Source organism: Vigna umbellata, chromosome 7, assembly GCF_029865625.1.
Source record: "Vigna umbellata cultivar VRB3 chromosome 7, Vumbellata_1.0, whole genome shotgun sequence".
NCBI classification, from domain to species: domain Eukaryota; kingdom Viridiplantae; phylum Streptophyta; class Magnoliopsida; order Fabales; family Fabaceae; genus Vigna; species Vigna umbellata.
This window is the reverse complement of record NC_142171.1, coordinates 6669377-6813555: the sequence shown is the minus strand read 5'-3', so window position 1 is coordinate 6813555 and position 144179 is coordinate 6669377. Positions and strand designations below refer to the sequence as shown.

At 32.3% G+C, this 144179-nt stretch overlaps 6 protein-coding genes and 1 long non-coding RNA gene across 9 annotated transcripts in view; 2 read left to right on the top strand and 5 right to left on the bottom strand.

The window, feature by feature from the left end:
• The window catches only part of LOC124848684 (bifunctional riboflavin biosynthesis protein RIBA 1, chloroplastic-like), a 5874-nt gene extending 2383 nt beyond the window's left edge, over positions 1–3491 (bottom strand). Inside the window, exons 1-6 of one of the 3 annotated variants that reach the window (XM_088094741.1) lie at positions 3439–3491; positions 2348–2717; positions 2037–2258; positions 1561–1883; positions 1349–1478; positions 988–1260 (exon numbers count right to left, since the gene is read on the bottom strand). In XM_088094741.1, coding sequence (XP_087950867.1) covers positions 988–1260; positions 1349–1478; positions 1561–1883; positions 2037–2258; positions 2348–2717; positions 3439–3491 — 1371 coding nt within the window. Of the gene's footprint in view, positions 1–9; positions 120–303; positions 935–987; positions 1261–1348; positions 1479–1560; positions 1884–2036; positions 2259–2347; positions 2718–3438 lie in introns of those variants that run through there. The other 2 variants (XR_015780905.1, XR_015780906.1) reach the window with 2 other exon arrangements.
• A 42123-nt stretch (positions 3492–45614) lies between these two features.
• On the top strand, positions 45615–47888 carry LOC124822105 (homeobox-leucine zipper protein ATHB-16). The gene is made up of 3 exons (XM_047294074.2): positions 45615–46155; positions 46453–46826; positions 46993–47888. Exons 1-3 carry the CDS (start codon positions 46095–46097, stop codon positions 47470–47472), a joined length of 915 nt encoding a protein of 304 aa, XP_047150030.2. The 5' UTR covers positions 45615–46094; the 3' UTR covers positions 47473–47888.
• A 27952-nt stretch (positions 47889–75840) lies between these two features.
• LOC148195047 (uncharacterized) lies at positions 75841–79547 on the bottom strand. Its single transcript, XM_088095062.1, has 6 exons — positions 79523–79547; positions 79358–79369; positions 78218–78739; positions 77331–77515; positions 76794–76832; positions 75841–76050 (listed from the first exon to the last, which is right to left on the bottom strand). Exons 1-6 carry the CDS (start codon positions 79545–79547, stop codon positions 75952–75954), a joined length of 882 nt encoding a protein of 293 aa, XP_087951188.1. The 3' UTR covers positions 75841–75951.
• A 4650-nt stretch (positions 79548–84197) lies between these two features.
• Positions 84198–84842, bottom strand: LOC148195046 (uncharacterized). The gene is made up of 2 exons (XR_015780699.1): positions 84564–84842; positions 84198–84471 (listed from the first exon to the last, which is right to left on the bottom strand). It is a non-coding gene; the product is annotated as an uncharacterized LOC148195046 (long non-coding RNA).
• Positions 84843–97855: 13013 nt separating this feature from the next.
• On the top strand, positions 97856–98574 carry LOC148195045 (uncharacterized). Its single transcript, XM_088094258.1, has one exon. It carries the CDS (start codon positions 97984–97986, stop codon positions 98425–98427), a length of 444 nt encoding a protein of 147 aa, XP_087950384.1. The 5' UTR covers positions 97856–97983; the 3' UTR covers positions 98428–98574.
• A 420-nt stretch (positions 98575–98994) lies between these two features.
• Positions 98995–123212, bottom strand: LOC124829105 (uncharacterized). Its single transcript, XM_047302569.2, has 14 exons — positions 122827–123212; positions 120201–120280; positions 118896–119054; positions 118035–118248; positions 105139–105225; positions 104918–105057; positions 104602–104682; positions 104417–104481; positions 101735–101907; positions 101077–101207; positions 100891–100978; positions 100151–100364; positions 99918–100018; positions 98995–99756 (listed from the first exon to the last, which is right to left on the bottom strand). Exons 1-14 carry the CDS (start codon positions 122992–122994, stop codon positions 99262–99264), a joined length of 2196 nt encoding a protein of 731 aa, XP_047158525.1. The 5' UTR covers positions 122995–123212; the 3' UTR covers positions 98995–99261.
• An 11226-nt stretch (positions 123213–134438) lies between these two features.
• The window catches only part of LOC124824881 (uncharacterized), a 13080-nt gene continuing 3339 nt past the window's right edge, over positions 134439–144179 (bottom strand). Inside the window, exons 3-5 of the mRNA XM_088095061.1 lie at positions 139318–141182; positions 138133–139284; positions 134439–137807 (exon numbers count right to left, since the gene is read on the bottom strand). Of these exons, the coding sequence (XP_087951187.1) occupies positions 134439–137807; positions 138133–139284; positions 139318–141182 (6386 nt within the window). The remainder of the gene's footprint in view (positions 137808–138132; positions 139285–139317; positions 141183–144179) is intronic.

Below are 144179 nucleotides of genomic sequence, written 5' to 3'. Positions count from 1 at the left end.
GCTGACAACCTCAGGAGTAGCTCCAGCGGCCCTCACAGTTGCCACGGCCACTGATATTTCAGCAGAAGTTAAAGGGTCCAAAGGGTGGCTGGACTGGGGCCTTGGCATTGCAGTGACTCCTATGCAATATTACAACAAAAATAGTAACATAGTTTAGCTAACATTAAAAAAATGCGAAAGCAATCAGAACCTACATTCAAGAACTTTCAAAAAAATGTTAAGAGTGCTTGTTAGATTTCCTTCTGACTTGTTAGTTCTAAACACTGTTTTCTAAACAAGTTGCCACCACTCAGCAATCAATACCTCATCCAAAATATAAGTTCGGAAAAACTAAAATCCCAAAAACCGAGATGAGAAGCATTCATGTTCTCTCGTTCTCACTTGAGTTTCGTGTTCCCAACTCGAGAGTGGTTATCATTCCCATGATTAAAAGCATACGACGATAAATACACGCAAGCACACAATCGCGGCGGCACGGGGAATGGCGGCGGAGTCGGCGGCGGGACAGCAAGAAGAGGACGGCGGCGGCGGTAGTGGTGGCGTCGCCTTTTGCGAAGCTGTGGCCATTGCAGAGGATTCGCTATCTCACCGATTCCGCCACCCCAATAGGTCTCAGCACAGTACACTGACATACAGCAATTCACCCTCCTATTGGATTTTGCAGGATCTGGAATTGGCCAAGACTCTCGTAAGGAAAGGCTGACTCTTTCCTGAAGAACTTTCAGAGGCAAAAAATTCCACCTAACACCACGTAAGCACGCAAACATTGACACCTCACCAAAGACAATTGCCACATCATCAGTCCACTAACTCCGTTTCCTTCTATTTAACGGAAGGGACTCATTAGAGTCAATTAATTACAAGTAAGGATCCATTCAACTCACTTTTCTATAAAGGGACTAACTTGAGATTTCCGAACCAAAGTGGGGACAAAATTGGGTATTATGCCTAAAATAAAACATGGTAAACAGAAAACCAGAACAATACCTGTGCTCCAATACGGTGCTCAGTAGAATCAACAGGTACATGCAATTCCTCGTACTTGTCATCTTCAGAGTGACAATCATGTAAAATGTGGTCTAAGCCAAGACCTTCATGTCCTCGAAGATACAGCAAGACACCCCTACCTGCTGCTTCTATTTGCTTCAATGCAACCACTAACTGGTTTCCACATTGACACCTTGTGGCCCCAAAAATGTCACCAATCACACATTCTGAATGTACTCTAACAAGTACCTCCTTCCCATCACCTATCTCACCCTGTTCATATCAACCGTGTTATTACTGTCACCAACACAGTAGCAATTCAAGATGCTGTTCAGAATACAAATATTGGTGAGTTGCTTACTTTGACCATCGCTATATGCTCAATCCCATCGAGACATGACCGATAGCAGTAAGCTTTGAAAGGTCCCCACAGGGTGGATACCAGTGCAGCTGAAGCACACTCTACCAACTTCTCCCTCTTCATTCTGTATCTGATATTTCAAACCATGCATATATTAGAAATCGCCATCAAATTTTATATGATTCTGTAACTGGTGATTTCTTAGAAATTACCTTATTAAATCAGCAATGGAAATGATTTTCAGGTTTTCTTGCTTTGCCATTTGTCGAAGCTTTGGTAACCTGGCCATTGAACCATCATCATCTACTATCTCACATAAAACTGCAGCAGGTTCCACGCCAGCCAACACAGCAAGATCAACTGAAGCTTCCGTGTGCCCAGGTCTCTTAAGAACCCCTCCTTCCCTGTACTTCAGAGGAAATATATGACCTGGCCGATTGAAATCATCAGGCCTCGAATTTCTTGATGCAAGTTTCAGGATTGTTGTTGCTCTATCTTCAGCAGACACTCCTGTTCTAGTGCCTTGCTTTGCATCCTATAATACGATGCAGTTCTTTTGGTATCAGAACAAATCAAGTCAATGTTATATTTAAAAATAAGAGAGAAAAATGTGCTTAAATATCATTATTCTAGTTTTTTCTTCCAAGAGCATTATCAATCAAGAATCAAGAATGAAAAACCTATTTACCACTGTCACTGTGAATGCGGTGCAGAGTTTTTCTTCATTATTCTTCTGCGTCACCATCAATGGGAGTTGCAACCTCTCCAAGTCTTGTTCTTTCATGCTCACACACACTATCCCAGTTCCATGCTTCACAATAAATGCAAGTGCTTTTGGTGTTACCATTGATGCTGCCATTATTAGATCACCCTCGTTTTCTCTGTCTTCATCATCTACAACAATAACTAACTACAAATTTGTTCCAAATGAGTGAAATTTTTTAACATGGTGCTCTTGGTTAGAGAATTGATCAACAAATCTACAGACTAATTATCAACCTTTCCTTGACGAATATCTTCAATGGCCTCTGGGATAGAAGAAAACCCTTGTGATGGACAATCAAGTTCATGTTCATTTCTATCAGCAAAGAAACCATCGATTGTAGGATTTATCTCATCAGAGACAGTTTCCAAAGCAAATGTATCAAGTTGTGGGCTAATTCTGGTAGGTTCTTCTACTAATTTGTCAAGTAAGTCATATTGTCTCGGACTAGTGCAATTAGGATGAGATACCAGATCTCCTTCACCAGATATTATAGCCCTCACTTTGTCAACCTTGAAACTGAACTTCACTTTTCTAATTGGATAATCCAACATGAAATCAGATTTACATCGGAGTGGAGGCACGCCATTTACAATGCACTGCCTTCTAAACAGAAGAAGCAACCATCCAATTACACAAGTGGAAGTATCAGAACCAAGTAACAACAATTCTCAAAGGACATTAGAATGAATAAACTTGCAATAAGTAAAAAAGCTGCATATGCATATTGGTGCTTGGCTGAGCTAGAGTTGTTTTCTACATAGAAACCTGCTAGTGATGCCAACCTCTAGCCTGGGAATTTGTGCAGTGTGATGAATTATTGCACTCTATTGCATTGGAAAAATCGCCACCTTATCTACATATCTTGCTTAAGGACAGGGTCACCTTAAACATGACCCCTGGGATTAACGTATTCAAATAATGATAAGTACATTTAAAACACTATTAGAAGTGCATGCAATTATATGTCCTAGGATACGATAATAGCACTTAAAGAAAAGAAATAGAACTCATAGCTTGATTAATTTTACATGCAAATATTGACATCATCACTCATGATTCAACAAAATGCAAGGAATCGCCATTTATTTACTTCACATTGATCTCACTCTTGCTCTCAAATTATAGGGTAGATTCAACAGCATAGATTAATGTAGGATTTGTAGTTCATTTGATTAGCTTTTATATATCAATCCCAATGTTTCCCATGAATACGCATGATAAAACCATAAAGGGTACGTTCTTGCATGTGGCATGCAAAAGGGTATGCAAAAGGAAAGAAAGAGAATATACAACAAGAAGAAGATTAATTAAAGGGCAGACTCACTTGGAACAGGTGTGAAGGAACATGGAAGAGCAATGAAAATTGACGAAAGCCATATAGTGTGTGATAGATAGGACAGGGACAAAGATACCTCAGATAAGAAAAACGAACAAGACCATAGATTCAGCTACAACAAACGGTTCCACGATTGGTTTGTTTATATGTAAGTATATGGGTAACTCCGCTGTGACACTTAATTGTCCCTTCGCACCACTTACAAATCCAATTGCATCGTTTGTTTATAGCTATTATTACGCACTTTCCAGAATAAATTTTTGCGTGACCTTTTGGTGAGCAGAAATGTCAAAATGTACAAAATTTGCTTTGTTTCAGAAAGTAGAACATAATTTTTAGGGACAGGGCCGTTTGAATTTTTCTTTCCCAATAATCGTGGTTGACGTCTTATTCCATGAAAATCAAGCATTATTACTTGTTTGGATCAAATTATAGGATATTTAATAAAATTTCATGCCAGAACTTATCTGGAATAGTCAACTAATTAAGAAAAGATAAATTTTAGCTTTTCTCATTTTTATGGTTTACATATGTAAAAGTGTTTATTTATTATAAATTTTAATTATACAAAAATCATTTTTTGTCACATATAACGTTCTAACTATAAAACACTATAAAACCATTATAATTTCAACGGTTAATCAACAAAAGAAAATTATAGTTATCCTTTAAAATGTATTTTTCAGTAATATTATTTAAGGAGTGGAAGGAGGGAAAATACTGTTTAAGATAATGTTTTTGTATGTCAGTTGATCAATCTCAATTTAAGGATTGGTTATCCAATGCTTCCAGGTTGTTTCCTTATCACTGAATATCTTGTAAAGGTGTTCGATACTAGAGTTAGTTCGGTCTAAAAGTTAATGTAATAAATGTATAATTAACGTCTCATTTACTACTTTATTTTGGACTTCTATTTATAACTTTTGAAATAAGTTTTCATAACTTACCTAATTATTGTTCAAATTCCACTAATTTTGATCAGGGGTTTAATTAGAATGGTTTTCTACTTTAAGTTGTTCCACCTTCACTGCTTAGTCTTTCTGATAAAAATGTCATCTCGACCACTCAATTAATATGATAAAAATACCACCTTCAGTTGTCCAACAGGTTGACTGTTTTGCCAACTCGTTGACCAAATAGGACATACCATACTCAAACCTTCCAAGCTCGAGTATCATTAAGGAGTTGCAAAGGGATTTATGTTTTGGCTGCTCAATACTCCACACCAATTTGTCTTCACTATCCACTGTTCATGTTGGGTTATGACTGTTGAGGGCAACTATTAGGGCACTTCGAGCTTTGCACTTGCTAGAAAATGTAAACATTAGATCATTTTAGACATTTAGATGTGAGGAGTTCAAACAATTGAGGCTGCATGATGATTAAGCCACCCACTTCTACAAATATAGGTGGGGTGAGACTGTCATTTTCACCTTTTTTTTTCCTCTACTTCTTTTTTGTTGTTCAATTTCCTACTTAAGATAGTAATGTTAATTGTTCATCTTTTTTTGTCTGAGGAGCTTTTTGGTCGAAATGGATGAGGATAATGCTAACGATGAGTTGACATCATCGTTTGAGGAAGGTGTTTGTTGATCTCTTGTGTGATTCAATAAAGATGTCTTCATCCTTAGTGGGACTCAAAAGAGGTGTTCATCCCTTGTAGATTTCAAGGGAGGTGTCTTTCATCTCTTGTGGCTTCAAAAGAGGTGTATCTATCCTAAATTGTTCTTGCTTCTGTTTGTAATTTCAATTTATTTTTAGTGTTAGAGTTAATTCATAAAAAGATTAATAACTAGACCTAATGTCTTTTGATCTAAACTAGTATAAAATTATTTCTGCAAATTTTTTTTCCTTACACTATTTATGTGCTAATATCTTAAAGAATTCATTGTTATTACTAAGACAGATTTTACAAAAAGGGATTTTTTTAAAATGCACATTTTTACTAACAAACCAATTTATCTCCTTTTTTTCTTCAAACACGATTATTTTCCTGCACGATTCTAACAAAAACTTTTGTAATGGAATTTTCATTATAACTGGCCTAATTTACGATCCAAACTTCAATAATCTATTTAGGAGTTTAATAAGAATGATTCTCTACTTTAAATTATTTCACCTTCATCGGTTGGTTTGGTAAAGATATCATCTTAATCGCTTAATTAATATAATAAAATTATTACTTATGACGGTGTAATTGACTATCTGACCAACTCGCTAATCGACGAGACATACCATACAATAATTATTATGAATAGTTATCTTGCTTAAACGAAAAATACAATAAATTTATTCTAAGAAGATAATCATAAATGAATGTTTCCAAATAATTGTTAAGATATGCTAAATATTCTATTAAAGGATATTAGGCAATCAAATATTATGTTAGTTATAATTTAGATATTATTATAATTTGTGCAGATTTGTGCACCTGTCATTCCTTTAATAGATGAAGGATTATAGGATCTTAAATGTATATATATAGTACTCTACTCTTTGAAATAATATATCAGATTTATTCTTTAAACCTTTTATTATGGTATCAAGAGCCAACACTGATATCCTCTAAGATATAGGAATCAGTGCCTTTTTTTCATTGAATATTTCTGATGACTTCTTCCGATGACAATCAATCGGAGAAACATGAGTCTGGAACTTCCGCTGCTTCCAAGAGTTATATTTCTACTGCTGTCGGATTTGTGACCAAGTCAGGTGTATCTAACTCTGCCCTTAATCTTTCTGTTGTTACTAAGGATAGTAATTGGATAATTGATTCGGGTGCTACTGATCATATGACTTGTGATCCTCATATATTTACTAATTTTTCCTCTAATTGTTCTAAAACTGTTATTATTAATGCCAATGGGGTCTCATCTCCTATTGAAGGTATAGGTACTATATCCCTCTCACCCTCCTTATCGATTCCTGATGTTTTATTTGTTCCTACATTAAACTGTAATCTTATCTCCGTCAGCAAGTTAACCAAATCACATTCTTGTGTTGCCTTATTTTACCCAACCCATTGTCTTTTTCAGAACATCCATTCCAAGGAGAAGATTGCTAGTGGTAGAGAGAGTGAAGGACTGTATTATCTTGAAAATGTCTCACAATCAAACCATAATAAAGGATTGACTTGTCTTGCGAACGATCACATACAAGATAAAAACAAAAAAGAAATTTGGTTGTGGCATAGACGGTTGGGACATCCCTCTTTTGGTTATTTAAAAAAACTATTTCCATCACTATTTCATAAATGCAATATTTCTGATTTTTTTTGTGAAACTTGTGTTTTGGCAAAAAATCATCGTGTTGTGTTTCCTTTAAGCAATAACAAAACTAATTTTCCTTTTTCATTAATTCACACAGATGTTTGGGGCCCTGCCCCGCAATCTACACATAATGGAAAAAAATGGTTTATCAGTTTTGTTGATGATTGTACTCGGGTAACCTGGGTATATTTGCTTAAATATAAAAGTGATGTGTGTGATGTGGTTCGTTCCTTCTATCATTTGATTGTTACACAATTTAACACATCTATTAAGGTCATTCGATCAGACAATGGAGGAGAATATTTTAAGACTGAATTAATAGAGTTCATGAACTCTAAAGGCATCTTGCATCAAACTACATGTCCTTATTCACCACAACAAAATGGAGTGGCTGAGAGGAAAAATAGACATATATTAGAGGTGACAAGATCACTTTTGATAGATGGTAATGTCCCATCTCATTTATGGGGTGAGGCTGTGAGCTCTGCCGTTTATTTAATTAATCGAACTCCTTCTAGTGTGCTTAACTTTCGAAGGCCTTTTGATGTGTTGTCTGATCATTGTATCCTTCCTCCCATAGTTTATTTACCACCTCATATTTTTGGATGTGTTATATATGTTCACTTACACCCACATCAACGTACAAAGCTTGAAGAACGAGCGATCAAATGTGTTTTTGTTGGGTATGGATCAACTCAAAAAGGTTATCGTGCTTACCATCCACCATCAAGGAAATTTTATATTTCTATGGATGTGACATTTAATGAGCATGAATTTTTTTATGTTGATTCTCCACTTCAGGGAGGCAATGAAAGTGAAGTGCATAATCATGTATGTTGGTATGTTTGATTGTGAAGATAAATTATTGTGTGAGGATCATTTTGCAGGAAGTGAGCCAATCCTAAATATGGATCCTTCTTTTCTGGATAATACAGTGTCTTCTGATCATAACCAATTGGCTCAATCTTCTCCACAGGTTCAACTTGACTCTTCAGAGGTACCTTCTGATACTATCTCTGATAATACTAATGAAATTGATCATGAATTGATTCTTGTCTGCGTGAGACCACCAGCACACCAAACACTGAGTCTACTACTGTTCAATATATTCTTCCACCTCGTTCTAACCGTGGTCAACCTCCAGTTAAATATGAACCAGACCTCCAAGCCAAAGTTAAATATCCCATTAGTAAATATGTGTCATCTCACAGGTTATCTCAGTCATATGCATCATTTGTATCTCAATTATCTTCAATTTCTATTCCTAGTAATGTACAGAAGCTTTGGCAGATCCTAGATGGACCGAAGCAATGGTTGAGGAGATGGCAGCTTTAGAAAAAAACAACACTTGGGATCTTGTGTCCTTACCAAAAGGGAAGAAAACTGTGGGCTGCAATGGGTCTTTACAATTAAGCATAAAGCTGATGGAACTGTTGAGAGGTATAAAGCACGACTTGTGGCTAAAGGTTACACTCAGTCTTATGGTGTAGATTACCAAGAGACGTTCGCACCAGTAGCCAAACTCAATACTGTGAGAATACTTTTGTCGCTAGCTGCAAACCAAGATTGGCCTCTTCTACAATTTGATGTGAAAAACGCTTTCCTACACGGAGAAATTTCAGAAGAAATTTATATGGATTCTCCACCAGGCATGACTGATTCAATTGGAATGAAGGTTTGCAAATTAAAGAAGGCTCTATATGGATTAAAACAATCCCCAAGAGCATGGTTTGGAAGGTTTACCAAGTCTATGAAGGCTTTTGGCTATAGAGCGAGTAACTCTGATCACACCTTATTTTTTAAGAGAGGAAAAGGAAAAATTACAGCTTTGATTATATATGTAGATGACATGATTGTTACAGGAAATGACCAAGATGAGATTTCTAGTTTACAACAATACCTTGCATCTGAATTTGAGATGAAACAACTTGGAAATCTTAAATATTTTTAGGTATTGAAGTAGCTAGATCAAAACATGGTATTTTTCTATGCCAAAGAAAATATACTATTGATTTACTATCGGAAACTGGGCTGCTTGGGAGTAAACCAGCTGATACACCAATTGAACAAAATCATAAACTTTTTCAATGCTCAAATTCAGCAAGCATAGACAGAGGAAGATACCAAAGGCTGGTAGGAAAATTAATTTATTTGTGCCATACACGTCCAGATATCACTTATGCAGTGAATGTTGTTAGTCAATTTATGCATGACCCACGGAAGCTTCATATGGATGCTGTTGAAAGGATTTTGAGATATTTGAAGTCCGCTCCTGGAAAAGGAATTTTGTTCTCAAATCATGAAAACTTAAAGGTAGAAGGGTACACTGATGCAGATTGGGCAGGTTCAAAAGATGATAGAAGATCTACCTCTGGATACTTTACTTTTGTAGGAGGGAATCTTGTAACTTGGAGGAGTAAAAAACAACCTGTAGTAGCAAGATCTAGTGCTGAAGCAGAATTCAGAGGCATGGCACTAGGTGTATGTGAACTTTTGTGGATTAAAAATGTGCTATCAGATTTGGGCTTTACACAAAATGAACCTATGAGTTTGTACTGTGACAATACTTCGGCTATAGCAATTGCTCACAATCCTGTGCAACATGATAGAACAAAGCATGTGGAGATTGATAGACATTTCATCAAAGAGAAGCTTGAAGCTGGAATAATTTCATTTCCTTTTGTAAGATCAGAATTGCAGTTGGCTGATGTTCTCACCAAAGGAGTATCAAGAAGATTGTTTAATGAGTCTTATTCAAGTTGGGAATGTGTGATATCCATGCACCAACTTGAGTGGGGGTGTTAAGATATGCCAAATATTCTATTAAAGGATATTAGGCAATCAAATATTATGTTAGTTATAATTTAGATATTATTATAATTTGTGCAGATTTGTGCACCTGTCATTCCTTTAATAGATGAAGGATTATAGGATCCTTAAATGTATATATATGGTACTCTACTCTTTGAAATAATATCAGAATTATTCTTTAAACCTTTTATTAATAATAACCATTATGTCACTCACTTGCAAACAATTCCGTCTCTTTTGGCTTACTGATCAAGGCACATATCATTGGAGGTATTGTTTTACAACTCAAATCGTAGCTTGAATCGCAGTTGAATTGTGTGATTAGTGATCCAATTTGGTCGAGCATAATTCATGTGCACATGTTAACGAAACGAAGCTACATACATAAAAAAAATGCGAAGGGTTATTAGAATGAATTAATGTGCATACTGATTAGAATTAGAGCATTTTGAGAAGTAAAAAAGACGAAAAAGAAGAAAGAAAATAATACACAAGAAAATGTTAATGTGTGATACTTGCGAAAAAGAGACTCATTGTAAAGAAGAGGCTATGTTCTAGGATAAGAAGCACACTAAAGCGAGTGGAGCTCAACTTTTACTATAACATTTTTCCATTACAATATTTTAGAATCTATATTTGCCTGACCTAATGCTTTAGTAAACTTTATCATATAATATAGAATAATCTCTTTTGCATAGAGTGACATAGACAACTTTAATATTTAGCATTAATGAATATGCTTTCTTGGTGGTTTCATTGAGACACCCCCTTATAGCATTTATATTATTATACTTTTTTTTATAAAAAATAATTTGTTTAAATTTCAATTTGTTTACCTTTTAAATAATCAGTTATTATTTACATTAGTATATACCCTTTATTATAACTTTTATTATGTTATTTTATTTGTATCTTTCAATACAAAATTAATTGTTGTTTCATGATTTTTTTTTAAATTGAAGCTACAATTTAAATTAGTATATAATTTTTGTATATATTTTTTTATTTTTATGAAGTTAGTTGATATTTAAGGATTCTTTTTATTTATTTTATCGAAAAAATTGTTCAAATTTATATATAATTTTTATCATACTCTTTATTTTTATTTTTTATACAAAACGTTGGTTATTGTTTAAAGATTTTATTTATTTTATCTCTTTGGAAAGAAAATTAGCTTTGTTTGAATTTTTGGTGGAGGCGCATACGAAAAAAATTTGGCTTTGTTTGAATTTTTTGGGGGGGGCAATGAGTCAAATAACACCAAAATATTAAGACTTATAGATGCAAAATCAAAACCTATCATGTTTGAAGTTATAGATAAAGCTAAAACAGTTGTAAATTTCAAGAATCAAAACTCTAGATAAAAAAACCTTTGGGAAAATTAAAAATTACACAGCCATTTTCATATTGTTGTTTGCTAATTTAATTCTAAGCAAGTAATACTACATTTTCTTAAATTGTAATTCATAGTGATCTTTAAAAAAAAAAATTCATCAGATTTTATTATGAAGAATTTAGTGGATGTTTCATAGGGTTTATATGATACCATTGAAAAAATAATTATAAATAAAAAATTAGATTTCAACTTATAATCGACAAATTAACGGTGCTTAACAATTTTTTGGAATAAGCATGACAATAGGATAAATATCTAGCTAGTATAGCTTTGAATTAATTTTTATGATTTCACAAAAATCATGATTTCACATTTTTTTATGTTAGTTTTTTATTTAAAATTGTAGCTCTTTGATGAAAAATGTTGAATATAGTGAAAACAATGTATAGAATTAATCTCTCATTTTTGTTTGAATATACATATATGATTTCTTATTTATAATAGAAGAAATATGGACTAAACCCAAAATACAAATAAGTAATAATAACAAATTAACAAGAGATAAAAGATAAAGATAAAATAAACATAATATATCTAACATTTCCTCTCAAACTTGTGCATACAAATTATATGTACTCCAAGCTTGTTATTAATATAATCAATAGACTTAGTGAAAGTATCTGCTTCTACACTAGAGTGACACCAAATTGTTAATGATTTGTAAATACGACATAGAAGACGAAATACCAACACAGAAGACTCCCTTGAGCAACAAATCTGGGAGGTTGCTCCAGTAAATATCTTCTTGCAAATCGCCATTAAGGAATACATTGTTGACATCCAATCGATAAAAATGTCATTGTTGAAGAGTCACTACGACTATAAATAAATTAAAAAAGTCATCTTTGCCATGAGAGAAAAAGCATATATAGACGGGTCAAACACAATGGTGACAAAAGGGAAGTCAGAATAGACAGCAGCAAAAGAAGTTATTGATGAACAAGAGAAAGAAACCTTAAAAACCAAAGATTCTCCAATCAAGGCTCCTGAAAAAGGAAAAAGAACAACCTTTATGCTCTAAATAGTTGTCTAAGAGGAGACAAAACTTGTGACCACGCACAATGAACCTAAAAGAGGAAAAATAGCAACCTCGATGCTCTAAATCGTTGCGAGACGTGTTACCATACACGACGAAAAACGGAGTAGATTCACAACTTTAAAAGGCGCTAATAGCTCCGATGAAAGTGTGTGATGGCACGGTGGTTGCCTGGCCGAGATGATCAAAACTGTGTGATCGTCGGTTGAAACTAGAACTTCAATAGTGACAGCGGTAGACGATGGTCCTACCGTCGGTAGCGAGTGTAGTTACAAAGGCAACAAAAATATTTTTCCTCAAAAGAACCTAGCTCTAGACTCCATGTTCAATATAGTGAAAACTATATATAAGATTAATCTCCCCTTGTATTGAATATACACACAGGGTCCTCTATGTTACATCTTGACAAAACAAGTGTGTTGTGTGTACAGAAAGGACATATAGAAAGCATGAAGGAAACATTCCCTAAATATCTTTTTATCTCTTAACGTTATTTTGATCTTAAGCATACTTTTGAATAAAAGTAAAGATCTACACAGAAAAAAAGAGAACAAAACAACAGATAAAGAAGTATCAGAGCGTACATGCTTTAAAGCGTTAGACGATTTTAAACATTTAGGCATAGTGCATGTATTATCATTTATGTGTTGTCTGTTTGAGTAATTTACATCGTTTAGGATCATTTTAATATATAGCATTTAGCGATTTTTATTTTTATCTTAGACAATTTAAATTTTGTTAAACACTAGACGCTATGTTAGAGTTCTTTGTAACATTTCGAATATTAAAGATTGTTTTTTTATCTTAGACGATTCAAACAATTTAAACATTATTCCATTTAGACGTTTCGTTAAATTTCAAAATAAAGTTTCTTAGTGTTTTAACATAATATTATAACCATGAACCACGGCTCATCTTCGTAAATAAACAATATAATCTAGTTAGAGTGTATCATATGTTTTTCCCTTGGTCATATAGGTTGCAACCCTATTCAATTGGATGAATATCACACCTAATTAAATAGCTGAAAATGTTGTTTAGAGGATAAAGTAGATGGATTAATTAATAGTTCAAGAATGTTAATCTTCTTCCTATACTTGGTTGGTTATGAGACTGTGAGAGTGTCTTTTAAGTACTTAACTACTAAAGTCTCTTTCACAATTTAATCTCTTATCCAATAAATAGTATGAACATTTAAGGTTTGTATTATTGTTAAGAAAGTCTGAATTAAAAGTTTCCGGTAAAAACAAACATACACATCCATCACAAACTATTTTATACAGTAACAAGAAAGATTGATTTTTTATCTCGTATCCAAATTGAGCGGTCCAAATTTCTTTCTAGAACTCGATCACTACCTATCATTTATCAATAATATTCATGGAAATATAATCATCTGATAAACGTGTGAAGTTTACTTGTTTGTTTTGGTTTACGTATATGATCTATTGTGATGCAAGTGATTGTGATGGTAGTTTTGGGTGGGTACCACACTATTGAATATTTTACTAAGGGGAAAGGAATGAATTGAATGAAGCATACATTTCTTGTATTTGTTTGGATACTTGATGGAGAGGGTACAAAGGAATGATGATGGGAGAAATAGGTTTAGGGTTTAAGGAAAAGAAACACTGTGTGTGCAGAGTCGTTAATCATTTCATAAACGGATGATAGTGCCTACAGGTATCTGATTCATGTTTTTTATTTATGTTATAAATATGAAGATTTTGTGGTTTGCAGTAAGGAAAAGACGGTAAGTGCAAGGGAGGATAATTGCAGTATGAGAAAGGTGTGAAATGTTTGGAAGTGATGATTGGTTGCAGTGTTATGGAAGAAAGAGAAAATGCGTCGAGATTCTGTTTTCTTTGTTTGCCGTAACTTTTGGTTATTCTGTGTTTGATATGGATAGCACTAACAAGTTAAAAAAGAGAAGAAAGTTGGGTAGCACTAGGTGTTATGCGCTGTCAGACAAAGCCTCTCACCTAATAAAAATGAAGTCTCCTTTTTCTTTTCTTTTGGTATGGTGGGGTAAGGGATTCGTTTATTAATTAATTTCTTCTTTGTTTTTCTCTCGCCGTTTCTTCCGTTTCTCTATCAGGATTTTTGTTCTGTTCTATTCCATGCACAGTATCTGGTAGGTCCTATTGGAAAAGGTCACTCTCTTTCTTACTTTCTAAACCATTGCAACTAATCAACACCACTTTACTGAACCCCATGTGATTGGCCGATTGTGTTTCACAAGTTAGCTAGCTAAGGTGTGTTGTGTTACCTTTGCTGAATTAGTTCATTCCCCCCCATCGAAAATTTCATATTCATGCACTTCCAACTTGCCAAATTTTCAAACTTTCCCTCTCCATGCAACCCCAACTTTTGTCTCTCCAACTTCAACTTACACTGTCCTATGTGCCATTGTTTCTGTACCACCGGACAATAGACCAATGGGACAACGTTTTTACGCATTCCCAAGCTTCTCTTGTGGGTCCTAGGTTTACTGTCTCTGTCTTTTACAAGACGTTCAAATCACATTAGATAAAATTAATTTAAAACAAGTAAGTGTAAGTCTTATTTTATAAATTAATTTTATTAGATTGAGTTAATTTAAAATTTATTTATTAATTTTAGATTTTTTTTATTTTTTTCAAATAAATCTTGTAAATGGAACATTCAGAGAGTCTTTGTAGATTTCGAGACGGAAATTTTGGTGGTTGATAATTTTCATCTTTTCAAAATAAACTATAGTAAATAGCTGGAAGATGATTAATCGTGTTTGAATTTTGGTAGGTGTGAATACGAGCGATGCAGCGTTGAAAATTGAAAAACAAGCACCCTAGAAACAGTTTGTTTGCGTTTAGATTCAGAGTAGCTAGCTTTGGCTTACAAAACAAATCCTAAATCACAGATCCTGTCTTTTTAGAAAGGACTACTTTGCGAGTCAGTTCTGCTTTTGGCAGTTCTACCCACGATGGCGTTTCGTGTAAACCTAATTGGACAAACTTTTCCCACGTATGCTTTAATCTGCTCTTGTTTGGTACTGGAGTTTTAATATAAATAATTTTCCGAAATTTTGCTACATAACGCGTGATAAACGTTTCTATCTGTTTCCATTACCTTTTCTATACATTTTCTGGACTAAACTGGAATATAATGTGCCGGTAAAATATAAACCATTGATATTTTCGTAATTTGTGAAAAATGTATTAAAAAAATGTAACATGTGCATGTTCAAAAAATTATCCTTCCTTTATATGAATCAGGAATGACAATATGATGGATCTCACTAGCTGTACCTATTTTTAGGCCTATTAGTTTCATCGCAATCCATAGAATTTGGTTCTCACCAATACGGTCCAGCAAAAAAAAGTTCATGCTATCAAAATACTTACAAAAGCCCAAGAATTACAACAATACATGAACAATTTTATAATGTAAACTAAAATTATTTAAAAGTGAAAAAAAAAACAGCATTAATCTAAGAAATTATTTATACATATAAAAATATTTACTCAATCTAATCCAAAATAGGGATAGAATCAGCTTAAACTTACATAGGTTGGTTAAGAATATGTAAAATTGAGTTCGGTTAAGTTCAAATAAAAATAACAAATAAATTTGTCCCATTTTGATGAAAAATTCTCATATTAATCAGATAAGAATATCAATACGGGTCATATTCAATTTTTTTAAATTTTTAATTGAATATTTGATAATATTATATTACATTTGTAGAATTTTTTTATAAATTAATTAATTGATATTAAAACAATAAAAAAACAAGTACGAACACAAGTATGGAGTATACCTTTTTCATAGTGAGATGAGAATAAGACAAAAATTTTATACCCGTTAAATTTGGTATAAAGATAAGGATGAATTTTTTTTTAAAGATGTGTATAATCAAAAAGTTCTCATCGAATTTTTTCCTTAAAGACGAGTATAATCGAAAAGATGAGTATAATAAAATAGAGATGTGTGAGAGATATCAAGATTATTATAAAACGAGAAAAAGGAAAGAGTTTTTTAGTTTACCTAATAAATTAAGAATTTACATTATTAACTCATTAAAATTGATATTCAAATGATCTTATATGACAACAAATTAGCAACAATAAAAAATTAAGAAAGAAAGAAAATAATCAAATGTATGCTATAAATCATTTCATTTGATAAATTAATATTTATATTTCTTAAAATATAAATACCACTTGAACAAGCCACATAAAAAATGTGTAATTGAGGTTGTGAAGAAACGAAAATATATTGAATATTAGAGTGAAGATGAATATTGAATGAGTCCAGTAATTCAGAGAGATAATAAAACGATTTTAAATAAAATTGATAAAAATGAAATTTTAAATTATCTAATAAATTAAAAATATTTTAGTAATTTAAATAAAAACACCTACAAAAATAAAAATGAAATAGATATATGCAAATTACTTTTCAGCCCCTTACTTTTCTTTTTAAAAATATAATATTCATACCTATATCTAATAAAAGAAAATTATAGGAGATCAAACAACACCAACAGTAACAAATTTATTTTTTATATATAATTTGAATAGTTCAAATCAATTGTATATACATATTTTCATGAGAAATTGATTAAATTTATAATAAATAAAATATAATCTTTTATTGATTGACATTCGAAATATTTACATTGATAAAAGAATTATATTATATTTAAAATTTTAAAATACAAATAGATTGAAGTTCATCTAAAATATACTTAAAATATAATTAAAACCTTTTATAAGTTAATTATTATTAACGTGTATGTTAATAATCATTTATAAAAAAATGATTATTTTTCATTATATTTATAATATAAGATCTACAAAATGTATGTAAGAACATTTTACTAGAAAGACTAATTTCAACTTAAATTTACTCCAATAATTCATTTGTATAATCTTTTTATTTATTTTATTATCTATTGATTGAATGTTAATTACATGTAAATCTCCATTCAATTATTGTTTTTTATTCGTCATAGAAGAAGATAATTCGATGCATAACTTAACTCGTAAAAAAGATATATTTCACCTTGTAATGACTCAGTCAAAGTCTCCTAACAATAGGAAGTATAATTATTATGCACATTTATATATCTAATTAATATTGTAAAGTAATGTCCCTTAAAGTCATGTATTCCACCAATGAACTTTGAATTACTTAACCTAATGTATTAAAAAATGAGTTAAATGATTCATCATTCATCCAATAGTTGATTATTGATTTTATTTTTATAAGTGGACGAAATTGTCACCCTGCAATTATTAGTTTGCTGAAAGTGAGAGTTTGGACTTCCATGTCTATGTCCTCTATTTTACGGGTTTTGTTGACAATGGCATATGAAAAGAACAATTTTCTTTTGAAAAATGTGAGAACCTTAAGAGAAATTTAAAAAAAAAAAGTCATACAATTATCTAACAATGTAAATTTTATTTTAACTGGTTAAAGTAAGATACAGAAACTAATATCAATATGATAGGAAGAAAAAATACACGTTCCCAAGACCATTATACGGATGTAATTAAGGTTAAGGAAAGATTAATATTTTATTAAATTGTTTTAATATTTGAAGTAGTAATATGGAATTATTTATTTAACATATATTTTGGGGGGTTTTCGTGTTGAATTTAGTTTTTGATGTTTGGCGTTTGAGGTTGTATGAAAGAGGAGGGGGAGTGGTGTATAGCAAAATGGAGAAGTTATTAAATCCAGGTGTAGAAGTTAGATTGGTGGGATTTGCATTCAAAAATGATTAGTGTTAGAAAACAAACACGGTCTTACGTAGGCAGATGGTTTTGTAGAAGTCAGCGACAGGAATAATTATGTCGAAGGGGATGCAATAGGAGTTTCTTGAAGAGCTATTGTTACGCCATGAGTCTTAGGATAGGGTTGAGGTTCATGACGTACTGAGATGTCACTGCATTCACGAAAATCAGCTCCCTTGTCTCCTTCTTTCCATTCACCAAACATATCGCTTCTCAAGCGGAGCTCCTCCTATCTGTGTTTCCAGGCCAACCTTTTCTACCACCTCTTCTCTTTCCTTTTTTGGAATACCCAGTTTAATCTATCACTTTAACTTTAACTTTAACATTAGCTTAACTTGATTGGATTCAATTCACTTCGTCTTTCCTATTGGACCAATTAAACTCGACTTCTTCTCACTTCAAATTAACTCCATTCATATACAAACTACCAAGTCACATCTAACTAGATCAAGATAAGTTGTTATTTAAAAAAAGTAAAATTTAATTAGTAATTTGATCTTACTTATATGATTCTTTTTTATTATAATTCTTATTGTAACTACTAAGTAGGATCGACTAACTGGGCATGTTAGTCAATATCGAGTAGGTGGGACTGACAGTCCAACCCGACCGACTGGGCATGTAAAGGTGAGGGAGCTGATCGTTCCTGATCGGACGCAGGGTAGTACGCGCGAACTCTTCAACCGTTGGCTGGAGACAGCTTTTTGAATGTCCATAAATGCGTAGTTAATGAGGTAACTGTCATTGTCGAGAGCAGGAACGTCATTAAGAGGTAAATTAATGGATAATATTATTTATTTGAAACCATATAAATAACAATCGATCGAGAAGGTAAATTATCTGGCTTTTTGACTAAATTTCGATAGACTTGCAATGACAAATTCTAACTTGAGAGTCGGAGTGTTTTTTGCAGGTCACCCCACTTTGAGATTGAGAAAGCAAGAGTCAGAAAGGAAAGAGGAAGTGAGAAAGACCGATAGGTAGAGGAGGAGCGTTCTCGAGCGGTTGCAGCAAGAGTTGTCCTCGGTCCCTTTCAACAGAAACACTTATATTTATTTTACTCAAGTCCAAATATAATTTAAAAAGTTAATATATTTTTAAATTCTACACTTTAACATAAAGTTAAAATTTATTTCTATATAAAATTTAAATATATTTTGATTTTCAAATTTTAGAATACATATAATCCTTTTAATCTAATGTTAAATATTTTTTATGTGTCAAATATATTTTATACTAATAGATTGAATTGTTAACGAAAAAATGCATTTGATATATAAAAAAGTTTAAGGTAATTAAATTAAGAAATTAGAATTCTAATTTTGAATTAAAATTTAGAAACTAAAAATATATTTAATCTTATTTTAAATATATTCAATTTAGTCTTTTAATTTTAGATTCCAAGTCAAAATCTAATTTATCTTCTATTTTTGAGCTATTATGATTTGATACGTGACATTTTTCGAATTTTAACACGCGGTATCTTTTAACATACGATATCTTTTAAATTTTGATATGTGTAATCTTTCAAATAACATTAACCTCAATTTAAAGAACCAAAAATCTTTACAAAAACAATATTAAAAGTAGTTAAAAAGAATTGAGACTAAAAAGTAAATTATATGTCTAAATATAAATACAAAATATTAATTAAACTTTATAAATAATTTAAAAAATTATAATTTTGTAAATAAAAATTTAGGATTTAGAATTCAAAGTTGAATATTTCTAAATGGAGTGATCTAAAATTAATTCCTTAGATTTTCAGTCGAAAAAAAATACTTACGAGATACATGAAGAATCAAAATCTCATTTATTTATTTTATTTCTTTCGATCTCACTTCTTATAACCGATGGTTCAACTTCGATGTTATTTTATTTCTCAAATATTTTGTGGTGAACATTTTTCCAATTTTCAACGTGAGAAAGAGTGCTGGAAAATTGAAAGTATTGTTTGGGCCGGATGAGTTTGTAAAACTGTCATTTTGTCTGTTATGTGTTGTTAAATTTACAGTCATGCTGGGTTGGATCATCACTGCCCTGCTATGTTTATATATTTTTTAACATTTTTGTAAGAAAAGAAATCAATTGTTGACATATTTTATAATTTAATTAGAATATTTCAAAAGAATTTTATACATAAAAAAGTTTAATATGTGATTATTTCCAAATGTTTTTATGATTAAAGCATTGAATCAATCATTTATGTAAAATAAATTATAGAGTATCATCAATTTCTACCTTTTTATCATTTTAGAAAAAAAAAAGTTAAAGAATCAAAGTTATTTGTCTAATTGAGTGACGTTTGGATCAACTCATCTAGTACGTATAATACTCTATACACACAAGTCTTGGGAACCGCTTCCGTTTTATTAAGTAAAATTTGTGTTTATTAAATTAATTTTATACAAATATTAAATAAGAATTTCTTGCACTCTAACATGATATGTTATGACACTGCAATTCTTCCAACTATTTTTAACAATAAAAAAAACTTATTTTAATGGATTTATTAAAAAAAATTAAGTTATGATCACATAAATATTTAATAAAGTTTACTACCACTCAATTTTTAATCCGACCAATTAGATCTCAACATTGGTAGTATTTATTTTCATATCACACGGACTTATATTAACATTTGACATGGAAAACTCATCACAATTTTTATTTCAAGTCAAATTCTTTCAACTTTTAATTTGGGCTAACTCGACTCAATTGTTGACCTAAGTTGAATTAGCTTTTACTTTTGACCGGTTTAATTCGTTTCAACCTATAACTTAACCGAATTCATTTGACATTTAGACAAAGATGACTTGTCTCGACCGTCAGCTTGGATCGGCTTGACTCAACTGTCACCCAAGGCTCACTTAATTCAATGTTTACCCGAGCCACTAACTTCGACATTCAACTTAGGCTGACTTGCTTCAGTGTTTGGTCCATACCAACTCACCTTGATGTTCAGCTTGAACCTACTTGACTTGACATATGGTCTAAATCAAATCAACTTGACCGTTGGACAAGGCTAATTCAACTTGACCATCAATGGAGGATGAATCAACTCGACCGTTAGCCAAGGCCCAAATCATCTCGATTGTCGATCAGAGCCAAATTAGCGACCATCGAACTTAGCTGAATCAACTTGGCCATCAGTTAGTTACGAATCAACTAGACCGCCAACCTATTCCTTATCAGCTAGATTGTCGACCTGTTCCTTATCGACTCGACTGTTGACTTATTCCTTATCGGCTCGACTATTGACCCTAGCCAAATGAACTTTCCCTATGGCATGTGTCGAATTGACTTAACATGTAGCCTATCTCGACTTGTCTTGATTTTCGGCTTGACTGACCTGTTTTAACCTTTCCTAAACCAACCTATATCAACCTTTGTTAAACTAATCGTTCTCGACCATCGATTCTAGCCAATTCTTCTTAAACTTGGTTGTGCTGCATTGATTTGACTTTTTTCTTGGGCTAAGTCAATTGATCCTTTAGTTTGAGCTATCTTGATTGAGCCTTAAATCTGAACTGTCTCGATTGAGCCTTTAGCTCAAACTGGCTCTTGACTTGGAATAACTTTTCTCAACTTTCTACTCTAGCCAACTATATTCATCTCAACCTTTGGCAGTCCTATCCTTTGGATTAAACCTAATCATCTTAACATTTTGCATGGGACGACTCATCACGACCTTCAGTCCAAGACCAATCATCTCAACCTTAGGCTGACTCGACTTAAACGTTGACCCAAGCTGAATTGGCTTTACCATCAGCTGTGTTGATTCGTCTCAATCTACTGCCTAAGTTGACTCGTTTGACATTGAACAAGGATGACTTGACTTGATCATCGCCTGGATCGATTCAGACCAAATTTTAGCTAGGGCCCACTCAATTTGACGTATAGATCGGGCTACTCACTTCAACATGCAGCTCAAGGTGACTTGCTTCGACGTTCGATCCAAACTGACTCACCTCAATGTTCAGCCTGAAACAACTTAACTTGAGGTTCGATCAAAATTGACCAATGGCCAAGGCTGAATCAGCTCGACCATCAATCAAGGTCGAATTAGCTTGATCGTTAGCCACAACCAAATCAACTTGATTGTTAGCCAGAGCCGAATTAGATCGACATCGACAAACGACGAATAAGCTCGACTATTGACTTGGGCTGAATCGGCTCGACTGTCGGCCTTGGCCAACTCGACTTTACCTTAGGCATGGTCGAATTGGCTCGACATGTAGCCTATGTCAACTTTTCTCGATCTTTGGCTCGACTGATCTATCTCAACCTTTCCTAAACAAACTTGTCTTGACCTTTGCCAAAACAATTATTCTTGACCTTTGATTCCAACCAATTCTTCTTAAACTTCAGTCCTCTTTAATAGATTTAATTTTTTACTTGGGTTAAGTGAGTTAATCCTTCAACCTAAGCCATATTGATTGAGCCTTCAATCCAAACTATCTCGACTAAGTCTTGAGCTTCAATTGTCTCAACTAAGTTTTCACTCCAAACTGATTCAATTGAACCTTTAATATAAATTAATTTGACTGAGTCTTTAATCGAAACCAACTCCCTTCGATTTTATGAGTTGAGTGAAAATAAAGTAAAAGTACTAGAATTTTAAATATTTTATATTTTTATTTGAAGTTCTTCTTTTTTATTCCTGTAAATACGTTATAAAAATTAATTTTAATTTCTTTCTTATTAATTTATCCAAACAAATTGTTTTAGTATAAATAATTTTTAATTCATCAAATAAATAAATTATTTCCTAAATTACCTCATTTAAATCCAACATAAAAAAACTAATTAAAAATCAAGTTTCGAAACTGGAAACGGAGAGTATACCAAAACGATAATTCAAATTTCAAGGTTAAATGACCGAAATAATTTTTTATAAACAAATTAAATATAAAAAAATCTTGAAAGTAAAATAAACTATCAAAATAACTTAATATAGTTTTTCAAACTAAAATCTAACAGCACCGACAATCTAAATCAGGGGTAAAGTAAAATTGGAAGCCAAATTGTGCAGCGTAATTGACTCCACTTTTACCAAAGTCTCAATCACGGAAAAGACATATACCAGCGATTGCAACGTGCAAAGTTGCTTCTTATGCTTTCAATTCCAAACTAGCCTGTGAGTGATAAAACTGAACTAATAATAATATTAATCCAATAAAACATAAAAACACACTGATCAATGTGTTTATGCTGAAAGGGACCGAGGACAACTCCTGGTGCAACAGCTCGGGAACGCTCTTCTTCTTCCTTCCTCCTTCCTTCGTAACTCTTGCTCTCTCAATCTTAAATATGGGGTGATCTGCAGAAAACACTCCGACGCTCAAGTCAGAATTTGTCATTGCAAGTCTATCGAAATTTAGTCAAAACAGAGAGTTTACCTTCTCACTCGATTGTGATTTATATGGTTTCAGAGAATATTATCCATTAATTTACCTCTTAATGACGTTCAATGTTCATCTTAACTGCTCGACAGTAACAGTTATCTCATTAATTCTGCATTCATGAACATTTAAACGCTGTCTCTAGCAAACGGCTGGAGAGGCCCGACCGGACAGATTAGACTGTCGTTCACGCGTACTCGGTACCCTTTAAACATGCCCGGTCGGTTAATCTTACTTGATAGTAACAAAATGGATTTTTGTTTCAAATTTGTATATAAACAAGTGTTTGAGAAATATTTATATTAAAAAAGTCCATATAAAATAAAAATTTCATCTAAAATCTAAAATATTAAAAATAATAGATTTGTAAACTTTTTTTTTTCCATGATCAATAATCATAAAAAAATTCATATAAAAAAAATATTTTTCATTCATCCAATTGCAGTCGGAATTGTTTAACATAATATAATTGTAGATTATTTTTTTGTTACTTTGTTTTGTTGATTTGGGTTTGAAACGAGACCTAACTTTAGTCGATAATAAATAGAGTTTTCCATGGTGGGGTGAGGAATGTATTTATAATTTGAATGAAATGGGCGAAACACACGTGTTGGAGCAATGAAGAAAAGTGGGCCCCGTTGGCCATAAAGTATGAAAAAAATTTCCTTTAGGTTTTTGTTTTTTTCCATGGGAGTGGGACCGAAGAGGCATAGTTTGATGCATGTTTGCCTGTCTCTGGTCGGTAACTGGTTTGAAAAGGCCTGAAATTACGTAGGTGGAATGGAGTACATTGGCACTACAATTGTCCACACATCAAACCCTAGCTGGACACACCAAACATCACTCGTATACTCTCAACATGTGCCATTTTATACATATGTTTAGGGAAACCCTAATGTGGGGGTCTCATTCTCTTTGCTTTCCTAATTATATCTCATGCATGCATTTACTTTTCCCATCACTAAATTCTTCCCAATCACCATTCCATTCTCTAATAATCATCCCTCTACCTTCTACCTACATTCACTATGCTCATCATTCTCTCTTCTCATAAATTCACAAGGAAAATTTTCAACAAAGATTTATTAGGATCCACAATATCAATTAGATCTAAATTTATATCATATAAAGAATTATCATCATTTTTAGTTCAAAATCTTAAGATAACATAATTATATGACTTTTCATTTTTATATAATTTAAACCTTTTCATATATATAAATATATAATGTGTTAGATTTAGTTCCAATTAAATTTTCAATCGATTCTTAATAAATACGTGATCATCACTAAAGACTAAACGTATGTTCAATTATATTAAGATTTCATGAAATTTAAATAAAACAATTAAAATATATCATTATTTATTATATTGAAATGATTGTTCACTCAGTTAAGTATTATAGATAAAGTAATAATTTATTCGAAAATCTAACTGTGCTTAAGTTTAAAGACCGATAAACTCATTATTTTTAAAGTTTTAGGTTTAAAGTTGTGTCAATTATAATATGAGTTAAACTTAGGTTTTATTGTGATATGTCTCTCTAATTAATTCTCATTTCAAAGACTTAATGGTATCTAAGTTTAATGTTTATTTGGTGACCGAGTACAATATGATAATAACCGAACATATGTTTAAATACCTTAATCATTAACAAAATTTAAACAAAGTTAATAAAAGCATTTAGAATTCCAGCTTTTGCATTGTTAGCTATCTAAACTAAAATAATTGTCACTTAATTACACATACAATTTAACTTTTATACGTTATTCTACTCCCGACTTATTAAAATCTAGACGTGAAATAATTATCGAAAGGAAAAAAATGTTTCAATTTGTCTTTAAATTTGGATAAGTTTGCATTTAGTATTCTACATCAAAATTGTTTTTTTTTAATCTATAATAAAAGAAGAACTTGTTTTAGCATACGAAAGTGGCTAATATTATAAGTGGTCTATTCGGTAATTTTAATTTTTAATTAAATATATATCTAGTCCTTAAACTTTGATTAAAATTTGGAATTTGTTTATTTTTCAAACTTTAATATAGTTTGATATCTAAGTTTTAAAAATGAATAGATATAATTTTTTAATTCAACTGTGTTAAGTTTTTTTGACGTGTTAAAAAGTATTTCAAATTGATATTTGAATTATTTATACCATTTTGTCACATTCCAACTCAAATGTTAATATATAATACCATTTAACACATTAAAAAAATTAATGCCGATTGATTAAGAGGATTATTCATTCATTTTAAAAGTTTTAGAACAAAAATGTATTAAAATAGGATAAGATGATTTCTACTTTTGTATTTAAATTTAGAGATCAAGTATATATTTAACCATTTCACATTTTTATCATATAAAATATGCAACTTCATGAATGTTTTTTTTATAAGTATTCATTTTTAAACAAAACAAAGTGTATGTTTCGACACAAAAGACTATTTTTTTTTTACTTATTGTAAAATATAATTGTAAATTTAAAAGACCCACAGAAAACTCAATTATTAAATTTGAATAGCTAAAAACATATGTAAATACAAAATATATATGAATAATAATTTGTAATAAAGTAACCAGTGTTTTACACTGTCAATGTATGTAAATATCAATATTCACATACAGTTAAAAAGATTTGTTTATAAGAAGGAAAAAAATAGTCAAAACCCTTATGATTTAAGAGTTATTTATTTGTATTAAAAAATAATATGTTTAGCTGAAAGGGAGAAAAAGTGAGGGTGGTGAAGATGGATTCAAGTAGAAAATTTGAGTTTCGTGACAAAAAAGGGTTACATGGTCGTTGAAGTTTTCATTAGCGTTTCACTAATTGCGATAAATTAACTCTTTCACCATTTTTTTACGAAAAAAATTAGCAAAGTGTTCCTTGAAAGTTCAACTATTTGGGACCTAGTGAGCTTGAAATTTAAGAAGAAGATAAATGCATTTCTTTAAATAATAAGAGAGCATCCTTTAGTGATAGTTTTGGATGTGGATTTCGAGGTTAATGATTTATTGTTGTATAAGTTGTTTGCGGTGTTTGTCTTTAAGTTATTATTCATTCTTGTTCTTCGTTTGTTAGGTTTGAAGATTACTCGTAAAAAGTATTTTAATATCAAAATCAATATAAACTTAGTTCAATAATTCAAATTATTAATGTATATTAAATGTTTTTACCTATTTTTTTTATTTCAAATTTATATTTATAAATTTTAGAATAAACTTTTTTATTAATGAGGATCTAATTATGTCTCAACATATAACAATTATATTTTATTTTAAATTGATAAATGTTAAAGTTATTCATTTCATACGTTCGGTCGGTTGGTAATAACCATTCAAGATAAAGAGTAGTGTATGGTTGTGTTTATGGTAAACTAACCGTTTAAATCATCTATCAATATTATATTAAGAAATGTTTGTTAAATTTTTTTAAACTATGTTTTAGCCAAATTCAAAATAATAATAGAATATTTGTTATTCTTTTCACTAAACAATGTTTTTAAACATTATATTAAGAAGATTTTTTTATAATGATCAAACAATCCTGAACGAGTTTCAATATACAACTATTAATTTAATTAACTTGCAACTCTCAAAGGTGGCTACTCATTCATATTTTATTATTTCATTTTATAAAGTAATTCATCTTTTATTGCGAAATTAAAAGATATATTTCTCCATTAGTACGTAATTTATTGATTAAGATATAATATAGGTCAAGTCACTTGTTAGGAGTGTAAAATCTAAGCAACATCAGAGTCCAGAAATTGTTAAAGAAGTCAGCTTTTTAAAAATCCATTAAAAAAGGGTAAAGTTTTTTTAACGAAAACAAAATAATATAAAATAGTAAAATTATTGTTAATTTTACTTCCTTACGTAAAATGTTAATTTAAAAAAAGAAATTATTTTTATTTTTATAATAAATAAATATTTGATTAAATATTTGTTAGTCTTTAAATTTGGACGTAAAATTAAAATTTATTTTTATATTATATTTTGATATATTTTAGTTTTTAAACTTTAAAAATAAATAGATATAGTATTTTTAATTCAATTTCATTAATTCTTTTAAGTGTTAAATACATTTTTGAATAACAGTTGAATTGTTTACACTGTTTTGAGATATTTAAACTCAAATGTGAGTTTGAAACACAATTTAACAAACCTAAAAAAATTAATGTCATTAAATTAAAATGATTATATCTTTTCATTTTTAAAAATTGAAGACTAAATAGTATCAAGTTTAAGAACTAAAAATATTTGATTTATAAATATTTATGTTATATAGATTAGTGTTTATTAAGACAACATTAATAGAGTGTGCTTAATTTTGAGTGTTAATATGGTTTATGCTAATAAAGTTTGCTATTAAGATTAATTTTTTTTGAAAAAAATAAAAATGTAAAATATTTTTAATTTTTAATAAATAAAATTTTTGTATTAGTTTTAGATCAATGTCTACTTAATTGATCTTGCTAGACTCTGCTTAATTTTGGATGTAAGTAGAGTTTATTTAGATATTTTGAAAACGCTAACTTATTTATTTTTAATATTTATACTTTTTAATTTGTGACCTTCATGATAATCAATATGAATTATGTATTACTTTTAATTTAAAAATCTAAATTTAAAAATGACAAATGACATTACTAATAACTTTTGTTTTTTTACTTTCGATATAAATCTTTTCACATTCATTTTCTACTTACAAATACCTTCATTTACACTTTTTTTATTCGTTTGATTCATTTACACTCATATCTTTCATTTATATTTATCACTTTAATTCATTACGATGTTTTTTTAATTCTTTTCATTTGTATTTTATTTTTTGAACATGAAGACGATTGTACAATTTTTTTAAATTAATATCATTAACATCGATAAATTAAATTAATATTGAAAATATGTTTATTTAAAATTGATGTCAATTTTAAGTCAAATAAAGTTTAAACTAAGAAAATCAAAGCTAGAATGCCTGAATTAAAAAAACCAATTTAAAAATTACTGATATCAACGCTATTTAGGGTCGATATTAAAAAACCAATGTTAATGAATTAGTATTAATCCTACATGCAAAAATAATATTATTAACTAATTAACATTAATTTTCATCTGATTTTAAATATTTACTTTTTTACGGTAATAATATAGAATAAATTGTAGTCTAACCTCATTTCATTCTTTTGACATAATATTAATTGTTTAAATTAAACTATTAAAATATAAATGTTTTGATCCTAAGTTCGTTGAGATATAATTAGAATTAATCACCACATTCTCAAAGTATTATTCGTTTTGAAGATTAGAACTTCATCACAATTTCGTCAAGTGACATTGTTAGGGTCAATCTTTCTTTATCTGATATATTGTTTAGTTTGAAGTTTGTGCTCCATCTTGATTTATTTTTTAAAGGCGCTTCAGGGGTGAAAGGAGGAAAAAGTATTTAAGTTATCTTAGATCTCGAATCCTAAGCGATGTGAGACTATTTGGTATGATAGAAACATTATGAAAAGATTTTTTGCCAATAAAATATATAATTCAAATCAAAATTTAAATAATAACTATTCAATGAAATCAGTCTATTTTTTAGTATTAAGATAAAAAGAAATGTGGATATTTGTACACTTTCTCTATAGCATTATCAGACAAGAAGATCAAAGGATAAAAAAAGTTTTTCTTTAAGTTAAAGTTAGTTTACATTAAGCTGATTCATAAAATTTCTTTCGAATATATTTTTTAATTATGATTTTAATAGGTGTACAAAAATGTTTAATTTTACAATTTTTTAATATTGTTAACATATAATAATTAAACCGTTTAATCTTTTGGAAACTATTTTTTTTTCTATTTTTTAAAACATTAATTTTTAATTTTCATAACTTTCATTTAAATTTTATTTAATATTTATTTAAAAAAAAAGAGAGATGTTTACTATTGTTTTAAAAACACAGAAAATAATAGTGTCATTTTATTAAAAATATAAGAGAAGAGAATATCATCTAAAAAATTAGAACGAGTATAGTTATTATCTTATTAATATAATTTTTGTATAGGCTTAAAAACAAGTGTAATATTTTGCTGTCCTAATCCACTAGAATTATACCATTGTAGAGCATTATAGAGTTTAACAAAAAAAACTCCGACCAATATTCTGGTTACATTCATAAACTTCCCTTTCGTAATCTTCATTTTCTCACTTTGTCGAAACATCCAAAACGCTTCTTTGGTTTTACAAGGTACCTCATGTTTATTTCCGTGCAACTTCTTTAATTCAATTTCAACCACCAACTACTATGGGATAAACATGTGTTTTCTATTTAATGACTTTGTGGCTAGGGAAGTCCACCTTTCTACAAATTTTGGAAATGCAAGTAACACATAACATTACTTTAATCTATACTAAATATTATATTATTTTCTTCTCTACTTTGAATGATTTGTAAATTAGAGATGTTTTGGTGTATTTAACCCTTGAGTGATGTTCTCTTAGATTTTTGGAAGTGTTTAAGAAAGGATTTTGCTAGTAGATATGCTACATCTAGATACGGAGGAGATTTGATATTAAGATCTAGTGAATAAAAATGATAGTTTAGATTTGTGAAGAAAGTGGAATAGTTGAATTATTATATATAAGAAAGTTGAAATATGTATATCTTAGCTTATGATTTTTGTATGAGATGAAGTGTTTATGATATTAGTAATTCACTTGGAGTTGATTATAATTATAATTGATGATTTGGATGAATTTCAGTATACTTTGGATATTATTTTCAATATTGAATTATATGAAATTTGAAAAATACTTTTGGGTACAATTTAGTTTAGGTGATTTATTACTCAAACAATGTTCAAACAATGTGTAATGATTTTGTTTATTGTTCATTATCACTTGAGTATTAATATGAACATTCAAGTGATAAAATGCATAACTGAAATGAAAGCTTGTAGCTTAAGACTTAAATGTCTTTCTCACATGGATAGGATGATGCTTAAGCGATAATTAGTTAAGTTGCTTAACTTAGAATCATGATGATGGTGTATGAGTTCTAGAATAATAGAAATCATGCAATTAGGTCACTCAATTGGAGATCGATCGTTCAAGCACAGGAGAGATTATGTGTTTTATGTTTGTGTGAGAATGTTCAAATGTTATGGGAACACTCAAGTAAAGCATTTGAGTGAAGAAAAGATATAATCAATTATGTTTTCTAAATTTATCTTACTCAAGTTGTATAAGATAGCTAAAACGACATAGTCTTCTTTAGTTATGTGAGACAATGTCACACAAACAAAAAAACTCACTCAAATAACAATTAATTGTGACAATAATGCTGAATTGTGTTAATTATATATGATTATAATATTTGATGAATGTATAATATATATACTAATTAGAATAATAAGATAAATAATTAATATATATATATATATATATATAATAATAATAATAAAATTAAAAGAAATAAAGAACTAGCTAATTAAGAAAAAGGTTAAATATGTTTTTAGTCCCTAAACTATTGGTCGTTTATGGTTTTAGTCCCTCTTTCAAAATAAGGTACAATTTAATCCTCATTATTTTCGAAACTTTGGTTTTAGTCCTCGAAAACTAACGCCGTTAAAAATGTACTGATGTGTCTAACGTCTCTGTCCACGTGTAATTGCTTTCCGAGGTTTTTATGCTGTAATGACCGTTGTGTGGATGTGACTTCAGACAACGATAACTGTGGGGTATGTAATTTTAGGTGCCCCTTCAATCATCAATGCTGCGGCCGTTTCTGCGTAAACACATTAATCAACATTTACAACTATGGGGCGTGTGGAAATGTATGCCCTATTGGAAGGTTATGCATATTTGGAGTATGTGCCTTTTCACGAGCACTGCCATTTCCAGCGCCACCATTACCTCTGCACATAATATACCAGAAGAAGTGGCAAAAGGAAAATCTATGTTCACTTCAGAGACCCGTCCGAGCATCATAGTTATTGAGTGCAACAAAGATAGTAAAACAGGTATTGTAAGCAAATAAAGAACTGATTTTTGGAGTAATTACCCAAGAAAAATGCTTCCAAGAGACGATATGCCATGAGAACCTCATCAGTGGGATTAACTATGCCAGTATCCTTTATACGCTTTTTAATTTCAGTTATTGTATACACGGTGGAGCTGAAGACCACAAGCATGGTTGCTGCCACAGTTTTTGTAACCAAGGGGCCCCTTTCCTGCTTCGAAAGGTCTAGACCCTTCACCCCCAATTTTTGAATTGGATTTGCAAAAGATAATACTAAGGTTAATGCCATCTGGGTAATCAAAAGCATGAATAAAGGTTGTATCATCTTTGTGTAATTGCTTAAACCTTGATTTGTGTGGTGAACGTAAGATGAGAGCAGGTAAAAAAAATGAAGTCTTGATTTTGACTTGGAGATGTGGTTATAAGCTAGTTTTGGAGACTTGTGAGATTGGGCAAAGAATTATGCCATGCTTTTTCTTTCTGAGATCGAAGGAGGTTCAGGATAACTTTTGACAAGAGTAAACAATGGCAACTCGGTTCAGGATAACTTTCCGAGATCGAAGGAGGTTCAGGATACCCATGTTTGGTTTTCCATTTGTAAGGTGATGAGTGATGAATGTGGTGTGGATATTCTACCTTGTGAGTGTGACTTTAAGATATGAAGAGACTGCTATATAGATGTTGTGAAAACAGGAGATGGACAGAGACGTTAGACACATTAGCACATTTTTAACGGTGTTAGTTTTCGAGGACTAAAACCAAAGTTTCGAAAAGAATGAAGACCAAATTGTACCTTATTTTGAAAGAGGGACTAAAACCAGAAACGGCCAATAGTTTATGGACTAAAAACATATTTAAACCTTAAGAAAATTAAGAAAAATGTCTTTATAGATAAATATTTAACAGAATATTTTTGTTTTACTTATAATTATAATTATAAGATTTAATATGTTTCTAGTAAGTGGATTTTGGTATTTGGTATTACATAACATTAATTATATATTTATATTTTAGAGGAATGTGAAATGGTGAAGTCAAATGACACATATTAGTCTTATAATTCAATGTCAACATAACACCGTTAAACTTTTCATATCCCCGCTACTCAGATCTTATGATGAACAAAATAAATGATTTCAAAATTTGAAGAAATAAAAATTGAAAATACATTCTATAAAAACTATACCTAAAATTCATATATTTAATACGGATTAATTAAAAGTACCGAATTTAATTTTTTGACAAAAAGAATATAGGAACTGAAAATAAAAATATGCTAATTTTCCAGGGAGTAGAGATATTCAAACCAATCTATAAAATGATGACCACATTTTGGAAAGTTGAAGTGGTCATATACATGCATATATATATAAAAAAAATTGTGATTGTTTATTTTCTAAAAGAACAACTGCAATAAAAATGTAAAGAAGACTTTTCAAACATTGAAATATATATATTAAATTTGTAAGGAAGAGAGAAGTATTAAAATCCAACACTCAACTTGTTAAAATAAAAAAGTTAAATGATAAGTAGTTGTGTAAGGATTTTATGGTGGCTACTATTTGATAAGAGAATGCCATTATTTGCAATTAATAGTCAATTTGTCTTTTGTTTTGTCGAAATTAATGGTCAATTGGAGATTTGTTTCTTCTGCTTTACAGATAAGGGAGCTGCTGCTTTGGTACCTATTCCTCCAACATGGTCCACCATCTATACCTATTAATTTATCAATCAAATGTGCATATAGCCTCTTTAAAATCATCCAAAAATATATATTTTAAAGTAAATCAAATATAAAAAAAATAAATTTTAAATTTAATTTAATCTTATAATATTGTAGCTACAAAGTGCAACGCAGCCTAATTGTTTGATGATGATTGAAAGTGTAGTTTGTTAGTGAAGAAAGCAATTGTGGTGGAGTAGGTTTGAATGGTTGAAAATTCCATGAACAAGCAAAATTTCAGACTTCTCATTTTTCAGTAATGCAAAATTTGAACTGCATGAAACAAATTTATGACTTTAATTCATATATATATATATATATATATATATATATATATATAATTATTACAATATGAAAATTAATTAGTCTAATTATTACAAAAAATCGTACTTTATCTTAGAAAATATACATCTTCATTAAATATAATTATATTATAGTTGTTTTGAAAATTAATTATGGTAATATTATAATTGGAAATAGTTAGATGTACTTATTTATATCATAAACATTTTAATTATAAATACTAAACTATAATAAACAAATACATTATAAGAGGCTGATTTTTTTTCTATTTCCAAGACTATCGATAACATCTTGACTTGAATAACTTAAAAAGTGTTCCAAGTAAGCTGTTTTTTACTTTCTCAAATATTTTTAGGGTGGATAAATTATGAAATCAATATTTTTTTTCTCGTTATATAGTATGAATTGCTTTTCATATTAGTATAGAAATTAAATAAATATGTTCACCTTTTAGTTATATTTTTTCAACGTTTATATATATATATATATATATATATATATATATATATATATATATATATATATATATATATATATATACACACATATAAATAATTATAGTAAAGAAATTACTGATAAAAAAGATATTTTACATAGACTATTTAGGACTTTTAATATGTGGTAAGTGTACATAGATATGTGGGAGACATATATTTAAGTTGGATAAAATATCCAATATACATTTATGTTGGACTTTCTACTAATCGATATTAATGAATAATATATATAATGTATAAAATACTAAGAATTTATGTCGAAATATACATGGGTCGACATAAATTTTGGACATTTCTTTTTTAAATTCAGTTGATTTTGGCTTATAACCAAAATCTGAAATAGAGAAAATCATCAACGATTACTTACATACAAATATGAGAAATTCAGTTCAACAGTAAGTTCACTAAAAAAGATCTATTGTAACCTACAAAATAGCTAAACATTAAAATTAAACTAACTATACTGTTTATGTCGGAGATTAGAGAAGGAAGGTGGCTTATTATTGTCTTATTTGTACAATGTCTTTTTTCTCGAACAACGTGGCTTAATCATTAAAAACATAAAATATTTTACTTACTTTCTTTTGCTATAATCATAAAAGTAATTTTAGACTTTGACAAATGTTGAAATATGTACATTTATTCAGATTCAATAATCCTCGTCAAAACGATGACTATCATTCATACTTACGAAACTTCACTAAATTTAACTATAAACTTGCCATGTGCACGTACTAAAAAACTATGAAAAATAATTTTTTATAAATGTCCACAAAAAAATATTCAAAATTTAATACAAATAGTTAATCTTTAACTCTTTATAATTTTATTTATTTTGTTATCTCATAGAATTTATTTTATTTATTTATTTTATTTTTAAACTAATTTGTTTATCCTATTTTTTTTATTTTTAGTTTTATCCTTCTATAATCTAATTAACTACTCATTTAACAAATTATTAAAAAAATTGTATTTAAAGTATTAAATTTTTATATTTTATATTTTTATCTTTTTATAATTTATAGTTACTTGCTGATTAATAAAATTAAATTTAAAATATATATTTATTTTTATTTCTTAAAGTAATACCAAACATAATAGAAAAAAGACCGTATTGAATTGAGAGAAGAAGTGAAAAACTGAACCACCTTAGAACTAGTATACTCCACCAATTCATAGAAACTGTAATATTGTTTAATATTTAACCACATAACTATAAAAATCTAATAAGGCTCTTGTTTTACAGGAATGCTTACTAGCTTTTTTTCAAGTTCTGAAAAGCTAATTCTTATTGCAAAAATTCAGACTAGACTCATTTATAAAAAAAAAAAACATGTTACTAATATTTTTAATCGATTATATTTTATGTTAAAACAATGAGCTAACACATTATTAATGATTTGCTCCCCTTTCAACATTAATATCTGTCAAAAGTAAAATGTATCAGTCACTTTAAATTTCTCACAGAATATATATTTAAAGATCAGCCTTCACTTTCATATAGATATGCGACGTGATATATAAGTAAACGTTTACTAATTGATGTTAATAATATGATTAAAATATTGAATTTTTTTAAGGGGTGTTATTTATTTTACACAATATGTGTCATGTGTCTGTTGATTTTGTTTTAGCTACAACCTCCGTACCAAATTATCTCTTTCCTTTTTTTACAAAAAATTAATACTAATAATACATATACCTTTTATACAATTATAATAAATGAGTATAACTTTCTTAAGAATGTATTATATGTATTATTGGATATTTCTTGTAGTTCAACAATCAACATAGATAAAACAACAGAAAATCATGAAGATTGAGGTAACTTACGTGAGATCAAATTAGAACAATTTAATTAATAATATGTTATATAAGTTATTTTTAGACTTAATTATAAATATTAAAACTACTTAGAACGTAAATAATAAAATTATTATTTATATACAATTTTTCAAATGATCAGGGTTTAAGTAAATTAAATCTAACGTTTTTCCATCAATATTTTTACAATGAGATTGAGGAACCTTGCAAACTAAAAAAATATGTGATCTCGTATACTCAAAGATCAAGTAAACTTCTCAGTAATTCATATAGTTCAACTTACATAGTGATGACAGGGTTTTTTCAAAATATTCTTTTTATCATTGTTTCAAAAGTTTAATGTTTCATACACAAAAAGTCATCGTTCTCCTTTTGATTATTCCATAAACTTTTGTGGTCCTATTAGATATTTTACGCAAATGATACCATAAAATAACTTTGAATATTAATCAAAGTCTTGCATTGACTAATATGAAAAAAGAAAAAGAAAAAGAAATCACTTTTATAGGTCGATTTAAGTAATAGAAATCAATAAGGTTCTTGGGTATACAAGATACTATATGTCACAAGATTTTATAACTTTTTTGTCAAAAAAAATTGCACAATAGGATTTGTAATTTTTATCAATAAAATTACAAATTGAATAATAATATTTTTATTGAATACTCGTTTAATCACGTTAAATTTATGATATGGTTTTATTTAAATTCATTTTCTTATCTGTGGCTATGTTTTTGTTAGAAAATTTATTTTTTTTGTGTGATTCCTAAACATGTGATGTGTCTTTGAAGAAATGTTTGTCTTGCAATGATTTTGTTGATGTGCATGTGTTCACATGTTGGGTTGGGTTTATCGAGGAGGAGGTTACCCTGTAGGTTACACAAACATCAATAACATCCGAGCCAACTATATAAAGGATCGACACTACTCTTTACCTAAAACCTTAAGACAATGGGTTAATGAGCCTTTCATTTTTATATACTGTTCTACTTTCTCATTTCTATCCAATGTGGGACTTAGACTCACACTTGGATACCCAACATTACATGTTGTGGGTTTGGCTTGATCATGCCATGACAAGGGAGGACTTTCATAATTAATGACTCTATAGAGGTTCATAGTAGAGTGAGTTCTTAAGAAGTGGACTTTAAATCTAATTCAACCTCAAAATCGATCAAAAAAACATGTACGTTTTGAGTGTGTAACTAGGTATTAATAAGGGTTAAATATGTTTTTAGTCCCTAAACTATTGGTCATTTCTGGTTTTCGTCCCTGTTCCAAAGTAAGGTACAATTTGGTCCTCATTCTTTTCGAAACGTTCGTTTTAGTCCTCGAAAACTAAACACTGTTTAAAAATTTGGTCCTCATTTAGCAACAAAGGAGGACTAAAACCAAAATTCCGAGGACTAAAACGAACGTTTCGAAAAGAATGAGGACCAAATTGTATCTTACTTTGAAAGAGGGACGAAAACCAGAAACGGCCAATAGTTTAGGGACTAAAAACATATTTAACCCTATTAATAATAGTCCAATAATGTCCTAACAGCGAGTAACATGATCAAAGCTCAATAAACAATAAATCTTATTAAAATATGTTTCAAATGAATTTAGTATTATTTTAAGAATTAAATTTTAAGTCTAACTCGACCTTTTAAATACATTTTACATCAAAATACATGTGTCCAAATATACCACAATAAAATGACAGTGCTTGCAAATGAAAAATTGACACATTTAAAAGGTAACTAGATTATTACTAACTAATAAATGGTAGTATCTAATCACATTTGTATGGATAGAATTTTAGTTTTGCAATTTATTTGTTTAATATAACCTCGTTGTTCTAAACTCTATAACACCTTTAAATGCATTTTCTTATATAACTCTTTGTTTTTTTAAATGTGTAGTTCTTGTTTACCAATATACACATTAACTTACTAAATTCGAAAAATAAAATTTCTTATCATAATCCACGTGTTCAATCTTCTTTATATATATATGTATTTTTTTATCTTTCTTCTTCTATTAGTGTCAATTCACATAAGAATGTGGTTGATTCAATTACTCATTAAACCATTTTTATATGAATTTTTCAGTTAAGTATTGATTCACATGTGAATGTAATTTATTTTAATATTTATGATATCATTCTTGCACCTAAAATTAATTTGACTAGTATTTAATATACATTATCATTCAGTTTCATCATAAGAAAAACAAAATTTATTGACAAATAAAATCTGTTTAAAAGTACATTACATAAACCGAACACAAGACACAAAAGACACGTAGATAATGCAACTCATGTCATGATACAGGTACTCACACATGATGCTCTAAAATGACAAGACATCATACATAAAAGTGCTCCAAAGCCAATTTGTTCTATCACAAGTCCGAACTAAATTGAGTTTGAAGAAAATTACAAATTTTGGTACAAACTAAAATTGAATCCGATTCATTCGGATTAAATTCGTGGAAAACTGGATTGGTCATAAATTTTAAATTATATTAAAAAAATAAAAATATTAAACTCAAACCTTTCTATGTTGTGAATTTATACATTTAAGACTCTAATATTATATATAGATAAGTAACAACAATGATTTTATGTTAGATAATAATTTGTTTTGTATTTTTGTGCTTTTGGATTGTATTTGAAATTTAAGATGATTTTAGATTGTATTGTTTTTTTTTTTTTGAATTATATAGAGAGTTTAACATCACTTTGGATTGTATTTGGATTAAATTTTATTTAGATTTGAATTAGAAATAATTTGTTATTATTTTTGGGATTGAAGAAAAAAATTATAATTAATTAAGTTATTGAGTCAACCCGTTTAATCTACAAACCCTTGGTAAATTGGATCGAATTTAAATTTTTTGGACTTGCTAATAAGTTAGTCATGTTAGGTTAGTTATGTTAGGTTAGTTCACTAAATAGTCAATCCATAGTGAGTTGAACTGGACTAGACCAAGTAACATGTTTTGACGGTCCTAATACATATGATAAAATTATTTACAATTACACAAATCTTTAACTAGATTTTACCATGGTCAAGACGATAATGCTTGTAATTTTTTTTCTGAGTTGTATTGATCTTAATTGGGCTTGTCAAAAGGATTTTAAAGTTTTAGAATTTCACAATAGGATTGTCAATAAATGAGTGTTATTTGTATATTAATAAAAATGAGTGATATGGTCTCTCTAAAACCACTCTTAGTAATGGGTAGTGGTGAAATGTTTAAAAATAACTTATGCTAACTTATGCTTTAAACACAAAATACATTAGATTGTATAAAATAGTAAAATATAAATTAATCAAAAATAAATGTTGACACTAATTCACCGTTTAGTAGGCATGAGCATTAATGCTTAACTTGTATGTACACTCCCAAACTAATAGTCAAATTTAAGGTGAATAACTGGGAGAACAAAATTAGTTTATAACATATAGAAGCAGTCAGACTTTGATTAAAAACTTTGATAGTAATACCTTTTTCCTTTTTATTGTGTTATGAATGTCTATTATTTTTATTTGTTGGTGACCATAAACATATATAGTATGTTTTTTTTCTATTTTGGTTTGTTGCATAATTACTTCATCAAACCATGAACATGCCTAGTAACTAGGATCGTTTCCAAGAATAAATATTTTCACTACAACATAATATTTTTTCTTATATTGGTGCATTTTACTACATCTTTTATGATGTTGTAAAGATTTTAGCACTTCATGATTTTTATCAAATCAGTTGAAAGAATTTATTGAGAGGTAAGCCTTCTAATATATATATATATATATATATATATATATATATATATATATATATATATATATATATATATATATATATATATATATATATATATATATATATATATATATTCATTTATTGGTCCTATGCAGAGGTTTTCCTCGTGTTAGAATTGATAGATAAAAAACGTGTTTTATTATTTGTTGTTTTATGAATGGTAGTGACTATAAGTATATACTACATAGGAATTTACTTCTTCAAATGTTTTTTATATCGTAATGGAGAAAGTTAAATTAGAAAGCGATTTAATGTCTTGCACCAGACTTATATGAGTCTTTAATGTATTATATTATGCAATAATTTAGGAAACTCTCCATTATTATGACATGTTATGCTTATACATGTTCATTTAAGAAATGTCCTGCTTTAGACAAAAAAAGTTTATATCGTGTCATTATTATATTAATATTTATACGTTTTGTATATATATAGAAAGAAGAGGGTTAAAGAGCTGCTCTTTATTTGTAATACAATTGCTAATTCTTTAATTTTTTAAATATATGTTAAAATATCAAATAAATTATAATACTCTTCTTTAATGTAATTTTTTTTCTTGAGAGTTCTTAAAATAATTTAAACACTATAACTATTGGTTATTGACTTAAATGTATTTGTTATAATTATATTGAACATTTAATCAATTATGACTTTTAATATTAAATATCTTTTTCAATATGAAAATCTTACCAATGTTATTCTTACGACATAAGATACTGATGCTTAATCAAGTAACTAATTAGACTGGAACTTCACGAGTTTATTCTGATATTTCTATTCCCAGAAATACAAAGGTAATCGGATGCTATATCAATAAACAAAAGCTTCTATTGCAACTACTTTTCAGAAATTTTTAAATCCATCAATTGCAACATATAGTAATTGTGAGATGTGATTCAAAAGCAAATCAACACCTACCAGGATTAATCACAATGTTCTATCTTAAATATTCATAAGATATTCTACTTATCCGACCCAAAATATATGATGATATAAATATATTATTATCATCAGATCTAAAACAATTTAATAAATATTAGGTTCAAATGTAAAATGTGTATAAAATATTAATATTCTGAAATCAAATAAAGATAATATTTATAATAATAAAAGTAGAATCGAAGTTATAATAAATTGAATCTATTTATTATATCTATTAATGTATTGTTATCTTAAGTTTATCTTATTTGTTATTATTCATATTTACAAAATCTATAAATATATGTTATCACACAGTGATCTAACTTAATACTTAATCCACATCTAAATACTTTTTATTGATTTGAAAATGTCGAAGTCCTTGCCAGTAGACTTTCTCCTTTTGGTTTCAGATACTCGACATGAGGAAGTTTATAGCTCACCTCGGATCAATCCACTCAAATTACAATAAAAACAAATATCATTAATGATTTTGAACAAATAATTTTCCCCTTCAAAAGTGAAATGAATAATTATCTTATTAATACTAGAACTAGTATTGTTAAAATGGGTCACTCGGCCCAACTCGATCAAGCCTACCACGAGTTGATCTCTTAGTGAGCCAACTCAACCAAGTTCATTTATTAGCGAACAGAAAAAATTAGAACCTGACCCGATATATACCATGGGTTTGTGGATTAAACGAGTTGGTTCACCGACTCACTAAATTATAAGTGTAATCCAAAAGCAAACCCAAAAAGGAAATAAATAAGTTTATAATATTGATCATTTTTGTGTCAGTTATCCATTTATAAGATTAAAATCTTGAATGGATAAACTTATAATATTTTGCTCTCTTGAAACATCTTTTTCTTTATTCTCATTTACAATAAATAAAAAAATGTTAATTAATAATATTAAAACACAAAATATTAAATATTTAAATTAAACTAGGTGGGTTGGTGAGCCAACCTGGCTCACTACGGGTTCAATCCAGGTGAGCTGGATTTTAAGTGAGTCGGGTTGAAAATTGACCCATATTAAAAAAATTTATTCTTTTCAAACCTAACCCGGCCCGAACCCGTGGTGGACCGGATTGGCTTGTGAGTTCTAACTTATTTTGATAGCACTAACTAAAACCAATCAAAAGTTAATACTTAAGCTTGCCCAAGACAATTATATTTTTCTAATTAGTGGTAAACATATAGGATGGTTAAGGATTGTAAGATCTTTTGTGAACAATCACAACCTTGGTGCAGTGTGCCATCAAGATTATAATAGTTAAAGATTGTTTCCAACTATATATAAATTGAAGTTTTTATGATTAAATGTTTTCCTTAACTCATTGTCTTAGAGTAAAACTTATTATTAATTATTGACACTAATTTAGAGGTTAAATCACTTGACACTCGTTGCACACTATATTACTTCTACAAAAAAAGCTTTTGAAATCACTTAATATGTTTCGATTTCAAGGAAAACAAAGTATTTCAAAACGCAATGACATTTTTGAATTTTTTGTTCAATTATAGGTTTTTGTTCGAAAATAACCGAAGCCTATACTTATATATGCTTCAGTTTTTTAAAGAATCGAGATTTATAATTTTTCAAATAATTTTAAAAATGTTACTAGTGGCATTTTTGTATATATTTGCACAAGTATAGGCTTTGGTTTTTTAAAAAACTGATGTCTATAATTTTCCAAATAATTAAAAAAATGTCATGGCATTTTTGAAATTGTTTAGCTATAGTTGTGCAAATACTTACAAAATTGTCACCAATGACATTTTTTAAATTATTTGCAAAACTATATGTTTCCGTTCTTTAAAAAATCGAGACCTATTCGTTTGCTAGGATTAAAATTACATTCTCACCAAAGTTTTTTCATTTGCGTGACATTAGTTCTCTATTGCAAGAGCCAATTTGCCCCCTTTCTCATTGCCAAATTGCAAACCACACTACCACTTTCGTTGTCACTCCTCCACTTTTTTTTCTTCCCTTCTAGGTAACCAATGCGAAATGTGTCGCCACATTATCACTACGAGCGTCCCTTTTCTTCCAATTTTGTAAGGTCTTTAAATTAGCTAAGTATAAAGAGATTCACTAGTGTAACAAAGACTTTCTACGTTGATTAAAAAAGCTTTTTTATATCAGTTTTGGATTCATCATAAATACAACTCACATAAAAAGATTTTACTTTTTGTGTCAGTTCTGGACCAACTTTATATGTCAGTTATAGACTCAACCATAGAAAACCCTGTATGAAATTCCTACATGGCCTTATCCAACAATCTTAGAACTCCAAGACTATGTCTTATAGTTCCAAGCTTGATTATTTCTTCGAACAATGTGGACAAAGGCCACTCGTGTTCCTTAAAGTATTATCACATTTTAGGTTTACCTCCACCAATGAGGTCATGGAGTTCATTATAGAATTGGACATCCCAGTTGAAAGGGCTTAAAGAAAAAGGAAAGGGGCACCAAACGTTGAAGTGAACAAAGACAACATTTTAATTAGGCCTAGTGATGTAAGTGCTCAGACTCGAGGATGACGTTGTCACAATCAAAGATGAGAGCACAAAGCGAACATGAATAAGAAAAAGTGAAAGCACGAAAGAGATTATGGTTCATTGTCAAATTATATTCACAATAGCAATAACCACTAGTAACATAATAACGAAGATTAGGGTTCAAAGTTAACCTTCTCTATGTTTCCCAAAACCCTTAAATGAGAGAAATGTACGAAAGCAAAAATGATGCAAGAGCACGAGGGAAAAAGGCATTAGAGCGAGAACGAGTGTGAAGTGAAGTGCAACTGATGCAAAGAGACAAGAAGAGAAACTTCGAGGAGACAAGGAGGAGAGCCACAACGAGAGTGCAAAGATTGAGAGCAACTAATACAAGGAGAGTGAAATGTAGCCAGAAGGAAAAATTAAATATATCATATTGGTTATAATGATGAACCATCATAGTATTTGTTTTTTAAATTAAAAATAATATTATAAACTTTTATTTTATTACAAAATTATCACCACTCTCACTTACTATAATGATGTTAACGATATTAGCATAAAATATCTTGTATTTTATTACAAATTTGTCACTACTTCAACTTTCTATGTCGATTATCACTAGAATCGACATCTAAAGTCTCATTATATTTACAATTATGTCACCACTTTATTTATTATGACGGATGAATAATAACCACCACAATAAGTCATCATAAAATTCTATTTTTGCACTAATGAGTATAAAGATTTTAAAAATTGACTAATTCTACATATATGATGTTAGATACAACTATATAAGCTTTTGGGTGAAAGTCTATAGGTACCAACTATTCAAAGCATGTCTTAACATTTTTTTAGCTTTTGAAAATTTGTTTGTGAGGAAACTAAAATTTTATTGAGTATACCAATTAACTACTAGTCACTCTACACTTGACAAAAGATTTAAATGTGTCGTACCATTGAAGTTGTCTTACAAAACAAAATTACATAATATGGACAGATATATCCACGTGACTAGTTGAATCTCTATAACATATAACAAATTACAATTCTTTTATCATACTGTAGTTTGTGTCATAAAAACTTCATTCGTGTCTCTCTACTTAATTTTATATCTCAAATTCAATACACAACTTAAATATTTTAACACGGTATTTTCTATTATAAATAATTATGTTTACAATAATATCACAATAGATAAATAACATGATTTTGCCATATAAATTAATACTAATAAATTTGAATTCACCCGTCAATACACTATAACAGTATTCAAGTATATTGATAAGATATACTAGTGAAATATAAACAATTATTTTATTTTGAAACATTTTTAAACATATTATTTAAAGTCTAAAAATATTGTCTTCATTCAAACACTATTTATGTTTTCTCCGTGAATTAAAAAAAACATTTAAATTCATTCAACAAATTAAATACATATCTAAATTTTCTTAATCATTAATTTTGTTTATTTAACGAGTGAGATACTTGTCTGATAAACAAAAATCTTGAATATTTATTGAAATGAATTTAGTTCATCAATCCTATTGTTATCTAATGACCAAAATCTTAAGTATTTAAATAAATAAATTATATATGCATCGAGAAAACTAAATATGAGAATCAATTTATAATATGGGCTGAAGTTGACTTTAGAACAGGAGATGTCGAGAAGGGCACCATTTATTAGAAGAAATGAAAAAAAAAATATGAACACCACAAAAAAAACATATAAATTTTGCAAATAAGGAAAACACTTGACTCAGAAGTTGTCATGAAAATCTTTGTAGTTCTTACAACTACTTTTCTCATTTTTATAAAAAGATAACGATACTTTAACAATATTTTTTAACAACATTTTAACATTATTTATGTATCATTATGTGATTGGTCCATGTTAATGTTAATGAGTATTATTATTAACTGTAAAGTAATTTTGGATTAATAACAAAATGATATGTAGATGATGTTAAAATATTATCACAAAAATGATATCGAATTATGATTATCTTTTATAAAATCTCATCTCTCACTCTCAAATTTTAATAAGAACGACTATCAATGCAGTGCCTTGATTCAAGGTTTGGTAATTATTTTTAGAAGTGTCTTTTATTGTAGGTGTAACTATTCCAATTTCTCTCATGAGCAGAGGGGTCCTAATTACCTTGAAGTCTTATGTGTTCTTTGTTTACGAATTACTTGATATAAGTGGTACAACTATTTCATTTAAAAGTTTGCTTTATTTTATATTTTGGTCGATAAAAGTTAAATTTAATGCACTTAGTATCTTGTTTGATATTTTGTGAAACATGATATAACTGAAAGTAGATAGTTGTTGGACAAAAAAACTTTTGCTGTCGAAGAGAAATGCCTCAAAGAATCAACATGTGACTCGTTCAATTTTAAAATGCATTTATAAAACGTATACTTAAAAATTGTTCGATTTTAAAATTTGTATAAATATGTAGATAGAAATTTTCATCTTTAATGAAAACATGTAATAATACTATTAAAAGAAATGTTAAAATTAGACATATTTATTTGATTGATAAGAAGAATAAATTATTATTACTTGGGTGACGTAAGAAACCTTAAGCCGGCTTAAACAGTGGACGCAAGCTGCCGAAAGCCACGCCGTTTCCATTTTCATCTGTCCACACTCTGCGCTACCTCCCAAATACCGCTCCTCGAGGAAACTCAAGCTTAACCGGCTAACTCGGTACCCAAAAAAGTTGCATTTGGGTTGAATTTGGGTTCATTTCATAGCCAACCGCAGTAGCAGTCACTTAACCCCAGTCAGATTTTAACCAAGGGTGGTTTATTTAAAGACACAAACTCTCACCTAAGCTCGCCTGTGAACTTGTTCACCCTTCTCCTCACTCCTCACTCACCCTTCGTTTTCTTCATTTTCTTCATTTTTCTCTTCCTCTTTCTCTTCACTGTAACTCTTCCCCACCCATCACACTTCATCACTGATGATGTAGATAGAGAGTGAAAACAGACCACTGTGTCCACTCCGAAAGAGATTGCTCACTCCTACTTCCTTCGTCTTGGAATTGTTTGATTCATGGGTGAAGAGGGAGAAGAGGTGTCAATAGAGAAGGAACAAAGCATGGGAGTTTATGCAAATGAGTGGTTCTGTACTACTTCCTCTGCAAATTGGCCTCTTTTAAGACACCACAATTCATCTTCAATGCCTCCCTTTAAGTAAAACACGAAAACAAAACGAACCTTTTCTCACCTTTTCTTCTTAGATCTTAATATACATTGCCTAAACAAAATAAAGGGATCAAATTTAAGCTCCTTGATCTAATAAGATCCGTGCTTTGCACTCATGAAGAGACTTGGCAGCTCCGATTCTCTGGGTGCTCTCATGACCATTTGTCCACCAACAGGTTAATTCAATTAAAGCTTCGTTTTTTATTTTATTTTTTCTCAAATTAATTCAGACAGATATAGATCCATGATGCGTGTTTCGTGTTTGTGACTTGTCTTGTCTCTAACTTTTTTTGTGATCAACCACACCAATTACAAACCTTTCCTGTTTTTTAAATCACCCCAAATTCCTTATTCTGTACTTTGTTTTTGCATTACAATTTACAACTCATCGTGTTATGCTGTGTGCGTTTGTTTCAAGGGACAAACAACAAAACCAGTCGCACTAACCATGATTATGTCCGATTTGCATTCAGACGAACACAGTCCGAGGAACAACCACGTGTATGGCAGGGAGTTCCAGTCTATGTTGGAAGGACTAGACGATGAAGGGTGTGTGGAGGAACCAGGACACCACGCCGAGAAGAAACGAAGACTGAGCGTGGATCAGGTGAAAGCTTTGGAGAAGAACTTCGAAGTAGAGAACAAACTCGAACCTGACAGAAAGGTGAAGCTGGCACAAGAACTTGGCTTGCAACCAAGACAAGTTGCGGTTTGGTTCCAAAACCGTCGAGCCAGATGGAAAACGAAGCAATTGGAAAGAGACTATGGAGTCCTCAAAGCCAATTATGATTCCCTCAAACTTAATTACGACACCCTTCAACAAGACAACGAAGCCTTACTCAAAGAGGTAGAATCTCGTCAGTCTAGAATAAAAAAGAAATCAAACAAACAAACAAGCAAACAATTTGCATTCATCACTAATTTATTAGCTTTTTAAAGTTTTGTCTTTAATTTTTAGTAGGGGAGTTCTTTTCTGGAAAGAGTATTAAAAGGTTGGTTTGTTGTGTTGGCAGATAAAGGAATTGAAATCAAGGTTGCTGCTGCAAGAAGAGAGCAACACTGAAAGCGATGTTTCGGTGAAGGAAGAGATGATAACACTGCAAGATAGTAACCCACTTTGTGAAACCGCCATTCCTGGATCCGAATCTAAGGAGTTGAGTTACGAATGCTTCAACAAGAGTGATGAAGTTTTAGGGGCTTTCAAAGACGGGTCTTCCGACAGCGACTCCAGCGCGATCTTGAACGAAGAGAATGCCAACAACAACGAAACCAGTCCCAACAACGGGACGATTTCATCTTCTGGGGTTATGCAAAGTCAGAGCTTTTTGTCATCGTCTTCTCCGATGAACTGTTTCCAGTTCCAGAAACAGTTTCCGACGCAGTACGTGAAGATGGAGGAGCATAATTTTCTGAGCGCGGACGAGGCGTGCAATTTCTTCGCGGATGAACAAGCGCCCACGCTGCAGTGGTACTGTTCAGAGGAGTGGAGTTAAGAAGATGAACACAGAAAGAAAAAAAAAGGAAGAAGATGAAGAAGAAGAAAAATCATGGCCACCTTTTTGAGATGAGGATTAGAGAGAAGAATAAGGCATTATTTTGCAGGGTGTATAGTAATGGAGAAAGAAGCTTTGTAAAAAGGGAAAGGGTTGCATGGTGAAGACTGCAGAAGTGAGAGAAACTGAAGAGTTTGAGAGAGAGAAGAAGGGGTTACAGGAACAGGGTGGGGTCGGAGAAGAGAGGTTGATGACGAGAAAAGGGTAAAAATAATAATAATCATCAATCTCTCGGGCGTGCGGGTAATTTATGAATAATAATAATAATAATGATTAGGTCCTAATGAAATCAAATCTATCTATCTATCTATGCTGTAAAAAAATCCACAATTCACCTGTCTCTGCTTTCACCTTTCTTTTTCTCTCTCACCATTTTTCTATTATAAGCTTCTTCTTGTATTTATCTAGATTTATTTGCCTTTTTATTTTATAAAAAAGAAAACATAGTAATTTTAACGGTTAAAATTATATATTTCGGGGTTTTCCAAGAACATTTAGATGCACTTGAGTGTGTTTTTATATTATATATAACCATAATTTCGACTTTATTTTCAAAAATCACATCAAACTTTCATGTTTGTTTTATTCGAACTATTAAACTTTGATTTTCTTTTAATTTAAATTAGCAGATTTTTGAGGAATTCGTGTAATTTGATTTTTCTTAGAGAGAAAATTGAGAGGGGAAATTAACGTAAGAAAATGGTCTACATTAAGCATAAGAGTGTGTAGTAATTATTGAGTCTGGAAGAATACCATCGACTCAAGCTTTCATGAGATGGGATATAATATTTTTCTAAATATTTTTCAAATTCTTTCTAAAGTTTGTCTATATTGCTAGAATATAGTATTTATATAAGTAATATTTAATTTTTTAAATTAAAAATGAAAACAAACATATATATATATATATATATATATATATATATATATATATATATATATATATATATATGTATATCTTGTATTTAAGAAAATATTTTTTTTATTAAATTAAAGTTTAATATCTATTTTGGTCTCTAGGTTTAATACGTGTTTTTCATATGTTCACAGTTGTTTCATATTTTGTAAAAACAGTTCAAGTTGGTTGCGTTAAAAACGTTAACGGTGTAACTGTCTCTTGGTAAAAAATAAATGAGTTGTTCACTTATTTATTATATGCATGCTGAGATCAATTGATGTGACAATTTCTTTAATTTTATCCAAATTAATTTGTTAACTCTTTCTTTCCCATCATCGTCTTCCTCCCAAAAGAGAAACGAAAAAGAAAAAAAAACAAAACCTCAATTCACAGTCATCATCCTTCAAGTGAAAATTCAGAATCCTAATTCAAAACCTAGCCTCAAATTACAATACCAAACTAGTAAAGAAAAATAAAGAACACAAAAGGAGAATCCCCAAAAATCCAATTCAACAACCTGCAAACAAAAAATCTCATTCAAAAATTGAGAAAGCAAGAACAAAAAATCTCAAATTGCAAGATCATGAACATCAATCTGTAGAGGAGAAACATAATCCCAAGAAAAGGAAACCCAATTTGCAAACCAAAAAAGAACCTCAAAACGCGAAATCAATCATGATTCAAAACCCTAATATGAAATCCCTAAAATTTGCAAGATCTGAAACACAAGAAAAAGAAAACCCAAAACGCTGCAATCACCAAGATCATCCTCTTCACAGGTCAACCCATGTGAATCACGAGCCAGATCGCGAGAATTAGGATCCCCAAAATGCGAGGCACCACTGCGAGCCATGTGATCGTTGCAGAACGGAGACCCTCGTCTCATAGAGACGCCAGAGAACAAAGCCTTCGCATCACCACAGAGACGCTACTGCTGACGCCCACGGTATCGCGGAGATGGAAGTTGTGTCTTCCACCGGAACTCATCTCCCCTTCTTACGAAACACTCTCGAACTAGAACGAAAAGGGAGGAGAAACCCTATGTTGCGTCTTCAAGTTGGAGATTTTCAGGAACCATAGTCTTTTGGTTGGGTTGATGAGGCTTGTTAAAGACAAAAGACATTCAAATGGAATCTGCCCTGTATTGAGAGAACGTATGCTTGGATTCAGAAAATTGTACTCAATTATCACGTCAATTTGATTAGTTGTCACATAATTGGACAACGCATTCACTCATTTTTGGCTAGGATGAACATTAAGTTGTTAGGTTTTTAACGCATAAGCAAGAAAGACCAACTTGAACCGTTTTTATAAAATATAGGACAACTGTAAACATCTGAAAACAAAAAGGTAAGACCATTTTGAACACACCTACCAAACATAGGGACCAAAATAGGTATTAAATCTTAAATTAACTTATTCATAAAATTCGTCATGTCTATTTCTTTTTAGTATTTTTTATTTATTGTTTCTTTTGTAACATAAAATGTGAGACTTTTAATTTAGAATATTCACTCGTGTAAATTATTGATTTATTTAATAATAATAAATTATTTTATCTTTTGTCTTTTATCTTTAGTATTTAATTTTGTTTCATTTGAGAATATTCTTTTAGTTACACAATTATATATTTCCACATCTAATTATTAATTTGTTTGATATTCATCCGGTTTACTCAAATTTTCAAAGTATTTTTTCTCTTAGACAATGTTTGTAAAAATAATAAATCTTGTACTTGTTATGAAAATTAAATTATAATTCTTTTACTATATTTTTATTTTTTAGGTAAGAAAATTATTTCAATTATATTTGGAGAGAGTAAGTATGGGAGCAAGTATGAGTTTATCCACTATGCCTCGATTATCATATAAATAATCTTCATATAAGGAATTACAAGTTTTTTTTATTGTGCAATAAAATTTTCTTTTATATATATATATATATATATATATATATATATATATATATATATATATATGTCTAACATTTTATGCAATATTAATAGTTTTACATCATAATAGAGTTAATATTTCCAAAAATTACTAATATAAGTTCTTTGTTACTCAAAGTTCTAAAGAAAATCTCTCAAAAAAATTTCAAACTAAGCAAGTTCTTATTCACCTCATATATATCAATCTTAATAAACTTGACATACAATACAAAGCATGAGTGCTTAAAATTGAACTTATAAATATAAGACTCAATATCATTTTACAATATATGAATCCATATTCCACTTCTAAGAATTCATATATTTTTTTTTCTTATTTATTTACATATTTATTTTTATTTTACTTAGTCACGATGTTTTGTTGGAAATCTCACATCGACTAGAGATAAGGCTAAATTATAATATATATATATATATATATATATATATATATATATATATATATATATATATATATATATATATATATATATATATATATATATATATATATATATATATATATATATATATATATATATATATATATATATATATATATATATATATATATATATATATATATATATATATATATATATATATATATATATAAGTGGGGTGCAAACCTCACTTTATAAGCCGGTTTTGTGGGATTGAGTTAGGTTTAAAATCACTTTCTCTAATATGATATCAGAGCCATGACTAGAGTCTATTCTAGTGATATCTTTTATTTCTTGGGCATTTCTACTCCATTTTGTTAGAGTCTATCCTAGTGATATTTTTTGTTTCTTAGACATTTCTATTCCACTCGTTGTCGGGCCATTATCGAACCACCCATTTCTTTCTAAAAATTATTTGATTTGTTTCTCAATATTAAGATTTTGTAATGAAAGATATTTTTAATGTAAATTTAATCCTACCGTTAAACCATAAAAAAAATTTTAACTTTTATTTTTTAACCAAGAATAAAATAAATAATATAAGTATTTAAAAGTAAGGATGTTACAATATATAAATTTCATATCTTATACAAATGAAAACGAATATGAGTGTGAACTTTTTTCGAGAACGATGATGGATATAGTAAAATCCGCATTTGCCTCATCTTGTTGCCATAAGGTAACTTGCCTAATCAATTGGACACAACGAGTTAGACCATGGATTAATCACACACATAAACAACATAAAGTAAGATTAAGGTTTATTGTGAAATGAGATGGGTATTAAATTTAGGAATGATTAAAAAAGAACTAGACATGTAAGTTATCTTGTTAGTTTGTCCTATTGTTGTCATTTTTACAATTAAATTAGGTTTAATAACTTATTTTGTCCCCAGTTTTGGTGAGTTGTGTCAATTAAGTCACTCCTTTTAAAAAAGTGTCAATTGTATCCCCACTTACTACAATTTGCCTCAATCAAGTCCCTTCCGTTAAGTACACAGAAACGTCGTTAACTTTTTCTCTCTCCTCTTTGCTCCTCTGTGCAAACAGCAGTATTTGTCAGACTTATATTCAGATCCTTTTCTTTTGTCTTTGGATTATGTTCAGAAACATGACGAGGAATTTTTTAACAATATTCATTGCATAGAAGAGTGAAGCGTTTTTAACAATATTCATATCAAGATAATATAATTTTAGTCTAAAATATTTTTTTAATATGATTTCAATTTAAAATAATTTAAATTAAACTCGTGTGTCAATTCTAATTCAAAAATATTTTACTCTAAAATCATATCATTTTAATGTGACTTTTTACAGTAAAATTATATCAAATTCTTTAGACTTATCTATTTTTATATTATTTTTTTCAAAAACGCTAATTTTAATAATTTTAAAAACAAATTAGAAACATTTCGGTGTTTATTTTGCCTTATTATTACCGCTAAAAATCGAACAATAAAAGATATAGAAGAGTAAATAGTACGAATTTGGTCTACTATGGGTGGATTGGATTGGATTATATTACATTATAATTAAAAGAAATTGAAAGTCTTGCTAATTAAAAGAATTTTTTTGAAAAATTGATTAAAAATAAATCTAAATATATATTTTTAATTCCTTTAAAATAAGTGAGTTTATAATTTTTTTAAAAGGTATTTATTTCTTAATTACTCTAAAATTAAAAAGTAAAAATTTAATTTTTTAATAATTTTATTGTTTTTGTTTAAATTTTATGATCAATATAATTAAGCATGCATTTAGTAAGTGAGTTTATTAAAAAATAATCATTATTAACATATTAATAATTAGTTAATTTTGAAACAATCACTAATTATTTTAAATTTATAAAATAAAAAATATATTTTAAAAATTAATTATATATTAATACTAATTTTACCTTTAATAAATATATATTTTTTTGGCTTTAATAATATATGTAACAATTCAATTAGATCAATAGAATTAAAAAAAATTAATAAAAATAAAATTTTCTACTGAAACTTTAATTATAATTATTTATTACATTAAAAATAAAATATATTAATGTTGATGGTACTAAATCGATTATTTATCTAAAAAAATTATAATTACCATAATCAAATTTAAGTAACTTAAAGAAATTAAAATAAAATTATATTTAAATTTTAATTTTACTTTTGCTTTTTTATGATATATTTGTTATCAGATTTAATAATAAAATATATAAAGATCTAATTTATTATAAAAATAATTATTAATATAATTGACTGTTGTATCAACTAAAGGATAAAGTAAATGTACATAAAAACGTTTCACTCTTCTATTCAATAAATATTGTTAAAAAAGTCCTCATCATGTTTCTGAACATAATCCAAAGACAAAAGAAAAGGATCTGAATATAGGTCTGACAAATACTGTTGTTTGCACAGAAGAGCAGAAGAGAGAGAAAAAAAGTTAACGACGTTTCTGTGTACTTAACGGAAGGGACTTGATTGAGACAAATTGTAGTAAGTGGGGATACAATTGACACTTTTTTAAAAAGAGGGACTTAATTGACACAACTCACCAAAACTGGGGACAAAATAAGCTATTAAACCATTAAATTAAGTAGAACTAGATTACAAAGATTGTATAAATGATTTTAAATTAAAATATATGAAATTGTAAATTGTTTAATAATATTTATATATTTGTATTAAAATAAAGTATTTGAATGTGAGTTGATAGGTGAATGATGCAGTAGAAGAGTGAAAAATATGTAGAGAAGAAGATTCCGTGAGATTTGTCCAATGAAAAGCCTTGAGTTGGTGACGTTTGTGGTGGTCACTGTCTTTTTCAGCATTCCGAGACTACAAAGGACAAAATAATCATCTGCCATTAGCCTTTATCCAACCACATTTTATTTAAAACCACTTGGGTTAATTATTAAACACGTCAATTTTAATACAGTAAGAAAACAATATAAAATTGAAAAAACTAAAATATAAGAAGTAGTTTTTTTCTTTTTTAATAAAACTGGTTGAATTGTTATTAATGGTATATTTTTAGCGTCCTCTTTGGGTGGTTTGCTAAAGAGAGATAGATGTCCATGGAATCTTTTTAGGTTAATAGGCATGTTACATTCACGTAAGGAAAATCGATATTTCCATTGGTTTTGTTGTTTATATGTGTGAAGAGTATGTCTAGGCAAAATATTCGCATCCGTCCGAAACCGATAAATTTGAAAACACCGAAATATGTGTATGGTCGGTTTCAATTGAACACGGGTGATAATAGATAAAAATATATAATAAAAGTGTTTTTTTTTGTCTAGTAAAAATATATTGAATTGAAATTTTATTCGTATCTAACCCCGACCAACTATTAATATTATAAAATTTTAAATAAAATAAAATGTATAAGCTCTACGGCTTAAATGTTAAGCTATGCAAAAGGATATCGTTCGAAGGGTTTGATATTGAGAGTATTTGCGATTTATTTGATTTATTTATGTGAAGTTTGAGTTTTTATGGTTTTTTTTTATAGTTGAGGATGGTATGGGAAGAAGTGTGGAGCAAGAGAAACGATGGAAAGATAGGACGCATGTGTCTCTCAAACTCAAGAGCTACCACTAAAGTGTGGTTGTCTCAACTCCTTGAAGGGGAAGGTCTTCTTTGTCAACTTTCAAGTAACTTAGTAACCAAATAACCCGTTTACACTTTCCCCAAATCTAAATAAACCCAAACCGAGCAATCCGACACATTTAATGGTCGGATACGGATTTTAAAAATTTAAATTCAGATTGTATGATTTGGTTACATATTGAAATTGAATCCAACCCATTCCGATTAATGTTCTCTCCTAGTTAAGGGTGTGATGATTCTTTTTTATCTATATATTTTGAATATAAATATATATTTATAAGGATTAAATATGTTTTTAGTTTTTTAACTTTCAATAAAAATTAATATTAGTTATTTTTTAAAATTTTAGATTAATTTAGTCTCTCATTTTTTAAATTATATCACTACAAGAAACGCACTTATTATTGGCGGATAATTACAGAAGGTCAAGTGTCCTTCGGTAATTACAGACGGCCAAGTGTTAAGTCTATTTAAGATTTTAAACGCGTTTTTCAACTAGTAATGAAAAAAAAAAGGTGTCAAACAATATAAAGACCTCAAAGACTATAATGAAATGTGTTTGAAACATAACATAATCTTAAAAAAATTTGGTTAAAAAGACTAAACACATTTTTAAAGTTAAGGAACTAAATTGGGTCAAAGTTTCAAAAATAGACTAATTTCAATTTTTACTGAAAGGTAAGGCATCAAAAACACATTTAACCCTATTTATAATAATTTAGGAGATGCATGATGTTAGTAAGTTATTTAGTGATAAATATCAATATATTGTAAGATTTAAATATTATTTGAGTATGCTTTGTTGATGTTTGTTACAAATTTAAGTGTAAGTCTAAGATTCACATTGAATAAAATATCACAAGAAAAATTGATATTATCAACCATTAAATATGTTGATAATGTTTAAAATTCAATGATAAATCAAAATTGCTGACAACCAAAAGTCCGTTGTTGTCGATAAATTTTATTAACGAAAAGATTCATTGGTAATTATTGATAAAAAGTCTTGTCGGTAAATATTGCAATTTGGTTCGTCTTCTTCCTCTTCCATCCTTCTTCTCCCTTTTATTTCTTCATTTTTCTCCTTCCATGAAGAAAATAAAAACAGATGCGCAAAAAATAACCTAAAGATACCCTTTCATTTCTCTGTCGCATCTCTTCCCTCAATAGGCAAAGGGTTTCTTCATTCCTAATGTCAATGGCCAGTACAAACCTCCATAACACCCATCACAACCACGCCTTTCATCATATGGCCTCACCAGTGACATCGTTAGTGTTACCAACAATGTGTTTCTCCTTTCTCGTGTGAGGGGTTATTTCTTTTGCATTTGAGATGGCAAATCTTTTCATCATCTTCGCCAATCTATGCTCATCACCCGGTGCCGATAACATAGAGGTTTGTCAGCATCCCCAATCGTAGTGTTCAAATCCATGCCCAACCTCCTCAACTCAATTATCCTAATTTTCCTTTTCTTCAGCAGCCTTTTCTCATTATCATTCTCATCTATGTTCACCTTACCCTTAGTTTTGGACAACAAATTGTAAAATGACATCATGGAAGAGCAATGCCTATTACATCAATGCTAGTAAACGAAGAGCAAGGGAGACTTGGAAGAATGAGGTTGGGAGGAGGACATTGAGAACAACATTGTTTTGTTGTGGTTGTGGTTGTTGATTATGATAAGTCATGAAAGTGGTGAGTTTTCGAGCCTTGGCCTTCTTGGACATAACAGTGCGGTGTGGCAAAGTAGAAGAAGTAGAAGGGAAGTATTAAATGTAGGCTGTCAAAACGGGTAACCCAGCTCGACCGGACTCAGTCCACCACGGATTGGTCACTCAGTGAGCCAACCCAACCCAACTTACTTACTATAGCGAGCTGAAAATATTTGAACCTGACTCGATCCACCACGGGTTGGTGGGTTAAACAGATTGGCTCGTTGGCTTACTTAATTATAAGTTCTTTTTCAAATAAAAAAATATCATTTTTTTTAATTCAAATATAAAAAAATTTAACTCTAAAGTGATGTTAAACTCCATAGACAATTCAAAATAAAAAATTTCATACAATATAAGCGTAATCCAAAAACAAGTCCAAAAGACAAACAAATAAGTTTTTAATAATGATAATTTTTATATCACTTGTCCATTTATAATATCAGAGTCTTGAATAGATAAATCTATAATATTTTTTCTGTCTTGAAACATTTTTTTATCCACATCTACAATATAATAAAAAAATGCTAACTAATAATATTGAAACACAAAAATAATAAATAAATAAATTAAATTAGCCGGTTGGCTCACCACGGGTTCAACCCAGGTGAGTCGGGTTCTAAGTGAACCAGGTTGAAAACTAACCCGCATAAAAAATTACATTTTTTTCAAACCCAACCTGGCTCAAACCTGTGGTGGGCCGGGTTGGCTCGCGGGTTACAACCTATTTTGACTGCACTAATCAGATGGGTGTATCACGCATGGTGTGCATGTCTATGGTGCCATCGCCATCGCCAACTCTATTTTCTTGGAACGTTGTTGCCATGTGCAAGGGTTGGAAAAAGGAAAGAAAGAACTTAGCTAGGGTTTTGACGATAGAATGAGAAAAAAGAGAGAATTAGAAAGTGATGTGTTGTATGTGTTTGATTTGGAGGGAAGGGGTTATTGTCCAATTTATTTTGTTTCCTATCGTGAGCAAACACACTTACTCCTTACTTTCTGGTGTGAGCCTTTTTTTTTCTAAGTGAGACTGAGATTGAGAGAGAGAGAGGTGCATAACTTTTGAGTTATGCAAGAACAACAATAAATGCAAATGGAATGATAGGAATATGGGATTTAATTATGGGTGAATAAAGATAGATTGATGTGTGGAGTGTACGGTAGAAGAAGATGATCCATGAATATGAAATTGAAAGTAATGTATACGTAAGGATGATGATTAAAAAAAAATATTCCCACCAATTCGTTATCAAAATGAATTCACCACCAATTCATATTTGAGCGAAAAATTCGTCATTCATTTTATCAACAAATTTTATTGTTGAATTTTATTGATAGATTTTTTCAACGAAAAATCAATCAGTAATTAAAATTTGTAATATCAATGGATCTTATTGATGGAAATAAATCCATCAATAATTCAAATTTATCGAAAAATTTATTTTCGTTAAAAATTTCAAGAATTTCTATAATTAAAATGAAAACGTTTAGTGACATATAAGGTAAAAAAAACTTATAAAACTATTGTTTTAAAACTGAGTTGAAGAGGGTATCAATTCATTAAGTGAATCTCATTGATATTATGTTTTTCTCGATAAATTCTTCCCTCAGTTAAATGATATATCAAGTAAGAATGATTTTAAGTTTTTCTTTTATATTACTTAAAAATAAATATAAAAAAGAAAATAAATATTTCGAACATTGAAAATGTGAGACCCTAAATAATTAGCAATGATAATTTCTGTCACATCAAGTTAAAGCACCCACGTTCATGGTTCAGTGCATTAAAAACGCACTTTGCACTGCATGCACGAGCGCCGCGTGTCACGTTAGAAGTTTCTGAAATCAGAAGTGGGAGTGCAGGTGTCAGCAGAGGAGACGCTCGTTCGTTTGGGCGTGGAAATTAACAAAACTGAGTTTTGAAAAACTCTCTCTCACCTGCACGCACTCTTCTTCTTCCTCAGAACTCAACTCTTCCTTTTCTCTACCTTCTCTCTAGAACCAGACCACCTTCTCTCTACTGTAAATCTCACGTTTCTTCTACGATCAACTTGCAGCACCATAGGAACGTTCTCCCAACTGTGAGCTTCATTTTGGACCGAACCAATCCCGATTCTGAAAATGGTAAGTCTCCCAACTTAGACGTTCGTTTCTGGATATTCCTGCGAACCCAGATTTAGTTGCATGCAAGGGTAGAAGTTGATATCTTCTACATTTTCTTTGGTTAGATTTAGTGGAAGAAACTTAAGTGACCGTGGAGTATAGAAGAGCCGTAGTTGAACGAATTAAAGTTATACTCTTAGGACGTACACTGCTATCCAGGTAAGGGAAGCTTATGTATTTAATTCATATGTTGCTGTATGATTGATGATAACGAATGTCTGTTGATGAACGAATGAATGTGTGTGTAAAGTATGATTATGGATGTATGATTGATGATGACTGGATGTATGAGTATGATCATGAGAACTTATTATGTATGAAATAGATTTGTATGATGATGTTGAATATGAATTATTAGAATGAATGTTATAAAGTTTTATAAATGGATGTTGATATGAATCCTAAAATATGAACTGATACCTTGAATCTGAAATCTGGAATAGATGAAAATTATGAAACGTAAAATAATCCCTATGATAAATTACGTTCGTCATCGTACGGTCTTATACCGTTCGGTTTCCCTGAAAAAGACTTAGAGTAGAATTCTTTCATTTGGGAAGAATTCGGTTTGAGAACGAGCGTCCTCATTTGAAATACTATGTTTGAGCGTTCGGCTCAGCATAGAGTTGTTGTACGCCTTAAAATTAAATAATACTAAATTAAGTAACGTTCGGTCTTATACCGAACGTTCGTCCTGAATAGTGCTCGGTCTTATACCAAGCATTCGTTCTAAATAGCGCTCGGTCTTGTACTAAGCGTTCGTTATGATTGATTCTCGGTCATCTACCTAGCGTTCGTTTTAATGAAGTGTTCGGTCTTAGATCGAACGCTCGTCCTATCCTTGATTCCTTAACGAACGTAAATAGCGTTCGTCCAAATACTTAATAAATGTATATTGTCGCGTTCGGTCATTGACTGGCAGTCGACCCCTTTTAAACAAAAGGTTCCCAATGTAGTTAAGTATTCTTCTTGATGTATTTTCGTCCAAGTGGAGTCAACCCGTCCTCTTGGTACTTAAAATATTCTGAAAATGGTCGTATTATTCTGGAGTCTTTCTGATTGTTAATGGGTTCTTCTAAATCTGGCCTTTAATGTTCGTCCTCTTCCTTCAGGAAGTTGAACGTTCGTTCTTTTAAGAGAGTGGAACATAGAATGAAAATGTTATAAATATGAAATATTAAGAGGTGTGAACACTATATTAAATGATTATACGATTATGGAATTTGAACGAGCGTTCCAGGGAGGAACGTCTCAGATATGTTAAACATTAAATTTGGTAAAGTATGACTGTGGATAAGTTAGGACTCGCTGTCCATCCTGATGTTCCGTGATACTCATCTTCATGTAGAGGAGGGTAGTCATGTGTGGGAACGGCAAGAGGTCCTTAGTCCATAAGTTAACATGGGCGACGAAAGAACGGACTAACCTCGAGTGGCAGCTGTTTGGTGTATCCCAGTTACTACATCACTCGGGTGCAAGGACGCTTGTAACTACACAGATTCATATAGTCCGGACGGTCGGTCAAATATATATATATATATATATATATATATATATATATATATATATATATATATATATATATGTCTAGGTCATTTTATGATTAAGTTACATGATGTATGTATGAATTGTAACGTTTGATGTATATGTTGATTGTATGAATTAAATTATATATAAGCTTACCCTTTCGTTTTTCCTTGTGTTGTCAAATTGTCTATGTACGTTCGTCCTGTCTTGCAATGATCATCCGGGTGGATGTGAGCAGAAGGCGAGGTCACTCTGGAGGACGTCATTGAAGAAGAAAACCTTGTCGAGGTGGAAGTCAAGGCCGAGCCTTAGAGAGTATCGTTTAGATTAGGGTTGTAAATATTAGATTCAGTTTAGACGTACGGTTAAATATTTTGTAAAACCGTTCGTTACAATTTATTCCTGTTTCTGTTTGCGCTCGTTATTTTGTATCCAAGCCGTTCGGCTTTTGAACTTTGATCCTTTATTGTAAAGACTGCACTGTTTTACTGTATTAATGTAATTAATTCTGATTATGGTAATTACTGTATTTTGGGATGTTACAGAAAACTTTAACTATTTTGTTTTTGTAAGGTATTTTTTTAAAGAATCTATTGATTTTATCCATCGATTCACACCTCCAAATCTTAAACAAGTTCAAATCAAATCCATACTTACCTATTATTTAAACGTTCACTACCTTTCTATATTCATTTTTTAAGCAAATAATACAATTTATTTAAGTACTATAATTATTAGAATCGTGCACAAAACAAATAACAAATATTCTAATAAAATAATTAAAATATAACAAATTTAAGAGCTAGAAGTTAATTGTAATTATAGAAATGTTCGGGTTTAATTTATCCACCAAACAAAGTTTCATATTTCATCGCCAAAATTTCTCGCTGTCTTTTTATTTTAAAATATTAAAAAAATTAATATTTTAAAGGGTTAAATTTATCCTTCATGTTTAAACTAATTTTGAAAAGTATGTATAATCTCTAAATTAAATTATTATCTATTTCGTCTTAATACTTTTTAAAATTATATAAAACATCTTTCCCAACATAGATATAGATATTATATTATAGTTCACTGGAGTTTATAGTATGCTCGGTGTGTCTTTTGTTAGGACATATATTTTACTTTACTTTTATAAAATACATTATAGTTTAAAGAGGAAGCATAATCTTTTAAAATATTTTGAAAACAAAAAACACATTTAATCTATTTTAAAATATTTAAATTAATGTATATTGAAAACAAAGTATAAAAATAACACAAAAATTCATTAGAATATCTAAATTATTTCTTTAATTATGTTTTAGAAATATATGAACAAATTCACATATGTGAGTGTGCTATTGAGTTAAGTTATGAAATATCGAGATAATTTATGGAAGTTGAATTAGATCAAATTACACATATTGTTTGATTGGCTGAGAAAAAAATTAAAAATAAAACAATACGTAACAAAAAAAATAATAAATATATTCTTTGCTAATAAAAATTTTAATTTATTGATAGATATTAATAACAAATTTTACTAATGGATCTATTATCAATTAATTAAAATTTTGAAATTTTATTTTATTGATTATAATTTTTTCTAGTAATTTAACAATTTCTTATTTTCTTGTAATGAAATTTTTTATTCAATTATTTTATTGATTTCCTTAAAGGTAAACTAACATGACATCCTTTTTCCTTTTGAAGACTAAAAACACATATTTATCTAATTAAATTTATTTTTTATTTATTTTTTATTTATTTTCACCATAACTTTGTTTTACTTAAATTTGTTGGCATTTTGTATATGTATTTATTTGTAAATATTGAATTGTTTATTTGAAGTCTTCCTTGTGTGGGAGAATATTGTGACAAAGCAAAATATTATTGACTTTTTCTGAAGAATTAAACAAATTTTAAACAGATTGTTTGAACTCAACACAATCTTTTACGTGGTTTGAAACTTGATAAAAGTTGTTCATACATTGTTTTTTACTATCTCCTATATTTGTTTGTTACCCTCTAGGTTTACTTTTCTTTTTGCAGATACTAATCTCCTTTAATTTAAAATCCTCCTTTTTAATTTACACAGTTGTTTAAGCTGAATTTCCTCAATAAAATATTCTCTAAAAACTTTTAGAATCATTTGAATCCAGCTTCTAGAAAATTGACCATGTTTGAAATCTTTTTATTCTACTTCGGAGTGGATGCATTTTCTGTATGTGAATACTTCAATTGATTTGCTTTCTTTGCACTATATCTTGTTTAATCAAACGAGTTTAGTTCTTCTGACACAACTATTCTGCCACAAATGTGTTATTTTTCTTTATTCTACTTGAATGATGCAACTGTTGATCTTATACAGCCTCTGATATATTGCCACCCTACAATTTTTTTTTTCAAATTTTATTTTCTATTCATATTTAAGGCATATTCAGACATATAAGTCTGTAAAATTTCATGTTGATTTTATAATTTTAAGGATTACTTGGATGTATGAAAAATGTAATGGAATTTGACATGGTGGTGCATGAATTTTGGGAGGTAGTAGGACTGGTAGGTATGTTTGTGTTTCCTTTCCTTCACCACCTTTTCTTCCACTTTAATCAAATCTGATGCTAAAATTGAAAAAGACAAAACATGATTAAAGAGACAGTCCCTAAAAAGCTGTGCCGTATGATTGGATCTGCTTCGTAACATTAACATCCTTCACTTTTGTGTTAAAGGTTAAAAAGCTAAAAATAAAAAAATACAAAAATCCTCCCAAGACCATTTTTTGATTTTCATCAACCATGATCGAAGCATATGCATCAAGACCTTATTTAAAACAACAACATTTCCTTTAATAATAATATTTTAAAATAAAATAAAATAAAAAGTGAGAGAAAAGAAAGAGAAAGACAAAGAGAAAGCAACCCACGATGAACCAATAAGATTATGCGAGACACGTGGCCAGTGTTTACTTCCGGAGAATGCAAATCTAGCCTTTCTTTTTTTATTATTTATTTTTCTCTAAAAACAAAACAGTATTTTACTGTGTTGGTGTACGGGTGGAGCAATGCGCATGAGCGCAGTGGATAATAGAACCCCGCTTTCATTGTTTGCAGCAGGGTCGCACATGGCACCTCTTTTCTCTCTGTGATATTCTGCATTTAGCTTATGTGATCGATCGTGTGTAGGAGTACTACGTCTTCTATTTCTTCAAACCCATTCATTGTACACGTGTACGGCGATGGAGCTGGTCCACACCTCTGTGTCATCATGAAGACGACAGCGTAATTTTTGCAGTGAAATAAAAAACAGTTAATTCAGTTTGTTAATTTTTGTATGGGCATAGAGATGTGTTAATATTTAATTCCGATGGAAAGCAATAAAGGGCGATGTGGTGAAACGGGAAACACTGTTTTTGTTTTCCTTGGCCTTTGAGAAATGCCAAACAGCAATTCTGAGAGGGTCCCAGTCCAAGTTGGAGGAATGGGAGAAACGGGACGGTGTTTTTTTTGTCTGCTAACTTTAAATTTGTGATGAGATTCCATTTGAAGGTTGTTTGGGGTTGAGGTATTTTTTAATTTATTTATTTTGTTTTGGTTTAGATATGTTTGATTTTAGAGGGTAAATTATTAAAAAAAGGAAAAGAGGGTGGTCCCTAGGTAGGTGTGGGTCCTAGGTTGCCCCTAGGTTTGATTCCTGTATTGGTAGCGGCATGTGATGTGGGAGCCGCAGTGCATGGAAGATGTGAATTTGAAAGGGTCAACCGTCACGTAAACATTGCAACACATCCACCTAATCAACTTCCCACCTCTCAGGACACACATTTTCTCTTTTTTTTTTCTTCCTCTTTTCTTACTCAATATCATTTTATTTTTAATTAATTCTCTCCTTTATATACATCTTTTAATAAATAACTATGATTAAGGTTATCTTAAATACTTATTTTAATACCATCCATTTAATATTTACCTATAAATGGTGCTTACAAAGACGGTTTATCATGACAATGTTCACGGGTGCAGATATCCTATACCTTTTATAGAAAAACTTTTCTTTTCTTTCAATTCATCCAAAATTACTAAATTAACTCCTATGTTACGAGATTTATCTCAATAATTCTAGTTTAGGTTGTAAGTTTAGGACCATTGATATATATATGATTTGTTTTTCTCTTTCAAATTCAAAAATTTTCTTTTTTATTGCAATGTTCTGAAAAATGCCTCTTTTAATCTACGTGTTGTGAATATATTATTAAATATTGACTTATGATAATTATAATTTTTTTTACGTGGTAATATATTATGTTTTTTATTATCAAGCTTAAAATTTTTTATTTTAATAATGATTATGTAGAAGACATTTATGAACTAAAACTAGTTTTTTTTTTTTTTTACAAATTAAACGGACTAAAAGTTCAATTTTAAATTTGTAAAATAATTAAACTTACCTCAAAGGTAAGAGATACAAATGAATTAAGGCTCAAGTTTCTTTTAGAAATAACTTTTAATAGGTAAAGACTAAAACAAAAATGCATAAAACTATAAAAGTTTATCTTTGTTTTCATATTATCTTTCTATTTTTTTTACTCTTTCAAATATGTGTAGAAAGTCAAATGATAAATAAATTTATGGGAAATCTCTATATTTATTGCATGGTTTTTTTAATTAGATTTGGGGACAAGGCTGGGTACCTATGTACTCACTCATCCCCATCCTAGTTCTGTCCACATTCTTATAATTGTCCTTAAACTTATCTTGTCCAATTTAAATTATTAAAAAAACCCACAATTTATTTGGTAACTTGAAAAATATATTATTCTCTTAGTCTTTACTTTTATAATTTTTTATTCTTTTATACACATTTTATTTTGTCTTCTAATTGTTTTATATATATGAAATTTACTTATTTTCAAGATATTTTCTCTTTCATTATAATATTTGTGCGATTAAGTTCAAATGTTGTTTATCAATTATATGAATCAAATAATTTATATGTCTCATATTTAATAATTTATAATACTTTAATAATTTTATTTATTTTTCAATCACATAAATATTCTAGTTAATATAAAAAACTTATCTTTTTTTATTCTCTTTAATATTTAATTTTTGTTTTATTTGAAGAATTTTTACTTTTCTAAAAGAATTATTTAAGGTACTTTTTACCTTATCTCATCCTTAATTATACATTTTTTTCTTTGTACGATTTCGTTTAATGATGTATTAAATTATTTTTAAGACACAATCATTTTAAGTTTTTTAATACTTTTATTTATTATTTATTTTTATCACATACTATATTGTTTTGAAGATTCTTTACATAGTTATTTTTATTTTCTAACTCATATAGTAAGTGTAATTTTATAATCACAACTATATAAAGATATTTAACTTGTTGTAATATAATAACTTAGTGTATTATCATAAATCTTATTTATCATACTCCAACATAATGGACTTCTAAAGATGAAAAATGTAAGAGTGACAAAAATATTGCAGTCTGGCAGTCCGATCAAAAAAAGTGGACCGAGATTACCTGTCCAATCCAATATCATTAAAAAGCATAAATGTAAGGATCTCGTCTTCATCCGCAACAATAATCAAGCTAACTTGGTAACCCTTAAAAATCCTAAATGTAATAAATTCAGCCTCGTACACGACAACACTTAGGCCAGCCTCTCCAGCCTCGTCAGCCCGATATCATTAGAAAAACCTAAATCATTTAATATATGAAAATATTTTGATATATTATGAAAAATTCAAATGCAGGCAGAGATGTTATATTCAAATAAGTGATAAATTATTCATATGCAGTCCGATATCAGCCTGGCAGCTCGTCTAGTAGTTCGACATCAATCTAGCATGAGTTCGTTTCAGCCTGACAGCTTGGCAACTCGTTAGCACGAGTTATAAATTTAACCTATTTTTAAGTGGCGAACTAGCCTCAACCCGTTCTTAGCAAGCCAAAGTCGGGCTGAGCTTAAACGCGTTAGCCCATTTTGCCAGAATCTATGCTGAATTTTAATTATTATTAGTTTTTTTCTTTGTATATTTTTATTCAAGTAATATATTATAATTTTTATTAGTTTATAAAAAAATATTTCATTAGAATTCATAGAAAGAGGTAAAAATGCATTTAAAATATTTTAAAACTTTCATACTTGTTTTTTTATATTTTTTTAATCAACTTTTTTCCATTAATTTGGTATAAGATATATACATTTATAATTTTTTGATAAATATTCATATTTGAAAAATATTTGATAATATCATGTTTAATCTACCTTAATTGACATTGAAATAATAAAAAAATTAGACATACGGTATAATATATTCTTTTCGTTCCCTGTACGAAGATCAAATAAAAAATTATACGAGAATGGGGATATAAGATAATGAAATTGTCTCCACTTCTTAACATCCCTAATACAAAGATGAAGATTAAATCTAATTAATCATTTTCTTGATCAAATAAAAGATGTGTTAGTCAATCTATATATATATATTCTCATTTTCAAACTTAAGAATTTAAGCTTTGAAATTATTTGTTAGTGAAGATTCCAATGAATAAACTTATCTATATGTGAAACAAATACATAGTTTATCCACATGTTCATTAGTATGAAAACATGATAAATGAGAATTGGCAAGTGATTGATGATGTATTATTTAAATGGTTAATGATGTGAAGCTAAGGAAGTAGGACTATAGGGCTGTTGGGAGTTGGAGAATAACGGATAAGAAAATGACTACCAAAAAGCTGTTTCCATGGCTGCACAATTTTATTACCACTCTCATCCTTTTATACATACAACATTTGTTGCTCAATCATGGATTAGATGATGATCAAACGCTTTCATGCATGATGACAAGTGTCGATGTCTCTTCAGCACTGTTAAAGGTTACCATGAAAAAACAAACCCCATATATTCATGGATTCCATTATATCTATTTCCTATTTCTGCAGATAAAGTAAGTGATTTTTTTTTACCTTGCTTGTACAAGAAGCCAACATGAGTATTAAAGCACTTACATCACCCTATATTAATATATTTCTTCTAATTTTATATGTGCACTTCTTGTTTCTTAATATATTTAATCATTAATATACAATATACTAAGAAGTAGTTTTTCTAATTTATAACACAATCTTTGCTTTGCTTTGATGTATATAATGTTTATTGGTAAAATTTGTGTTGTGATCACGACTTTTTACGACAGTTATTTATATGGGTTATAATTTATTAGATATAAAAAGTGATGAAGTGATATAATTATAAATCCGATAACACTTTTCATATTGGTTGTAATTATAACAAGTATAGAAAGTAAGCGTGGTAACATTTTTGTAATGAAAAAAAAATTATATTAATTCTAGTTATTATCAGTATATAAAGTGGATACACTGATATTTTTGCAATAAATAAGAAAATTTTGTATACTAATTCTAATTAAAACTAATAAAGAAAATGAACGCGATAAAATTTTTGTAATAAAAAAGAAAACAATCGTATTGTTGAAAATTTTACCTGACCTTTAATGTCCCCATATAATGACAAGCTAAAGACTAACCATTATATATAACTCCTCTACTGAATACAACAACACTTCTAGAACTCATAACATTTTTCAATTCTCGAATATCTCTTAGGTTTTGTTCATTTGAATGAATTTGGAGGAAATTGATTAAATGGATTTGTGAGAATTTGAAGGTAAATTTTTTTGTTGTTTATTTGAGTGGATTTGGAGATAAGTGAAAGTGGATTTTGAAGTAAATTTTTTTAATCTGTCACATCAATCAAATCCTACACTAATTCTCACAAACTTTACTTCCAAATCCACTCAAACAGACAACAAAATTTTACTTTCAAATTCATTCAATCATTCTTTCTCAAATCCATTCAAGTGAACAAAACCTTAGTCCTTAATGTCTATAGACAACTTGATAATCAAATATCTTTCAATTCTCATATATTTCAATCCCTAACACCTTTATATGCTTTGGTATTCAAGCATCTTTCAATCCTTATCACTTTTAGATGCTTTTAAGTATTTAATGGATGTGTTTCAATCCAAACTTGTATCATACTAACTTTTGGATTCGTTTCCATTCAAGTTTAGTTGAAATAACTTACATATATGTGTAAATATATCTCCATTGTCCAAGCTTGTTCCTTGTCTTGGTTAGAGGTGAGATGGAGCATAATTAAGGCAGCATTGAGTACTTGCAAAATTGTTTACCCTCCAGCTTTCAATCATAATACTTTTGAGTTTGTTTCTTCTTATGACCATCATTAGAACTTGCAACACTAAACCCTATCATAAACACTAAATATTCTTATCGAATTTGGTTGAATAATCTATGAATTCTTATCGAATTTGGTTGAATAATCTATGAAGTGGTTGACATATGACCAAGCTTCAAATCATAACAAGAAGAAAGTTCATCTCTGCACAAAATTTCTCATACTAGTAATAAGAAATTTTGAAAAGATTTGTCAATAAAAACAATCATGAAATCATTATATTTTCGATAAAATATGTTTATAATTTTTTAAGACTACAAATAACAAATAAATATTATTAATTGGTTCTATTATTGTAAAATGGATTATGTTTTTATCTTATCATACTATATAATTATATTATATACATAATAAAATAATATTAACATATTTAAAAATTAATAATCAAAAAGTAAAATGAAAAGTAATAAAAAAATACAATAATAATATAAATTAAGAAAATCTGAACGAAAATAATAATATTAAAATTATTTATAATAATAATTAATAATAAATTATAATTTAGTATTTAATTTATAATAACAAATTGTTATAACTTTCTTGTTATTATTTTTTTCATTTTCTTTTAGTTAAAATATCTCCTCTTTCCATCCTTTGATCTTCTTTTCTACTCCTTAACAACACATCTATTTCATGATTTAAACACTTTTTTTTCCTCTCTCACCCTCAGACAAATCGAATCACTGTCATCGGAAAATGTGTTTATCAATTTCAGCCCAAAAGCCACATGCTTTTTCTATTTTTAGTATCTAACCACTCAAAATTACTATTATCTCACCTCTATGCTCAAATACCGCTATTACACTCCTTTTCAATCTACAACTAACTCATACATATACATATCTTAAACACATAATTAATTAAATTGTAGCTTAAACATAAAATAAATTTAGTATTATTTTTAAATTTATTTTCGCACTTATATAAGGCACAAAAAGAGGTTCTTACACCGGTTATTAAATTGGTCAAAACAAATATTCAATCATTAAACATGGTGAAACTGAGCTCAAATTAATATTATAACAATTAAATAATACATAAAAAAACAATTTTATGATACTGCAAAGAAAAATAAAACGTAAAATAGATTTCTAATATTTTAAATAAACAAGTTAAAATAAAATATATTATCATACTTACCTTAAAAATAATAATAATATTAAGTTCATATGTAAATATAAAATATCAAAAAGTTTGGTTGATTTTTATTTAAATAAATGAAATAATATATTATTAATTATTTTTAAATTAAACCGGTTTATATAAGTTTTGTTCAATTTAAGAATTTTAAACTTTTTTTACTATATCAATTTTGTGATTTCATTAAATCAATTATCTGACCATGCTAGTTCCACCTGTCCAATCCGGTTTTCAAAATAGTTCCCGATTTCTTAGTCTCGTAGCTTCCAATGCTTATTAATTAAATATTCACAAATAAAACAATATATACTAATAAAAATATTATTTCATAATCTATGCACTTCGCTTAAAACAATAAGTAAAAATATCTTTACGTGCGTATATCTTATTAATATTGTAGATTTTATGAAATAGATAAAAAAATTAATATAAAAGGAATTTATTCTCCACCAACATATAAACATATATTTATGCATGTATTTATTTTATTTTAAATAACTTCACTTCTTATTAAATAAAAATCACAGTTTAAATTGAAACATAACAGTCGTCCCACTCAGAATAAGATTATAGTTAATATTAATTGATTCGCGAGACTTAGTTTATGCTTTATTTTGAAGATAATGCGAGTTGAATTTTTTATTATTATTTTAACTTAAAAATTTAGAATATGTGCCTGAAAATAAAAATCTACCTCCTAGTTAATTAGAGAGAAGTTCAAAATGAGCATTCATGCGAGAGCTAACATATTCTAAATCTAACATTTTTTTTTCTTACACAAGTAATTAATATATATTAAATTAGAGATCAAATCGTTAAAGAAGTTATCTTAGTTTGATATTTGATAAAAAATAATATTTGATTATACCACTTACTTCTCACTTGAATCAAAATAGTTTGAGATGATATTTTAGCACAATCATAGATCATGTTTTTAAATCAAAAAGTTATTTTCAATCTATTATCAAATCACGTAATATATATATTACATTTAATTTGTCGTTGTTTAAAAATTCAGATAAAAAATAAGTTAAATATATATTTCTTCTTTAATTTTTTGAGACACTTTTTGTGCCAAAGTCGATGAGTTTCAAACTTTTCGTATGCAATAATTAAACTTAGTAATATCGCAATAGACTTAATATAAAAACATTAACTACTAAAAGTAATTTACCAAAAAATTGAATTTGAAACATATTATAAATAGAGAACAATAATAATCAATTTTAAATAATTAATTAAGATTTAAACCAAATTTTCTCACAAAATATTAACCAACGTCAAATCTACCAATCTCTTAAGCTTCTCCATACATAAAAATTAATATTTTAATCAATATCAACATTTTAAAAATGTTTATTACATAAAATTTCTTTAATAAAAAATCTTTTTTTTGTAATTAAAAAATTTATTTAACATAACTTTAATAATTTTGTCTATCATTAAAAAAAAAATTGTATTACTAAGTAATACGATCTTTCTATACTAGTAAACTTTTATTAGTAATTTGAGTTTGTTGACGAATTACAACCGTCAAAAAATCGTTGATAAAATGAACATCGATAAATTTTATAAGTAAAATGTACATTTAGTCAATAATTTCTTATAATCTAAAATTCGTTAATAAATATTCATTGATAATTACCAACAAATTTTGATTATCAATAAAATTCACTGATACATGTTACAATTTGGTATTAGTTTTCCACCTCCCCTTCTTTTTTTTTTCCTTTCTTCTCTTATTCTTTTTCTTCCTTTTGTTTCTCTTCCTTACCTCCTTCTCATCTCCCTTCGCCACTACCATCGTTGCCACCCAGTCTATCACCACCACCTTCAATTCTTCTTCCTCCTCTTCTTCTTGTTCCTCCACAGTGGACAAGCTGCGTTGTTACCTATTTTTCTTCTTCCTCTTCTCATTTTTCTTCCTTTTCTTTTTCTTATTCCTCTTCCTTCAATTATTTTTCTCTCCTTCTTTTCACCCACCTCTTCTTAATATACAAAAAAAATCTCATTAGACTTTGTAAAAAAATTGTCACTTATTTTATCGACAGAATAATGATATCAAATTACTAACGAAGCTTATTAACAAATTTTGTTAGTAATAAAAATTCTAATTTATCGAAGAATCTTATTAACAAAAATATTTCGTTGGTATTATAAATTCTAAAATCTTCAATGAAATTTGTTAGTAAATTTTAAAATTTGTTAGTAACATTTTCTAAATTATTTGGAACATGTAAGCTTAAGTTATTGTATAGTTGAAGTTCATTCATTCTTAGTAATTTAAAAAATGCGATTACAATTTCAAAAACTTCATTTTTCTTAAATCTGAAACATATTAGACGAAATCAAATGATCTTTTGTACTTGTGAAAATATCAATCAAATATAAAATACCTTAATAAAATTAGACCTTTAAACTTCCACTGAAAAAAAACTGATAAAAATATACCCCTTGTGTATTTGCTGATTATGCAGTAATTATCATATAATTAGGGTTTGATGTAAGATGATGAACCCTAGGTAGAGGCTGGTGATGCTACATTAGTGGTGACCTATAACATTTCTTTATCTATCCTTTTTTTTTTGTGGGTGGGACAACAAAGAGTGGTTGTGGATGTACACTTTAATGCCTACTCTGCATACTTCTACATCAAATGCTACCACCAACTACTCTTAATCCGGCGCAACGCCACAATATTATTATACTATCACTAAATTAATATTTCATGATTAAAGCTAATTACTACTTAAGTTTTATCTAAGAAGACAGGTTAATCCTGTCCATTAACTTAATCGGGGATCTTACAACAACCACAAAAGTAAAATAAAATACAGGGATAGGAACATGCAGAAAAGATAGCTTTCTGTCTCCTTATGCACCGTCTAAGGTTTTATAATCTATATGTTGTTGTTGTTGTCGTAAACATTAAACAAATATTTAGTTCATTGGTGTAAAGAGCTGCATAAATTCAGGAATGTCATTGGATTACTAATAATTTTAACCTACGCTTAGACATTTGAACTTCTGATTACACTTCAGAAATCTAAATTATTGACTAATCTTGGGGGGAAAAAAACAAGTATTTAACCTTGTAGATTACTAAAAAATAATTAATTTTAGTTTTAGTAACAAACTTGTCACAAAAAAAAAAAATAAAATATATATATATATATATATATATATATATATATATATATATATGTATATATATATATATATATATATATATGTATATGTGTATATGTGTATATATATATATATATGTATATGTGTGTATATATATATATATATATGTATATGTGTATTTATATATATATATGTATATGTGTATATATATATATATATATATATATATATATGTATATGTCATACACATTTTTCTAATTATTTTCTTTGATAGAACGGTTCACTCTTATGACTTTCAATTTTACAATCTCACCTAAAACTAGATCGGAATTCAATTCTCATGAAACCAAATTCTCGTTTAGTTTTCCCTTTTCAAAATAGAAATTTGAAGAAAATTTAAAAAAAATGAAAATTAAATCCTTAATTAATAAAAAATAAATAAATAAATTTATAATTAAAAAAAACTATCAAGTTATTTTATATAACATATGAAGTATTAATATATACATGAAAAATTCAATATTATATTAAATTAACTAAATAATTTTATTAAAATTAATTATTTTTACGTATTTATTAAACTTAAGAAAAGTGTATCTTACCCAATTATTTATTTCAAACAAAATATGGCAATAAGGTTAGTTTCTTATATATATATATATATATATATATATATATATATATATATATATATATATATATATATATATATATATATGTATATGTATATAATATATATATATATATGTATATGTATATGTATATGTATATGTATATGTATATATGTATATGTATATGTATATATGTATGTATTCCCCATTTTATATAATTAAGTTAATAAAATTAGGTATAGATTCAAATAAATTATTAGTTTAAATTAATATTTTTAATCATCAATTACTGTGTGTATATTTATAGAACAAACTAGAGTTGCAAATTAACGAAGTGAAACACTACACAAGATATCGCTCATTTATTTGTTGATTTTCGTTGGATTGAACTAATTAAAACCATGTCATATGTATGTATATAACAGTCGTTTCGGTATACCCGACAATCTTAAATATGATAAATTATCTTAACAATGTTTAAATATTCTGACATCGCTTCCTTCTCCAACCTTATAATATACCTTTTAAAAATCAAATCCTAAAAGACTTATAAATTCTAAAGCGTAAAATATATTATTTTCATAAATTTTACGTCGGAACAGTAACAATAACATTTGATAATCCTTTGTTTTTAAATTTTAATTAGATTAAAAAATGAATTCAAATTTTAAAATGTCGGTGCTGTACGCATTATGTACACTACTTTTGTTTTCATTAGTGCTAATTATGTGAGATTTTAGTTGAAATAGGAAGAGAATGAGTGTGTTTTCTTTTTCGTTATTGATTGTGTCTAACTTAGTTTAGAAACACTATATTTTTCCTTATTATTCCGGTAACTTTATACAGTTTATCCTAAAAAGAAGACATTTCAAAAACATAAAAAATATCCATTGATTCACATCATTATTTTAAGAAAATATTAAATTTCTAATTTTATTATCAGATAGCTAATTAATGTCACACAATACTAAGCCTAGTAATTCCCTACTTTTATTTCCACCAATAAGAAATCCCTTCACCACACCATAAAATAAAGAGACACTTTCCCTTCACATCATCACTCATAAATTTTCTAACTCATCAACTTCATCATATTAACTTTACATCTAACTCATAAAACACAGAAATATAATAAGGTGAGAGATATTGAAAGAAATGTGCGTGTGTATTCCATTAAATGAATGAAAGTGACATATGAAACAGATTATGGTAACTATTCACTCTGCATGGTAATAATAATCCGAAAGTGAAGGAAAGTGGTAACACGTTAAAGAGACTTGAACTGACACTGACATGTAAATCATGATATTCTAAAGACTATTGAATATACTAATTTGGCAATGAACTTAAAAATCCCATAATTTTTGAACCTTATATATGCAAAGAGTATATGAATGTTAGATATTGAAATGCTTTACGAAGATTAATGAAGTGGGAGTGTTGAAAAGGAAGTAGGAGTAGCGTGTTGGGGGAGTAATGAGAACGACCACCAGATAGAATAGGAAAAGGGGAATGAGTGAGACAGTGCAGTTTATGACAAAAATCTGGGACTACCATTTATGGGACTGTCGTTTCTCCCTTTCTCTATACATTTCAACTTCCTTCTTCTTCTTTTCTTCATGTTTTAGGGACCCCTATACACTATGCTTTCATCATCCATCTCAACTTTTTAGGTTTAAACCCTTCTTTATTACTAATAAATACATGAAACAACCTCTTGTATATTCTCAATCAGATATCCCAGCACTTAGAGATTAACTAGTTTTAATCATCTTTTCTGCTATACTTAGTTTGATGAATTCAATATCTCTTTTACATGAAACAATGATGGTAACACACTTTCTTTTAAACATACAAGTTATTTAAGTTTCACATTCCATATAAATAAATAAAAAGTTCAATAAATATAAGATAAAAAAAATTCATAAACTCATTGTTTTATTTTTCTTAAAGAGTAGTGTTAATATGTTATATAGGTTAGAATTAAGTTTTTTTGGTACTGTGTCTTTTCAATGAATTCTACCATTGAAAGACTTATTGTTTAGTTACTTATTGGTTTAATTGCTTCCTTTGTCCCCAGTTTGGTTGAATTGTATCAAATTCATCCTCATTTTTAAAAAAGTTTCATTGTCGTCCTCACGTGGTATAAAAGTGTCAATTGAATCCAAACATAGAAAAAATTTGTGTCAAAGTAGTCATTTTTCCTATATATATGTGTCTTCCTTTCATACAATCAAGTACAGATATTCATTTTACCTTATCCAATTTAAGGCTTTTCATAGCTCCAGAGAAGTGACATATGAAAGGAAGACACAGAGATATAGGAAAAATGACTACTTTGACACAAATTTTTTCTATGTTTGGATTCAATTGACACTTTTACACCACGTGAGGACGACAATGAAACTTTTACACCACGTGAGGATGACAATGAAACTTTTTTAAAAACACTACAAAAAAAATGTCATTTAGTGGAGGTTTTTTTTTCGATTTGCGGGGGTTTTCACCCTCCGCAAAGTAATTTCCGGAGGTTTTTCAAACCGCCGCAGTTTGAGTCGCCACAACTTATTTGCGGGGGTTTTCCGCACCCCCTGGTATCACATTCAATTTGCGGAGGTTTTTCTGCGGAGGGTGAAAACCTCCTCTATTAGTGGCTATTATCTTGTGGGAGTTTTTAACCTCCTTTATTTTCAACTATTTAATTACAAAAAATATTTGTATTTTTTATATACTATTCAATTCATCCACTTGCTAAAATAATAAAAAAAATAATAAAATATATAAAATTGTAAAATACAAAAAAATAATTCAAAATTAATTTTATTCATGATTTAAAATAACATACATTCATTGACAATTACAATGTAAACATTATATTCTCAATGTCATCATAATAACATAAAACTAAATTCAATTGAAATGTAATTACAACTTCATCCATAATCACTAAAAATACATAATAGACTAAATATAATTCTATCCTTTAAAAACATCATAAACTCCCAAAATGTTGTTAGCATGAGATAATCTTCTTGTACTCAAAGAAGACCCAGACTCATTTACATCAACAGCTTCCTGAAATGATAAAAGAAAAATATTAAAATAAAATAATAAATGAGATAAGTATAATTTGAGAGTTTATGGTTACACTCATACATGTCCACACTTGCCCAATTTTATAGATTTAGGAAATGCTTGACCTTTGACATGACTATATATTTATGAAAAATAACAAAGTATAATCTTAAACTATCTTCAATCAAACTGGCTGCACTCAAAATACAATAATACATGTCTTCAATAAAACTGGTTGCACTAAAAATAGAAAAAAATAAACAATTATAATTATACTCATAATTTTGCAGTACAAGAAAAGTGAGAAAAAAAAATGAATTTGTTAAAGATTGCATCAATGTTAAAGGTTACAGGTTGAACTTTATTATCAGATTTTAATTAAGACTACCACTTTCTCATCATGTCCTTTAAATGAAAGAAAGCCAGCTAGAAAAATAAACAAATTTGGTATAATTATTCCTGTTAATCAAAGCATCATTGGCCAAATAAAAAAAAGACTTTTCTTCTCACAACATTGAAGACAATGTTTTATGATAACTTGAAGGACCTAATTTACTGTGGCAGAGTAAATATTGAACATTAAAGTATGGAACAAGAAATTATTAACAAGAAATATAGCAGAATTGACAATGAATAAAAAAGCATGACTATTGGCAGGCTGACATAATTTCACCATAATTAATACAGATAAAGAAAACTAGAAAAGAAAGAAAACTTCCAAAATTGAGCGAGTAATTACATACCTGAACAAATGGAGCTGCAGTAGGACATGATGCTTTACTCTGAAAATAGAGAATTAAAATGGCAAATTGTGGTAAAAAAAGGTAAACTGTGCTTCTTACCATATAAATGCTAAAGCTTATTGAAAGAAAAATGTGTTAATTGAGTTTATCGAATTGAAACTGCGTAAAAGATACTATATGACAAGATCTAATATAATACCTCTCACAATGTCAAAACAAAAATATCAGAGAATGAGAGAATCCAAGCAAAAGATTGCTATCAATTAAATTTGTTAAATCAATAAATCTCAGTATCTAAAAATTAAACAAATAAATTTCACTATCAACAATTAAAGTGCTACATCTTGTTTCCATTTTATAACGATAAATTGAAAACACTTAGTAATTGATGATTGTGGATTTGAGGCCTTTAGATTAGATACAACAATGTATAATGACTAATACAGAGTAAAAATATGAGAGCTGAAATGACAACCAATGAGCACGTAGCTTGCCTATGCATTTGTTTGACAAAGCATTTTTAAGGAAGAAATATACCTTGCTAAGCATAACAACTAGAAAGCCATCTTCAGAGACTTTGTTCAGAACTAATGTATCTTTTAAAACCTTGCCATTGTGAATCAACATTTGTTGTCCAAACGGGTAATTATCTTTGCTCTGTACATCTTCAATATTCTTCTTGACAGCCATAACCTGATGTGAAGGAAGCAGGAAAACTTTATCTAAATAAATAACAACAATGTTAGCTGATAAACAACAAAATTGGAAAATACCACGTCTAAAATTTACTGAATATCACATAAAGCCCAATGACACATTCATACTATAACCATACATTAAAACAAAGTAGAGAGCATAGAATCAGGATTATAATCAGTGTAACACATATTCAAGGGCGCAAAACACATGAAACCAGTCAATACAGTACCAGTAGTCTTCAATAAATAACATCAACATTTGGAGACTAAGTATCACGACAGAAACATACAAAATCCTTCAATACTAATGAATTAATAAAAGAAATACTAGCATCAACGAAACACTAAATGAATTTGTAAGACTAAGTATCAACTCATTTTACAATAAATAAACAATCTTCCTTATTCATATGCCTTGTTTTCCCACTCATACAAAAGAAGATGCAAAAACTCAACATTGTTACAACTTTAAACATAAAAAGAAATCTTACTTTTGCATTAGCCTGGACTCACGACTAAGTAAAGTGCACAAAAGTTCAATATAGGTAATTAAATTAACCTGTGAGTAACAAAAACAACAGGTCGATCCCTAATTCCTACAACAACAAGCGTCTCCAATACCATAAAACTAACCTCCTACAAATTTCACAATAAAGAAGTATATCAAATACAAAACAAAGAGGCTTCGTAATAGATATAATTCAATATAGGTTTTAAAATTGTAACCTGGAAGAGGAAACCTAGGTTTAATGACGGTGAGCCCTAGCGATGATGAGCGATGACAACGACCGCAACTGAGGACTCCATGGCGACTACAACTGACAACGAAAAGGTGAGCGCAACGACGACCGTAGTGGCCAGCACAACGGCGACCACAACTGAGGACTCCATGGTGGCTGTAACTCACGACGCAGCGGCGAGCGCAACGATGACCGTAGTGGCGAGCGCAACAGTGATTGCAATGGAGAGCGAAGCAGAGACCGTAACGGCGACCGAACGACGAAGACGCTGAACTGACGATCGACGCACAATGAAAAACAACCTGAAAACGATGATGACTTGAGCACGAACTGAGTTGCCGGAGAAAAATGAAAACCTTGCACGAAAAGTTTAGGGAAAGTAGAGAAAATGTGAGGGTTTGGAAAATTTTAGGGAAAAGAAATGCAACTTTTGATTTTGGAAAGAGGGAAAATATGAGAGGGATGATAGATTCGGGAAATTTTGGGTTTAGGAGGGAAGTTATAGAAACTTAAAATTGTATTTTAATTTCTAAAAGACATTAACCTCCTCCTAATAACATTAAACCCCCCACAATCATCAGGGCTTAGTTAAATCTTTCTAATTATTTTAAATAATATTAATTTGTGGAGGGTTTTTATAACCCCCACAAAATAACCTCCGTAAAATAGTATTTTTTTTTGTAGTGAAATGAGGATGAATTTGACACAATTCAACCAAATTGGGGACAAAGGAAGCAATTAAACCTTACTTATTAAATCCAATGCTTATCATTATCAGGTCTAAGTTTTTTTATTTAAGGGGCTAACAATTAATGCATCCCGGAACATAATTTATGAAAATTTGACTTACCAATTAAAAAGAAATTATCGATATATCTTATATTATATTTGCATACAACCAACATAATCTAATTTACGAGTTGGATAATTTTATACATATAAAAAAATAATTAATTTGCAGACAACATTCATAAATTTCATTTATACAATCATAAATAATGGACAGTTAATTAATGTTATTAAAATATTTCTGAATTAAACTTATACATGAATAAATATTTTAACAATTTAAATATTGTTCTTAATATTTATTGTATTTAATTAAAAAAAATTATCTTAAATGCACCCTTGTAAGAACCTGAAAATGAATTAGAAAGTTAATAGGGTATTAAGTTAATGAAACCAGAAATTGTTCCTTTAAAAGCACATTTCAGACACATCCTGATTCATTAACCCAACCCCATTTTCTCTCTAAAACTCAGTTCTTCCTTTTTCTTTACCTTCTCTCTACCATACCTCTGTCTTCTCTCTTCCATTTCTCTTTTTTGAGCCATTTGATTTCCGATCAGGTGGTGCTCAAGCGTCCACGGAGCAGAGGACTTTGTTTTGACCAATCAGTTTCTTCATTCTGACTGGTAAGTTGTTTTACGTTTTTCCGCTGTTTTAGCCCTAGCACACGAAAACTTTTCTGGTTGCATGTGTCTTGTGCTTTCATCTTTTTCATTTTTCCACTCTATTCTAGCTCTAAGAGTTGTTCCTATCACCAATGTGGTGTTCTGTACTGTTGAGGCAAGTCTTTGAGCTGAGCTGTGATATCTTGAGGTAAGGAGAGTTAGAAATACTTCTTTATAATTAGTTGCATGTATGTGTATATATTGAATTATGTATTATTTTTGCTGCTTGGTTTGCATGTTAGGTTTTGAGTAGATGGAATGATATGTATTGCATATGCTGAAGTGTTGAATCTGTGAATCTGTGAGGTGACGTTAATAAACTGTATTGGATGCATTTGACTGTTGGAATGGTTCATGTTAGAAGTATTTCGAGTAGAAGGTTGTTGTAACCTGGTTTTCGCAGAAGCATAGTGAAATATTAGTGTTTTGAAACTGTTGAAAGGAAGTGAGATAGTGATTTTGAGTTATGTTTTGATTATTAGAATGGTGTAAAAGTATCTATTATATTTTATGATCAGTGAGGTTATATATTTGGATTCAATGTGATAATATTATGGTATTTGGTTGTTCATGTCTTGAGTTAAGTTTCAAATTGACAGTATGGTTGATGGACGTAATTTCATGAATCTCAAAGGGAGGTCACATGGTGGTGCCTTATGTTATTGGACATAATTTCATGGATCTCAAAAAGAGGTTACATGGTGGTGCCCTATGTTATTGGACGTAATTCCATGATCTTCAAGGAGAAGATTCATGGTGGTGCCCTTAGTGTTTAGAATGATTTGCATGGTAGCTCAGTCTTGAGGGTTTTCTTGACGCTCCAATGGTCTTTTATTCTCAAGTAGAGAGATTGATCCATGTGGTGAGGAGTAGCAGGAGGTCCTAGTCTTTGGTGCTTCCAATATGGCCCAAGGTGAGTGATAACGGACTAACCTCGTGAGTGTGGTAAGGTGAAACCCATTGGCAATGGCTTTGCAAAGCAGTAAAGGCCACCATGAGTGCATAACCCGCCATAGCTCGACAATCATTCTAAGTCCGGACGAGTCAAATTCAAGTGCAACAAGTTATGTTTGTGTAGTCTAGTATATCTGTCTTTAATTGCATATTGTGTATGATTGTTATAACATGATTTTTGTATACCTAGCTCACCCTTGTTTCTGTGTTTGTGTTTTGCTTGGGTATGCTTTTCTTTTGCAATGGTCATCCACTTGGGTGTGAGTAGAGGTGAATGAGGTACCTCTAGAGCATGCTTTGGAGGGAGATGATGTTGAAGCTTAGTTGTTTAGGAGTTTCTTAATTAAGTACTATCATTTTGAAATACTCTAAGGTGTTTAGTTTTAAATCATGGCTTATTTTGGATGACTGTAATCTTAATAACTTATCTGCAAGTCTACTCTAACTGTTCTTTTATATTAAAATATGGACCTACTATGTTATATATTTCTATATAATCTGGGATGTTATAACCCTTGACTCTACACACTTTTTATAATCAACATTCGATATTATATAAGTTCCTTCATTCAAGTATTGATGTAATGTTTGAGCACTACAAGAAGAAGGATTGTCACTTGGACGACATGAAAAATTCAAGCAAAAAAAATGTCAAACCAATTATGTTTTTATTAGAACTAGTATCATTTAAGAGATATAAGATAATTCAATATTCAAGAAAATATTCATTTGTTAGTAGAAGCAAATCTTTGAAAGGTACAAGGATCAATTTGTTGCAAAGTAGTTGTAACATACCACTTAACATAGAAACATGAGGATGAATTTTCAAGATAGTTTTGATGGATCATATAAGTGCCTAATTCGACTTGCTTAACATGAATATACATTAAGTACAACAAGAAGAGATATAATATTACATATGAAAATAAAAAAGGTCAAACACATAGTTAAATAAATTTCAAATTCTGGCCATCACACACAAGCACGGATGCATGCTAATTACTAACAAATAAAATTTATTAATACTTCAAGTTTATTATAATAGTAAAAAAAATCTCATAAAATATTTGTTAAAAAATTTCATTGATAAATTAGAAATCTGTTACTAATTACTAATAACCTAAAATTTCTTAGTAAATAACAATCATTAATTATCAACTACCTAAAATTCACTAACAGTGATGATTTAAAATTCGTTGATAAATATTTGACATTAATTACTTACTGATTTTAATGATTGATACAATTTATTGGTTATTATGACCTAAAATTGGTTGGTATATAATAATAATAGAATTTTAATATATGTATATTTTCATTTTTATTATTTAACATTTAGATGTGTTTATTAAAAAAATGTAAGTTAATGAAAGAAATATTTTTAAAATGGATGAGAAACAAATTTCTTATACTATATTAGGAAACTTTACAATACATTAATTAAAATTCATTGTATATATACTATCAAAGTAGATTTGTTTTGAAGGTCTCAATTAAATAATAGCATAGCCTCTACTTTTATTTTAAAATTTATTTATCATACAAATTTTAATAAATAATAATACTATTATAATCACTAAAAATTTACAAAATAATGCTATAGTAAGATCTAGTGTGAAAGTATAATATAGAATTATGATTTTAACTAATGAACTTATTTGGCTTAAATAATTAAAATTTAGAAAAATTACTCAAATGATATTTATATGAGATAATCAACATAGTTTTCATACTAGTTCAAATTTTATCTTTCATAAAAAAAATTAAACACATTGAGATTTATTCTCATTTTATTCAAGAATATATTGTATTTGAATAAATAAAAACTAAGTTTGATAATTATTGAAATTAACTAGAACTTACTAAATCATTACGAAAGCCTAGAATAGATTATGTTTGTAACAAATTTTCTACAAATACTATTTATATGCATCATTTTTAGAGAGAACTTTAAACTTTCCCTGTCGAATTTATCATATGTCTATTATTAAAATTGTTAGATGTAATGAAGGCTTAAATTTATCTCTTTGTATTTTTCACCTATAAACACACAAATACACATTAGAATTTTAGCCTATGTCTATTTTTTTTTTCAAGAGTACTTATAATAAAAAAAGTATAATTATTTTCACAATAACTCTTCAAATTTCAATTAATTTAGGGTTAAATAAGTTTTTAGTCCCTAAACTATTGGTCGTTTCTGGTTTTAGTCCCTCTTTTAAAATAAGGTACAATTTGATCCTCATTCTTTTCGAAACTTTGGTTTTAGTCCTCGAAAACTAACATCGTTAAAAATGTGCTGATGTGTCTAACGTCTTTGTCCACATGTCAGCAAAAAAACAATTACACGTGGACAGAGACGTTAGACACATCAGCACATTTTTAACGGCGTTAGTTTTCGAGGACTAAAACCAAAGTTTCGAAAAGAATAAGACCAAGTTGTACCTTATTTTGAAAGAGTGACTAAAACCAGAAACGACCAATAGTTTAAGGACTAAAAACATATTTAACCCATTAATTTATGATATATATACTTTTATAAATTAATTAAAATATAATTTTATTATATAAACTATCATATAAAGAAATTAAAAATTCAGAGCGTATTACAGGCAAACATAATAGTTTACTATAATAAATCATTTTAATTATAAGTATAATAAAAAAGTAGTGATCATGAAAAAATATAATCAAGTTTCATGATCTGCGATAATTTCGTACAATTTTTTAAAAAGAAATATTACCAAAGCCAATAAATGTATCATATTTGTATTTGTGAATAGTTTCTGATGTAGTTTTTTTTTTCACATTTAAAAAAATTGTGAAACTCATTCTTATCTTACCATTTTAATTACACTTGTAAATTGAAATCCATGTAATCGAAACACGTGTTTATTTTGAATAGAAATGATGTGTGAAAAAGACTTGGCATTATCTTTTTGTTTGTGTGGAGGAGATTTTTTTAATTAAGAGCGTAATATCCTTTTTATGTTACAGGAACTGCCATTATTGTTGAAAAACAATGCAATGCACAAGAGATAATGCACTAATTAAGCTAAATTAGAAAATAATCAAAACCCTTATCCATTAAATTTCACTTACGTCCCTTTCTTCCCTTATTTTTCTTCTCTATATTTTCTTCATCTGCTTCTCACTTCATTTTAAGCTCTTTTATTTTCTCATTTTTACTAATAATTTATTAATCAGGTATTAATTTCGTAACTCTATAATTTCTTACTAAGCTACTTCATAATACTGTAATTATAGTTAATCTACTAGCTTTTACATATAGAACAAATCTAACAGTTTCTTCTTTTACAGGAATAGTCATTGTAACGTGTGAGCATAAAAATATTAATTTTGAAGTATCTGAGAACTTTTCACTAAAGGTTAACGATGGAAAATGAAAACTGACAAACAAAGTCGGTGGTTTAATTCACATAACCAAAAGTGAATATTTTATTTAAGAAATAAGAAAACTGATTACAAATATCAATAATTAGTTGTGACATCTCAGTTGCGTGTTTCAATTTCTGTCGAATAAAAAACAACCATAAATCGTATGAACAATATTTAAATGTTTGGCAGAGTATGAACTGCGATGTAATATATGCCTGAAAAAAATAGTAAAAAAAAACAGAAAAATAGTTTGATATTGGAATAAGAATTAAATACTAGATTTTGTGCTCTCTCAACAGATTTCCTTGCATAGTTTATTGGATTGATAAATCATACCCAGTAGTTGTCACCATCTGAGTGTGGAATAAAAAATAAATCAAAGGGTTTGAACAAATTCTGAAGTGAACAGAGAACAAAATTGTGGTCACGAAACCTGCCGACACATAGTAATAGTATGCACATGTTTGGTTCAGAGGAAGAATACAGAACAAAACATAAAAAACTTAGCAAACAAAAAACACTAACCTATTCATAAAATGACGCACTTCCTCGATCTGTGCAATGTGGTCAAGTGTGTCAAAAACAAAACCGATCTGGTTGGTACCTTCGCCATCAATTCTTCCCTTTTTCTTCCATAAAAATGCTAAAACCCCAACCCTAAAATGTAATTTCTGATTCATTTTGAAGATCAGAGAAAGGTGAAGTAAAGTTTATGAAAAGTTTTTATTTTCTTTTCAAATTTTGCTGCCATGATTCTAGTTATAGCTCTGTTTCTGTGTTTGAGAGCTTAGTCCTGGAGCCAACAGTAACCTAGACCTTATCTGAACATGTTTTTTTGTTATTAATTTATTTTTGGACTTTTATTAAACATTTCAAATATAGCATAAACTTTTCAAAAGTTAGTGCGTGATGACGTCCTAGGTTGAAACAGACTGCAGGATTCTGAGAATGGGCCCAGTCTTGGCCCATACATTCATATCTCTTTTTTCAATATTTATACTCCTTGATTAAACACCTTTTATTGAATGTTTTTATTTTAAACAAAAATGAAAGAAAAATATTTCAGTCATTTTACTAAAACTGAAAACTTTAAATAAAAATATTATTTTATAATTGCTTGAAGCTTTAGACATAGATATATGGTTAGTTTGTTTGAACCAGTATTTTTTATAATGTTATTTTTGAAAAATCACTTGTTTAAGAAGTGTGGTCTGTTTTTAAAAATCAAGTCAGATACATAAAAAAAAGTAAAAGAAAATTGCTTAATTAATTAAAAAATAAATCATTTAAAAAACTAACAAAAAAATACACCTCAATTTACCTTTCTATATAGGTCTGTCATTTTAATGATTTTTAGTTTAATCTCACACTTTGTGTTATGAATGATGGACATAGACTGGGATGTCAATTTAATTGAAAGTTTTCTTTATATAATGATACAATTTCTTATTAGATGTTATTATTAGAAACACTTATTATTATATATACTAACATGTTTAATTGTTGAAAAATATTATGTAATGTATTTTTATAATGAAATTTTAAATATAAAAAAATAAGAAAAGGTGATATGTACAATTGTAATTTATTATAATATTGTAGAATAGAATTAAAATAAAATTAGAATTAGTGAGTGTGATGATCTGATAAGAAAATTGATGGTGAAGGTCATAAAGGTTGCTCTTTTAGGTAAGGCCCATAAAGAAAGTAGCTGTCAGCTGGAAGATAGGGACAAGTGGGCCCAATACTTAAAAAATGGGTAAATTTTGGGACCCATTGATAGCCACTAAAGTCTATACTGTGATAGCTTCATCTTGCAAGATATTATGCCTTAATTGCATACTTGCTCCAATCACTTTGATTGTTTTAAAATTATAGTCTAGCTTCTTTTTTTTATTTATTTTTTTGTGTTATTCCTTGTGTGCTGCCTATAAAGCCTATAAAATATACTGGTTTTGGTATATTAATAATTTATTTAATGTATTTTAAAATATTAAAATGAGTATGTTTTGAAGACACAATAACAATATAATATTAACAATTTAACAGAATTCAAATTTTCAAAATTATTATTGGAGCAATTAAGTAAAACAACTAGTAATTAGAAATAACAAATTAACTCATTTTTAGGCATTTTAATTTTGGAATTTAATTAGAAATAACAATTTAACTTATTTTCAGGTATTTTAATTTTGACTGAAATTTTCACATTAAATGAATATTAGTATAGACATTGTAATGTCCAGTCTTTTAAATTTGGTATGGATAATAAGCCTCTTCATATTTATATTTGTTGTGAGTTTTACTTTTATTTAAAAAAATTAATTAATATTTGAAACTGTAAAAGAATGATGTATTTTTTATAGAGATAAAAATGAGATAAAACATTTTTGTTTCTTGAGTATAAGATGAGAATGAACATAATGATGAATTGTACTTTAAAAATGAAAAAGAAGGGGGAAAAGAGATTGTCAAACTCATACACAGTCCCTATTGTCTTGTTTAATAGTATGTATCCATATATACGTATAATTTATTTTTACTTTTTTAATTTAAGGAAAAGATAAATAAAGTGAATCGCAAAAAATATTTTACATCATTCTTTATTAATAGCTTATTTTACATAATTAGGAATTTTTGGATTATTTATAATAAAAATTGAGTTTTTAGAATATAAGAGGAAAAAATATTTATATAACTCAAAATTTAGAAATAACAAAAAAAATAAAGATAAAGATTTAAATCATAAAAGATCTAGAGATTAATTTCTATATCCATTTCTCTATAATTTCCTCTTATTCATTTCATCAGTTTAAGTTCAATTGTGAACTTAATTTAACAATCCCTAAAACTGATTTTGACTTATCTTTTTAATGATAAAATACCTAGCTACTTAAGACAAATAAGTATTAACAATAAGGTAAAAAAAAATTAATTGACTAATAAAATAATATTGGAAAGACGAATGTAAAAACACGTCAAATATACAATAAAAAGGTTGAATATTGTATTTAAGATTTAAAAAATTTAAAACAACATAAGATACTTAAACCTATAAAGTTTAAGGTAGATATGTATCAAGTTATTTTTTTCTTAAATATTTATTTGACAAAACTTATTAGATCCAACTTCAAACTAGACAAATATATTGTCAAAATCGCTACCTAAAAACTTATTTTTGTAAAATCTCCTTCGCTATCTAAAAACTTATTTTTGTAAAATCTCCTTCTTCAATTAGATGAGATTAATAACATACAACTAAAAAAATGAATAGATTAGAGCGATTTACACAAGTAATTATTTATATTAGTTTGTTTAACAAACTAGGATTATGTCCATTTTTTATCAATAAAGATAAATGTTTCACTAATGGAGGCTAACACTACAAGTTACAAAATATTACTTTGACTTGTACTTCTAGTTAAACTACAAGTTTTTATTTTTTTACAAATTCAATCATGGTCACACCATAATTTATCTTTAGACACGATCATTTCTGGCTAAGCTCGACCATTGTTAGGACCCAGCCAAAAAAAAGGTTAAGATCTAAATGATCAAGGGTTTTGTTCACTAAATTAGAATTATTGTCTTGAGATGAATACAAGTTTAAGGACAATCTTTCATATAATTATGAACACAAACATTGTTCTTTCTTCCAAAACGAAGGTTAAGGATTGCTTAATACAAGATGTTATTTCCACTCATGTCGTAAGAGTTTTGTCAATCTTTCTTCTTCATGAGATCTTCTATATGTATAGTTGAGAAGAAAAGAGTCATTCTAAATCATTTTGGATTTGTTGTGAGATTTTGCACCCTTCATCTTCTTTGTCTTGGGTGTTTCCATGTTCAAGCATGTAGATGCATTAAATTCACCCCATGCAATATTAAATGTGTGACTTATTTAGATAACTCCTCTTATACACATCATGATTCAAAGGTAGTTTCTTTCCACCTTTAAGTAAAGTACAAGGCTTGACACAATTGGATAACTTGCTCAAGAGTATCATTTTGCCTTTTTTTTTTCAAAAGTTGTTTACATGGAGAAAATTTAAACATGTTCTACCATAAATCTTGATGTGAAGACTTTATTGTGAGATATTCTTGAAAAAAACAAAGAGATGAACATTCCTTGAACTCATAGAATAATCATGTATAATTTTTCAATATGTATTATAAATGTTCAGTCTATATATCAACTTGGTCTATCATAGTAAAAACTTATCAAACAAAGTGTAAAAAGAAAGATGTTTATGTTTGTTTAGTAATATAAAGCTATATACTTATATTTGTTTGACTAAAAAAAATTATGACAACAACATGCTTGTGCTTGTTAGGAGAAATGAAGTTATTGAGTTTGATAAAATCTTAATGCTTATTAAATTTTGTTTTATACTAAATTATTTAAGAACATGCTTAAAACTAAAGTAAAAGGTCTTTTGAACTTTGATATAATAGAGAAGATAAATTATGTAAGTTGGATAACTATTTTAATATCTTAAAACAAGGTGTTTAGTCACTCATGATTTCACACTAACACAATGACTAAAGACAATAAATATATCTAGAATGGCTTAGAAAGATTGTCTAGTCCTCCCCCCCCCCCCTCCCCCCTCCCCCCATCCCCTCACACACACGCATCCTAAAATTTGAAAATCGTGTTTTCTCCTATTTCGTAATTTCTTTTTCTACTTTATTTGGTTTCTCTCTCTTTCGTACTTCTATCTCTTGCTCACATTTCATTTTTATCTCAATTTTCACCTTCAATATCTCATCATTTCCTAAATCAAATTGCACCACAGTGAAATTGAAATGCAAAGAAACATTTTGTATTAAACAATTTCTTTTTCTGAGCAAGTTCATTTTCTACCTTTTTCTTTAAGCAATATATTTTTCTCTTGTACGTGGCTTTTCTTCTTCCATTTCTTTGTGTAAATAGAGCTAGTTTAGGATTTGAAGTTGTGTAAGGAAATAACAATATTAGGAATCTACTTTTTAAGGTAAAGGAAAATAATCATTTATAAGTTGTTAATTTTTTTGAAACATTGAATATTGGTTTTGAGATTTAATTTGGAGTGTTGATAAATTTATCCTTTTCTAAATAGGTGAGGGGTGATAAATTTATATTAGACAAATTATGATAAAGAGTAAAAAATTTAATTATTTTTTCAAAAGAAAGACTTGAAGATGAATAAAATACATCTACGTCAATTAAACTTGAGAAACTCATAAGAATTCAAGAATTGAAAAAAAATGAAAAACAACTCTCTAAAGTTTCTAGAGTTACATATAATGAATTTAAAAAACATGATCCTGAAGTGTCTAAATTTGGGACTTCTTATGTAATAAGACAAGGACACTTTCGTCATTAAAAAATATCATATTAAATAGAGTATTATTTGAGAGTTGAAATATTATTCGTTACAATTGATAAAAAAATTATAAGAATTGTAGATTTAATGACCTAACAATGAAGTTATTAATTCTAAGTTTTACTGAGAATGATGATATTGATAAAATTTATACATTTGTATATCTATGAATTTTAATAAGAGATGATTAATTTAAATTTTCAACTTCAATATTTTATTATTGATGCTCGTTAATATTTAAATTTTAAAAATTATCAATAATACAAGGTGGTGTATATGTTTGGACAACAACCAAAAAAATTCTAAAGTTTGAGCAAAGGAAATTTAAAGAGAAATGAAAACTTTTTCTAATAAAGAAAATAATTTTTATATAAAAATTATAATTTTGCTTCCTTGAATTTTTTTGTGGAAGTTCTGGAAGTGGTGACGCACAAGTATTAAACTTACCCCGTTCTTCAACGTTTGTGTGATCATCTTTTGGTGTTATTTTAACAAGTTACAACATATATCTATATGAATCATTACACTCAAGTGTAGTTAGTGTAATTATGTATAAGATAACAATCTACTACCTCTTTGTATATAATTATAAAATTATATTATAATTTATAATTTTAATATTAAATTCACACATGAATAAATATAAGATATTTAAGGAAGACGAGAAGGAGTAGCAGATTTTTCCAAACCCTAGCCATTGATATTTGTAAGTCGAAGAATGGTAGGTGAGTGGAGATAGAAGGTGGAGATGGTTGGTGGGAAGTATGAGATAGACCCCACAATTACATTCACTCTCTCTTATGTCACATCTTAACATCACATTTCATGAGACACATTATCAAACTGAAATTGAAAGAATACAAAGCAAGAATCACTTTTGCATCCACCCAATACTTTTCAACTCCCATTGGGATTGGGAAATTCCTACCTTTTTTCTCTTTATATTAACTAATTTAGTAGGTAGAATTAACTATCATCAACTCAGGAGAGGAGATAGTTTCTTAATTTATGGAAAGTTTTTGCAGTTTTTGACTGTAAAAAGAATGACTGTGTATATAATAATAGCATTTTTATCATTACTGTAAAATCAAGAAGCTGAATCGATCATAAATAGCATTTTCTACACAAACATTTATGTTTTTTAAGAAAAGGTGACTTGAAAAATATATGACAATGACAGAGAAAACTGATATGAAATAGTAGTGGTGATAAGTAGTGAAACTGGTCGATAATAAAAGTAGGAGAACGACACACCTAAATTTAAATTTTTTATATTCATTTGTCAAAAAACGTAATATATCAAAATTGGTATAAACACTTAAAGAATGTGAACTTCAGAAAGTTATGTCAATATATGATATACATTTAGGTAATAAAAAATTATTTTATTTAAAATTAAAAAAAATGTATGTGAATCTTAATCATATATCTAAATCTAATAAAATTTGAGTTTTATACGATATTAATATAAAAGTATGCTAACATCATATAAATAAAATAAAATATTTACATTAAAAAAATACAATTTTCACAATAACTAAGTAAAATGTTGATAAAAAAAGAGTTTTATAAAAGTCTTATACTAGAATAAAAGTTGTAAAAATATGGAAAAAGTGATATAGTAGAATAAAAGTTGTAATAATAGAGATACGGAGTCCTTGTAGAATTAATTTGTGTCCTTCTCTTATAACATATTGTGTGAACATAATCCATTCCCACCACCCTTTCACGATGGACACTGAAATGTACTTTACAATACCACTGACAATTTCCAATCTTCATATTCCTGCCAAAATCTGCTGTACTATTACCTTTACAATATTCACTCGTTTACCCTTATACCATTAAAATACAAAATAACTCCAACATCTTTCATTTCACATTTTATTCTTATATTTTCTCTCCCAGTAAAACTTTTCTCCATATATTCCTCATTGCATCTATTTAGGTTTAATGTAGAAAGAAAAGTTGTGGGTCCAGTTAAATATCAAACTCCTGTTTTATAAAAATGTAATTTATATATACACAGTGTGTGTCATTTCAAGAAAGGTTTTTGTTCCAGGATGATAGAGTTGCAGTGTGCAATTCGATGAGCCCATTAGGCCCATCCTCTTTATGATTCTAGAAAAGCAGACCTCTGAAGAGAATTGCTTCCTGCACCCCTCAAATTTCTTCTTCCACTCCATCGATAATGTGAAATTCCAATAATAATCTTTATTATTTCATTTAGCCCTAACTTTTCACCTACCTTCATGTTCCTGGTGCGGCTGTTATTACCCAGGTAGTGTGCCTTGATGCTTGAGGCAACTGTATGCGTCCTCTTTCTTCTATTTTTGGAAATCTATTTTCCGGTAACATATCATAACGTGCTCACTTACCACCTCATTTGACCTCGACGAGAGACCTCGCACCATAATATAGATACATTAGTGTTCAAATAAAACACAGAAAGATAGATATGGAATTAAAATAAATGATGGGGTGTAGTAAGAAATTTATGGGGGTGAAGGAAGCAATAACCACCATAATGACCCAATAACATATGAAGTTTCTGACATTTAGTGGGATTTATTCCTGCACCTTCATGTTTTCTTTCTGAATGTCATAATCGTGATAAAATAACTTATATATCCTTTATTAAATAATTTGCACATCCATGTTCACTTACAAATTTACAGATTATACAATGTGTAATGTAAATTTATAGTACGAATTGTATAATCACATGTAAATTTACATTATGAACGTATTTTCATATCAAGTTTTCTTTTTTCCAAATTTGTATTACATATTGTACAGTTTAGAATTTAAATTTGTATTATAAATTATACAAATGTAATGTAATTTGCAATCTAAATTGTTTTTCGAATTTACATTATGATGGTAAAATTTGGAATATAAATTTGCATTACAAATTGTACAAACTGAAATTTAATTTGTATTACGGATTGTAAAATTTGAAATATAATTTACATTTCAAATTGTCTTTCAAATTCGTATTATGAATTGTCTAATTCGAAATATTTATGAATTACATAATAAAGAATATTTTTTTTTATTAATTTCAAAAGGAATATAATTGGAAATTTAATATATATGAAGGTATAGGAAAAACATCCTCCTGAGTTCTGTAATAGATAAGAATATCGTTTATAAAGGCTACAACAAACTTATCTACAAAAGGTCGAAAGATCTTGTTCATATAATCCATGAATAAAGATGGAGTGTTAATTAGTTACACCAAAAGGCATAACAACATACTCGTAATGCCATATCTATTTGCACATCTCCTGCCTTTACCAAAACCTGGTGATATCCCCACCGTAGATCTATCTTAGAAAACACCACCACTCCGTGCAACTGATCCATCAAGTCGTCTATTCTTGACAAGAGATACTTATTCTTGATTGTTAGCTTGTTCAATTGTTTGTAATTCACACATAGCCTAGAGCTTTCATCCTTCTTCTTCATTAGCAACACCGGTGCTCTCTACGTGAAACGCTCGAATTGATAAATTGTTTCTCAAACAACTCATCAACCTGTTTCTTTAACTCCACCAACTCAACTAGAGTCATCCTATAAGGAACTCGACATTGGCCCCACTTCTGGTACCAGATCAATAGAGAACTCCACCTCTTTCTGAGGAGGTAATCCTGGTACTTCCTCGGGAAAAACATCAACAGACTCACTCACCACCGGTATAACCAAACTCCCTCCACTTTGCTCAACATCCAAATGAGTTGAGATAATAAAGCAACAAAATCCCTACTTTGCTTCATGACACACCTAGCTAGACGACAAGAACTTTGGTTCGTCTTCACTACAACTTTTTCTTATTGTAATCAATAAGAATATGATTACTAGATAACATATCCATCTCTAAGATTACATCCAAACCTTGTAGGGGTAAGCAACTGAGATTCACTTTGAACTTACACCCTTCAACAACCATTGGACATCCTGCACAAAGATAAAAAGTCTTAACTAAACTAGAAGCTAAAGTAGATACCACAAGGTCGTACTACAGCTCTTTTATAGGCAAACTCAACTCTTACACACACACATGTTTGATACAAAAGAGTGTATCTCTCCATAATCAAATAACACAGATAAGCTTATACCAAATATAAGACAACTTCCTACTATAAGATTACCTAAAATGGATGCCTCTACCCCTGACATAGTGTATACTTTACCCGAAGCCTAGGGTCTTCCACCCTACTCTATTGTGGTTGCACTGACTACTGTAGTTGAGTCACAACTCTTACTAGAAGGATAATCTTTGATCATGACTCCAATTGTTGCAAAGCTACATTGTTTTCTTGAACCAATGAAGCATTCTACTGCATTACTACCACAAAGGATTTCATCATCCTAACCAAATTGGGCAGATTCAGATTCGTGGGTGGAGGAGGAGGAGGCCTAGGTGACATACTCTGCTCACACAGAAAAAAGCCATCAGTTTACTCAAATAAACTGAAATCTTAACTAAACATAATTAAGAGTACACTACAAAAACTTAGTATACTCATAACCAAAAGGTTTTCTAAGGAAGAACTACTTTAACACCAAATTGTAACATCCCAAATTTATAGTTTTAACACTATTATGGAATTATCACATATTTAATAAACATGATCGGTTAAGCTAAAAGGAAACATATAAAATATGATTATAATTACCTTAAATATAACCATAATTCAAACTTTATATACAAGATATTCTATTTCTAAGATTATATAAACATAAACTAAAGATTCTTCAAAACACCATAAATTAAACCAATACTACTCTAATTATCTAAGCATCAACATCCTCATCACCTAACACCTACTCAACTGAAATATCTTCCTCTGCTCACACTAATCAGGTGATTATTACAAAAGAGAAAGAATCAAACAAGCAACAATGTAAGCTAATTTATAAAAGAAACAAATATGTAATTCAATCAAGTCAATAATCTAACAATTTCATTCTCAAAACCATCAAATACCTAAATACATAATTAGACTCTAGACTTGATCATATTGGTGTCAAACTCTTAGGGAACTTGTGCATGTGCGGTGAAACAACACACCACCCTAACTACCATACAAGCTTAATATGCAAATACCTATGGCCAAACTGACTCTAGGCTAAAGATCTCATGCTACTCCTCATGACATAACCACCCCTCTCAACTTGAGGTTGGATGGATATTGGAGTGTAAGAAACATTCTCTGATTTCGGAGCCCCTACAACATTCTCTAATTTCGGAGCCCCTACAACAATACATTACACATAAGCATCACACAAAGATCTTCTCCATGGAATCCCTTTCACCACATACTAAAATCAAATACACTTTCATCATTATCATTCATAAATATTCATAAACCTCAAAATATACTCATAACATCCTAATAATCAGATCAAAGCAACCACGAAAGAAAGCATGGAAAACCACATAAATAACTAGAAACTGGATGCCCACCAAAGAGATAAGACGCCGAACGAGAGGAACTCTCGCCCAACAAATTAAGGGAAAAAGAGGTCCAGACCTGTAGTGGAAAAGTGACAATCAACGCTCAATTCCATCACTCAATTCCCAAAAGTCAGAGACCTCATTGACTTCATGGCACAGCGCCTAAGGTGGCACTCAACATCATGAAGCTTAGTGACTCTCAGTTTTAACAGTGATCTACACCACATAGGGTCGCTCAGCGTTGTACGAGATAACAACAATTATTTTTTCTAATTTTAATGCACCTCAGACCTATCCAAAAGACTAAATTAGTATCCTTGACACTAGAATTGATGCAAAAATATGTTTATGACTGAAAATGAGTACCTATTTGCTCATTTGGTAAAAAAAGAAGCATTAGATCAACCCAACCACTCAAAAACTCATATATTCAATTCTACATGTTATAAACCAGAAATCAGCAAACTAAGTGTTTAAACATGTTATAATTGACTCAAAAACAGACCTCAAACTTTCAGTTTCATTACAAAATAACTCCTTTAGATTTTCACCTGTAAAAACCTCCAAAAATGGACTGAAAATTATCCTAAAACTCAACCTATTGACTACCTCAAGATACAACAACATATTTCACTAATTATAACCTCAATACATCATCTCAAGTTATCAAAACAAATACAATTAATCAATATTTACATAAAGACTATACTAGTAATAGATAACATTAAATTTTACCAATTTCAAGCAATCATATTAAAACACATCCAAACAAATTTATTAAAGACTTAGAAAAGCAAATATATAGCTTCCCTTACATGGTAGGAAGCTTCAACAACTCTAAGATACAGATAATCACCCCCTTAGCTCAGAATACTCTATCTATACCTACAAATAACAAAATTATAATTAGGATACACAGTTAGAACCACTGGTCAGTAGAGAATCAACTAGAAAGCCAAGAAGAAGCATGCGACAAGCTATTCCTCACATGCATTAAAGAAAATGCAGCTTAAGAAAAGAATAGAAACTAACTTTTTCTTTTCAGAAAATTGACCGAATGGAAGTAAAGACCTCGTTGTCGTGATCACATGCACTTCGTAATCATCAAGAAAATGATTCTATGGTTAGAACTCGAAGAGAGAGGACAAAGAAGTTCATAGAACTATCTTTAGAGAGATTGTGTGTTTTAAGTAACGAAACCTTTAATCAAATTTCTATTTATACCTTTTGATTTTTTAATATTAAAATAACATAGTCTTATTATTTAGAACATATTATCTATTCTTAAAAACTCAATTTTCTATGTAATGACAAATTTTCAAAATTGTAGAAGATAAAATGGGTTTGGCCATGCCATTTAGTTTTCAATTGTTTAATTACAATTACTTAATAAATTTAAATTTGTAAAAGTTCATACGTTTTAAATTATAATGTTATTATACATTTAGACATTCAAAATGGAACCCGTATTACCAAATTTGATGCATTCATACAAAATATAGACTTTTACGTGAACTTGAACCTCTTTTGTTTTCTTCTCTTATGACCACTTCAAAAAACGAAAAACATTGTATTGGGCTATGTTCAGAGAAGTTTCCTTGTATACCTATCAATCACCGAAATAATCCAACAACACTATTCATATATAATAATAAAATAACAATTTTTTCTTTCTTTCTCCTAATTTTTTTTTTCTACGAAACCTAAAAATAATTAATTTAATAGCCTCACGTGCAACCTTGACTTGCTACATATTTTTCTCCGAGTCAAAGGACACACCTTTGATTTTGCTGCCTTTTCCACATCTTTTGTTTTTTTTATGAAAGAAACATTCTTTACATTATGTTATTTGATTTCTCAACCATTGAAATGCTTTATTTTCTAATTCATTAACCTTTTGGTTACATATGCATTAACGTCAAACTTAATACAGTATTCAATTACAAATGTGTGCATATTTCTTTTTTGGAAAACCACTTTCCTTAAGTGCGAAGGTAAAATGTCATTCACATATAAAAAAAATCAAATTATAATTAAAAGAAAATTATGATAGCAGTTTGATCTAGTCTTTTTTTATGACAAATAATTTGAATATTTTGAATAAATTAATTTGATTTCATAATTTTTGAATCAAGCAGACTTAAAATTCAAGTTGATTAGTTCAAATAATAAAAAAAGATATCTTATTGTGCATTTTAAGGTAAAAATAAAAGAAATATAACATATTTAACTGATTTACTCTAATACAGTGTCTTAATATATAGATATATGCATATTAGCAGCAGATTTGTGTCTTAATTTATAGAAGATTTATTTCTTAATAATACATAATCTGTCATAAATATATATTACAATCACATCCTTAATTTGTAGCAAATTTATTTGCTAATAAATAATAAAACTAAACTGAAAATCAGAAATATGTGTATATATACAATAATCATATTCCTTAATTACAACATATTTGTTTATTAATTTGTAATTTATTCCAATGAAGTACCAAGTCAACAAGCCTTAAATTACAAAATAAATCTCGGAATCAAAGATAACTGATTTTATTAATTTAGTTGGATTTAAACCCATAGAGACAAAATCAAACAAAAAGAATGTGTTCAGTTCTGATTTTTTTGTGAATTGATTACAATTAGTGGATGTCCAAATTGAAAATTATATATGCTGCCCATAATAACTTCCTCCTTTAAATGGAGAGATTTTTTTCTTTTCTCAAAATCCACGTTGTTGAAGTATTGTCACTGTGAAAAGGAAGTTCTGTTTGTTTCTTATACAAACAGGGTCGTGAAGTACATGATTTTGACCACTATTTATTTATTCATAATAATTGTATGTGATCACACGTACAATTTTCTTAAATTGATTTATGTCATTTCCTTTTAAAGATTGCGTAAAAAAATCATTTAATGGAAAAAGGAACATAAGAAATGGGATTATATTGGACGGAGTCATAGAAGTTGATTCACTGTCATTCGTGGCGGTAATTAAGAAGAAACTTCGAGGAAAGTAGTACTGGTGAATTTTCTATGCATTGCAACTGCGAATAATGAATCTATAAATTGAGAAGAGGCAAAGAGAAAGAAGTAGCATTGGATCAGATATGAAGTTAGAAGCAGCAAGAGGAGGAGGATGCAAGTACCACCCTGATAACAAGCAATTACAAGGTGTTTGTCCCTTTTGCTTAAGAGACAAACTTTTGAAGCTCTATGACATAAACAATCCAACTTATCCTCTTCCTTCTCCTTCTCAACCTTTTTCTTATTATATGTCTCACAATCACCATCACCATCACCATCGTCGCCATGCTTCTAGCGTGGTGGATTCTGCCTCTTCCATGGTTAGTTTCAATTATGGATTGAAGAAGAGTAACTCCATTGCCTTTGCTTCAGGAAGCCGAAACACAGATAGGGAAGTCAATGAAAACCGCGGGGGGAGTAAGAAAATGGGTGTTTGGTCCAAGCTGCTCAAATTGACCAGAAAGAACGGTAAGGAGGCCTTCATGCATTCCAGGACAGTGAGGGAGGGAAAGAGTATGCATTTTTAATGTTATTGTAGATCCACTTTTTTTTTCAGTGATGTAACTACACATAATTGTGGAGGACTTTTATTGAGTTTGCAATTGGGTTCGTGCAAAGGTTTCCATATGACAAATGTGTATTCATCTAAGAAAGAATTAATTTACTTTCTAACACATTTTCGACAAGCAAATTTGGTATCCGCCGTATCAGTAACAAGATTATTCAAAAAGAACAAGCTGATGTATCAGTTTAACATATACTTATTCTCCAAGTTCGAGGAGAGGTTCTTGTTGAAGCTTCAGATTTTATCCTGTAATGTAAATGAAAGTTAAACTAACTCGCCTCATAATTAAGATGGGTATGAGCATGGACTTCCTCTATGGTAAAGATGGATATTTAGTTTCAGAAGTTTTAGTGGTTTTCTTAAACAATTCCATATTCACTTCCCCCCTCCACACGCTCTCCCTTTTCCCATTGTTCCACAAGTGTTGTACTAGAAAATTTTCAAAGTAAGAAAAGTTAATCAAGGTGTACAAACACAACCAAACCCCGATATTTGAAACGCTGTATAGAGGTGTGGTATGATGCGCCGGTAAGTGAAATGAGATTATGAATATAAACAGAACAAATATCTGAAACTCTGTATAGTGGTTCAATTTGAAGTATTCCTTCTCTATGACAATCTACATTTAATGTGAGGTTGATTTGTAACTACTACGAGTTCCTGTATGGTAAGCTATCTATCTTTAGAATGCAATCGGGGTATAAACTACCATAGGAAACAAGAAACTGTACATGATAATATGATTTTGCACGATCAATTATAGAACACTTGCAACTTCTCGCCCAAATTATGGATATCATCTACGAGGGCCAGAAATATTGCTCCCCATCAAATTATCCTCATCATTGTTAATATTTTGGTCCAATGAAGGCCGTTTCAGTCTTTGAAATATATCATCAAGGGACTCAGATGAGGACACATGAGGGATCTTACTTTCCTGTGTTTGCCGAATAGGTGTGAACCTGTTGGCCCCTAAGTTCGCCTTGAAACTCTGAAAGTTTGTTTTCATTGTTTGCCATGTTGAGGCCAAGCCTGAAGTTCCAGCAGCATTACCAGAACGATTATTGTCGTGTTCGACCAAGGAAACCTTAGCAGATGCTAAATTTTTCTCTTCTGCCTTCAATTTATATGCTGATCCACTTTGCTGTCTGATAGCAGCATACTTGCTGCTGATGGCTTCCCTGCTCGAGCTATGCCTCCTTGTCTCTTCCTTTAAAGTTTTAGGCTGATTTCCATCTATTTCTTTATTAACTAAAGCCGAGGTTCCCTTCATTTCAACATCATTTTTCACCTGACCATACCACAGCCTTAATGTGAGTGAACTGTTTGAATTTTGACCACAAGTAAAAAGTGTCATATCTTGCAGCCATCAAATTCATGACAGTGTCGCATGAATGATGAAAATAGAGAGAAAATAGCTTCAATTTTCTTATTGATAGGGTGTTGACATACCGTACTACTGTCGTTAGATTCAAGATCAATTCCATTAAAATTCCTCACTAATGGAACAACTTGCTCGCCTACATTGCGTCCTTGCTCAAGCCAAGATCGTTCTACAGATTGTGTGAAAATCAGTACAAGAAATCATCACAAACCCCACGTTTCTTCAAGGTTAACTAATTTAGACATGATTTATCATTTAATAGTTTGACTGATGACAACTACAGAGTTCTTCGCTATCATACCTTTCTGTAAGATAATTAATCCTGACGGATCAAAACCATCCATATCTTCACCTTCAGCTTCAAAAACGTATCTCTTCCAGCTACCGAGAAAATTAAATACCCTATCAAAGAAGTTGCTTGCAACCAAAAGGGTGTATACAACCATAATAAGTGGATAGATTTTGTTAAACTTGTCTCCAAAGAAAGGGACAGCATTATCAATGTTCCCCATTCTCTGCAATTAATAATGTAATGCACTAAATTAGCAAAAGGAACTAATAGGAAGGAAGGAAAGCAAAAAATGTTGATAAGCAGTTGTCAATGATTTTTTGGCATAATGTGAACATTTATATATAGGCAGTTAGAGACTAAATAAAAGACAACAAAACCATCAGACACTTAGAAAAATAAGTTAAGGTAAAATAAAATAAACAAAAAATGGAAAAAATAAAAAGAAGAAAAGCATTCTTTTTGTCAGTAAACTTGATCAAGGAATGGTTCAGTGCCATGCCTTTTTCTAGTTACAATATATCGTGCACTCAGGCAGTATAGCCATGTAAATCACAATTTCCAGGATTACTAAAATCTAAGAAGTGATTTGATACTCTAGAATCAAATTACTCTTCTAATCGCAAAGTAACCAGAGGTTTTTACTTCTTTACACTCAACGATAGTTTTTAACAATACTATATGCAGATAAGTTCAGAAGAAAATATTAAACAACAACGTAACCAATTCGTAAACCATGAAAAAATACTTACCTTTTCAAAGATAGTTGTTTTCGCAGAACCAAGACGAATAAGATTGAGAAAGTTGTATGAGATTGGAGGAGCATAACGAGCAATCATACTGCAAATGAGAGAGAAAATAATGATGTGCAAGATAGAATTAGCAATTCAAGGAACAGAAATAATAAGTAGCAGTAGTGGTAGAGTGTAAAATCTTACGAGCATATCATAAGCAGGCTCACTGAGCTGGTCTGTCGGGGTGTCAACGAGTAAAACACCAATGTTCCAATTTTGAACAAGGAGTAGTATGTGCAGATGCACATGTACATGAGAGGAACAAATGCAAACGCCTAAGCAAGAAATTGAAGAAATGGGATTCAAAAGGCAGCCTGTCTTTATTTTAAATATGGTATATATAAAGCATTTCATCAAAGAAATAATGCATATTATTCACAAATTACAAGAGTATTTGTTTGCTTCAGTTTCATGTATAACCCAACTCCAAATTCGAATTTAGTTTCAAACCTTTTGTTAACTATATATGATGACAGTAACAATTTCACAGGGATTGAATTACAGCCTCAAACAAAAAAGCAAGTTTAATTTGCTAGATAAAGATATGCCGGGAACAGACAAAAGAAAAGCCCGTGCAGTTGGTCAATATGCACCAAACAGGAGCATGTTACTCAATCACAGAAGTTCACGGGACCTGAGAGACTTCACTTTACTTTAAATTGATAAAAGATTTCCGTATCCTAGAATTAACTATTCATCCAATCTTTCTTTTTACAAGGTAAATTAAGATTTCAAATATACATATAAGTATGTTGGTGCCCATGTTTAGTACAAAGACTTGTCTCTTATTAACTTGATCTACCTGAACAAGCACTTCCTCTGTTCCAACAGATTTTATAAGAATCGAGAAAAGTGATAGATCAAGACTAGGTAGAAGAGTAGCTTCTGCTAAAAGAATTGTAACAGACATGACACCAAGTATAACAGCCAAGCCTTTCTGAACTTGCTTTCTTAAAATGCATCGCCAGAAAAATTCTGCAAAGAACCACCATTTATTCATAAGCCTGTATTAAAAGGACGGAGTACATGATGTCATCATGCAACATTGATGCAGCAGGAAACTTAACTGAGAAAGGAAAATATAGAGCAAAATGAAGTTTAAGAATGTTTGAAGCAAAAGACAGCGCATATGTGTATGACCAAACTACATAGACTTCCCACCAGGTTTGAAAACATTGGATTCAAATTCTCTGCTCTTTCTAAACCAAAGGAAACCTCCATTAACAAGCTTGAATGTTTTAAATGACTTCAATATACATTATTGTATTGAATAATGAACACAAATTCACTATAATCTATATGCATAAAAAGTAATGGATTTGGTCTTCTTAAATTGAGAAATTGTAAAGCGAGGAAGGATCCACCATTGATCTCAAATAAAATCTTGGTAAAATTAACTCACTTGAAATAAGAGATGGATGCACTCGTTCTCTATCACTTTAATCCATCATTATGTACTGTCAGAGAAATAGTTTAAATTTACTACCACATTTAGAACACACTAAAATGCTAACCAACTATAATTATGACTGTTGTTAATAGCTTTCAGTTTGCCCCATTAGTCCTTGATTAGCTCATGTTCTTAATGCACTCTACATATAAAAAATTAATTTCTGTACACAAGACCTATACTATCCCCCAAATATCATGATCAAGAGTAAATCAACTACTAAAGTTTTTACGGATTGCACATAATACTCCTGTTTCTTAAATGTTTATAGCAATCAGCCTTATAGGGGTACAAATAATATTTTTCAAACAATTGTGAAAGTTTTCTATAGGTCTCCAAAAGGGAGGGGGTTCAGGTGAATTCGGAAAGGAGACAGGGAAGATGAGTGCAATTTACTCTATGCTTAAACTAGGTGTCAAAGTATTAGCAACATGTATTCATCTTTCCGCTGTATTCTGTTCCAACAGAACTGCATTTTCTATCATTTTCCAATCATTCCCTTTGTTTCTTGAATCAATTATGTTTGTAATTGTTTGCTTCCCCTGGTGATTTATCAATTTCTATTCAACAGCTAAAGGTACTTTTTCTGCCTTTTCTTGGATTTGATGCATGACAAAGGTTCAAATGAAATGTGTTTTGTTCGGGGGCAGCCATGACTGAGAAGGTGGCCAGAGTGTGACTGGCGGAGTTGCAGGGATGGAAGTTGATTCAGGGATCAGAATGGGGTGACTCTATAATGCATATGATGGCCAGTTTGGTACAAGACTGAGGTGCTCTATACTCAATGGATAAAAGGGATGCTCAATGACCAAGACAATCACAACGTGTAGGTGAAGCTAAGGGTGCAGGGGGTATGTGAGCATTAATGCTTCAGCACAGATGAGGTTAAATGATGGGTGCTGTCATCTGGCCCAAGAGAGTTTAGTAATCTTCCTACTTTGATATTTGGGAGATTGTTGTGAGTCCTAGGTGCTACTAGTAAAGAGAATTGAGCATGTTGGGTGAGAATGCCAAAAGAGTTCTTAAAGTATTTTTGAGCCCAAGATTTTCAAGAGCTATAAACCAAGAACACTGTCAATGAGAGTAATATATTTGGTTAAGTTACACTGAGTTGTTTCAAATCTTAATTTTCTTTGTTTGTGTTTACTTTTAACAAAATGAGCACTTAATAAGATTTAACTAAATTAGAGCTTAAAATACCAATAGAAGTCAACTAACATATTAGCACCTAAGAACATTAGTTAGGACGATAATTAATCACAGGTACCTCTGAAATTAGTACTTGATTAGTTACATACAATTTTCCCCAAATAATCGACATTGAAAAATATACACTGCAAAAATAGTTACACAAAATGTTTCTTATGCAGGAAGTAAAAGGTCAATTAAGCCATATATGTTGCATTATTTGTTAATGATATTTTCATAGACAGAAAGGGTAACATGTTTATTGAACTCGTGGAAATTGATATGTCCGAAAGTTGTCTTGCTTGAGCTTGTCCTAGTCTGCCTTAACCGTGGTCTCTCAAAGTTGGTTCTCTATGTCTCGGAATGGCTATATATTAGGTTCACAATGTCTTGGAAGGGGCTATATATGGAGGAACTAAGGAGAAAGGATAAGAGAAGATCAAAGTATGCAGCAATCACGACTTCGGCTCTTAAAAGGGTAGAAATCTCGTATTGACTAGATATAAGACCTAAATAGTGCTTACAAAACCTGGTCAATCCTTACCTTATGAAAGGACCACCTATGATAGAGTTGACCAAAAAGGCTAAGTGAAGCATCATAGTGTACAACCATCAAGACAGTGACTCTTAGGGTTTATGATATTACATAAACTAGAGATAAGGCCTAAACATTACTAATAGAACTTGTATAATCTTTACTTTATAAGTTAGTTTTGCAGGGTTAAACGATATCTTAAGTCCAAATTCTAAGATGGTTATTACTAGTTAAAAATAATAAATATGTTTCTAGCTGCATGGGAAAAGTATATTTACTTAAGAACAAATAGGTTAGTATTCTTTATTGACCTAAAGTGTCACATAAAGACCCAATCTTGCCCGTCCGAGCATCTCTAAAGCTTGAAATATATTTCCTGTAACGAAAGCATAACAATTGAGTAAGATGAGCCGGAAAAACCTTTAATATATTTAGTATAGAAGGATATTGCAAGGGGGCAAAGAAAAACAAAAGAAAAATATGATTGAAAGCAAACCATCCAGAGGAGTTGCGCCGATCATAATTCTTTATCACATCTTCCAACTCAAGGGCTTCTAACACGTAAGTAATATACTCACTACAAGAATGCAAAAGTAAGATATAAATCAAATAATCAAGTTGTAATATATACCTAGTCAATATACTTTGGGGATTAGACAATGCCAGTGAACAGAAAGAGTTAATTATCCATCAAACTAGCATGGATCATTAGCATAAAATATCTCAATATGTGAAATCTCTTAGTAAGGATAATAGATAAGAACAATTTTTCAATAAACCCACTTAAAAGACCAAGTTGATGATTTGCTTACCTTTTATACCTGTAGTACTCCTCAGTTGCTCCTCGAAGATGACGCCTAAGTGTTGCCATTGACTTCTCATCGGTGTCATAATCCATATCACTTTCCCCTAATTGGCCACCTTGTGGTTTGAAGGATGGATCTTCCCTGAACTGGAACATTCAAGGTTATATCCAAACAAAGATCTAGGCTGTGTACTCAAAATATTTAATCAAGAAATCTATGTTTAATACCATTTGAGTTAGCATATCATCGATTACATTCATGTAAGGTCTCAAAGGATCACGCTTGGACATCTGGTTGGATGTGGCTTGAGCAATCTACAAAAATAAACTTCATCGTTAAAATCAGGGCTTCTATTTTTTAATGAGAACGTCACACACATACAATGTTGAAATTGTGTCTAACTGACACTACATTGCTGGTTTATATAAAAAGATTGAGTTAATTTCTCATTATTAGAACGGTGTTATGGATATGGAAGATATGAACAACCCAAAATTCCTTTACAAAAATATATTGGAAGTCAAAACGATTTATTGCAGAACCATTGCAGACTAAACAAAAATCAATGTCCATATAGATAAATGAAAAAAGGCTTAATTAAGTTTCAAGTCCCTCATAATTTTTTGTATTTCAATTGAGTCCCTATTAATTTTTTTTGTTCCGAGTAATCAAATTTTTATATATTTCAATTAAGTCCCTACCATTTAACTTTCCTGTTAACTGAGTCACGTGACCATTATCTTATCCCGTCATATTGCTTACTTTCTCCACTTGTTAAGAAATGTAAGCTTTTGTAGTTAATATAAAATGATATTCCCATAAATGTAACACCTGTAGCAACTAAGGAATCGTCACCATCACCACATTGATATAGGTGACAACAACGGTCCCTTGTTATCCAACATATTTTCAATAAAATAATAACATTTATTTGTCATTTTACAATTACAACAATATCATTTTATATTAACCACAAAATCTCACATTTCTTATTCTGTGAAAATAAATAAGATGACAAAGTAAGATAACATCCACATCACCCAATTAATGGAAAAATTAAATGGGAGAGACTCAATTGAAAAACATAAAAAATTTGAGTACTCAGTAGACCAAAAAATTATAACAAGAACTCAATTGAAAATAACCAAATTTACAAGGGACTTCAAACTTAATTAAGCCATAAAAAATGCAGAAATGTCATTACAATGCAAAAATAATGAAAACATTTGTACAATTTATAATAATAGCAAGTCAAGAAATTCAAATAACAACAAACTCCAAGCAAAACACAACCATGTTGAGCTATGTCATTGGGGTGGGTGGAAAATCGACATTTAGGGGTTTCAGTTTTATAAAGAATGAGCATTGAGTAGAAAAAAAAGGGAAAAGGGGGGAGGGGAGAATAAGGGCAGAACCAATGAGGTAATAGGAAAAAAAATGAGAACCTTGAGTTTGGACTAGGTGAGTTCATAAGGATAAGGGAGACAGATGGAGGCATTGCAGTGCTTTTATGGCAGCACTGCAGAGGGTTGATGGCAATTAAAAGGCCACAAGGAACAGCAAAGGAACAGGTTGCAGGCGGTGGCAGAATCACTGGTGCTGACTGCAGCAGCTATGGTAGTTAGTTGAACAGGCTTTCCATTTTGGGTTATGGTTGGTTCATGAAGGTTAGCTTAGGTTTTATTTAATTTGGCATTGGGTTTGTATTGGATTTTGTCTCCCAACCCTTGTTTTTTTAAACCTATTTGCCTAGTTGGGTTAAAAGATCTACATTAGATTTTTAAAAAATTAGGGATTCTTTTACCTCAGGTATGTGTCAGGTTGCACTGAACCAAGACTTCCTTTCTTAGGAAGCATGGGTATACGCCATGTGTCGAAACCAAGGTTGAATCATTCAAACATTACCTGAGTTCTCAACCCCTTTGCAGAATCAATCCTTGGTCAGACTTTACTTATTTCTCAGCCACGCAAAACTAGTTTAAGGCAAAGTTTTGGGACATTGAGGAACCATGTCCATTTACTCAAAAAAATGAACTAAGGCAAATGGACCCTTTTTATTAACTCAATTAGCAAAAAAACTATGATTATGTTTTCCTAACCAACATGATTCGTATTGTAAATTGGAAACTTGGAGAGACTAGGGACCAATTGTTGAAACTTAGACAAATTGGCACAATGATGACCAATGAGTTAGGAGGTTTCTATCATAGGTGTTTGGGCCACCTAGGTAGGACGAGGAATTTACCATGAAGCTTCCAACAACAATAAATGGTATGTCACAGTTGAGATGACTCTTGAATTGAGATGTCCTAGTCCAAAATTACTAGTTTGAGAAGCAAGAGTAAATGTATCACTAAATGTGGTAGTAATCTTCGATGAAATCTAAAGCAATGTAAAAGAAGTGTATGTCATCATAGGGACCATGGTCCCTGAGAATTTGGTCACAAGTGATAGATTAATCAAAAGGCAAACCACTAAGGGCAAGGACAATAAAAAAACGCCTAACCCTCAAATCCTTTCTTTAGTCCCAATTGGAATAAGGACCACGAATGGTAATAATTCATTAAAAATGTGCAAAGTAACATGAACATGCCCAAGGTATGCAAACATACAACCATCAAAACATTAAGGTGCAAGAGTCACCGTGTCATACCAAACCCCATACTAATGTTAGGTATCATTAGTATAAAGAGCACATGCCTCATCCAGACTGATTAACGGGCTACATAGGGATAAAAAATCAATTTATGGAGGGATTCAGGGTGGACTTTGTTAGGAAACCACAGAACAAGAAATGAATTAAGAGGAAAAAATGGTATAAGAAAGGATCATAGATCCTGTTTCATTGAAATAAAGGCCAAAACAGAAGGAATAACCTACTGTCCAGAGCTAGGCTCCTTAAGAGACCAAAACGGTACTCTCCACTCTATATTTCATTCACACCCCCTCCCTACACACACTGTCCTGACAATATAAAGGTAATAACGAAAAGGTAAATCTTCCTAGGATCCTCCCATTCTCTCTCTCTAACTAATTTTGTCCACCTCAGCCCCTTTTATTTTGTTTTCTCCTGCTATAAACTTGTCCCCACTTCTTTTGCTCTTTTGTTTCTTTGTCCAATATATTGTGTAGCCCAACAGGTATTTGGGCTGTATCAATACCGCCCTCTTGAAAGATAGTCTTGTCCTCAAGACTAAAAGTTGGAAATTGGACCTTCATTGACATTTCATCCTCCCACGTTGCTTCTTCTGTTGTTTTTCCTAGCCACTGCACCAACCATTGGTCAACCCTTTCTCCCCTCTTGAGTATGCATCTAGTAGCCAACACTTTCTGGGGTAACCATACCTCTGATTGGTCCTCTTCTAGCCCTGTGGGCAGTCCTTCTGCTGATTTATACTCCCCAATGGCCTTCTTGAGCAGCGAAACATGAAACACAGGGTGGATTTTTGAATTGGGTGGTAACTGCAACCGATAAGCTACCTCTCCGATCCTTTCAATGACTTCAAAAGGTCCGTAGTACCTTGCACTAAGCTTAGGACTGATGCGCGAAATAACCGAGTGTTGCCTGTGAGGTTTTAGTTTGAGAAACACCATGTCCCCTATCTCAAAACTTCTCTCTTTTCTACGTTTGTTTGCTTGTGCCTTCATACGATCCTGGGAACGCACCAAGTGTCCCTTCAGCTGACGAATAGCTTCATCTCTATCAACTAATTCCCGCTGAACTGCCTCTACTTTCACCTCTCCTCTTACAACTGGAATGATCCTTGGAGGAGGCCTCCCATAAACTGCCTCAAAGGGTGTAGTTCCTATAGATTCATGGTAAGTGGTGTTCAACCACAATTCTGCCCACGGCAGCCAATTAATCAACACCTTCGGTTGATCAGTGATGAAGCAACGTAGGTATGTCTCCAGGCATCGATTGGTCACTTTCGTTTGACCATCGGTTTGTGGATGATACGCTGAACTCATCCTTAACTTAGTCCCCTGTAGCCTGAAAAATTCCCTCCAAAAAGCGCTTATGAATGTAGGATCTCTGTCACTTACCACTCATTTAGGTACCCCATGTAAGCGAACTACCTCTCTGATAAAAATCTCAGCGATGCTCTTCGCAGTAAAAGGATGTTTTACTGGAATGAAATGGCTATATTTTGTAAGTCTATCAACAACCACCAACACCGTATCAAATCCCTTGGATTTTGGTAAATTTGTAATAAAATCTAAGCTTATGTCCTCCCACACTTCTTCCGGAATTGGCATGGGTTGTAACAATCCTCCAGGGGCAGCAGTTATATATTTTTGACGTTGACAGGTGTCACATTCTTGAACAAACTTCATGATATCCCCCTTCATCCCTTTCCAATATAAGTTCGCCGTAGCCCGTCTATATGTTCGATAGAAACCAGAATGTCCGGCTTGGGGAGATGCATGCAACTCTTTCAACAATTCAGGAATCCAAGGTGATAGAGATGAAATGACTAACCTGCCTTTATACTGTAGTACACCTTGTTGATAGCTGAATCCTGTATACTTACCCTCAACTCTTCCCTCTTTCAGTGCTGTAATAATCTCCACCAGCTCCCCATCCTTATGCGCCTCATCAACTATTGCAGGATAATCCATCCAAATTGGCTCTGTCACCAATTTTCTTAAAGCTGCAGCGTCCTTACTCCGCGACAGTGCATCCGCACCTTTGTTCTCACAACCCGGCTTGTACACTATTTCAAAGTTATACCCCAATAGCTTTGCTACCCAATTATGTTGGCTCCCTGTTGTGATGCGCTGCTGCAATAGTTGTTTGAGGCTTCTCTGATCAGAAAAAACTTTAAATTTTCGCCCCAGTAAATAGGGTCTCCAATGTTGGATGGATAGAACTACAGCCATCAATTCTTTCTCATACGCTGATTGATACAGCCCAAATACCTGTTGGGCCACACAATATATTGGACAAAGAAACAAAAGAGCAAAAGAAGTGGGGACAAGTTTATAGCAGGAGAAAACAAAATAAAAGGGGCTGAGGTGGACAAAATTAGTTAGAGAGAGAGAATGGGAGGATCCTAGGAAGATTTACCTTTTCGTTATTACCTTTGTTAGGATATTTATCCTATTTTATCATCATTATAGTGTGTCAAGGGTTACCCTATTTATCATGATTATATTGTGTCTAGGATTACCCTATTTATCATGATTATATTGTGTCTAGGGTTACCCTATTTATCATGTATTTGTGTATCAATTTATTCTTATAAATAGAAGATTGTGAGAGGGATCAATCAAGCCCTCAAGAATTATTTCTTTTCAATCTTAAGTTGGTATCAGAGCGGGTCGATCCCGCTCTGGTTTCTGTCTCGTAATATATATCTGTCCGGCGCCATAGTTCTTCGTCGCCCGCCGCTGCCCGCCGCTGCCCGCCGCCGGCCACCGTCAACCGCCGGTCACCGTCGCCGCCGCCGGCCACCGTCCGGCCACCGTCGCCGCCGGCCACCGTCGTCCGTCGCCGGCCGCCGTTCACCGCCCGCCGTTGCCGGCCACCGTCGTCCATCACTGTCACAGTTTCCTTCGTCTAAACCCTTAGGGTTTTTTTGTTCCTCGCTAGTACTATTTGTCTTCTTCAGAGATGGCGTCTGGCAGTACTCTTTCCTTCTTTGGAAGTCCATCAATTACCTCCGAGAAGCTAAATGGAAAAAATTATCTATCATGGTCTGCTGCTGTTGAAATGTGGTTCCGTGGCCAAGGGCATTATGACCACCTTGAGCGAGATGGAAGCCATGTGCCTACTGAAAAAGCTGATCAGTGGAAACAAGCAGATTTCCAGTTGTGTACCCTGTTATGGCAATCAGTGGAACCCAAACTTCTTGTATCTTTGAGGGCTTTCAAAACTTGTCACTCCTTTTGGAAGAAAGCCCAAAGCATTTATGCCAACGATATTCAACGTCTCTATGACACTACGAACAAGCTTGCATCTCTTAAAATGGCAGACCATGATATGGTGTCCTTCATGGCTGAAGCCCAATCTGCTGTCGAAGAACTTAGGATGTTTTTGGAAGTAGATCCATTAGAGGATATCAAAAAGAAACTAGACAAATTTTACATGGTGTTGATCCTTCGTGCCCTACATCCCGATTTTGATCATCTCAGAGATCAACTTCTAACTAGTCATGAGGTTCCCTCTATGGAAACATTGACCACTCGCCTTCTGCGTGTCCCGGTATCTCAAACTCAAGAAGCGCATGAACTAGTGGAACCATCTGTCATGGTTGCCACACGAGGAAGAGGAGGATGTGGCACTAGCGGAGGAGGACGAGGAGGTCGGGGACGTACTCAATGCACATATTGTAAAAGGATGGGTCATACTCAAGAGAATTGCTACTCCTTACATGGTTTCCCTTCCAAAACCGCCAATATTTCGAAGACTGAAACTTCCACTTCGAAAACTGAAACCTCCACTTCTATGTTTTCTGAGGATGAATATCAAGAGTATTTAAGGTTAAAGTCTAACAGCTTGGCACAACCATCTCAATCTCCCAATACATCAACAGCCTGCGTTTCTCAATCTATGGAATGTCAAAATTCATGGGTAATTGACTCAGGTGCTTCTGATCACATTTCTGGTAATACCTCTTTGTTCTCATCTATTTCCTTTCGAGAAAAACCTCATTTCATAACCCTTGCAAATGGATCTAAAACTTCTTCCAAAGGAGTCGGTCATGTTTCTTTGTCTCCCTCCCTCAATCTCAACTCAGTCCTTTTTGTCCCTAATTGTCCTTTTAATTTAATTTCCTTAAGCCAGTTGACTAAAATGTTAAATTGTTCAATAACCTTTGATCATAAATCTTTTGTTATACAGGAGCGTGGTTCGGGGAGACAGATTGGAGAAGGATATGAAGCTGGCGGATTATACCATTTTGGATCTCGTCCAAGGGTGTCTTGTGTTGCTGCTCCTAATCCTAAAGTGCTACATGATCGACTTGGCCATCCTCATTTGTCCAAATTAAAAAAGATGTGTCCTGAACTTAGTGGTCTCCAAACTTTAGAATGTGAGTCATGTCAATTAGGAAAACATGTTAGATCTTCCTTTCCTAAAAGGTCTCAATCAATATGTAATTCTAGTTTTTCCATCATCCATTCTGATATATGGGGACCTAGTCGTATCTCCTCCTTTGGTTTTAGATATTTTGTTACCTTTATTGATGAATATTCAAGATGTACTTGGGTTTATCTTATGAAAAATCGTTCTGAATTGTTAGTTATCTTTACATCCTTTTTGAATGAAATCAAGAATCAATTTGGTCAAGTAATCAAAATATTAAGAACTGATAATGCAAAAGAGTATTTCTCATCCTCCTTTTCTGCCATCTTGAGTTCCCATGGTATCTTACATCAGTCTACTTGTCCTCATACACCACAACAAAATGGTATAGCAGAACGAAAAAATAGACACTTGGTTGAAACTGCTCGTACCCTTTTGCTTGGTGCCCATATTCCTGTCCATCACTGGGGGGATGCCATCTTAACTTCATGTTATCTTATTAATAGGATGCCCTCCTCCTCTCTTGATAATAAAGTCCCTTTCTCCATTTTGTTTCCTAATGATCCTCTCTTTCATACATCTCCCCGAGTGTTTGGCTGTGTATGTTTTGTTCATGACATGTCTCCAGGTCTAGACAAACTCTCCGCTCGCGCTCTCAAATGTGTCTTCTTAGGCTATTCTCGACTTCAAAAAGGATATCGGTGTTACTCTCCTGAAACTAAGAAGTATTACATGTCTGCCAATGTCACATTCTTTGAACAGACTCCTTACTTCTCTCCATCTGTTCAGGATGTTTCTATCCTCCAGCAAGTCCTTCCTATTCCAATGGCTGAGTCAAATAGCTCCACTGTCTCTGTCATTCCAAGTCTTGATCACAATCCTTCTACACCTGTTTCTCCACATACTGAGATCATCCCACACAGGGCCTCAATGGATAGTCCACCTCCCCAAGACAATGGTGAATCTCCTACTTCAGATTCTTCTCCCTCGTCACCTCCTCACACGCCTCCTGGTGCAAATGATTCAGCATGGCCTATTGCCCTCAGAAAAGGTACTCGTTCCACTCGGAACCCTCATCCCATTTATAATTTTCTAAGCTATCATCGATTGTCGCCCTCCTATTTTTCTCTTTTATCCTCAGTGTCCTCTGTTATTATACCCAAGAATGTGGAAGAAGCACTTGATCATCCTGGATGGCGACAAGCTATGATTGCAGAAATGCAGGCTCTTGACCACAGTAATACTTGGGAGCTGGTGCCCCTTCCCCCAGGAAAAAAGGCGGTTGGTTGTCGATGGGTGTATGCAGTTAAAGTTGGCCCTGATGGTGAAATTGATCGGCTCAAAGCTCGGCTTGTTGCCAAAGGTTACACTCAGGTTTATGGTCTTGATTATTGTGACACTTTCTCTCCTGTAGCCAAGATGACTACTATTCGTCTCTTCTTTGCCATGGCAGCCATTCGTCACTGGCCACTTCATCAATTGGATATCAAGAATGCCTTCCTACATGGTGATCTTGAGGAAGAAGTTTATATGGAGCAACCTCCTGGGTTTGTTGCTCAGGGGGAGTCTGGTATGGTATGCAAATTGCATCGATCTCTATATGGCCTTAAGCAATCCCCACGTGCTTGGTTTGGAAAGTTTAGCTCCATTGTTCAAAAATTTGGGCTAAAACGTAGTGAAGCAGACCATTCAGTTTTTTATTGTCATTCTTCTCTCGGGAAATGTGTTTACTTAATAGTATATGTTGATGATATTGTCATTACAGGAAATGATGCTGTTGGAATATCTCAACTAAAAGAGTACTTGTGTAGACATTTTCAAACCAAGGATCTTGGAAGTCTCAAATACTTTTTAGGCATTGAAGTAGCGCAATCAAAAGATGGAGTTGTAATCTCCCAAAGGAAGTATGCTCTTGATATATTACAAGAAACAGGCATGATTGATTGTAGACCGGTAGACAGTCCCATGGACCCAAACCAGAAATTAAGGACAGAAGAAGGTGAATTATTCTCCGATCCAGAGAGGTATAGGAGGCTGGTTGGCAAACTGATTTATCTCACTATTACAAGGCCAGATCTATCCTTTGCAGTTGGAGTGGTTAGTCAGTTCATGCAGGCTCCATGTGTTGACCATTGGAATGCTCTCATTCGCATTCTAAGGTATGTAAAGAAGGCTCCCGGGCAAGGATTGTTATATGAAGACAAAGGAAGCATTCATGTCTCTGGGTATTGTGATGCAGATTGGGCAGGTTCACCTATTGATAGACGGTCTACAACAGGATATTGTGTTTTTCTGGGAGGAAACATTATTTCATGGAAAAGTAAGAAACAGAATGTAGTAGCTCGATCAACCGCGGAAGCCGAGTATAGGGCAATGGCATCATTAACATGTGAACTTATATGGGTGAAACAATTCCTTCAAGAGCTTAAATTTTGTGACATTCATACTATGAAGATGTATTGCGACAATCAAGCTGCTCTCCACATTGCATCAAATCCAGTGTTTCACGAGAGGACTAAACATATAGAAATTGATTGTCATTTTGTTCGTGAAAAGTTGTTGACCAAAGAAATATGTACTGAGTTTATTGGGTCAAACGATCAACTCGCAGATGTATTGACTAAGTCATTAAGGGGTCCTCGGATTGAGTTTATTTGTTCCAAGCTTGGTACATACAATTTGTATGCTCCAGCTTGAGGGGGAGTGTTAGGATATTTATCCTATTTTATCATCATTATAGTGTGTCAAGGGTTACCCTATTTATCATGATTATATTGTGTCTAGGATTACCCTATTTATCATGATTATATTGTGTCTAGGGTTACCCTATTTATCATGTATTTGTGTATCAATTTATTCTTATAAATAGAAGATTGTGAGAGGGATCAATCAAGCCCTCAAGAATTATTTCTTTTCAATCTTAAGTACCTTTATATTGTCAGGACAGTGTGTGTAGGGAGGGGGTGTGAATGAAATATAGAGTGGAGAGTACCGTTTTGGTCTCTTAAGGAGCCTAGCTCTGGACAGTAGGTTATTCCTTCTGTTTTGGCCTTTATTTCAATGAAACAGGATCTATGATCCTTTCTGATACCATTTTTTCCTCTTAATTCATTTCTTGTTCTGTGGTTTCCTAACAATTCTGGTCCGACCTGCCGGATAACTTCATTAGAGGGTGAATGGTTAACACACGAGCAGACAGCAGAAAACAAGGAGAACCAGTGGTTTCAGGAAAAATGGAGGAGAGGGTAGGGTATGTAGAAGAAGAAGTTATTCGAATGAAAGCAATCATGGAAGAGTTGCGTCTGCAAGCAACTCAAAATTACTCAGCACTAGAAGAGATGAGAAAAGAAGCTGCAGAAAATCAAACAAAAATGATAGAGTTGATGACGAGGAGTTTTGAAAAGAGAATATATGAAGAGGGTGAAGGTTCTGTGGGAAACAAAAATACAGAGACTAAGGAAAATACCAAGGGTGGAGCGAGTTCTACAGCCCTAGAAGGGGATGCTTTGGTAGAGTTTCAACAATCAGTAAAAAGGATTGAATTACCAGCATTCACGGGTGAGGATCCAGCAGGTCGGACCAGAATTGTTAGGAAACCACAGAACAAGAAATGAATTAAGAGGAAAAAATGGTATAAGAAAGGATCATAGATCCTGTTTCATTGAAATAAAGGCCAAAACAGAAGGAATAACCTACTGTCCAGAGCTAGGCTCCTTAAGAGACCAAAACGGTACTCTCCACTCTATATTTCATTCACACCCCCTCCCTACACACACTGTCCTGACAATATAAAGGTAATAACGAAAAGGTAAATCTTCCTAGGATCCTCCCATTCTCTCTCTCTAACTAATTTTGTCCACCTCAGCCCCTTTTATTTTGTTTTCTCCTGCTATAAACTTGTCCCCACTTCTTTTGCTCTTTTGTTTCTTTGTCCAATATATTGTGTGGCCCAACAGGTATTTGGGCTGTATCAGACTTGATGACACTGCGTAATAGGCAGTGATCTTCCCTACTGTGCACAGTTAACAATAGGCATGGAATAAACGTATTGGTGATGGGATTTGTACCCGAAACCACCAATCCATGATGTGAACTCAGATGCCCAAGTAAAATAGTTTGAACTATCCAACATCTCAATAAAGTGGGAAATTCAGGAAAATAGTGCTGTCTTCTCACGATGGGTAGAAAAACCAGTGGAAGCCATATCCTAGAACAACACATAACATGATACATCCAATTTGTTATAAAGGGAACATGATCAAAACATCTCAACTGAAGGAGACTTTAGGATTAGGGTCACATGGGATGACCACCAACCAGAAATCACAATCTGAAACAAGGTCGCACACTCTGGTGACAGACAATGTTTGGCATATTGATGAAAACACTCAGCGGTCATATGTTTGTTGAGGACATGATGATCAGATCTAGACAAATCGGCACATGGCACACCAAATGAGGTAGTTTTAGCTAATAAGTTTGCTGGAGTGGCAACAACTGCTGACACTGACGGATAGAAAAGTCATCAGAGAAGGAAAAAAGATTGCTACAAGGTTGGCAACTACAAGGGTCACTCAAAGATATGCATGGTTAGCCAAACAAAATGATCAGGGAGAGCATGGGTCTACCAACGTAGTATGATTTTAAAGATGCCTCCAGATAGTTTGTTCAATGAGAATGAAGACAAAGACATGACACTCCAACCCTGTATCTAAATGACATTACACATCTAGTTTATATAAAATGATTGTATAAAAAGCATACTACTGGAAGATATTCAATTTCCTATAAATCATCTATCAAATCAATATACATTAAATGTATAATATTAACTCTTGATTATCGACCACTATAAAGTTCAATTAAACTGGGTGTAGTAATTTTTATTAATCACGTTCCCCCCTACCCGCATTACCAATAGTGAATCAAAATTACTATTGTGCGCTTGATGGTAATTATGTCCTTTGTTGTATAAAGGACTAATAGCCTAGTTTCCTGTGTATGAATACATGCCCTACACCAATGTTGAAATAACTTATTTTACATAGTATTGCAAGCTCTCTAGTTGGCCCTCTCTTGGTTGATTCAGATGTCTGAAATGCATAACGACGCATATGTAGGGATCTTTGATAGCCAGCTACTTACAGTTTTTCTTATTTTCAGACAAAAACAAAGAAAAAAAAAGTGATGCACACGGTATGACATAAATAAACCAATCATATCGAATATTACGTACTTATCAAAGATGGAGAGACAATTTGTATTTAAGAAATAGCTTTTACTAGTACAACAAAACCGCCCAAACACTGTTGGATAGTAACACTTCTCCAAAAGAGTAAAGACATCTAAAATGGAGTTTCCCTAAAATAGAAATGTCCTTCACCAATCCTTCCCTTAAAATTTACCATAATTAGCAACAATCAAATTATCAACATTCTTGGCAAAAGATATTAGTATGAAATAGACTGAGGAAAAGATGACAAGAAATCGGTTGAAGTGATTCAAGCATGTACAACAAGGATATTGGAACTGATGAAGAGAGAGTAGATTGCATGTTTCAGTCCTACAAAAAAGAAGAGAGACCAAGGACATCGAGGAAGTTGTTAAGAGAGATTTCTTAGTGAAAAAATATCTCTAAAGATTTGAGTTCTATCTGAGTCAAATGATGTTGTGTGATTTGTGTAACTGACATCACTAAGTGGTGTTAAGGCTTTTGTTGTTGTTATTGCTTAGTAAGGGACAACATCTTACCAAAAGAAAGGCAGGACCAGTATCATATGCCAAACATAGTTCAGTTTCCATGATTCCAAATTACCTTAATAATGACCCTTTGCTTTGCTTAATAGTTTAAAAATGACTATATATCCGGTATATCCAGAAGTTCAAATTAAATTTTCTAGAATTGGGGAAAACAACTTTGGGGGAGGGGGAGTCATCAAAAGATCACAAGACAAAAATCACAATCAAGAATAATAAGTTATACTTTGCTTCAGAGAAATCCACAATTTTCAAGCTTGCCTGGCAGATTGAGAAAATATAAGAGATAAAAATTTAAAACTACATAAGAAATTTCCCTGCCTCATGTAGACCACTTACAACAATAGCATTTGAAAGTTCTTGGTGAGCATCATCAAGCTTAACAGCCATTTTAGCAATTTTGTGGGAAAGAACTTTCTGACGGATTGTCCAATCAGCATTTTTCCAAATGCCTTTGGGAATTTCACTTAATCCAAAGCCAAGAAGAAACGCACCAGTAACAAGTCCAAAAGTATTTGAGCAAGCCATGGCTAATCCCAAAAGACCTCCACTCCTGTTTTAATAAGAATAAAAAAATTAAAAGAAACAAAGTGGGACTTAAGTTGAAACCAACAAGCATAAACATGTGCGTAGAAGTGGAAAACCTTAATTGAATGTTAATTAGGCAATCACGACTGTCGTATAGAAAAATATAAAATAATTGGACAGAAGGTAGGCATTTGAGTCTTCATGGCATGAAAACCATACGAACTAAAAATTCAGTGCTTTGGTAGTGCCATAGCATTTAAGTTTCTGAGAGAGGAAATGTGAGTCTCTAGGAATAAACGCAAAATTTTCGAAAAAAAAAACTACATAGGTTGGGTAAAAATCTGACTTGTTACTGCAAGTCTTTAACAGATAATGTAGTACGTTATGTCTCGTAAAAAGTGGTTTTAGCACAAATCATCATTATTCACAATTACAAAAAGCAGAGGAAATAGCATGTGGGAAACGTTCTGCAACACATCAGCCATGACAACAAATGCAGCCAAATATTGCCTTTCGATATGGATGTACGGGAACAACAGAACTAATGAGTGCAATAGGAATCTTTATCAGAAAACATATAATTAAGAAACTCTAGGAAGCGGTATCTTACAACAAATTTCATTCAACAATATATATTTCAAAATAACTAAGATTAAGAAGTTGAGAACCAACCAATGCCGATGCATCATAACAAGAAGAATAATTCCAAAAATGCCAATGGATCCCACAATTACATAAAAGATCAAGTTAACATGTAAACTGGTCTTCAATCTTTCTGATACAGTGAAATCCCCAGCATCTTCAAAACCCTGGATAAGGGGCACAACAACCCTGCTCATGATAAAATGACACAAATACATCAGCAAATTTGCCTTTCTGATTTGTATGGTCTGTTCAAATACTTGAAATACTTTCTATGCAAGCAAGCATATGAGAAGACAGAGCAAATGGCATAATAGCACATACACAAAATCTAAGTTTAACAAGCACTCATAATAACTACTCGTGTGTTGTCAGCATTACTACTTCCAAAGTTGGCTCAAAGCCTCAGTTTATTCCACAGCAAAAAAAAATGTCAACATAAATGCATTATATATTATCAAGAATTTAAAAATAAAAGATATCACATTGAAGTACCTTTCTGTTGAGGCCTAGGTACAAGAATAAAGGGAACGCAGGTAAAGCTTTTACAGTAGTTTCGTAAGTTGGATATGTAGTTAAGAGCAGTTACAGAGTGGGTTAGGAAATTAAGGTTCATAAAATTAAGGGCTTGGCATTCAATCTACTATCATAGAACAGTTGTAACTTTTCTATACTCTTTAACTCTCAACTCTTTCTCTGGGGTCTATAACACAACGAAATGAAAATAATCTTATCAATAGGTATGCTTTGATGAAAATTACACGAATTTGAATTTGACAATTTTCATTTAAATGGACAACATTCATGCTCGCATGTAATAGTTATTTCAAATTAAACTCATTCCACATATCATATGCTTTATGATATGTAAATATCAATAAGACAAAGATTTAAGTTCGTAAATCAAGTATTGTCAGCTCATAGTTGTTTGCTAGCTGCCTATAAATAAGGTAAGCTGTTGTATTCTACATGGATGAATCTAGATAGAATGTTAATGACAGAAGTGCAGTACACATTCTTTGATCTCTCTACTCTCTACTCTCTCTCTCTGAAATCTCTTTATTCTGTTTTATTTCACTTTCCCCTTCTTCTTTCTCTGCCTTTCTGTTTCTTTCAACTTTCCATCCTAAATTCTATACCACATTACAAAGTTCATAGTTCATTGATTCAAACAAAGAGACTGGAGAATGTTTTATTGTCAGGAAAATAGAGACAAAAATAAAGATCACAAGATAATCAAAAGGAGTTCAAGAAAGTCTTGAACCATCATCCAATACATGGAGTTAAAAATTGCCATTTCTCAAATGATGGGAAAAACTTTTACAAGAGGCTTACCATGTAAGCAAAAAGGTACTCCAGTATGACCAGCTCCAGAAGAAAGAAATTCCTCCATTCTCATGGTAGGAAGATATTGTCTGCAGGTGTCAAAGAAAGTAACACTCAATATACAAATGAAATAATTGAATATATATTTCTTCATTGATTCACAACACTATTCAGCATTTAACAATTTAAATTCAAAAAATCTTCCTTTTGAAAGGAGGGAAATATATTATGTGTTAGCCTACAAATATTGAATTGAAGTAGAAAACGGGAAAAAAAATGACAAGCTTAGATGCAAATAGAAGTTCATAAATCTACCTTGTCTAAACCATAGGGTAGCACAATATTTTTTTCTGAAATCAAGAGCTGTTTTGTTACACTATTACAAAAGTCGATCTATCCAGGGCTAAATGAATAAGGGCTTGTTTTAAGTAATTATAGTGTTTTACTTTCAAAACTTGTCAGCAATGCAGTTTTTAAGACTTGTTTTCAATGTAGCTTTTAGAAACAAAACCAAACAACGGTAAGAGAAGTTTCAAAAAAGTTTTCAAAAGAACAGTACATGAGATGTGGATATTTGTCAATTGCACATCACTGTAGTCAAAATCACAATTAAAAATGTGGATCACCTAATCGCTCAACCATACCAAAAGTGAAGCTACACAGAGGCACACCAATAATAGTCTAACGATTTTCTCCTTCACTCACAGCTGGGACTGCTTTCTTTAATTATTATTTATTATTATTATTATTATTATATATGTGTGTGTTGGACATTCATATTAACCAAAAGTATGGTCAAATTATGATATATAAATACATGCAAATCTCATCTTGCGAACCAATTTGGTGAGAATGAGTTAGACAAAAAAACTCAATCTCTAAAATGTTATTAGAATTGATCACAGTAAGATTTCTTGAATCTAGCACGACACCTACTATCAAACCACCAACAAATATCTAGTCTTATGCTTGTGATTTCCCGTTCTTGACATGAGAAAATGTGTTAGAGATCTCACATTGACTAGAGATACTACATTGACTAGAGATCTCACTTTGACTAGAAATACTACATTGACTAGAGATCTCACATTGACTAGAGATATGACTAAATTATAATATATAAATCGGTGCAAATCCCACCTTGCAAGTTAATTTCGTATGGTTGACTTAAATTTAAGTCCCCTTTCTAAGCAATATTTATGTAGAAGTAGAATCCACTATTTGAGTTACAATTCCAATATTTATGATCTTGTGAGCCTTTCACGATCTCAACCATAATCTTAATTTTTGCCACCTTGGCACATTGTATGAGATTAAAATAGTGCTTTACTTATTACAAGAATAACATTAGATTTAAAAAAAAAAGTATAAAAACAATAATGAGCAATTTTTGTTTCTCAATTTCCGTAATTTGGAAATAATTTTGTTTTGAAACGCATGCAGAAAATACTTATCCAAACATGTTTCTTTTGTTCTTTTGTTTTTAAAAATGGAAAATAGCTTTGACAACTAGAATCAAACTAGGCCCAAATCTTTCATCAAATTTCAGATCAAATGAAATCTAGTTCTTGACATCAAAGTCCTTTTGTAAGGTTAACCGGATAGCAAGGCGGAGAAGAATTTTGTTTGAATAGCAGTAACAAACAAATAATTCGATGTGGGTATGCATCACGAGGTTACTTCTATGTTTAAGTTACCTGTCTCTGGTGTTCTGACACCCACAACCACAAAAATTCTTGTGCATGAATAATTGACTTTTGGCTCTTTGAGGAGCATTGGTTTGTGCACAGTCCTGCATTGGGTCGTGTCTACTCATTTTAGAGGGTTTTGCCAGAGGGATGATAAAACTCTTTGGCATAGTAACTCTATAGTGATTTGTAGATGGAAATACTCGAACTTCAAACAACAAATTTATTCCCTTTCATCCTTTGAGGGACTGAGCTGTCTTCTTGGAATCTATGTGGGAATTTCACACATGATTTACATGCTAGGGCATCTCTTGCTCTCATTTTTCCAATCCAGAAAGAAAAAATAAACTATAGCAAGGTAAGGCCTAAGGCCTCAGAAAATCGGTTTTATAACTATCGGTAGATAATTATATGAATGCACACCCCAACCTCTTATTTCTTTCTCTGAAGTTGAAAGGAACAAAAAGGATAGAGAAAAAAAGAGTATACTACTCAATACGATAGAAGTGCTTATTAATGTACTAGAAAACGAATAACACTTTAGATACGAACATAAAAAGAAGCAAGACAAACGCACTGCCAATTAGCAATACAAAACTCAAACATTCTAATCTTGCTTTGACCCCTCACTCAAAAATTAAGACTACGTCTGGGCTATGTTTGAGAAGCCATAGAGTGGAATTCAACCCAAATCCACCGTGGGGGAAGGATTAGCGTAAGCATGTTTAGCGAAGTGAAAATGCCACAAAGCAAACACACTTTATATATCAACAACTAAACGATAGTACAACTTTTCTACTCTGACAATGCATCACACTTCAATTACAAAACCTCCTAATCATTAATTTGAATTCCATAGCGAAACTCCTAAAACGCTAGTCGTGTGAAGTCTTCCTACGATATTTTAAATTTCGCAACGAAATGGAATTGGAATGGTTAGGAAGTACCGTCCAGATATCAGCGGGGACGAGGACGATGATGGAGAGGGAAGAGAGCCAAGTGTATCCAACGGTGAAAAGCACGTAGCGAGGCACGCGTGGAGCTGCGTAGTACCTCAGCGTGAAAAGCACCATCCCCACTGTGAGGGGCAGAGAGATCATGTAAAACACCCACATCTCTCTCTCTCCGACGGAACACTCGATAGATCAGATCGGATCGGATCGGATCGAATCGGATTCCGGCGGTATGGCAGTGGCGGAGGTGCAGGTGTAGGTGGCGGTGACTCACTTTAGCTTCTGGTAAAGTTTCGTGAACGAACTGCACCACTACGCAACACGCAACACTCCCTCTGGGCTTCGCGCCTTATTTCCGATATCTATCTGGGCCTTCAGGGCCCGTAGCAACCAATTCAACAGAAATGTTTTTCTTACATTTCTAATTTTGTTTTTCTTCTTCATAATATGTAACTCCGTTTTATTCTTACAATAACGGAATCCTTTTATCACTTTCTTTTTTAATAATTATTGTTTTGGAAAATATTAAAATATATTATTTTTCTCACTACAAATGAATCAAAATATTCCAAAGATAAAAGTTACCTTTGAAATTTTTTAATGGGTTTGAAAAAATGATAAAAGTAACCAACCATGGTCGAGGTTGGGTTTAGTTTCGACTCCGTAAAAAACGGAAAAGCGTTCGACATTTACTCATTAATAATATTCTTAACTTATTCTATGAACTCCTTGTTTTCATTAAATACGTTTTTTAATCCTTTACTTTTAATAAAATTTGAAATTAATTTCTCTTTAAAATTTTAAACCAATTTAATTTCTTATTTCTAAAATTATATGAATTTAATCTTTTAACTAAATTTTGTTAAATGTTTCTTAATTAATATTAAAATAAAAGAATGTCAAACACGTTTAAAATGTTAAATGGGTTAAAAATATTATATCCATATATTTATAAAGTTAGAGGACTCTGACCAAAAATTTTAAAAGAAATATTTATAATTTTCATTTTAAATTAAAGACAAAAACATATTTAATTTATATTTTTTCACGTTACATGACTCTCCATGAGCTTTTATGTGCTCTCAGAAAAAAACTTTAATTTTGAAATGAAAACACTTATTCAACAATGCCTCAAATTTATAAATACTCTCTTATTTGCATAAAAATTTTGGAAATCATTTTAAAACGATATATAGCAAAGTAAGGTAATATGGTTTAAAGTCTAAGTGAGGCATGATATCCATAATATAGTCATTTATTCTGATTTTAGCTTCTTTGCAATCCTTAAATTGCATCAAGTCAGAAGGTTTTCAAAATTCTGTGAAAGAAGTGACGGAGTATCATCCATTACAATGACATACGTTTTAAATATAAAAAAGAAAAATAAGATAACGATTTATTTAGAGTTTATATTCGTATTATTAACTTGATATATAATTTTTTAAAAATAAATTGAAGTCTTAGAGGACATGGTCAAAAATTCTTAGGATCCGTTTGTTTCTGCATATGAACAGTAACGAAACGTAGTGCTTATGAAGAAAGTACATTAATCAGATGGAATAAGCAGGGAAATAAAAAAAAATAAAGGCTTAAATGTTTACTTCCTTTCCGTATTAAAAGGTGAATTTCTATTTAGTATCTGGTTTTAAAATTGAATCTATTAAGTCCTAAAGTTGTAAAAATTGAATAAATAAAGTCTCTTCCGTTAAATTAGTATAAACGGAATTAAGTCCGTGCTGACGTGGTTATAAAATCTGATTTTTTTTTTCTTATCTGTTTTTTCTGTAACGTTCAGCTTTTTCTCTTTCTACATTAATGATTTTTATAATTTTCATAAACGGACATTTTATTTTTTCTTTTTCTCTTTTTGGAGTTTGATGGTGACGAGGGAGAAGTGGTCCTGGACGGTGGTGATGAGGATGTAGAAGTGGAGGAAGAGGAATAAGGAGAGGATGGGAATGGACAGAGGTGTATTGTGGGAAGTGGACCACCACAAGCCACCACCGCAACCTAGCACCACTGCTGATCATCTTCACCGCCATCAAACTCTATTTCGCCTGACCACCACCACCATCAACACAGACCTGCAATCAGAAATTCCCCAATCGCGAAGCCACTGCGAATCCATCACACTCACCTTCTTCACCAAAAAACTCCATAGCTTCGTGTAACCAGAACACCACCGACCCACCCCCTTCTCCATCATTCTCGCGCAACAACCTATTGTGAAACCTTCACCAACCTACAGGGTATGACATCTTTTTCGTCAACTGTTACCATGGTTGAGGAGCCTTTTTTTTCATACTCACTCCTCCTGCTCCTCCCTTGGCATCCACACCATTTTCATTGTCTACGCCACCGGGCCAGTTTAATGACCCCTCAATGCCTCCTCCTCCTTCTAATTCCCCACTTGTTGCTGGACCTTTCCTACGTTTTCTGATTGCATAGTTCCCCTGATAGGTCCAGGTCGAGGCATATCAGCAAGGAACCATGAGAAGCACAGCGGAAGATAGAGAAAGCAAACGGTGAACCCTAAAGTGAAGGTTTATTCGATGTAATTTCTAGGGTTGAGGATTTGGGATGTTTTAATTGTGCAAAACCCTAAATGAAGCAGAGACCATAAGATGGACCGATTAAACGATGGGAAGGAGAGATTGATCGAAGGAAAACCTTTTAAATGGAGCAAAGGAAGATTTAAACGGTGGAAGTGGCTAGAATCTGATTTCAATCGGTGAAATGGAATGTGAATGAGATTCTAATCGGGCAGAGATGAAGGAAAGAAGATCTAAGGGAAGAATGGGGAGCAAAGTCAAAATCAATCGGTGGATTGATTACAAACCTGATGGAAGAGACTGTCCTTGGCTTGGATTTTTGATGGACTCGAGATTTGGTGAAGCCAACAATGGAGGTCGCTAGGGAGAGAAGGAGCTGGAGAAGGCGATGAAAAAGGTGGACAAGAAGGCGGGTGTCGATACCCGTGCCAAAGGTGACGAAGGTGGAGCTGAGGCAACCGCGGGAAGAGGAGCAGGCGGAGGCTGAGAGGAAGGCGGAGGAGGTGAAGAAGCGGCAGAGTCGCACTACTGTAGAGGATGAGTACAAGAGAATGGGGAGTAGTATTAAACTGGACCGTGTTCGTGAATACAAATAAATGAAGATTGAAGAAGGGCTTCTGGGTTTCTGTGTGTAGGTTCTTGGGTTTTCTGTGTATGGGTTTCTAGGTTCTCTATGTGTAGGTGGGAAAGATGAACTCGGTTGGAGGAGAATATAAAATCGTAGAAGATTGTGGTGGACCAAGAGAAATAGAAAAGAGAGAGAAAAAGGTGGCAGGAAGAGTAGAGGAGAGAGAAAAAAATGCAGTCACGCAAGCGTGAAGTTAATGCCGTTCCTACCAACTTAACGGATAGGACTTTATTTATACAATTTTTACAATTTTGGGATTCAATGTCTTCACTTTTAAAACTGGATACTAAACAGAAATTCACCTCTTAACATAGGGACGAAGTAAGCATTTAAACCTAAAATAAAAATCGATAAAGATTTTCTTTTAACATTAAAGAGATTATCTTATTAAAAATACATATAAATAAAATAAAGTTAGTGTGCATTCGCTCTTATTATCTCTTCTTCTTCTTATTTCTCTTTATTAAAAACTTTATTTTATAATAAGATACATAGTAAATTGAGTTACTCTAAGCCTTTTTGTATAAATAATAATTTATGTATCTCAATCCAAATTCTTTCTAATTTTTTTTTGTCTCTTTTACGATTTTATCTTATATTCTTATTATGATAAGAATGGTTTGATTTTATTAATTTTCATCTTTGCATATTATTATTATTATTATTATTATTATTATTATTATTGTTTTGATTCATTTAATATTGTTATATTAATTTTATAATATCATATATGGAATATGATTATTATTATTATTATTTTTTATATTAGTTTTGAACTTAACAAACCTTACAAAATTTGAATTTGTAGACGTTGATGTTATAAAAAAGAATTATTTATCTGTCGCAACCGGAATCGCGACGGGACGACGATCCAAAAAGAAAAACGCGGGTTTTGAAAAAGAGATTTGGAGTCGCCACCATAGTTTATTCTGGAAAACTACGGAAAAACCATAAAACGATAAAGCACGGTCCACGAAAACCAGATTCTGGGTTCGGGAGTCGGTTACGTGTAGGGAAGGTATTAGCACCCTACAACGCCTGCCCTAAGGCAGTACCTTTAACTAAATGCACGAATATGATGTGGTTTTCAAAATGTTTAACTATCCCCTAAAATAAAATTCTAAATAAACAAAACATATTTTTTAATTTTTTGAGCCCGACAAGGATTGACCTTGCTCCTACGTATTCTCATTCAAAATGAGAAATCAGGGTTACGTAGTTCTTTTAGAAAACTGCTTGAAAATTTGTTTGAAAATTGTTTAGAAAATTTTGTTTGGAAAATGATTATGGATAAATTTGGATTTTTGGGAAAGTGAGCCTGACAAGGACTAGCCTTGCTCCTACGTATCTCCACTTTTGATGGAGAATCAAGGATCACGTAGTTCTGGGTAGCAAGACTATTTGTTGTTTAAAATTGTTGATGTTTTCGGGTTTTTTGAAGATTTTATACCTTTTTTTGTATTTTGTTTAAGAAAGAGAAAAGGTTGTTAGCACAAGGACGATGCGTGCGATCACACATGTGCATAAACCTTTAAAACATATTTTTTGGTTAATTTTACTTAAGGAAAAGAAAAGGTTTTTAGCACAAGGACGATGCGTGCGATCACACATGTGCCTAAACCTTTAAAACATATTTTTTTGTAATTTTAATTAAGGAAAAGAAAAGGTTTTTAGCACAAGGACGATGCGTGCGATCACACATGTGCCTAAACCTTTAAAACATATTTTTTGTAATTTTAATTAAGAAAGCGAAAAGGTTTTTAGCACAAGGACGATGCGTGCGATCACACATGTGCCTAAACCCTTAAAACATTTTTTTGTAATTTCAATTAAGAAAGAGAAAAGGTTTTCAGCACAAGGACGATGCGTGCGATCACACATGTGCCTAAACCCTTAAAACATTTTTTGTAATTTCAATTAAGAAAGAGAAAAGGTTTTCAGCACAAGGACGATGCGTGCGATCACACATGTGCCTAAACCCTTAAAACATTTTTTTGTAATTTCAATTAAGAAAGAGAAAAGGTTTTCAGCACAAGGACGATGCGTGCGATCACACATGTGCCTAAACCCTTAAAACATTTTTGATAAATTCCTTTATTTAAATTGTAAATATTGCATCATTAAATATATATTTTAGGATAAGTAAATATGTAGAATGAGTAGATAGAAGAAAATAAAATAATAAATAAAATAAAAATAAAAGAAATAAATAAAACAAATGAAATAAGATAGACAAAATAAATGAAATAGAATAAAATGAAATAAGAAGAACAAACAAATAAAAATAACGAGCGTTGGGTGGATCATAAACGGACGTTGAGAACGAGGAGAAATAACGAGCGTTGGGGGAATTATGAACGGATGTTGGGAATGAAGTGAAATAACGAGCGTTGGGGAAAATATGAACGGACGTTGGGAATGAAGTGAAATAACGAGCGTTCGTTTCGGGGATTAACGAACGTTCGTTGAGAATGAGGAGGAGGAACGAGCGTTGGGGGGAATTAATGAACGTTCGTTGAAAGTGGGGAGAAAGAACGAGCGTTCGTTGGGTGGATTAACGAACGTTCGTTGAGAATGAGGAGGAACGAGTGTTGGGGGGATTGACGAACGTACGTTGAGAAAAGTAGCCTGGATGACGAGCGTTCGTGGGTGATATGACGAACGTACGTTGAGTACAGGAGGGTAGATGACGAGCGTTGTTTGGGACAGGAGGTTGAGTGACGAACGCTCGTTGGGGACGAGCGTTCGTTGGGACGAGCGTTCATTTCGACGGGCGTTCGTTGGGGAATTTGACGAACGGACGCTGGGAAAGGGGCTGAGTGACGAGCGCTCGTTGTGGACGAGCGTTCGTTGGGACGAGCGATCGTTGGGACGAGCGTTCATTGGGACGCTGGGAAAGGGGCTGAATGACGAGCGCTCGTTGGGGACGAGCGTTCGTTGGGGAGTTGGCAAACGGACGCTGGGAAAGGGGGCCGAATGACGAGCGTTCGGAATGTGTTGAAAAACGAGCGTTCGAAAAGAGGGAGTAACGAGCGTTCGAAAAGGGTTGAAAAACGAACGTGAGAAAAGAGGGAGTAACGAGCGTTCGTAAAGAGTTGAAAAACGAGCGTTCGGAAAAGAGGGAGTAACGAGCGTTCGTAAAGAGTTGAAAAACGAGCGTTCGGAAATTCTAAAAGACGAGCGTTCGAAAAGCGGGAATAACGAGCGTTCGGAAAGAGTTGAAAAACGAACGTGAGAAAAGAGGGAGTAACGAGCGTTCGTAAAGAGTTGAAAAACGAACGTGAGAAAAGAGGGAGTAACGAGCGTTCGTAAAGAGTTGAAAAACGAGCGTTCGGAAAAGGCTAAAAGACGAGCGTTCGAAAAGTTGGAATAACGAGCGTTCGGAAAGAGTTGAAAAACGAACGTGAGAAAAGAGGGAGTAACTAGCGTTCGTTAAGAGTTGAAAAACGAGCGTTCACCTTTGGGCTTGGCCTAGCACCGGCCCAGGGTGGCCTTTCTGACCTAGAATCCCCTAGGGGTTCAGCTTTCCCCTTTCATTCCCAACACTCATACTCAGCTCCAGAGATCCAAGGTCGCTCTCCACTCGCTGTCGGTGTGCTCACGCCTTAGTCAGAACTGACCGCAGCTCCGACGACTTCCACCAGTCCTGACACCGCCGGCGACAGCAAGTGTTCTCGAAACCAAACGGCGGCCACGGCGTTACTGCTTCCAGCCCCCGCTGCACGCCCAACCTCCATCCGACTGGCAGCTGCGAGCCACCGGAGCCGTCGCCGGTCGAGGCGAAATCTCTCCTCCTCCGTTTGAGATTAGAACTTGCAGCCGACGATTATTCCCATACCCCTCTGATATCTATTTTCTGTTTTGGGTGCTGAGATGAGTTTAAGTGATGGGAAACATGGTTGAGGTTAGAAACCGAGTGAGTTCTTCTCTGTTTTTCAGGTATTGAACCAGATGGAGGACAAAATGAAAGATGAATGGATATTGAGGGAGACGATTCAATGGGCGAGTGAAAATGATGGTCATGAGGATAGAAAGAGATCAATTTTGTTGAGAGATGATTATTGAATGTTCTTTCGAGCTTCAGGGGTTCAAATCCTTTGCTGGTGGTGATGATTGGAAATGAAGGGAGGCTTGAAGGCTTAGTCCCCGGTCTATGAAAAATGGGAGTGGAAGGAGAAGGTGACTGGAAGGGTGTTGGTGGTAGCCGTGAGTGTCAAGATATGGCCATGGGTGAATTTGGATGGTGAAGGGAGTATCTGACGAATGAATGGCGGCATCAACGGTGTTTTTTTGAGCGGTGATAGGTGTAATGGATGATGGGTTATGTTTGTTGGGGTGTTCGAAAGGGATGAAGATGAAAGGGGTGAAGATATGGGAATGGAGAGAGCGGTCCCTCTCTTCAGTGAGGGTGGATGATGGATGAAGATTGGGTGACTGAGAATGGAGTTTGAAGTCCAGGTCCTGGAGATCCAGAGTTGGAGGTGAAAACGAAGAGGGAAGGGATGAAAGTGTGCAATAAGAATCTAGGAAGGAGAATGTGGAAGACTCACCACAGACATACTCAAGCAAAACGAAATAAGCATAAAAGGCAGTATAATGCAGTAAGCGTATATGACCACACAAGTGAAGTGAGCAAGGTGCTTACCTCTCGGAGCTCTACTGGCTGCTGCTAGCTACGTGTATCCGCTGGCCTTTGTCAAATGGTGGATCCCCTACGGCTGGATGATGATCGGAGATGAAAACCCCAGAAGCTGTCTGAAATCCTCCTCCCCTTGCTTCCTCCTCCTCTCCCTGTGCCTTTTGTGCGATTTGTATACCCCAAATCCAACCGTACCCAATTCCGTATGCCCTGCCATCCCCCGCGTCCTTACCTGCAGAAACGGTTTTCTGCCCCTCACTCTCCAACATACGTACTTTTTTTCTGTCCCCCAATCCGAAAACATTCTCTCCTTTCTCATAATTTTCTTCTTTTATTATTTTTTTTTTATTATATATATATATATTTTTTATTTAAAAATTTTTTTTTTAAAAAAAAAAACCGTATTAATTATATTAAGCAAAATAAACTTTAAATAGGTAAAATTGAAGATGAAAATAAAATAAAATAAAAATAATAAAAGTGTAAGAAAAATATATTTGCATATATATGAAGAAAAATAAGATAATATATGTAAATAAAACTAGAATAATACAAAAATAATAATAACAATAAATAATAATAAAAAAAAAATGAGAAAAGAAATAAATAAATAACAATAAATAAATAAATAAATAAAAGATAAAAACGAAAATAAAAGATAAAAATAAGAAATAAAAATGAGTAATAATATAATAGACTATAGTAAAGCCAAAAACGATCCGGACGAAATTTGGTATTGACAGCTGCCCCTCTTTACTTAGATTTTACTAGATAATATGACAAACAACGTTTTTATATTATCAGAGTAAAAGATAAGTAAAGATAGAAATACTAATTTCGTACGGATTTCTAAGGAGGCGAAATGAAGGAAGATGAATATAAGACATAAGATTAGCCAAATCCATGAAAAATGTAAGATTGCCACATAAACGACCATTGCCGAGCAGAGGGCCCAAAATCACAGAAAAACTAGAGGCGCCAGACAAGACTGGGCTTGAAACGCTGAACCAAAACCGTGCTTGAGGGGAACGAAGTGTACAAACCTCGTGGAAGGTGTACAAACCCTGAACGAATGATGTGAGGTGTGTTAACCTCGTGCATGAATGCTATGAGGTGTACTAACCTCGTGGAGGGTGTACAAACCCTGTGGAATGAATGATGTGAGGTGTACTAACCTCTTGGAGGGTGTACAAACCCTGTGAATGAATGATGTGAGGTGTACTAACCTCTTGGAGGGTGTACAAACCCTATGGATGAATGCTATGAGGTGTACTAACCTCGTGGAGGGTGTACAAACCCTATGGGTGAATGAAATGAGGTGGACTAACCTCGTGGAGGGTGTACAAACCCTGTAGATGAATGATACGAGGTGTACTAACCTCGTGAAGGGTGTACAAACCCTGTGGATGAATGATGTGAGGTGTACTAACCCCTTGGAGGGTGTACAAACCCTGTGGAATGAATGATACGAGGTGTACTAACCTCGTGGAGGGTGTACAAACCCTATGGATGAATGATATGAGGTGTACTAACCTCGTGGAGGGTGTACAAACCCTATGGATGAATGAATGTGAGGTGTACTAAACTCGTGGAGGGTGCACAAACCCTATGGATGAATGAATGTGAGGTGTACTAACCTCTTGGAGGGTGTACAAACCCTGTGAATGAATGATGTGAGGTGTACTAACCTCTTGGAGGGTGTACAAACCCTATGGATGAATGCTATGAGGTGTACTAACCTCGTGGAGGGTGTACAAACCCTATGGGTGAATGAAATGAGGATCAATAGGCTCGACAAAGGCCTTGAGGTGTGCTATCGAAGAAACAACTCTGGGATTCAGATCTTTTTTGAAGAAACATTGGTAAATACTGAGCAAAACATTAGAGAGATCTAGATATAAAGGTCTGCTAACCTTTTTCACCACTTCATTTTCCCTTTACGGATTTTTGAACAATTTTCTTTGCTTTCTATGAAATGATGTTATGTTATGATGGTGCATGAATGCATATGAGCCAGTGGTTTCGTTCCCTTCTTTTGCTCTCGCTTTCTCTATCTTGCACCTTTTTCTTCTTTTTTTTTTTTTTTTTTTTTTTTTTTTTGTGAAAATTCTATGCTTGGAATCCGTTGTCAATGTTGACGTCAAACGCGATGTACGTTCGAAATGCATTCAATCAAAATAATGACAAGAAGCAGTGGGTTCTTTGATGGAAGGAAGAGAACGTAACTAGGGGTTCAAATTCCCTCTAGCACTAGCTTGAACTTTGGGAGGTGTTGTTAGTATCTACACATGCATGACCCGCAAGGGTTGCCCCAACTTTGTTGCGTATAGTAAACTTGATTTGGAGAGGTGGAAAGGTTCGGGTAGGAAGGATTGCCCCAATTTGGCGATTCTTGATTGACGGGGAGACTTCACATTTTTTTGTCTTTTTTTTTTTTTTCCGATGTTTCATTTTCTTTCCTTCTTCTTTTTTTTTTCTTTTCTTTTGAGTGATTGTGTCATTCACCACATCATTTCGTTTCAGGGTTAAAATCGTGAGAAAGATTAGGACAAACAGTCTTCAGTCAGCGTGGACTTTTATTGGCTTGTACCGTGGCTAAAGGTCAAAGGGTTTTGAAAGAAAAGGATAATGAAGGCTCAAATAAGTGTTTGGCGGTTAAATTGTTTCAACAAGAATCATTTGCAAGGTGTCGAGTCAACTATCCCTAAAGATTTGAGACTTCGGGCATCCTTTTATTTTCATTGCTGTTTTTTTCTTTCTTTTCTTCCCCTTTTGGGTCGTTTGCTTCGTTGTCTCTGTTGTGTACTTCTTTGAGACTTTATATATTTTTTATTTCTTTTTCCTTCTTTTTTTTTTTTTCAGAAATCCCCTCCTTGATTTCGGATGCCCTTGATGTACCCTTTAGGTTGACATCGATGTGCTAATGATTCTTGTCGGGGGTGATGAAAACAAATATAATTTATGGCTCAAAAGGGGTGCAATTGGATAAACTTCTTTTAACGTTTGGATAAAGAAAAAATGGCCACACGTCACTCTAAATCTTTGCTTACCTTACTTTCTCGCGACCTTAGCCCTGGAATAAAACTCGGTAGTGGTTGACACATCGACTTCATTGTTTTTTTTTCTTTCTTTTTTTTTTATTTTTTTATTTTTTTTTTTATCTTTTTTTTTTTATCTCCCAATCAACAGATCGTTGGGGATGTGTACCATGATGAACACTGCCCCAGTATTGTATTCATGACAACCCTTTGTTTTAATGGGAAACAAAAGGGTTGAGGATTCAAGTAGTATGAATGCAGATGCTCTAGCCGGAAAAGAACGATGGTTACCCCCGAAACCTTGCATCAGGAGAAGACCCAACTTTGGTATTTTCAGAATTTATTTTGCTTTTGCTTTTCGAAAACACTACGCCCTTGACAACCTCATTGACAACGAATTCAACATGTGTCTTTTCTTTTGCTTTCTTTTTTTTTATTTTTATATTTTTTTTTTATTTATTTTTTTTTATTATTATTTTTTTTATTTTTTTTATATTTTTTTTTTACGACACCCACCAGGACCGAGCTAAGCCGACTGAATACCCGTGATGCTTTTATTGACATTCGTTCAATTATTTTCGTTTTCATTCCTCTTTATTTACCTAAACAGCTCAGCGCGACATGCAATAATTTCAGAAAGTATGAACAAAAATTTAATATGCGGTATTTATTGAATGAAATAACACAGATTACAACAATTTGAAAGGCAATGTTAATATTCGCTAACGGCAACCCTTATCACGGAATCATCATACATAGAACTTTTTGACCGCATCAGAATTAACCGGTAACGGTAATTCCTCCCCATCCATCCTTGTGAGAATCAGTGCCCCACCAGAGAATGCTTTCTTCACCACAAACGGCCCTTCATAGTTCGGGGTCCACTTGCCTCTATGATCTTTTTGGATGGGCAAAATCCTCTTCAACACCAGTTCGCCCTCATGAAACTCTCTTGGGTGCGCCCTTTTGTCAAACGCCTTTTTCATTCTCCTTTGATACAACTGTCCATGACACACTGCTGTTAACCTTTTCTCTTCGATAAGGTTGAGTTGGTCGAATCGGGTTTGAACCCACTCAGCTTCCTCTAACTTAGTTTCCATTAACACGCGTAAGGAGGGAATTTCGACCTCAAATGGAAGTACCGCTTCCATCCCATACGCTAGCGAGAACGGCGTGGCCCCAGTTGATGTTCGTACTGATGTGCGGTATCCGTGCAAAGCGAAAGGAAGCATTTCGTGCCAGTCCTTGTAGGTGACCACCATCTTCTGCACAATCTTCTTGATGTTCTTGTTAGCAGCCTCTACTGCCCCATTCATCTTTGGACGATAAGGAGAGGAATTATGGTGGTGAATTTTGAATTCCTCACATAACTCCGCCATCATCTGATTGTTCAGGTTGGTAGCGTTATCAGTGATGATCTTGTTAGGTAGCCCATACCTACAGATCAACTCCTTCCTTATGAATCTAACCACAACCTTTCTAGTCACGTTGGCATACGAAGCAGCCTCAACCCACTTGGTGAAATAGTCGATTGCGACTAGTATGAAGCGATGTCCATTTGACGCTTTTGGTTCTATAGCTCCGATGACATCTATTCCCCACATCGAAAATGGCCATGGTGCAGACAACACGTTCAGAGCAGTGGGTGGCACATTGATATTATCTGCATATATCTGACATTTCTCACACTTCCTCACGTGTATGCAACAATCGTTTTCCATGGTCAACCAGAAGTAACCAGCTCTTAAGATCTTCCTAGCCATCGAATGTCCATTCATGTGTGTACCAAATGTACCTTCGTGCACTTCTTTCAATATCAACTCGGCTTCCTTTGCATCCACACATCTGAGGAGGACCATGTCATGGTTTCTCTTGTATAAAACATCCCCACTTAAGATGAAACTGCCGGCCAACCTTCTTAGTGCTCTTTTATCGTTTTCAGACGCATCCTCAGGGTATTCTCGGGTTTTAAGATAACGCTTGATATCAAAGTACCAAGGCTTACCGTCTAACTCCTCCTCAATGAAGTGGCAATATGCTGGCTCTGCATGGCTTTTCATTTTGATTTTTGGTAATTCTGCATCTTGATCAACCTCAAACATTGACGACAAGGTGGCCAGTGAGTCTGCTAATTGATTATCTTCTCGAGGTATATGGTTAAATGTGATGGAATCGAAATACTCCATTAATCCCCTGATGTAAGCTTGGTAGGGAATTAATTTTGTATCCCTAGTTTCCCATTCTCCTTTCAGTTGATGGATGACCAAAGCCGAATCTCCATATACATCCAGAATTTTTGCCTTAGACTCAATTGCTGCTCGAATACCCATGGCACAGGCTTCATATTCAGCGATGTTATTTGTGCAGCTAAAACACAACCTTGCCGTCATTGGTATATACTGACGCTCTGGGGAGATAAGCACTGCCCCTATTCCATGTCCCATCACATTCGAGGCTCCGTCGAATAACACCGTCCACGCTTTTTCGTTTCGGTCTTCTTTGTTCTCTTCGAATAAAGCCATGATATCCTCATCGGGAAATTCAGGTTGCATTGGTTGATAATCACAAAGGGGTTGATGAGCCAGGTATTCTGCTAGTGCGCTACCCTTGACAGATTTTTGAGTGACATATACGATGTCGTACTCTGACAATAGCATCTGCCATCGAGCTATCCTTCCAGTAAGGGCAGGCTTTTCAAAAATATACTTGATAGGATCCATCTTGGATATCAACCACGTGGAATGACTCAACATGTATTGCCTTAAACGATGAGCGGCCCATGCCAATGCGCAACAAGTCCGCTCTAACGATGAATATCGTTGTTCGCAGTCTGTGAACTTCTTGCTCAAGTAATATATAGCGTGCTCTCTTTTGCCATCCTCATCATGCTGACCCAACACACAACCCATTGACTTGTCCAATACAGTCAAATACAAAATGAGTGGCCTTCCTGGTTCTGGTGGACGTAATACAGGAGGGTCTTGTAAGTATTGTTTGACTCTCTCAAAAGCGGCCTGACAATCCTCATTCCACACCACAGCCTGATTCTTTCGTAACAACTTGAACAGTGGTTCACAAGTAGCAGTTAAGTGGGAGATGAATCTAGCAATGTAATTCAATCTACCCAAAAACCCTCGAACCTCCTTTTCCGTTTTAGGCGCAGGCATTTCCATTATCGCTCGCACTTTGTCTGGATCCACCTCTATCCCCCTCTGGCTGACAATAAAGCCCAACAATTTCCCGGATTTCACTCCAAATGTACATTTGGCGGGATTCAGCCTAAGCTTATACTTTCTCAATCTCTCGAATAACTTTCTCAAGTTGAGGACGTGTTCTTCTTCTGATTCGGACTTCGCGATCATGTCGTCCACATAAACTTCAATCTCCTTGTGCATCATATCATGGAAAAGTGCCACCATCGCCCTTTGATATGTTGCCCCAGCATTCTTGAGTCCAAAAGACATCACTTTATAACAAAATGTGCCCCACAATGTAATAAAAGTAGTCTTTTCCATGTCTTCTGGCGCCATCTTGATCTGGTTATACCCGGAAAAACCATCCATGAACGAAAACAGTGAATACTTGGCTGTATTATCAACTAGGGTGTCGATGTGTGGTAATGGGAAATTGTCCTTTGGGCTTGCGCGATTCAAATCTCGATAATCGACACACATCCGCACTTTACCGTCCTTCTTAGGCACCGGTACAATGTTTGCTACCCATTCTGGGTATCTCGCCACAGCTAGAAACCCTGCATCGAATTGCTTCTGTAACTCCTCCTTGATCTTCAAGGACATTTCCGGTTTCATCCTTCTTAGCTTTTGCTTTACCGGTGGGCATTCCGGCTTGAGTGGGAGCTTGTGTTGTACAATATCTGTATCGAGGCCTGGCATGTCATTGTAAGACCAAGCAAACACATCCCCGAACTCCCTCAATAAGTCACGCAATTTTTCTTTCACTTCTGCTTTCATGGCTGTACCGATCTTCACCTCCTTTACCTCATCCCCATTCCCTAAATTGAGTACTTCAACATCTTCCTGGTGAGGTTTCATCTCCTTACACTCTTGTTCCACTAGTCTCAACAGTTCAGGAGGGGGTTCCGGGTCATCATCACAATCATCTTCCGTATTATTGACGGGGCGCCCAAAATCAGGAATATCAACATAATTACTTTCAAAACATTCATTGTCATATCTGCATTATTTGAGTTTATGAAAAGGAAATAAATAAACGAAAAACGACGAGGAATGCAAAATGATGATAAAACACAAACAAACACACTTTGATTATCGCGCTGAGCATAACAAACTAAAAGCGTCAACCCGTAAGTCATGAATCCTAAAGCCCCGGGTAAAGCTATAGGATTAATTAAAGTTATTACATCTTATTCAAATTAAGCATCACGGGCAAATCCAGCATCTCCCAGTTGTCGAGTCGTGCATCCGGGGAGCAGGCCCACACGAAACTGGAACCTTCCGATCCATCTTCATCTCCCACAGCTGCTATGTGGCCAGTGTTAACCCAACCAGCACTGCGAAAGCTCTCCTTGAGGTCACAGATACGAATTCTTCCCACTTTGGGCTCCCGTCTTTCCATCCGAGCCAGACTGCGCTCCCTCCTTTCTTCTATCAGCCTTCTCCTATCCTCCTTGGTGGGCTTGTATCCCAGGCCATACCTATTCTTGTTCTCGACGACCTCCAGAGGGAATGCTCGCCCCTGTCCATACCTACCCAAACCTTTCCCACGCATATAACCTTCTTTTAACATGACTTTGGCCATCATGATAGAAGCACGCGACAGATGTGGGCTGACCGCGAATGGCTCCACGTAGGTGTTTCCCACGATCTCCAGAGATTGGAAAGTTGCCTCGAGAGCTTCCTCGGCTACTTCAATATAACGGGAGGATGATGGTCCGCTCACCAGGAAATCCTCCTCTCCTGCCACTATCACCAGCTTGTCTCCCATAACATACTTCAACTTTTGGTGTAGTGTGGAAGGCACAACTCCTGCAGAATGGATCCACGGGCGACCCAACAAACAGCTATAAGCCGGGAGGATATCCATAACTTGAAAGGTCACTTGAAAGACACAAGGACCGACTTGGACGGGCAATTCAATTTCTCCCATCACTACCCTTTTACTGCCGTCAAATGCCCTCACAATCATAGAGCTCGGCTTCATATGCATTCCATCACAGGGGAGCTTCTCCAATGTCGATTTTGGCATGACGTTCAGAGAGGAGCCATTGTCTACCAAGACACGCGCTATAACGTGATCTAAACATTTCACAGAGACATGAAGAGCCTTGTTATGCCCTCTCCCCTCAGTGGGTATCTCCTCATCAGTGAAGGTGAGGTAATTATTAGCAACGATGTTGCCAACAATGCCCTCGAACTTGTTCAGAGAAATACCTTGTTCTACATGAGCCTCACTGAGTATCTTCATCAACAACTTTCGGTGCGAGGCAGAGTGCATGAGTAATTCTAGCAAGGAGATCCGGGCAGGCATGCGATTCAACTGTTCCACCACTTTGTACTCACTCTGTTGTATGAACTTTAGGAATTCACCAACTTCTTCTTCAGATATTTCCCTCTTCTCCTCTGTGTTGGGGGTCTCCTTGGCCTCCACGTTCTTCCCCCTCAAGAACTCCTTTGCTTTTGCAGCCATTGATGCTTCCCTATCATTGGTTCTTTCTCTCGCCAATTCTGGTGGTGTAAAGATTCGACCACTTCTGGTCATTCCACCAATGCCTGATATGTTTTCCACAGTCGGATTTGCATATTCTCCCTCGTCTAATGCAGTTGCCCCATATCTCCATGGGACGGCTTTCTCGTTCTTATAAGGGAAAGGAGTTGGCACTCGGATGACCACAGACGGATTTCCTTCAGTTACCAGTGCAGGGGTGGTCCTAGTAAAATGGATCACCAAAGGTTCGGGTAGAGTCACATCAGATTCTCCACCAATTTGTGCAAATACTTCCTCCTCTCTGACCTTGCGGCACACTTGCATCAGATTTCTATCAATTAAGTCTTGTAGAAAAATCTCGAATTCCATACATTCCTCAATAGAGTGCTCGGCCTCCGGATGGAGTGCGCACGCTATACCCAGATCATAATCGCCCTTCACTAGGCCCTTCTTCAACAAAGCTTCAAAGATAAACCTCCTAGAACTTCGGATTTCGCCCACATTTCTTATCAGATCATGGTTTCCAACCTCGACGGCGTTCGTCGAGGAACTCTCGTGCCCGGACAATGGATTAGTATTGACGTTGGGCTGGTCCTCTTGAAACTTTAACCAACCCGAATCTATCAGAGCCTGAACTTTGTATTTGAGAGCCATACATCCTTCGGTCGAGTGGCCAACGCCTCCTGCATGATAACTACACCTGGCATTCGCGTCATAACCCCTAGGATACGGCGGCTGTACAGGCTTCATCGGACAAATGGCGACCAGACCCTTTTTGACTAGGTTAGGTAACAATTCAGTGTAGGTCATAGGGATTGGGGTGAACCTAACAAATTGATTTCCCCTTGGGTTGTTGTTGTGACCCACATTCAGATTTGGGCCCATGTTTGCGGCCGGTCTTGGAGCTTCGGTTGGGATACGCTGCGGTGGATAATACGCTTGTTGTTGTTGAGGCCTAGCTTGGTGAGCAAACGTGGTGTTAGCAGCGTAAGGAGGTGGGTTTAAGTATGGTCGATAATTAGGATTGGGAGCTCGTCCTCTCCATACAGGCATTACCGACGCAGCATGTACCTCCCCCTCTTTTTTCTTCCCCTGATTGAAACTGGGCTTTTTGTAGTTTGTAGCTGCAGGTGGGCCATAGGCTATCTTCCCATTTTTCAATCCAATTTCTATCCTCTCACCAATGATGATGGTGTCAGCAAAATTGACAGATACATTCCCCACCATATGCTCATAAAATGGCGGCTGGAGTGTGTTTACGAACATCGACACCATCTCCTTATCAAACAACGGCGGCTCAACTTGCGCAGCCAACTCTCTCCATCGCTGGGCGTACTCTTTGAAAGTTTCATTGTCCTTTTTTGTCATATTCTGCAGCTGCAGACGGTCCGGAGCAACATGAGTATTGTATACATATTGTTTCACGAAGGCGTCAGCTAGATCCGCCCAACAACGAATTCGGTGTGGCTCCAAGTGGGTGTACCAGTTCAATGCCACCCCAGCCAAACTTTCCTGAAAAACGTGGATGAGTAGCTGCTCATCATGAGCATACGCAGCCATCTTTCTGCAGTACATGGTCACATGGCTTTTAGGGCAAGTGTTACCCCTATATTTTTCAAATTCCGGCGCCTTGAACTTAGGCGGGATTTTCAAGCCCGGAACCAAACTCAATCGGGCCGCATCTCCAAACCCGTAGCTCTCAACCCCCTCAACAGCTCTCAACCTCGCCTCCAGACTTTCCAACCTACCCGTAGCTCCAACGAGGCTACCGAATCCCCCAACCACCGTGGCGTGTGGTGCAGCTTCGGCTGAAAAATCCTCCCTAGCAACCACAGGCGGTACTGGGGTCACCCGAATTCCATCAGTGGTGTTGGTCTCATTCATTCCCGTGCCCACCATGGGAGCCGACACTAAGACAGGTCCCTGAGTGCCGATTGGTGGTTCATTGACAGTCGCGGGAAACGAGAATGAAGCGTGCTCAGCTTCTGAGTACTCTCCTACAGGAGGAGCGTAACCCGGAGGTAAACCATACAGTGGGAAAGGAACTGATTGGCTCGCAGCGTTGAACATTGGAGGATAAGGGTGAGCATTCCCCCCAACATGCGTAGATGAAGACTCTCCAGCAGTCTTCATGGATTCAAGCGTCGCCAAGATCTGGCCGATCTGGTCCTTCAACTGGCCAACATCCGTTTTGAGAGACTCTTGTGACTCCTCCCAGCTTGCCATGGCTTTTGAATTTGCCCGGGTCCGGTAGGGGTGTCGTGGAAATTTGGTCGTCGTTTTTTCTCACGCGTACTGTTTTATTATTTTAATTAATTAGATGGAAATGAGACATGCTGAACAAAAGAAAGGATGATGCATGCTAGTAATAGGGGGAAATCACAAGATTGTAATGACATCACTGATGGAAATTAACACAAGCAGATGCTAAACAACATCCCACACCTTTCATTAAAAGGAAACAAGTTCATGACATTTCCTAAAGGAAACAAATCATAAAGATCTCTAAATACATCAATTCCTAGCCCGAGTGATGAGGGATTTCATCTCGTCTATCAGCCGTTTACAGTGATTAATAAAAAGCTCTATTTCTACTGATGGGCTATAAAAGTGGGTACTCGCTTCAGCTTCCGACACCATTCTGGGAATGTCTTCAATTGCCCCATTTGCCAAAGCAGCCAGCTGAGAGAAGCTTTCTTTCCAATGCTTTACAGTCGTTTCCTGCTCTGCGATGTGCTCTTTCATTCGCTTTATCAAGGCCTGATGCCTTTCTTCAAATTCCATCGACCTCCATCGCTCCTCCTGCTCCTCAATGTAATCCTCCATCTGCTTTAACATGGCTCGATATTCCCCTTCAGCCTCTGCCAGCTTCCAGCGCTCCTGATTCAACTCCGCTTCAAATGACGTAGCCATTTCCTTCATTTGATGCCCCGATTCTTGTACTTGGACTTGCGCTTCCCTTAGTCTTTTTAGGGCTTCCCTCTTATCCCTCCTGGCTTCTTCATAGAGTTGTTTCCACTGTCTGCCCTCTTCTAGAGCCACATTCTTCTCATTCACCCTCATGGATAACTCCTTACTTGCGGCCGCGAGATCCTGTTTTATTCGGAATGTATAATCCCTCTCGGCCTTCTGGCTTTTGACGATGTTTTCATAAGCCCGTGACTTTTCTTCGTTATCATTCCTCATGTCCACAAAATCATTGCGAGCCTTCTGTAATTCATTTTCCAACCTAGCATTCCTCACCCTCAATTTTTCCACCTCAGCCTTCAGCTGTTTCACCTCTTCGCTTTCTGGGGCTTGGGATGTTTCTTCACTTGCCGATTGATCATTGATGGGCTTAAAAGGCAACTTGACTTCTCTTACCCTCTCCAGAATCCAGGTATGATAACTAACCCTGCTATCCATCACTCCACTCCTCAGGTCCTTCTCTGCTCGCACCACATTTTCCCAGGCACTTCTGACTCTCCTCAACATTTCAGTACAATGTCCGTCCTCATAGTAGATGAAGAAGGCTGTGAGATAATCTGGTGAAGGCGCTCCCTTCATAGGATATCCGAACTGTCTTTGGACCAAAACAGGGTTGTAGTTAATACAATACCTAGCGCCTATGAGAGGTATGTTAGGGAAGTTGCCGCAATGTTGGATAGATGGTTTAGTCTCAAGCCAAGGAAGGCGCCATTTTACGTTTCCTTCTCTCAAACCAGCAAAGAAAAGAGCCCACCCATTACCTCCTTGATGCGACAGATTCTCAGGTGAACTTCTAACATCGATTACCCCCTTAAATACTCGTGCCGTCATCCACGCATATAACGCCGGCAAACAACAAAGAATCCTCTTCCCTTTTCTCTCATGGCAAAAACTCATAGTCCCATACACATCTGCGAGGACTGCTGTTACGGGGTTTTCTGATCTCGTCTTTTTTGCCACGAAGACATCAATAGCAGTGTAATCTACAAAGTCTTCCAGCTTGGGAAATAGGACAATGCCAAACACAGTGAGGGCTAGTACATCCATGAAGGTCTCCCATTCTTCCCTATCGCCCAGGTCGTGCAAATATTGTTCAAGGTATCCTTGTGTCAGCCCCCGCATTTGATGTCTCGTTATCAATCGGTTCTCCAATTCATTGGGCTGTAATTTCATTATAGCAGCAAGGGTAGAAACAGAGGCATGATGCTCTAAGTGCTGATATGGCTTGGTACCCTCTAATGGCAAACCCATAATATGCTCAAATTCTTCTACGGTTGGCGCCAGCTGGAAGTCCTGGAAGGTGAAACATCTCAGGGGAGGATCATAATACTGAGCTAGAGCTGTAATAGCGGGCAACTGTACTTTCACCTCCATTAAACTCAACAAATTCCCATATTTCTTCACGAAGGCTTCTCTCTGTATGGTCTTGAGTCTTCGGCCTAAATTTATCAACCCGGTCAAATTTCCAACATGTGTCCTTAGGCTAGACTTCTTTCTTAAAATGGCGGAGTTGGTACGCAGTGTAGCATCAGATCTGGTGTCAACATCCATCTCGTGTGAAGTCAAGTGTATACCTGTGATTTCCCCTAAAACCAACATGTTACTAAATGATGCATGAATATGATGCATGATAATAAAACAACACGATGAATCAAATGCATGCATGGCATAATTTTCAAAAGAGAATGAACAGCGTGAGGATTACAAGAATACACGTTTCTCCCTTTGTGTCCTAATAAAGGTTCAATGGCTTGGATTCGAGGTCAAGTATATGCAATTTCACAAGGATGGTCTCCTGAACCTAGAGGTCAATGGTCACTAGAGCTATGGCCCCCTTC

Excerpts from the sequence above, each read along its gene's own strand:
- LOC148195045 (XM_088094258.1), top strand. The coding sequence starts at position 97,984 with ATGAAGTTAGAAGCAGCAAGAGGAGGAGGATGCAAGTACCACCCTGAT.
- LOC124829105 (XM_047302569.2), bottom strand. The coding sequence starts at position 122,994 with ATGTGGGTGTTTTACATGATCTCTCTGCCCCTCACAGTGGGGATGGTG. Across the intron at positions 105,226-118,034 it reads AACTTTCAAATGCTATTGTT|ATTGCTCAAGCCACATCCAA; the intron begins GTAAGTGGTCTA and ends TTATTTTTGTAG. Across the intron at positions 101,208-101,734 it reads CAGAGGAAGTGCTTGTTCAG|GCGTTTGCATTTGTTCCTCT; the intron begins GTAGATCAAGTT and ends TTTCTTGCTTAG.
- LOC148195047 (XM_088095062.1), bottom strand. The coding sequence starts at position 79,547 with ATGGAAGAGAGAAGACAGAGGTATG. Across the intron at positions 77,516-78,217 it reads ACCTAGGTTTCCTCTTCCAG|ATAAAGTTTTCCTGCTTCCT; the intron begins GTTACAATTTTA and ends TTATTTATTTAG. Across the intron at positions 76,051-76,793 it reads CTGCAGCTCCATTTGTTCAG|GAAGCTGTTGATGTAAATGA; the intron begins GTATGTAATTAC and ends TTATCATTTCAG.
- LOC124822105 (XM_047294074.2), top strand. The coding sequence starts at position 46,095 with ATGAAGAGACTTGGCAGCTCCGATTCTCTGGGTGCTCTCATGACCATT. Across the intron at positions 46,156-46,452 it reads GACCATTTGTCCACCAACAG|ACGAACACAGTCCGAGGAAC; the intron begins GTTAATTCAATT and ends ATTTGCATTCAG. Across the intron at positions 46,827-46,992 it reads ACGAAGCCTTACTCAAAGAG|ATAAAGGAATTGAAATCAAG; the intron begins GTAGAATCTCGT and ends TTGTGTTGGCAG.